The sequence below is a fragment of the Bufo bufo genome, chromosome 2 (genome assembly GCF_905171765.1).
Source record: "Bufo bufo chromosome 2, aBufBuf1.1, whole genome shotgun sequence".
Lineage (NCBI taxonomy): Eukaryota > Metazoa > Chordata > Amphibia > Anura > Bufonidae > Bufo > Bufo bufo.
Window position 1 is genome coordinate 412,843,817 of NC_053390.1, and position 113,295 is coordinate 412,957,111.

General features: G+C 46.1%; 1 protein-coding gene across 1 annotated transcript; it reads left to right on the plus strand.

Moving 5' to 3' along the window:
* Positions 1-720: 720 nt before the first annotated feature.
* NCBP1 (nuclear cap binding protein subunit 1) lies at positions 721-76,837 on the plus strand. The gene is made up of 23 exons (XM_040417287.1): positions 721-944; positions 2,669-2,757; positions 4,176-4,276; positions 9,335-9,491; positions 12,833-12,940; positions 13,384-13,505; positions 14,922-14,991; positions 15,071-15,286; positions 20,042-20,139; positions 27,062-27,125; positions 27,326-27,436; positions 27,663-27,727; positions 29,367-29,429; positions 34,785-34,859; positions 62,530-62,633; positions 69,052-69,174; positions 69,275-69,377; positions 69,500-69,593; positions 69,718-69,821; positions 71,721-71,835; positions 75,802-75,927; positions 76,010-76,123; positions 76,206-76,837. The coding sequence occupies exons 1-23, from the start codon at positions 911-913 to the stop codon at positions 76,323-76,325; spliced, it is 2,376 nt and encodes a 791-aa protein (XP_040273221.1). The 5' UTR covers positions 721-910; the 3' UTR covers positions 76,326-76,837.
* Positions 76,838-113,295: the final 36,458 nt, after the last annotated feature.

The following is a 113,295-nucleotide window of genomic DNA, read 5'->3' on the forward strand; positions in this document are numbered from 1 at the left end:
CTTCCCATTATAGTCTATGGGCATTCCATAGAAACCAATGATAATCCAATTTAATCTTAATTTTAAGTTTGGAGAGTATGTCTGCTAAATATTTATTAGATATGTCAAATAGTTTTGTCTCTAATTCAAATATTACATTTCCATTATTCTCTATGGGCATTCCACTCTGTCATTCTTTTTAGTATGTCCCTGTGTTCTGAGGTAAAAACACCAGCTCCAGATGTTAGCTAAAAGTCTATGGGAAATATGAAAAGAGGGAGATTTATCAAAACTGGTGCAAAGGAAAGCTGGCTTAGTTGCCCAAAGCAACAAATCAAATTCCACGTTTCATTTTTCAGATCTCCTTTGCAAAATGAAAGGAGTAATCTGATTGGTTGCTAGGGGCAACTAACCTAAGCCACTTTTCTTTTACATCAGTTATGATGAATCTCCCCCAAAAAGTCCCCTCCCCCAGTGGCATGGCCTATGCTCACCCATCAATATCAGATTGGCTCCTGTATATTTATTTACCAGCTAACAGAAAAGCCAGTAAACTATCATGCTGCCATCGCCTGTCCTATCACGAGCCTCCAAAACACCTTACGCTGGCGGCTCATTTCAGCACTTTTTATACACTCCCTCAACCAGCAGCTCTCCCGGAAGCTCGCGCTCCTGAATATCATAGACACCACATTCAATGGCAAGAGCGTCTTTCCTTAGGGCTGCTGTTGTGTAGAAACCGGAAGAGGCAGTAGGTCGGCCTGAAGCGTGTTAGCGCTTCTCTCTGGTGCCTGAGGAGCAAGTTCCAGAAGCCGTCCAGCCAATCACAGAGCGAGAGTCTTCAGAAGCCTCGCGAGACCTGCACATCCCCGTCGAGTGTTCACTACATTTTCCGTTCCTCGGTGTGTGAGGGAAGCATCCTGCAGCAGCCATGTCCCGGAGAAGGCACAGCGACGAGAATGATGGTAAGGCGCCGGGCTGCGTCACCTCTGCCGGTGTGTGGAGCCCGGGGTTTTTGGCGCCATGGCTCTGTCTGGAATAGTACTGTCAGTAGACGTCCGTGGTACTACAAGTGCCAGGCGTGCTGCTTCCTTTCTGCGCGCCTTCCTGCTCTGCCCACGGTTACCTGCATGGGTTGGGCAGTGCATTGCAAGCTATTGTTCTCTTTTAGCAGCCATTTAATGCTTTTTAAAATTGAAAAAATTTAAAGGGGCTGTCCAGCTTTTACTAAGCGGTGACCTATAGTCAGGAAAGGTCATCACAAGCTGATGGTGGTGCCTGAGCTATTGCTGGTGTCGGACCCCCGGTGATCACTAAGTAATGGCCTGTCCTGAGGTAGACCAGCGCTTTAAAAAAGGTGGACAGCCCCTCGAAAAATAAAATCTACCATCCTTCGCTCACAGGTTTTCTGGCAACAAGGAGTTATTTGCTATACGATTGGTTGGGGGGCTGTGCGCTTGCCTGACCTTTCTTAGGCTACTTCTACACTTGCGTTGTTTTCCGTGATTGAGATCCAGCAGAGGAGCTCAATACCGGAAAGAAATATTTCCGTTTAGTCGTCATCAAAACTGATCCGTCACCCATTGACTTTCAATGTATTTAGTGACGGATCCGTTTTTTCCTTCTTGATTTCACACAACGGAACGGATGCATCAAAACCGACCCGTTTAATTCTGGTATTTAACAACGCAAGTGTGGAAGAAGCCTTACTTTGTACGAGGGACCATTTAAAGGGGTTGTCCGGGTTTTTTGAAGATCCAGTGATGTACAGGGGCTGCCAGGAAGCCCAGGTGATGTCACCGGCACTGATGGGTGGGATTTAGTGCTGCCCTAGCCAGTAAAACGGCTAGGGCAGCACTAAAGCCCGCCTATCAGAGCCAGTGACGTCACCGAAACACACTGCTGGGCGGAAGTTTCCGCTAGGCAGTGTGTTATTGAAAACAAAAGAGGCCTTGCCCTGCGCGATCTAGTGCAGGGCAAGAGAGCGCATCTGAGCATGAGATAGGGCTGCCTGGGTGAAAATATGGGTATGTCCGGGTTCAGCTCTGAACCCGGAGAACCCCTTTAACTGCCCAGTGGATAGAGGAGAACTTATCAGAATACCTCTCTTTAATGCTCTGCAAAGCTCAGGGGGTAAATTCATGCCACCAGTGCTTATGTAATGTTGGAGTTAACCACCCTGCTACCCAGGGGGGAGGTGAGGCTTTGTTGTGGTCACCATTTTTACTAATCAGCACCCAGACCAGTTCAGGCATCTGCCTAGCACCTTCTACACTTAGGCTACATGCACACGACCCTGACGACCGTATGTTTTGCGGTCTGCAAATTGCGGATCCGCAGAAGAAGAAAAAAGGACAAGATCCCTATGCCATATTTTTTTTTTTCTTCTTTTTTTTTTGCAGATCCATTGTAACAATGCCTATAATGGACAAGAATAGGATATATTCTATTTTATTTATTTTTTTGTGGGCCTACAGAACGGACATACTGACGCGGACAGCACTCGGTAGCTGTCCGCATTTTTTGAAGAACCCATTGAAATGTATTGGTCCGCATCCTATCCACAAAAAAACGGAACGGACATGGAAACAAAATACTTTCGTGTGAATGTAGCCTTAGTCTGATCATACATGATAGAAGCAAAAAATGTTGTCAGGGCTTGACTTTTTTTTTATTTTTTTCTTTGCAGGCGGGCAACCTCATAAAAGGAGTAAAATGTCCGAGCCCTTTGATATAGAACATCGTATTGAGTCACTGATATTTAGAGTGGGGGAAAAGGTAAGTATTTTCTTTTCGACAGCTGTGCCAGTGTGAACAGGAGTGTGGCTATAAGCGACAGCCATGTTCCTGCTCTGACGCCCGGAATTGTAGAAAACCGTTTAACCCCATTTGTTGTGTCCCTGGCAACCTGAAAGCCGGGGCTGACTGGGATATCATGACTGCCCTAGACTCAGTGTCTGTTAGGGCATAATTTGCTCAGTGTATTTTACATGCCCAGATAGATCATTATAAAAAAAAAAATATGAAAGTTTAAAAAAAATGTCCGAATTAGAGATGAGCAAATCTATTCGTTCATCACATAGAGCTATTCACTTGCAAGGGGCTGTCCCCACTACTGAAAAAGCTCCCCCTACCACTTGACTGACAGGGCCGAGTAGCGGCGCAATTGCAGAAGCTTTGCTGCTGATACCGGAGCCATGATTTTCCCTGAACCGCTACATTTCTGGCTAATATGTATAAAATAATTAATTTTGCCTAACCTGTGGAAGGAAGATGTTTGACATAGTAACTGCTCTTCCGTTACTCTGCTAATTCAGACGTCTCCACTCTGCCGACATGGGGTGCGGATCTTCCGCCTGGATCCCAACCGGATGTGGTCGCTTCATTACCTGTTGAGCTGCTTTTACTGTAATGCAGCTGAAAAGGAGCAGCCGCTTCCGGTCGGGACATGGGTGAAAAAGTCTACAGTCCGCGTTGGGACATTGGAGCCAGGGACCAGTCAGTACTTTTGTAGAACATGCAGATTAGGAGAAATGTGTGTGTGTATATATATATATATATATATATATATATATATATATATATATATATATATACACACACACATATATATACACACACATACACACACACACACACACATTAAAAACATTTGTGGGAGATTTGCCAAGACCGGCATTTTCTGCATATGTCTTGATACCCCTGCGACGCCCTAGAATGAGCCTATCTTATGATAAGACTCAGGTCTTGTCATAAATTAGTTGTATCCTGTGGCAGTCCATGCACCTAAACCAAAATCTGTGGCATCTTGGAGCTGCCATAGATTTCTATCTTCAATTACCCAAGAAAACAGGTGTAAATAAAGATGAATGTGCTAGGCCTGTTGGCCCCTCAACACACCCCCTTTTCGGAAATTTGTGAGGGTGTAGAAACTCCCTTTTTGGAACTTTATTGTGTAGCAATGGCATTTAAAACGTTGCAAACACGGTGTCTGCAACATTTTTCTTTTGCCAATTGGTGTAAGGAGATAGGTCTCCCCATTGTCAGTCTCCTTGTGGCAACCGGCAACAAATAATGCCTGGAAAATTCCTGTGGTCCTTAATGCCAGTATGAGCTTGGTACTTAAGGGGTTAAACAGGAGCAACCCGTACTGCAATGTTCTGTTTTAGTTTAGTTTTTTGTGTTTTACTTTATAGAGTACCTCATCATTGGAAAGTAACCTGGAAGGACTGGCTGGTGTTTTGGAGGCTGACCTGCCCAACTACAAAAGCAAGATCTTGAGGATTCTTTCTACAGCGTGAGTGTACATCAATATTCTCAGAAGTTTTAAAAGCCGGGATAGACCAAATAAGTGCTCGTGCACACAAGCATAGTCTTTGTCCACATCATCCAATCCGCATATTTTGTGGACCCATTCACTTCAGTGGGGCCGCAAAAACATGCGCACAGCACACTGTGTGCTGTCCGCATCGGTATGTCCCGAGGCATCCGCAAAAATATAGAACACGTCCTGTTATTGTCCACATTATGGACAACGATAGGGCTGTTCTATTAGAGGCCGTGAAATAAATAGGGACGGTAGCATGTGGGTTCGTTAATTAAAAAATGAACCCATAAGCGCCAAACCCTTAGGCCTATTGCACACGACCGTATGGCTTTTTCAGTGTTTTGCGATCCGTTTTTCACGGATCCGTTGTTCCGTTTTTTGTTTCCGTTGTGTTTCCGTTTCTGTTCCGTTTTTCCGTATGGCATATACAGTATACAGTAATTACATAGATAAAATTGGGCTGGGCATAACATTTTCAATAGATGGTTCAGCAAAAAACGGAACGGAAACGGAAGACATACGGATGCATTTCCGTATGTGTTCCGTTTTTTTGCGGACCCATTGACTTGAATGGAGCCACGGACTGTGATTTGCGGGCAATAATAGGACATGTTCTATGTTAGAACGGAAAAACGGAAATACGGAAACGGAATGCATACGGAGTACATTCGGTTTTTTTTGCGGACCCATTGAAATGAATGGTTCCGTATACGGACCGTATACGGAACGCAAAAAACGTCCAGTAAACGGAAAAAAAAAACGTCCGTGTGCAATAGGCCTTATGGTAAGTAATCTGAGGTAGTGACACATATAAAGGTGAGACACCGAAAATGAAGGTAGAGGTTGTGCTGCATGTGTTACTCACCTATTTAGTTAGGCTGATCAGTATAGTATAGGGTTTTGAGTTTGGGAATTTCAGAGAGACCACAGTGAAAGGAATGGCTCAAATGTTATAATAAATAATAGAGAGGCTCAGATAGGGCCAAAGGGTCTGGATTAAAAATATTAATGTTTTTCCAATATATGGTTTACTCAATTCACAGAGGGATGGTTTGCTGGATAAACTCAAGACACCAGCAAAACCTCCTACCCCCCCCCCCCCCCCCCCCCTTCTCCTAGCCAGAATCGCTTGTAGAATGACAGGTATTGATGGCAGCCCAGTCACAAGTAGCTTCAAATCAATTCCTTTATTGTAGAATTTGGCTCAACACGTTTTGGGGTACAGGGATAAAGACCCCTTCATCAGGAGCTTAAAGGGAACCTGTCACCGGGATTTTGTCTATAGAGTTGAGGACATGGGTTGCTAGATGGCCGCTAGCACATCCACAATACCCAGTCCCCATAGCTCTGTGTGCTTTTATTATGTAAAAAAAACTATTTGATACATATGCAAATTAACCTGAGATGAGTCCCGTCCCTGACTCATCTGACATACAGGACACATCTCAGGTTAATTTGCATATGTTTCAAATCATTTTTTTTTTTTTACATAATAAAAGCACACAGAGCTATGGGGACTGGATATTGCGGATGTGCTAGCGGCCATCTAGCAACCCATGTCCTCAGCTGTATACACAAAATCCCGGTGACAGGTTCCCTGTAACATATTACAAAAAACAAACATAACTTGAAATAACAGTACCTTGCTCAGGGCAGGGCACGCTGCTTGTGGTTTCCGGTGTTGCGCATGTTTTAGCGCGTACTTCCGGTTTCTTGCGTTCCGTCGTAGAACGCATTATGTATTTCTGATTTCCTTGTGTTCCAGAATGGAGCGCTGCTTCGGTTTCCAGTTCCCAGTGCTCCTTTATATGATTTACATTGGTGTATGATGCGATTCAAGAAATAATGTTTACCACATATAGGGAAATCATTATTTCGATTGAAGGATGCAATGTTTGGCTAAAAGGTATATATTTAGCTATTGAATTAGGGCTAATATCCCCGCAATCTAGAGGATGATACCTTCTTTTGTTCAGGATGACATCCAGGGATTGCGCTCTCCTGACAGGGATGGTGCTCCGACTTGGAATCGTGTATAGCCAACATGATACACTAGTCTGACTCCCTGTATGACATGGGGAAATAGCTGACACTTTAGTGACCATGAACATGTTATATGTACCCTACAGGGACATTTACAACTGTGGATACAGACTTTTAATACATCTAGATGACAGGTGGGAGGCGGCATAGCCACTGCCGATACTCATTACATTGTATGATACTGTTGTATACCTCTCATACTCAGAGTTGATTCCGATGCACGGTGTTGCCTCAGACATGGTGCCGTGCGCCGGGTGATTTGAGGTCGCGTTGCGGTGTCAGGCATTGACTCATGTGAATGTACGTCACGTTGCCATGGAGATGCATGCGTTCCATAAGCCTTTGGAGCGCATGACATCTGACTTGGCTTACTGACGTGAAGGCGTACGCAGACGTGTGCGTTCCATTGGATTATGCAGATACGTGTACAATGAACATAGAAGTCATGATCACGTGGTCGGATATACGATCACGTGATCGGAATGTTTCAAAAGGTCCTGCGACATGCGCAGTAGATTGACCTGCACGCCGAAATCCATGTGGACCTCTTCCAGCGCCCGCTCTAGGACCTTCCTCATCCTATTTGTTTTTAAGGTACACCTGCACCAAATATGTAATTATGAAGTCATCCACAGATGTGCGAATTCACAATTATGATGACTATACACTGATAAATGTATTTATGACTTTTTATTTGACAATGATGCCCATAACAGATATGTTGTATTTTATGTCATGATTTTAGTCACGTTATACACTGATTTATGATGTATTTTGATGGATATTTTGCGATATTCTTTTGATTGGTACAATCAGCACTTTGATTGATTAATGATGTGAAGCTGTATAAATATGCACATTGCACTAGTATGTTTGTCACTGCTTGAGAAAGAGCCCAGGAAGTGGATCGAAACGTCGCGGGTCTGGTGAATAAAGTCTGATATTATTTTATGCTTTGGAGGTGCCGTGGAATTTTTCCTGATATATATACCTTTTAGCCAAACATTGTATCCTTCTATCGAAATAATGATTTTCCAATATGTGGTAAACATTATTTATTTATATATATATATATATATTATACACACACACAGGGACAAGTAGATTTAGCCCCTGCTTTAGTCCTTTGACAAGTAGTGTTTTTTTTTAATTTTTTTTATTTCCACACGTGTGCGGAAATAAAAATAAATACTTGTCAAAGGACTAAAGCAGGGGCTAAATCTACTTGTCCCTCATGACAATCTACTTGTCCTGATACAAAAAATAATTTTTAATTAAAACCATATTTCAATGCACCGCCACGCTTTCTTATGCAGGGAGGTGGCTGGCTTGCGTTCCAGTCTTTGTGGTGTGAAATGACTCTAAGTTTAGTCCTCGTTCACACCAGATGAATCTGTCCAGAATGCACTACATCGCTGCCGGCTCACTATGTTGTGGGGCAGGAGGGGGCGTGACGATCCATTGAAGTGAATGGCACCGTAGCCACAACCGCAGGCGATCGGATGCACGGGATCACAAGGCACAATTATGCCTGAGGTCCAGTCAAAATGCTGCTTGCAGCATTTTGTTTGGACTGGACCGCAGGCAATAATGTGCCTTGCGATCCTGTGCAGCCGATCGCATTGCAGCCAATGGGCATGGTTATGGTGCCAATCACTTAAACAGTCCACTACGCCCCCTCCTGCCCCTCCAATATAGTTAGCTGGCTGCAATGCGGTGCAGTGCATTCTGGACAGAATCATGCCTGAACGCACTACCTGGTGTGATGCTGGGGCTCCAATCGGTTACCATGGCAGCCAGGACGCTACTGAAGTCCTGTCTGCCATGGTCAGTTACTCTGCAGCATTATACTTACATGCGCTGTGGCCGCCCGGTGCTCCTCCTTCTTGTAACTCACAGGTCTGTGCGGCGCATTGCTTATAGCAATGCGCCGCACAGACCTGTGAGTTACAAGAAGGAGGAGCGCCGGGCCAAATGACTACCTAGCTCCTGGGATTTCTTCTGTCTTACAGGGGTAGTCCATGATTTAAGGTCAGGAAATGGTATTACAGGGGTTGTCTGATATTTTGATATTGATGACCTATCATCAGGAGTTTTCCTTTAGCTATTTGTGTACTAATATATTCACTGTTTGGACCTGATCAGTTGCTTGGATATTGAGTATCATGTGATTTTGTGATTTAAAAAAGTTGTTGTAGTTACATCTATTTGCTGAAACCGAAATAATCCTCTAAAACTGTATTCTGGGTACTAGATATTGATGGCCTCCTCCTGGCCTAATATGTGAAAAATGTTGCGTATTAGACGACACGCCTTCTCCTGCAAGCCCTACCCCTTTATCAGACTGGTCACTGGACACAGATCATTTCTCTAAACCTAGATGTGCCATTTTTTTGGTTTAATTTACTGTAAAATCTTAGTGCACATTAGTAAATGTGGGTCAATGTCTGGTTAAAGAGGACCTTTCTTGGGTCAAAACATTATAAACTAAGTATAAGGATACGTAGGAGATAGTAAGTGCAGTTAGATCCCTGCACTATTTTTCCTGGGCGCTGCTCCGTTCGCCCGCTGTGGCCCCCGTTGTTTTCTCCCGCTCTGTATGCTAATTAATAGCATTGGAGCAATGAGGAGGAGACTGAGTCTTTCTCGGTGGGCGCTCCTTCTCCCTGGCTGTAGCGCTGTCCAATCACAGAGGAGAGCGTCAAAACCAGGGAGAAACAGGGCAGTCTCCTCCTCATTGCTCCGATGCTATTAATTAACATACCAGGCTAGAGACTACAGCGGGGGCACAGCGGGCGAACGGAGCGGCACCCAGGAAAAATAGTAAGTGCAGTTAGATCCCTGATACTTGCCTTATAATGTTTGGACCCGTGAAAGGTCCTCTTGTTTATCAACCTGCACTATGCATGTCTCACTTTAAATAGATGTTATGGCCCTTGTCTAATTACATGATGGTTTTATTGTGCTTCAATTCATAACCCGCAGCACTCGCAATCTGCCTCTTAAGATGACTGTTTACACAACACTAGTGGGCCTGCTGAATGCAAGAAACTACAATTTTGGTGGAGAATTCGTAGAAGCTATGCTCCGTCACCTGAAAGAAGCCATAAAGTCCGAAGCCTATATCGAGGCAGCATATCTTGTAAGATTGATTTATTTTTTGTGGAAGCCTTCAAAATGGCAGTAGCATGTATATGTGACTGATATGCTGCTACCTGGTTTGCAGGTGCACATATCTATAATACAGTTGATAATGTGCTGCCCTGCTTTTTTTTTTTTTTTTTTTTTTAAGAGAGATAATTCTGACAGGTACTATTTTGCTAGGTTTAGCTGATGGCCCTGACATGGGCTGAAAACTGTGGTAGGATTGCAGTGTTGGAGGAGACTGCTGACAGGTGCACCACAGCTGGCATAGACACTGGCGTGCTTGCCCGGAGAGTTCCCAGCACCTGGCTTAGCAGGCAAGACTTGTGCAGAAGCTGCTGGCAGCTGCCACTAGGATTATGAAGATACAGTCAGGTCCATAAATATTAGGACATCGACACAATTCTAACATGTTTGGCTCTATACACCACCACAATGGATTTGAAATGAAATGCTTTAACTGCAGACTGGCAGCTTTAATTTGAGGGTATTTAAATCCAAATCAGGTGAACGGTGTAGGAATTACAACAGTTTGCATATGTGCCTCCCACTTGTTAAGGGACCAAAAGTAATGGGACAATTGGCTTCTCAGCTGTTCCATGGCCAGGTGTGTGCGTTATTCCCTCATTATCCCAATTACAATGAGCAGATAAAAGGTCCAGAGTTCATTTCAAGTGTGCTATTTGCATTTGGAATCTGTTGCTGTCAACTCTGAAGATGAGATCCAAAGAGCTGTCACTATCAGTGAAGCAAGCCATCATTAGGCTGAAAAAAAACAACAAACCCATCAGAGAGATGGCAAAAACATTAGGTGTGGCCAAAACAACTGTTTGGAACATTCTTACAAAGAAGAAACGCACCAGTGAGCTCAGCAACACCGGAAGACCACGGAAAACAGCTGTAACGGATCTCCTAGCACCCCGACCGGATACCTCCTTTGATAGATGCTCCTAGTGCTTTCCGAGGACTCCAAGCACTCCACTTGACACCGTACGCACTGCAGACCCCACGAACCGCCGAAGCTTGGTTGAGGTCTCAGTCTCCTACCTACCCTGGACCTACGACAAGGCTCCAGTGGGTGAACCTCTCCTAAAATCAGAGAGCAGGAACAGCTCTTAAAAGAGCTAGTAGTTATAGCCAGGGGAGTATAGCAAATCTCCCAGCGTATAGCAATCCCCCAGTGTTGATCAGTTACCCAAACACCAGCCTCAACATGATGAAGGATAAAACAGGAACACTTGATTGAGGGCTTCCCGCCCGTATTTATGCAGGTCCCCATCTGGTGGACACTCCCCTAGGGGACCAGAATGAAGACTGTGACACAGGACAGATATGCAGCACTGCAGGATACACAGACACAATACATCCCCACAATGCATCATGGTTTCCTCCTCTCTGCCCTGGAGACACCCGAGGAGTAATCCAATTATCTCTCAAGACAAAGGGAAATCGCCAATACACATGTGGGGACAACAGGACAGAAATCACCACCCAAACACACAATGTCACCCCCCCACAGCAAACACAGACATTTAACATATTCCCAGATAGCTCAAGTCTGAGTGCATATCATTAGGTGAATGGCACTCAGAATACACAAATACAATAAAATTAGCTATCTGGGTACCCTCACATAACAAAATACAATTGCAAAGACAGATTTAAGCTGTGCGGCCGGTCTGTCTGCTCCTTTAAAGTTAGTATGGGCCATAATCCTGAGGCAAGAGGCTGGTAGCCAGGCCCCTCCGAAACCCAGTGGCGAGGTTGGTTTCGCCACAACAACTGTGGTGGATGTCTGAATAATTCTTTCCCTGGTAAAGAAAACACCCTTCACAACAGTTGGCCAGATCAAGAACACTCTCCATGAGGTAGGTGTATGTGTGTCAAAGTCAACAATCAAGAGAAGACTTCACCAGAGTGAATACAGAGGGTTCACCACAAGATGTAAACCATTGGTGAGCCTCAAAAACAGGAAGGCCAGATTAGAGTTTGCCAAACAACATCTACAAAAGCCTTCACAGTTCTGGAACAACATCCTATGGACAGATAAGACCAAGAGCAACTTGTACCAGAGTGATGGGAAGAGAAGAGTATGGAGAAAGAAAGGAACTGCTCATGATCCTAAGCATACCACCTCATCAGTGAAGCATGGTGGTGGTAGTGTCATGGCATGGGCATGTATGGCTGCCAATGGAACTGGTTCTCTTATCTGCTCATATTCAGCCAAATGCTTCAGAACTCATTGGACGGCGCTTCACAGTGCAGATGGACAATGACCCAAAGCATACTGCAAAAGCAACCAAAGAGCTTTTTAAGGAAAAGTGGAATGTTATACAATGGCCAAGTCAATCACCTGACCTGAATCCGATTGAGCATGCATTTCACTTGCTAAAGACAAAACTGAAGGGAAAATGCCCCAAGAACAAGCAGGAACTGAAGGCAGTTGCAGTAGAGGCCTGGCAGAGCATCACCAGGGATGAAACCCAGCGTCTGGTGATGTCTATGCGTTCCAGACTTCAGGCTGTAATTGACTGCAAAGGATTTGCAACCAAGTTTTAAAAAGTGAAAGCTTGATTTATGATTATTATGTCCCATTACTTTTGGTCCCTTAACAAGTGGGAGGCACATGTGCAAACTGTCAGCTTTAATTTGAGGGTATTTACATCCAAATCAGGTGAACGGTGTAGGAATTAAAACAGTCTGCAATTAAAGTACATCCTGTTCGTTTCTTTTCAAATCCATTGTGGTGGTGTATAGAGCCAAAAATGTTAGAATTGTGTCAATGTCCCAATATTTATGGACCTGACTGTATATTGTTAAAGTTAATCTATGCAGAAATACTGACCTGTTCACAGGAAATTAGACTGTGCTGGGACTTTGCTCACGCTGTTTGTGAGGGCAATCCGCTGATACCACTGATGCTAGGTTTTGCCCCCCAAAAATTGACTAATGGGAGATGCTTCACCTTTGAAAATGCAGCTGCCAATAGCACCAACAGTCTGTTGCAGACCAGGTTTAGTTAGTTCAGAACCTCTTAGATGTGGTTTCCGGTTTTGGTCAGGATTTATGAACGTTCTGATGTATTTGTACCTCTTGATCAGATGTTTGAGAAGTGGAAGTTCTCTTGTATTCTTCTGTTCAGCACCCACATCAGTTGAATGCACTGGTAGCAAGTAGAATGAGGTTTCTCCCTGAGAGTTGATTTAAAATAGAAATAAAAAATGCCTTAATACTGTGTGGACCTAGCCCAGGTTTATAAGAAAGCACTTTTCATTTTGTGGCTTTCCAGTAATGATAAAACTGACCATTGTTTCTTTCTCCCCTGTGACCAACATGAAGGTCCGCATTTTATCAGATCTTGTGAATTGCCATGTTATCTCAGCCCCCTCCATGGTAGCATTGTTTGAAAGTTTTGTTGGGGTTGCACAGGAAGAAGATATACCTCAGGTAAGAAATATATTTTCAGTGTATCAGTTCTAGATACAAAATTAGAACCAGGCTTCATGCGTACCATGTTCTGCTAATAAAAGGTACATGTAGGGTACGACACCAGACACCATCCATCTGGAAAATAATTGATATTGTGGAAAAAAAATCGCCCATTTTGCAGGATTTATAGATTACAAAAAATTTGGCCTTGCATTTTTTCCATCTGTTGCTTGCTTTAGAAGAACATAATAACCCCAGAACTTGTCTTGGGGAGAATGAAACTAATAGCTTGAATTATGCATGCTGATAGCGGATTGTATTTGTGTGTTGACCATAGCAACTTTTTTTATTTTGCGTCTTGCATTGATGGTACTTCAGAAACGGGTAACTTGGCATCTAACTTGTAGACTTTGGTGCTAATTTGCTGGTGTTGGCTTGAATTTGTCATCCTTCCATCTTAGGTTCGATCTGATTGGTATATATATGTCGTTCTTTCTTCCTTGCCCTGGGTTGGGAAAGAATTGTATGAAAAGAAGGATGTAGAGATGGACCGTATTTTATCACAGATTGAAAACTACCTCAAGTAAGTGTCAACTGTGTACGTTAGTTTTATAGGAAACCTCTCCTAAATTAAACAAACACTCAGATACAGAGAAGTTGGCACTCGGGCCTCTTGAAAAACAGTATTGTAACGGATGAAGCTGTCAGAACAGTGCTGATGTACTGGAAGTGAAAGTGGAAAAACTGTTCAAAATCTTTAATAAAGACCAATTGAAAAATAAATTTTATAGCCCAAAAAGAGTAGAATGCAATTCGAAACGCGCTTCATTTACTGTCTATGGGACAGACAGATGTCTGAGGACTGCACCTGGTATTCAGTTGTCATTTATGCCATAGGCATTGGCCCCCCCCCCCTCTTATAAGGATAAGGGGGATTTCCTGCATCCATCATTGTGTCTTTAAAGAGGTTGTCTGACTTCAGCAAATGGCATTTATCGTGTAGAGAAAGTTAATACAAGACACTTAAGGCTCGTTCACACAAATGTTTTTTGCATTCCGTATATGGGCCGTTTTTTGAGTTCCGTATACGGAACCATTCATTTCAATGGTTCCGCAAAAAAAACCGGAATGTACTCCGTATGCATTGTGTTTTTCTGTTCCGTTCAAAAATAGAACATGTCCTATTATTGCCCTCAAGTCAATGGGTCCGCAAAAAAAAACAGAACACATACGGAATGTACTCCGTATGTCTTCCGTATCAGTTCCGTTTTTGCGGAACCATCTTATGTAAATTTTATGCCCAGCCCCATTTTTTCTATGTAATTACTGTATATGCCATACGGGAAAAAAACTGAATGGAACCGGAAACACTACTGAAGCAGAAAAACGGATCTCTTAAACGTCCCACAAAACACTGAAAAAGCCATATGGTCATGTGAACAAGCCGTTACTAATGTATTGTGATTGTCCATATTGCCTCCTTTGCTGGCTAGATTCATTTTTTCTATCACATTATACACTGCTCGTTTCCATGGTTACGACCACCCTGCAATCCAGTGGCCGTGCTTGCACAGTATAGGAAAAAGCTCAGGCTTCACTGGTGGCTTGAACTGCATGAACACACATAGGACAGTGCTTTTTTCCTATAGTGTGCAAGCACAGCCACCACTGCTGGATTTCAGGGCGGTCGTAACCATGGAAACGAGCAGTGTATAATGTGATGGAAAAATGAATGAAGTCAGCAAAGGAGGCAATATGAGTGGTCAAAATACATCAGAAGTGTCTTGTATACACTTTCTCTACATAATAAATGCTATTTGCTGCATGCAAACCATCAGGTTTTCATTGAACAGACCCTGACACTCTTTACTGCTCATGTGAAAGAGGCCTTAAACCCCCAGAGGGACAGGCTTTGGTTGTATTTTTATATATATATATATATATATATTTTTTTTGTGTGTGTGAATGCAAAGCTTGATACACTTCTTCCTCTTCTTAGGCAACGTCAAAAAATCCATTTTCCTGTGTTAAAAGTATGGTCAGCAGATAAGCCTCACCCACAAGAGGAGGTAAAGTACCTTTTTTGGTTGAAAAATTGCACGAGGCATTTTTGGGTTATATATATATTTGACGCTTTTTCTTTTCTAGTACCTGGATTGTCTTTGGTCCCAGATACAAAAGCTGAAGAAAGATCGCTGGCAGGAGAGATACATATTGCGCCCATACCTTGCTTTTGATAGCATATTGTGTGAAGCCTTGCAACATAATTTGCCACCCTTTACACCACAACCTCACGCAAAGGATTCTGTCTATCCCATGCCAAGAGTCATATTCAGGATGTTTGACTACACAGATGCTCCAGAGGTAACGTGTTTTTTGAGGTGCTGTACAAGGTATTTCTCGCTGGTATCATTGGGGGACACAGGACCGTGGGTATAGCTGCTTGCTGCCACTAGGAGGCGACACAAGGCTGAAAAAAGACTTGGCTCCTCCCCTGCAGGCTATACTACTCCAGCCAGGAGAGAGCATGTCAGTTTTTAGCTTAGTGTCTGTAGGAGGCAGACCTCCCTGCCTTATGCAGGGCGGCTTCCTTAGTTGATTCTTTCTTTTCTCTTTTCCCCTTTTAGGTTTGGGAAACAGTCGCCCAGCCTCTCTGTTGTCCCGGGGAGCAAGGCCGGCGTCTGATTCCCTCACTGCCTGACCTCCCCACAGAAGAAAAAGGAGAATCCAGGGCAGCCCAGCTCCCTTGCTTTCTGCCAACCAAGGGGTCGCCTAGGTCCGCCAAAGAAAAAGACCCTCTCGCCATACCAGACTCCAGACTTTCCTCTTAACTTCCCCCTCCCCGATCCTGGGGCTGGCACCCCATTTTCTGGGGTTTCTATCTCCAGTGCAATGTGCTTTAAGGTTAAATAATTTAACCCCTTCCTGCCTCTTGTCCACTTGAGGCTGGGCATCCCAGTTTCATAAAAATATCGGTGATTCAGACTCTGACATGAATTCGTTACAATCTTCCAAGATTGTGTCCACGGTAGACAGCAGTACTTATTGTATGCATTACCCCCTTTCCTTAGGCGGAGTATTTGCACTACTACTGGATACAGTACTTACCTTAGGCATTACCTTCTTCCATAGGTTGACTAACTGCACTAGCGCTGGTTTCAGTAACGCCCGTAGGCGTTCCCCCTTCCGTAGGTGGCGGAGTTGCATTTCCACTGTGTACAGTACTTACCGTATGCATTAGCCTCTTCCACAGGTGGCGTTATGGCATTATCACTGGTTACAGTGTTTACCGTATGCGTTACCCCCTTACATAAGTGGAGTAATTTCTCTACGATTGTATTAGCTTCCTGCCGTATGCATTACCCCCTTCCATAGGTCGTGTACTTGCACTACCTCGGGATTCAGTACTTGCCGTATGCGTTCCTTCCCCTTTATAGGTGGAGGAATTGCACTACCACGGAGTGCAGTGCTTGCCGTAGGCGTTACCCCCTTCCGTTGTTGGGGTAATTACTCTACCGTTGAATATGGTTCTGACTGTCGCACTACCCCCTTCCTTAAGTGGAGTATTGCACTACCACTGGATGCTATTTCATCAGTCGCATTGCCATCATCACCATGCTTCTTGTTGCATTACCCCCTTCCACTAGTGATCCGCTAACGGGGGGTGTTAACTAAGCATCTTGGGATGCAGCAATTCAACTACGCCACAGCACTAGATGCCTTAGCATCTTTCACAAGTGGGGCGTGGCAAGAGTCTGTACCCGCTGGTGCCCTGTACTCTTCATCTAGTGGTATACGGGTGCCGCCAGTGGATACTGTGGCTATTTCCATGTGGTATCCTTCTTTTCGGTGCTGGTTCGGGGCATAAATATGACAACCTCTGTCCTCTCAGGGAGTTACCCAGCAACACTTTGTATCCTAGAGACCCCCATCTCCATGGGCCTTGACCGTTCCAGTCGGTCATGGGTATTTGTCCTCAACAATATGTAGTGTGTACGCCATTGCACATAATATTGTGATTACGTTCCAGCGAGTCGAGTGTTGCACTGACTCTGTATCCACCACTCCTCCTTATCTGAGAAAGTGGTTATGCTGGCACTCTGGTTTAGCTACTACAGCGTGTTCTCCTCCGCATGTGCATCTTTTACGCTAGTGCTAGAGTTCGTAGTCGATGCAGTGGGGCATCCCCCTCAGGTAGGGGTTCTACCCTGACGCTAGCTTTGGTGGTTACTTCTGTTCAGTGCCCTTCCCAGGTGGAGTGTTAAAGGTTAGCTCTACTTAACTGGGGCAGTATGGTACCATGGCTTCTACTGGATGTCCTCAGGCCTCCCCCTCATCTTTGCACTGGCGGGGGATACTGTGGCTACTATTGTATGAGGGGTCTTTGCATTGCCACTACATACTATGGTTCCTCCTGCACAGCTCCTTCGTCAGGTGGCGGATTCTTCTAGCACTGAATTCAGTGGCCTCTGCTGTGTGGCTTGCTCCTCAGGTGGAGTATGGCACTGCCACTAGATCCTGTGGCTACTTCTGTATAGCGCCAGTCTCAGATGGGGAATCGGCTTTATCCTCTTTTTTTTTTTTTTTTTTCTTCTTCTTCTTCTCTCTCCTTCCGTCTTTTTCCTTCTCTGGTTTAGGGTTCACGGCCTTGGCTCCTTCGTTACTACTTTCCCCTCATCTGCATTTGCACAGGGTATTGGTTCTGTAGCCTTCTCTTTCCAGCCATGTTCTGGACCCGGCTGATGGGCTGTGGCGCCTAGCACATCCCTGCTTTAGGTGAATCCTTCCCATTGGTCCTGGGTGTGCTACCTGTATCTACAATTACCTCTCTTAAGACATGAGTAATGACTGTCATGTCAGTCCGATGGTGGTCATACTTTTTCACTGCCCATTCCGTGGGTAGACTACGAGACTCACCACACCAGGCAGAGCAGGGTTTCTGTTATGCCTTGACACCGGTGATGGACGTTTCGTTCATGGAACAGAACACCCTTTCTATTTCTTGTTCCTCCTCGAGCTGAATGGTTGCCTGCCTCCCCCTTCTGTCTACCTGGCCAGTAGCCATGCGTGGTACTGCTCAGGAATCCCATCACTATTTTTTCCTATGTGACCAGTGTTTCTCGGGCACGGTTGGGGCGTTGCACGTCGTCATCGCACTCCATCCGGAAGGAGTATTTCTCTCATCTTTGTCCGGTTCAGTTTTCTCTGTTAAGATAGCGTTGCCACACTGTCAATATATGGTCGCTGGCGAGGCTTCCCACCGCCGGTGATTCTCACATCGGCCTTACTTCTACCTATCTTCTACCTATCTCCACTGTATTGGTTCTTTTGCCTGCGGTTGGGCATACCTGATTCAGGCTTTTTTTTCTCTGTGGTTTATCAACCAGCTTCTCTCGCCAGAAGTCTCACCACAAGCCTCTACGGCTCTGGGTGCATCGGTCTACCAATTCGCCGCTTCCTAGGGAGCGTTTCTCTTTAGCACTGGAGGATCCTGCGGTCCTGGGATTTTGGTTCTATTTCCAGGGTTAGGGCCAGGTACCTGGCTTTGTCCAAACGACCCGTAGGTCGTTTGGCGTTTCAGTGAGGAACATAACCTCTCTCCGTGACATCTTCTCCATCTCCATCTCCGTCCCCCCTTCCCGGTTTCTTTCTGGGAAGGTAGCAATCCTGGTGGCGGGCTCATGCACCCGGCGAATTTCGAATTGGTAGCGCCTTTCTTGTACGTACATTTAATTTTTTCTTTTTTCTTGTCATGCACCCACATAAGGCAGTGCTCTGCCCATTACCTTATTTTTTGCTGAAGGTAGTTGCCGCCTCCCACGCCTACACAGACACTGTTTTTCCTTCTCCCTCGCATCCTGGAGAGGGAGCTCTCCATCAGCCATGGGATTCGGGCTTGGAGGTTTGCTTGTCCATGACAAGCTCTTTCCGCAGTACGGACTCTTACCTAGTTATTCCTGGAGGTCCTTGTAAAGGCTGGACGGCCTCCAAGGGGAAGTTTCCAGGTGGATCTGCTTGACAATTGCTGAGGCATTCCGCTCCCGGGGCAAGGCACCCCCCAGCAGAGTTACGGTTCACCCGACTAGTGGTCAGCGCTTCTTGCGTTCATCACCGTGCCTCAGCTTCGCAGTTGTATAAGGCAGCGTCTTGGTCTTCCTGGCACGCGTTCTCCTCCAAGTTTTACCAGGTGCTTTCCTAGGCATCGCCAGTGGCGGCTCCGGGCAGCAAGGTCTTGCACGCGGTAGTGTATTAAGCATTTTTTTTTTTTTTTTTCCTTGGCGTGTGAATTTATTTAATTTTTTTAAGAATGGGGACTGATCTGTTTTCGCTGGCACAATAGTAAACTGATCCGTCTCCCATTGACTTTCAATGGAGTTCATGACGGATCCGTCTTGGCTATGTTACAGATAATACAAACGGATCCGTTCATGACGGATGCATGCGGTTGTATTATTGTAACGGATCCGTTTTTGCAGATCCATGATGGATGCGCCCAAAATGTGAGTGTAAAAGTAGCCTTGCACGTCCCAGCACCATCCGATCCAGTGCTGACAATACGTTGCTAGTTGTAGCCCTGGGAAGGGTAAGGATACAGCCACACTGTTTTGGACGGGCATTTGAAGCAGATCTGCCTTTAGGATTGTCTGCCAAAGCCAGAAGTGGATTTTAAAGGAATCAGAAAAAAAAAAAAGGGATTTTTACTTCCACTTCTGGCTCTGAAAATCCTGTCGGCAGATCTGCTTCAAAACCTTGTCCAAAAAACGGTGTGGCCGTGCCCCGAGGAGCAGCTGTACTGGATCGAAGGGGACTTGATGAAAAGTAAGTTTAGTTATTATTTTGCACTTGACTGTTTTATTTAAAAAAAAACACTAACAACTGTGAGGACAAGAAGTATGTTGATGTGTGGATACAACAATTTAATTGCATTTCTGTAAGATTATTGTGCTGTGTTGAGCATAAACATACAGATTGTATTTTCAATAGCATAGCTTCTAAGTCAATAAATATGCTAGCGGTTCTATGTAACACATGTGTAATGTCGGTCAGTGATTTAACTGAATCACGTGAAATGAATGAAGTTTATTCTGTCCACACTATAAAATGATCTGTTTTTCTTAGGGCCCAGTGATGCCTGGATCACATTCTGTAGAGCGATTTATTATAGAGGAAAATCTGCACTGGATCATTAATTCACACTGGAGAGAAAGGAACACCTGGTAAACCATTTTAAGTGATTTTCTGTACAGTGCTTGATGTGTTTTTGTGCAGATCAGAACAATTACTTTCTCGCCCATATTCATTGGTGGGGGGGGGGGGGGGGGGGGGACAGGAACCGTGGGTATAGCTATGTCCTCTAGGAGGCATTGACACTAGGTAGAAGCTGTTAGCCCCTCCCCTGGCAGCTATACACCCTCCAGCCTGGAGAGAGAGCTTCAGTTTTTTCTAGTGTCAATAGGAGGCAAAGTAGCTCCTGAAGATTTTATTATTTTATTTTTTTCCTTCTTTTTCTGGTGGGAAACAGTGGTCGCCTAGCCTCCCTGTTCTCCCGGGGGAGCATATCAGCGTTGGCCTGCCACTCTGCCTCCTCCCCCCACAAAAAGACAAGGTGGACCAGGGCAGCCTTGCTCCCCTGCATCCTGCCAGCGGAAGGGTCACCTATTAAAGTCCCTCTTCCAGTGTCCTGCCACTACGGTGCCAGTAACTGAAGGGGTGACCCTGCTGGAGAAGAGGAAAGGTGAAGATGGTGGCAGGACAGATAAGTAATGCCTGCTCCCAACCTTCATCTTCACCTTCCAGGTGCAGCCCCCCTCCACTGACCAGCAGGGGGTATCCTTTTTCCGTCCAAAACAGGCCTCGAAGGGGTTTCCTCGCCATAATTATTTTTTGGCATTGGTTTCTAAGGCTTGGGACCATCCAGACATGCGTTTTTCCACCCCTAAAAAGCTGGATGTTCTATATCCATTCCCAGCAGATTGTGTGTGTGTCCACGTGGGCATCCCCTCCTAAGGTCAACCCACCATTGGCACGGCTAGCCAAAAATACGGCTATTCCTATAGCCGATGGATCCTCCCCTCAGACCCCTGAAGACCATCGGATGGAATCCTTGATGAAGTCCCTCTTTGCAGCCACAGGGTCAGTCCGTAGACCCGTGTTCGCCTCCGCTTGGGTGGCAAAGGCAATCTCTGAGTGGGGCAGCCAGCTGGACCAGGACTTGGTATCTGAGGTCCCTGCTCAGGATCTCCGAACCTTGGCACAGCTGTTCACCCAGGCGGGGGAAGTTCCTCTGCGAAGCGTCCTTGGACGCAGGCGCCCTAATTGCGCACTCTTCAGCGCTTGCAGTTATCTTGCGCCGCAAGCTCTGGCTGAAGGTGTGGGCAGCGGACGCGACTTCCAAGCGTTCTCTAACCAGACTTCCCTTCGCTGGTACCCGGCTGGACGAAATTATTTCCGAGGCCACGGGAGGCAAGAGCACCCATCTCCCACAACCTAGAGCGAAGTGTGCCTTCTCACGCTAGGTCAGTTTCCTCGCGTGGTAGGCCCTTTCATCAACTCGCTAGTTTCCGCCCCACGGCGAGCTCTTCTGTGCGGGGGCGGCGGCGGGTTTACTTCCCAGGATTGGCGCTAAAAGCCATCCTTTCGGGCACAGCTGTCCCAGGACTCGGGCCGCTCGACCTTCCGCGGCTAAGCAACCCTCAGCCTGAAGGTGCGCCTCCTCCTCTTCCAGGACGTCTGGTGGACCCACGTCTCCGACACTTGGGCACTCTAGATAGTATCCTCAGGATACGCGATCGAGTTCTCGTCCCTCCCCCCAGACAGGTTTTTTCAATCCCGTCCTCCACGGGACCCTGAGTGGGCTGCCGCCTTCTCCCAGGCCATTCAGTCCCTCCTGGACCGAGGAGTCGTCTCTCCTGTTCCCCCAGCAGAGAGATTCAAGGGGTTCTACTCTAACCTTTTTGTGGTCCCGAAAAGGAGGGCTCTGTGCACCCAATCCTGGACCTCAAAGCGTTTTCGGATGGAATCCCTTCGTTCGGTAACTGTTTCTCCAAAAATGGGGGAATTCCTTTTGGCTGTAGATATCCAGGACGCATACCTTCACGTCCCCATCGCGCGGAGTCATCAGCGCTTCCTGAGGTTTGCAATTGGAGACTATCATTACCAGTTTGTCGCCCTCCTGTTAGGGCTGGCGACTGCGCCTTGGATCTTCACAAAAATTCTTGCCTCTCTTCTCGCCCTGCTCTGTTCCAGAGGCATCTTCCTTATGCCTTATCTGGACAACATCCTCATCAAGGCTCCCTCTTTCGCTCAGGCGTCGAGCAGCGTAAAGATCACGCTGGAAGCCCTTGCACGTTTCGGGTGGCTGGTCAATCTTCAGAAGTCATCTCTGAATCCCTCCAGACAACTGGTCTTTCTGGGTATGCTTTTGGACACGGAAGCGGCACAAGTTTGCCTTCCTCCAGACAAGCGACTGGCCTTACACCGCTCGGTGAGGGTTCTTCTCAACTGCAGGCTTCCGTCCATTCGCCTCTGCATGAAAACGTTAGGGAAGATGGTCGCCTGTTTCGAGGCGATTCGCTTTGCCCAGTTCCACACTCGCACGTTCCAAAGGGCGATCCTGTCTTCCTGGGACAAATCGTCCTAGAGTCTGGACTATCCCATCCTCCTCTCTCCTCAAGTGAGGTCGTCCCTCTGTTGGTGGCTTTCGGTTCCAGTTCTGGGAAGGTCCTTCCTTCCAATATCCTGGACGGTTGTTATCACAGACTCCAGTCTGCAAGGTTGGGGATGAGTGTTCCCTCCCAGGACAGTCCAAGGCACATGGTCTCGGTTGGAGTCCAAGCTTCCCATCAATGTCCTGGAGCTCAGGGCAATTCTTCTGAGGGGTCGCCCGGTCAGAGTCCAGTCGGGCAACGCCACAGCGGTGTCGCACATCAACCACCTGCCAAAATCTTACAGTGGGCGGAGGCTCACGTACCGGCAATTTCAGAAATCTACATCCCGGGTGTGGAGGACTGGACTGCGGACTTCCTCAGCAGGGCGACAATAGATCCGGGCGAGTGGTCCCTCCACTCGGAGGTGTTCGAGGCGATATGTCTACGTTGGGGTCGCCCGGACGTGGACTTGATGGCCTCAAGACTCCATCGGAAACTTCCCACCTTCCTCTCCCGATCAAGAGATCCGGAAGATTGTGGCGTGGACGCCCTGATCTCCCCTTGGCAGGGGTTCTCCCTCCTTTACGTGTTTCCCCCTCCTACCCAGGGTTCTACGGAAAATCATGGAGGGCATTCCAACGATCCTAGTAGCCCCAGATTGACCCCGTCGCGCCTGGTGTGCAGACCTCGTTCTCCTTATAGGAGACGTCCCTTGGTCACTGCCACTCAGAGACCACCTTCTTTCGCAGGGACTGGTCTTCCATCAGCATTTAAGGTCTCTTCGTTTGACGGTGTGGCTATTGAAACCGCCATTCTGACGCAAAGAGGGTTGTTGGCGGATGTCATCCGCACTATGATTCAGGCCAGGAAGCCTGCATCGTCCAGGATCTATTACAGGACCTGGAGGTCCTTCCTGGGTTTCTGTGAAAGCCAGAACATTCCCCCACTTTGTTTTTCTCTCCCCACGGTCCTGTCCTTTCTACAATCGGGGTTGGACCTTGGTCTGGCCCTTAGTTCTTCCCGTCCGGTGTACGGACTCCCTTTTTGTCATTCCGGAGGGTCCTCGCAAGGGATTGGCTGCCTCCAAGGTGGCAATCGCACATTGGATTCAGGCTGCAATTGCGGAGGCATACCGTGCCCGGGGCAGGGTTCTGCCCTTCGGTGTCACGGCTCACTCTACCAGAGTGGTGGGCGCATCTTGGGCTCGGAGGAATCGCGCTTCGGCTGCACAGGTGTTTAAGTCGGCTTCTTGGTCCTCCTTACACACATTCACAAAATTTTACCAGGTGCATACTTATGCATCGGCGGACGCTGCCTTGGGTCACATGGTCTTGCAGGTGGCAGTTTCTTAGATACCTGCAGGGACGCTTGCTTCCATGGGTCTGTGTTTGTTTATTTATTAATTTTTTTTTTTTCTCCCTCCCTGTGTACTGCTTTTGGACGTCCCACGGTTCCTGTGTCCCCCAATGAATATGGGCGACAAATTTTTGTAAAACTTGCCAGTAAAATCTTTCTCGATCTTCATTGGGGGACACAGCACCCACCCAGTATTGTTGTTTGGCCACATTTGTGGCTGTTCTGGTTAGAACCCCGTTGGGTCCTTGGCATGGTTGGTGTTCCATGTTTTTTCGTTGGTTGGCTTGCTTCTCCTACTGCTCGTACACAAACTGAAGCTCTCTCTCCAGGCTGGAGGTGGTAGCTCCTCCCCCTGGAAGCTATAACAGCTTTTACCTAGTGTCAACGCCTCCTAGAGGACATAGCTGCACCCACGATTCCGGTGTCCCCAATGAAGAGCGAGGAGAGATTTTACTTGTAAGTTTTACAAAAATCTAATTTTTCCGTTGATGGTTTTAGGTAGGTAATTTTTTATTTATTTTTTGCATCTCTGATGCTGGGTTTTATAGCTGAGGCCAGGGATGTAACCTGCCATTCACTGTGTATTAGTTATGCAACATGCCTGATTCTCCTTTCCCTGTAAGTTAAGCGCTGCTAGAAGGGCCTTCTCAATGCTTTTTTTTCTTTGTCATTAAACACTTTGCTAATCAGAAGCGTCCTCCTAGTGTCCTGTCTACATTACAAGATTTCCATATGGGTATTATAATAACTAGAAAAAGTATCGTAATAGTGTTACTGTAAGTATGAAAAATGTGGGCTGTCAGTTTTTTTTTTAACTTTATGGACAGTGTCACATACATACATCTTTTTGTAGCCATTTGTATGCAGTTTTTTGAGCCACAGTCAGAAGTGCATTATATTTTTCGTTCCATTCCAACCTACTTCTGATTTTGGCCTAAAAAATATATACGGTATGTTTTTTTAAGTGCAGCATACTCTGGCTATGGTGTGTGTGTGTGTGTGTGTGTGTAGACTGTGCTGTAGGAGGAAAAATGCCAGAAAAACGTTGACTAAAAAAAGCCATTCCCCAAAATGCATGTAAAGATAAATGCACAAATTTTATGGCTTTTTTTTTTTTGCCCCAAAAATATGTAGTGTGACACCAGCCTTATGGTGGCTTGCAGCCTACTACCTGATAAAATGGATACAGTATCAGAGAATCCATTAGACCTATTGAGCTAAGAATCAAAGCTGCTCCACAGAAAAGTGACCTTTGTTACCCACAGCAATCAGTTAAACGTCTGCTTTCTTTTTGTAAACGGCTTTGAAAAGAATGAAAAATGTTTTCTTATAAGCCTGTTATAGTCAAGGCAACGGCCTTCACGTCAGTTTAAGGGCTCTTTGAAACTAGCGTGTCCTGTGCGGAGATCGTGCTCTGTGTGAGCGTGATATCCCGTTTTGAACACTGCTCGTTTCTACGTTATAATAATGATTTATAATACTTTGTGTCTCTGCATGACCTGTATCTACTGAATTATACTGAAAGCATTATGGCAGTATTATTCTGTAGAAGTAAGGTCATGCAGAGATGCATAGCACTATAAATCCATTTAATGCCATGCTCTCCTGAGAAACAAGCCGTGTCCATAATGGGGAATCGCGCTCACACCCGGAGTGTGATTTCCACACAGTACATGCTCTTCTGAAACTAGCCTTAAAAGGTAACTAAGTTTTCAAAAAACTTTTGATATGTCATAGAGACATTAAAAGTTTAGACTGGTGGGGGTCTGAGTGCTGAGACCCCACTGATCTCTAGAATGAGGGGAGAGAAGTGTTCATAGCCTGCTCTTTCTTAGCTGATGAGGATAGAATCAAGAGGGGCCCATATTCCCTTGTTCTAGGGATCAGTGGGGTCTCAGCGCTCAGACCCCCAACAATCTAAACTTTTGTTATGTCTCCATGACATATCAAAAGATGTGTTTTTTTTTTTTTTTTTTTTGTTTTATTTTTTTTTTTTGTTTTTAAGTTAGCGATCCTTTTGTTACTCAAAACTCAACATTTATACATTGGAAAGGCAGGCCAAAAAGAGAAATCGATACCATGTGTGCTGTCTTGGCACTGCCACAGCAAACCTTTCTCACAAAGTAAAAAGAAAGATCACTCTGAGATTAGCTAGACTAATGACAGTGTCATCATTGGGGCAAACCTAATTTCTGTGAAGTCAACAATAAACTAACATGTCCATTAATATTGTCTAAACTGGTGTCGGCTCGATCATAGAAATTGCTGACCAAAATTTCGTTCCACTAGTTTTGCGACTTTTTAAACACCACTTGCGCAAAAGTTTTGCTAAGTGGCACTTTTCCAACGCCTTTGCCACTTTCCTGAAAAGGGGGCATGGTAAGGGAGGGTCCGGGTTAGTGTGCCAACCACATTTGTCATCTTTTACTTCATTTTTCTGGTGTAAAAAAACACAGAAATCTATACCAGCCAGAGGCTGGCGTAGACATCCGTACAGGCACATGAACTGCCAGATGCTGTCTCTAACTCATGGCGAGCACAGGGTCATCATGGACTGGCATGTGCCACTGGTCTGTGAGAAATTAGGTCCTTTGACTTACCAACTCATAGTAGCTGGGTATTAATCTCTTAAAACCAGACACAAAATGGGGGCAATTGCCTTTTAAAGGGGTTGTCTCCTCTCGGACAATGGGGGCATATTGCTAGGATATGCCCCCATTGTCTGACAGTTGCGGGTCCCACCGTTGGGACTACACCTACATCGAGAACAGAGCCCTGAAAGTGGTGGAGGACGCACTGTGCATGCGCAGCCACCCTCTATTCATTGGGGCCGCCGAAAATAGCCGAGCACTGGCTCGGCTATTTCTATCGGCCCATAGAAATAAATGGGAGCAGTGGGCTCCTATTCACCTCTATGGAGAGAGCGCTTGGTGGTTGGCCGGACTGGAGTCCTCCAGCCACCATTTTGCGGGGTTCCGTTTTGGAGATGGGTGCGGGTCCCACACCCATCAGACAATAGGGGCATATCCTAGCGATATGTCCCTATTGTCTGAGATGAGACAACCCCTTTAATTCTGACACAATGGTGAAAATTCTTTGTGGCTCTTTTCTAACAAGACTTTGTTTTTCCTTTTAGTGCTGCACAGCTTCTCAGCTACCCTGGAAAGAATAAGATCCCCTTGAACTATCATATTGTGGAGGTATGTCCTTTTGGAAGAAATTAATAATAATAATAATTATTCCTTCCCACCCCCCTTTATTTTAATTTACTTTCAGCATTGACAAGTTATATAGGTTGGGATATAAAAAGCTACAAAAAGACAATGTAACCCTGTGTATAGCAGTCAGTTCAATGTGCATTTGTTCTAATGTACACATTACTTTTTATTTCTTGGTGTAGGTGATCTTTGGACAGTTGTTTCAGATTCCAGTTCCACCACATATAGATGTCATGTACACAACATTGTTAATTGAGCTTTGCAAGCTACAACCAGGATCCTTGCCGCAAGTGGTATCCTTTTAAAGTGCAGTTGTCTGAGTCTTTTTTTTTTTATAGATATTTCTTGTATATACTTGGGTTCATATCTTGTCAGCTTATCGCATAAATGTGCCAAATATTTAGAGAATATGTATCGTACACAAACTGTGCTGTGCATTTATGCTCAGTTTTAAGATTTGACTAATATGCTTTATTTTACAAATGGCTTATTGTCTAAATTCCTTAATGATCAAAACAGCTTGCCCAAGCTACTGAAATGTTGTACACTCGCTTGGATACAATGAATGTAACTTGCATTGACAGGTAATTCACTCCTAATATCTTACCACAGAAGTGTGCAATTATTGAACTATGAAATATGTTTAACAATGACTCATATTTATAATTGTGAATTCTGCTAGAATTTGTTGCAAATGTTGTCACAATTTGGTATTTCACGCATTTTGTTTTAGAAAAATCCATTATAGCTTTAAAAAGTCACATATTATGGAGCACAACATATTTGAGACTTTAAGTTTGCCACTTTTCAAGGTGGTGCTTAGTAAAGGGAGCAGGGCTCCCACTGTATTTACTATAACTTACACCAGAAACTGACGTGAGTTATAGCTCAGATCTACACCACCCCTAGCTGACGTAGATTTCAGTTTCTGGCACACAGAGGGGCAGAGATGTACATCTGCCCCCTAATAAACTATGTGCATCTCACTCCAGCACAGGCAGGTTTTTATTGATAACTGCCCTCCTTGAGATAAAATTGCGGTAGCCTTTTGGTTGCTTTGGCAGCCTGTGGCCCTCTGAAGGCTCCTAGGCCTGCCACAGTTTCTATTGAGCCCTGTCTGTGGCAGGGCTTAGAGAAAATTACCATGTTTCTATTATCTGTGATGGACAAACATTGCAGTGTATGGTATAAGTGATCTAATGATTGCATGTTTGAAGCACCCTAGGGGGCTTAAAAAAAATATATAATAACTGTCACCCCATTTTACAAATAAAAATAAACAGTGAAAAAAATTAAGACCTTTGGTATCGCCACATCTGAAAATGCCCAAGCTATTAAAATATTAAAGTATTTACCCAGTGTGGTGAACAGCATGATGCCAGGAAAAAAAATTAAAATGGCTGACTTGCCATTTTTAGTCTTTTTACCTTCCCCAAAAAATTGACTAAAAAGTGATAAAAAATTCATAAATACCACAAAATGGTATCCATAAGTGAGCCCTTACACAGCTCTCTAGATGAAAGTATAAAAAGTTTATTGGTTTTATAAGCCGTGTTAAAACATAGTAAAACTATAAAAATGTGGTATCGCTGTAATCGTACTGACCCACAGAATGAATGGAACGGGTCAGTTTTACCACATAGGGAAAGCTATATAAATGAAACCAAAACAGTAGAGGAATTGCACTTTTCTTCCAATTCCTCTCCTTTTTAGATTTTTATATACATTTTTTTTCATTTTCCCGCTACATCATATGGAATATTAAGTGATGCCATTCGAAAATACAACTTTTGCCTCTGTGAACAGAAAAATAAAGTTATTGCTCATGGAAGACAGGGAATAGTAAACATGAAAAATGTGTCAGGAAGGGGTTAACCCCCGCTGCTCCAGTGGTCTCAGCTGGTCTTTTATGTGACTACTGCAGCCAATAATTGACCCCCAGTGGTCACATGGTAGGATTGCCACAGAGGCTCGTGACTGGCTGCAGCAATCATGTGCCAAAGTAGTGTTTGGCGCTGTAGCAGCAGGAGATTTAGTAGGGGGTAAGGGTGGTTGTTTTAGAATTCCTGCAGCTGATTTTATGTCTTATACTTTTGATTGGTGTTACAGCAATAAAGTGTACTGCTGTATTAGTTCTGTAAACCTGCTTGAGTTAAATGTGAATTTACTGACCATTTTGAAATGTTTTTTATAAGTAATATGTAACTTTTACTTCTCTTCCAGGTTCGTAAATTGGTTTTCCCACCACCTTAGTAACTTTCAGTTTAGATGGAATTGGGAAGATTGGTAAGTGCTTTATAATAAAAAAAATGGGGCCAGTGATCTGTCCTTCATAGTGCTGATCATACAGTTGACAAGCAGAATGCATATATAGTTATGGTAGCAAATCTTTCACACTAAGGGTCCATTCACACGTCTGCAATTTCATTCCGCATTTGGCGGAATGGAATTGCGGACCCATTCATTTCTATGGGGCAGCACGATTTGCTGCTCGGATCCGGAATTGCGGATCCGCACTTCCGGGTCCGCAATAACGTTCCCGAAAAAAATAGAACATGTCCTATTCTTGTCCGCAATTGTATTTTCTGTTAAGTACCAGCGATGTGTGGTCAGCAAAATGCGGAACGCACATCGCCGATGTCAGTGATTTGTAGATCCGCAAAACACACACGTACGTGTGAATGGACCCTTATTCTGATCTCTGGAAACCATACTGCAGACTCTATAGTTGAAGTAAAGGGGTTGTCACTTCAGAAAATGGCGTTTATCATGTAGAGAAAGTTAATACAAGACGACTTACTAATGTATTAGTAATATGGACATATTGACAAGGTAAGTGCCTTGTATTAAAGGGGTTGTCCGAGTTCAAAGCTGAACCAGGACATATCCGCTGGGTCACCCAGGCAGCCCCTCTGAGATGAGCAGCAGAGCATTTCATGCTCCAATGCTCTCCCTTGTCCTGTTCTGAATCGCGCAGGCCAAGGGCTTTTTAGGCAGATTCGATGATGTACTGGGTCTCTGCTAGGTGGCTTCAGCCTAGCAGAGTTCCTGTTGACATCACCCGCACTAATGGGCGGGCTTTAATGCTTCCCTAGCCTGTAAAAGACAGAACTATACATCAATCTGCTCTGTAACATGCTGCCTGCAGGTTGCATTGCATTTTGTAATGACGGGTCCTCTTTAAAAATACATTTCTCGTGCGTGGCATTGGGGGACACAGCACCATGGGTATATGCCCAGCTGCCACTAGGAGGCTGACACTAGAAACAAAAAAGTGTTGGCTCCGCCCAGGTGGGCTATACCCCTCTGCAAGAGCCGAGATACACCAGTCTAGTTCTAGTGTCCGTAGGAGGCAGACATGACCTGTTTTTGCAGGTCATCCTGCTAATTTTATTTTTTATTTTGCTCTATTTTTTCTCTTTTTTTCTACAGGTTTCTTCCTGATGCAGGGGTGGCTCCATCGTGTTCCACTTTAGTTGCCCCCCTGCGGGCGCGTACTCAGGTACCCAGCAGCCACCCAGTCCCCACTTATCTGCTTCCGCAGAGGAATTCCGGCGGACCCACGGCTCCCGTGTTGAGTCCGCCGAGGGGGTTGTCATTGCTGCGTCTGTGTCTCCTTGTGTCCTGGCCCCCTTTTTAGTTTAGCGCTTGGGTCTGGAGGTGTTCCTCCAACTTAGGGGACACTGCACGCTTGCCTGGGGATCTTTTCTGCGTGGGGGAAAACTTTTTGGGGCACCCTCGTTTCTAGGGTCTGGCCCTTTAAGTCGGCCGGCTCTGCTCTATCGGCTCTTTCCCGTTCTAACTGGTTTCCTCCTGCTCCTACCTGGCCTTCCGGGCCCCCGCATCGGCGCTGCGTCCCCGCTTCTGCTGCTGCCTCCGGGCGTTACCGCGATCGCGGGCGTCCGTTTCCGGCAGCTTTTTTCTACTCTAGGCCCCGGCTTTTCTTCAGCCTAGGCCGCAGGTCACGTGGGGCGGAGCTCCGTCTCCGCCTTCTGCCTTCCCGGGTTTTTCGCCTCTCCCTCCCCTCTGTGGGTGGCGCCCTGGGAGGCGCGCTTTCTCTTACCAATCCAGCACCAGCGCGGGCTGCTGGGGGGGGGGGTGTCTTCCTCTACTACCGGCTCCTGTCCTGCCTGCAGCTGTCGCATCTTACAGCTTCTCCTGCGACTCGGCTCTCTGGACGTGCTTCTGTGGGACACAGCACCTTGGGTCTGGTAGGCAGCCTCTGGCTGACTCTTTTTTGCTTTGCAGGCTCCTCCATACCGCCCTCATGTCTTCTTCTGGTCGGGCCCCCACTCCCCCTGCCGCCATTTCCACTCATTACGCCTGTTCTGTGTGTAATAGGAAGTTCCCATGTGGTCAGTCTTCCTCTCTCTGCGTGCAGTGCCTTCCCCCCAGGCCCACCCAGTCCGCTCCTGCGGCCCCCTCTTTGTCGGTCCTTCCGGAATGGGCTGCTACCCTATCCCAGGGCATAGGTAACCTTGCCAGCCTCTCCCAATCCCTAGCGCAGTCCTTGGACCGCTTGCCCGCTCAGATTGCGGCCGCCTCGGGCAGGGACCCCCCCCCGGGGAAGTCCGTTCCCGCTCTGGTACGAGGTCCAGCAAGCGACCTCGCACAGCCTCGGCCGGGTCCCATTCTTCCTCAGCTACCCCGGATCACTCCCCGGTTAGGTCTGAGTCGGGCGAAATTTCTTCTTCAGCCGCTTCCGCCGTTCCTGGGGACTCCTCCGCTTCTGAATCAGAGCGGTGCTCGGCGATGTCTGCGGCCATTCAGGACCTCATCAAAGCCGTCCGTGACGCGCTCCATGTGCAGGACGTTCCCTCCTCCTCCTCCCTGGAGTCGGTGTCCTTCCGCCGGGCTAGACGTTCCACTGTGGTCTTCCCGAATCACGAGGATCTGGACGCGCTTCTGGCTAAGGAGTGGCGTCATCCTGATCGGCGCCTTCATCTTACCAAGGCCTCTGACGTCCCCTATCCTTCAGAGAAGATTGCCTCCCTTCAGGCGGGGGTGACGCTTCTCCGCGGCCCGTCCACCTTGACTATCAGGACGTGTATGCGCGTCCTGGGGAGGATGGTGGCTTCCTTCGAAGCCATTCCCTATTCCCAATTCCACTCTCGGAACCTTCAGTTGTTTCTCCTATCCAGGTGGGACAAGTCCCAGGCAGGTCTCGATCGCCTGGTTCGTCTCCCTCTCCAGCTTCGCCAGGACCTCTCCTGGTGGCTGCTTCCTCGGACGGTGTCCCTGGGCCGTTCCTTTCTTCCCCCCAGTTGGCGGGTGATCACGACGGACGCCAGCCTCTCGGGTTGGGGAGCGGTCCTCGACTCTCTCACAGTCCAGGGTCTTTGGTCTGCTCAGGAGTCCTCCCTGCAGATAAATGTGCTCGAGCTCAGGGCAATTTTCCTGGCACTGTCTCACTGGACCCCACGTCTTCGCGGTCTCCCGGTCCGGGTTCAAACAGACAATTCCACCGCCGTGGCTTATCTGAACCACCAAGGGGGCACCAGGAGCGTGGTGGCCTTGCAGGAAGCCTCCCATATCCTGCGCTGGGCGGAGACCCACGTTCCCGTCCTCTCCGCGGTACACATTCCCGGGGTCGACAATTGGGCGGCAGACTTCCTCAGTCGTCAGCTAGTCGACCCGGGCGAATGGTCTCTACACCCAGAGGTGTTCCTCCAACTTTGTCACCGATGGGGAACTCCGGACGTGGATCTTTTCGCGTCGCGTCTCAACCACAGGATCCCGCGCTATGTCGCGCGGTCCAGAGACCCTCAGGCTTTCGCGGTAGACGCCCTAGTTCTGCCTTGGTCTCAGTTCAACCTTCTGTACCTGTTCCCCCCCCCCCATTCCCCTCCTGCCCCGAGTGCTCAAGCGTCTCAAGGCAGCCCGGGTTTCGGCAATCCTGGTGGCTCCGGATTGGCCCCGCAGGGCGTGGTACGCAGATCTAGTGTTTCTGCTCGCCGACGTCCCGTGGCGACTACCTCTGCGCCACGATCTCCTTTCTCAGGGCCCTCTGTACCACCCGAATTTACCTCAGCTTCGTTTGACGGCGTGGCCGTTGAGACCGCGGTCTTGAAGTCCCGTGGCCTCTCGGATTCTGTCATTAAGACGATGCTTCACGCTCGCAAACCCCAGTCAGCCCGTATTTACTACCGGACCTGGAGAGCGTATTTTGCCTGGTGCGAGTCTGGGCGTTTCCGCCCTCTCCATTTCTCCGTCCCTAACGTTCTGGCCTTCCTTCAGGCCGGTTTTGAGAAGGGTCTTCGCCTTGCTTCTCTCAGAGGACAGATTTTGGCCCTCTCAGTCCTTTTCCAACGTCCCGTGGCCTCGCGGGCTCAGGTTAGGACTTTTCTACAGGGTGTCGCTCGCCGAGCCCCTCCCTTTCGTTTTCCAGTGAAGCCGTGGGACCTGAATCTCGTCCTTGACGCCCTTCAGTCTTCTCCCTTCGAGCCTTTGGCAGAGATATCTCTGTCATTTGTCTCGTTCAAGGTGGCCTTCTTAGTGGCAGTCACCTCCATCCGCCGGGTTTCCGAACTGGCGGCGCTTTCTTGCCGTTCGCCTTTCCTGGTTTTCCATCAGGACAAGGTGGTGTTGCGTCCCGTTCCCTCTTTTCTTCCAAAGGTGGTTTCGTCGTTTCATATCAATGAAGAGATCGTCCTTCCCTCTTTCTGCCCTAATCCTTCTCACCCTAGGGAGAAATCCCTCCATTGCCTTGATGTTGTTCGGGTCCTCGTAGGGGTTTGCCTGCCTCCAAGGCCACCATCTCTCGCTGGGTTCGGTCGGCTGTCAAGGAGGCCTATATCGCAAAGGGCCGTGCTCCCCCTTCCAGGTTGACCGCTCATTCGACTAGGGCAGTTGGGGCTTCCTGGGCGGTGCGTCATCAGGCATCTGCTTCCCAGGTCTGCCGGGCCGCCACCTGGGCGTCAGTTCACACTTTCTCTAAGTTTTACCACATTCATTCTCTGGCTTCCGCTGACGCTAGCCTGGGGCGCAAGGTTCTGCAAGCAGCTGTGCTTTAGATTGGCGACATGGCGTCGTTCTTCCCTCCCTCAGGGACTGCTTTGGGACGTCCCATGGTGCTGTGTCCCCCAATGCCATGCACGAGAAAAATTGATTTTTTGTACTCACCGTAAAATCCTTTTCTCGTAGTAGGCATTGGGGGACACAGATCCCGCCCATTTTCTTATTGAGTTTCTTCTTGTTGTGGTCCCGGCGATTTGTGGTCGTTGGGTTCCCCAGTTGAAGACTTGTTGGCGTTCAGTTTCTGTTTGTTCAGGTGTGTGGCGTTCCTACTGCTTTTGTACCGACTGGTGTATCTCGGCTCTTGCGAAGGGGTATAGCCCACCTGGGCGGAGCCAACACTTTTTTGTTTCTAGTGTCAGCCTCCTAGTGGCAGCTGGGAATATACCCATGGTGCTGTGTTCCCCAATGCCTACTACGAGAAAAGGATTTTACGGTGAGTACAAAAAATCCATTTATTGACATGGGAAATTAAACAAAAATTCTTTAAATGTATTTATCATAAAAACGTAATTTAAACCATAGGACATCTTCAGATTACACATACCAGTTTAAAAAATTCCTTTGTTAATATTGTATGCTCTCCAAATTTAAATATTGCTGATTATTACAATCTTTGTATTTCAGGGCAGATTGTGTTTCACAGGACTTGGATAGGCCTAAACCCCAGTTTGTTCGGGAAGTCTTGGAAAAATGCATGAGGTAGCTTATAGTTCTAATGCTAATGTATACAATGCTATATTTCCTGTAATGTAACTCTTACATATCACTTTTAAATGTAGCTGGACAACCTCTTCAGTTACACTCACTGATGGAGCAGGCAGTTATTAGGAAGGAACTGTTAATTCACGATAGCTACGTACTTGTCAGTGGAGGTGAAGAGCTGCATTTACATGCGGCAATCACCTCAATTATATGGGGACAGGCGAATACTTCTGCTGCCCAGAAACGATGATTTAATATGTTGCAAAAACTATGGTTTTACTCGATGAATGAGCATTTTGCAAATTTTATTGGATGATCTGCTACACCTTTTATACAAGCTGATTATTGGAAACAAGAAATTTTATGAATGTTTGTTCCCATTTATTGTCCTGATAATAGTCCAGTGTAAATCCTCTGTAAAGCAAGGTACCCTGGCTGCTTAACCACTTCTGATCTGCTCGTTGACTATAAACATCCGGGTAGTGGTTGTTTTTCTCTGAATGGACGTTCTGAAACGATCGCATCTGCACACTAATCGTGCAGCTGCTGCATCAGGAGCCCGCTGTCAGTGACAGCAAGCCACCCCAGAGAGAAGGCAAGGACAGTTCCCAGGTGTCCCTGCCTTGTAGATCGCTGCATACACAGTGCTGAACAAGCTATGCGCTTCCTGTCCTGGCCCGGTGGTCATGTGACCATAGGGGCCAGGAGAGTGCAGGAGCTGTCTGGTCTTCCATAGACCACGATCAGCCATGCACTGAGGCTGTACAGCTTCTCTAGGGGCTGTATTTACCATGTAACTGGGGTTTCTATGTCAGCCCCAGTTACAGGAGAAATCAGTAGTGGAAAAAGAAAATGGCGATAAATGTCCCCCAGAGGTCTTGTATGCAAAGTGTGAAATAAAAAATATATAAAGTGTTTTATAAAATAAGAAGATGGGAATAGCGGCTGCTCCTACAGAACGAATGGATAAGGGTGCTCACTAGAGTTGAGCGAACACCTGGATGTTCGGGGTTCGAGAAGTTCGGCCGAACTTCCCGGAAATGTTCGGGTTCGGGATCCGAACCCGACCCGGACTTCGTCCCGAACCCGAACCCCATTGAAGTCAATGGGGACCCGAACTTTTCGGCACTAAAAAGGCTGTAAAACAGCCCAGGAAAGAGCTAGAGAGCTGCAAAAGGCAGCAACATGTAGGTAAATCCCCTGCAAACAAATGTGGATAGGGAAATGAATTTAAAAAAAATAAAATAAAATTAACTAATATCAATTGGACAGAGGTCCCATAGCAGAGAATCAGGCTTCACGTCACCCACCACTGGAACAGGCCACTGTCACATATTTAGACCCAGGCAGAGGAGAGAGGTCCCATAACAGAGAATCTGGCTTCACGTCAGCAGAGAATCAGTCTCTTCATGACATAGCAGAGAATCTGGCTTCATGTCAGCAGAGAATCAGTCTCTTCATGCCATAGCAGAGAATCTGGCTTCACGTCAGCAGAGAATCAGTCTCTTCATGACATAGCAGAGAATCTGGCTTCATGTCAGCAGAGAATCAGTCTCTTCATGCCATAGCAGAGAATCTGGCTTCATGTCAGCACAGAATCAGTCTTCATGTCATAGCAGAGAATCAGGCTTCACGTCACCCACCACTGGAAGAGGCCACTGTCACATATTTAGGCCCCGGCACCCAGACAGAGGAGACAGGTCCCGTAACAGAGATTCAGGCTTCATGTCAGCAGAGAATCAGTCTTCATGTCATAGCAGAGAATCAGGCTTCACGTCACCCACCACTGGAACAGGCCACTGTCACATATTTAGGCCCCGGCACCCAGACAGAGGAGAGCGGTCCCGTAACAGAGAATCAGTCTTCATGTCAGCACAGAATCAGTCTTCATGTCATAGCGGAGAATCAGGCTTCACGTCACCCACCACTAGAACAGGCCACTGTCACATATTTAGGCCCCGGCACCCAGACAGAGGAGAGAGGTCCCGTAACAGAGAATCTGGCTTCATGTCAGCACAGAATCAGTCTTCATGTCATAGCAGAGAATCAGGCTTCACGTCACCCACCACTGGAACAGGCCACTGTCACACATTTAGGCCCCGGCACCCAGACAGAGGAGAGGTTCATTCAACTTTGGGTTGCCCCGCAATATAATGGTAAAATGAAAATAAAAATAGGATTGAATGAGGAAGTGCCCTGGAGTACAATAATATATTGTTAAGGGGAGGTAATTAATGTCTAATCTACACAAGGGATGGACAGGTCCTGTGGGATTTATGCCTGGTTCATTTTTATGAACGTCAGCTTGTCCACATTGGCTGTAGACAGGCGGCTGCGTTTGTCTGTAATGACGCCCCCTGCCGTGCTGAATACACGTTCAGACAAAACGCTGGCCGCCGGGCAGGCCAGCACCTCCAAGGCATAAAAGGCTAGCTCTGGCCACGTGGACAATTTGGAGACCCAGAAGTTGAATGGGGCCGAACCATCAGTCAGTACGTGGAGGGGTGTGCACAGGTACTGTTCCACCATGTTAGTGAAATGTTGCCTCCTGCTAACACGTTCCGTATCAGGTGGTGGTGCAGTTAGCTGTGGCGTGGTGACAAAACTTTTCCACATCTCTCCCATGCTAACCCTGCCCTCAGAGGAGCTGGCCGTGACAGCTGCGTTGGCGACCTCTTGCTCCTCCTCTGCCTTCGCCTTGGGCTTCCACTGGTTCCCCTGTGACATTTGGGAATGCTCTCAGTAGCGCGTCTACCAACGTGCGCTTGTACTCGCGCATCTTTCTATCACGCTCCAGTGTAGGAAGTAAGGTGGGCACATTGTCTTTGTACCGAGGATCCAGCAGGGTGGCAACCCAGTAGTCTGCACACGTTAAAATGTGGGCAACTCTGCTGTCGTTGCGCAGGCACTGCAGCATGTAGTCGCTCATGTGTGCCAGGCTGCCCAGAGGTAAGGACAAGCTGTCCTCTGTGGTAGGCGTATTGTCATCGTCCTGTGTTTCCCCCCCCAGCCACGCACCAGTGATGGGCCCGAGCTGCTTTGGGTGCCACCCCGCTGTGAACATGCTTCATCCTCATCATCCTCATCATCCTCGTCCTCCAGTAGTGGGCCCTGTCTGGCCACATTTGTACCTGGCCTCTGGTGTTGCAAAAAACCTCCCTCTGAGTCACTTCGAAGAGACTGGCCTGAAAGTGCTAAAAATGACCCCTCTTCCTCCTGGGCCACCTCCTCTTCCATCATCGCCCTAAGTGTTTTCTCAAGGAGACATATAAGTGGTATTGTAACGCTGATAACGGCGTCATCGCCACTGGCCATGTTGGTGGAGTACTCGAAACAGCGCAACAGGGCACACAGGTCTCGCATGGAGGCCCAGTCATTGGTTGTGAAGTGGTGCTGTTCCGCAGTGCGACTGACCCGTGCGTGCTGCAGCTGAAACTCCACTATGGCCTGCTGCTGCTCGCACAGTCTGTCCAGCATGTGCAAGGTGGAGTTCCACCTGGTGGGCACATCGCATATGAGCCGGTGAGCGGGAAGGCCGAAGTTACGCTGTAGCGCAGACAGGCGTGCAGCAGCAGGGTGTGAACGCCGGAAGCGCGAACAGACGGCCCGCACTTTATGCAGCAGCTCTGACATGTCGGGGTAGTTGCGAATGAACTTCTGCACCACCAAATTCAGCACATGCGCCAGGCAAGGGATGTGCGTCAAACCGGCTAGTCCCAGAGCTGCAACGAGATTTCGCCCATTATCGCACACCACCAGGCCGGGCTTGAGGCTCACCGGCAGCAACCACTCGTCGGTCTGTTGTTCTATACCCCGCCACAACTCCTGTGCGGTGTGGGGCCTGTCCCCCAAACACATGAGTTTCAGAACGGCCTGCTGACGTTTACCCCGGGCTGTGCTGAAGTTGGTGGTGAAGGTGTGTGGCTGACTGGATGAGCAGGTGGAAGAAGAGGAGGAGGAAGCTGAGGAGGAGACAGGAGGCAAAGAATGTTGCCCTGCGATCCTTGGCGGCGGAAGGACGTGCGCCAAACAGCTCTCCGCCTGGGGCCCAGCCGCCACTACATTTACCCAGTGTGCAGTTAGGGAGATATAGCGTCCCTGGCTGTGCTTACTGGTCCACGTATCTGTGGTTAGGTGGACCTTGCCACAGATGGCGTTGCGCAGTGCACACTTGATTTTATCGGACACTTGGTTGTGCAGGGAAGGCACGGCTCTCTTGGAGAAGTAGTGGCGGCTGGGAACAACATACTGTGGGACAGCAAGCGACATGAGCTGTTTGAAGCTGTCTGTGTCCACCAGCCTAAATGACAGCATTTCATAGGCCAGTAGTTTAGAAATGCTGGCATTCAGGGCCAGGGATCGAGGGTGGCTGGGTGGGAATTTACGCTTTCTCTCAAATGTTTGTGAGATGGAGAGCTGAACGCTGCCGTGTGACATGGTTGAGATGCTTGGTGACGCAGGTGGTGGTGTTGGTGGTACATCCCATGTTTGCTGGGCGGCAGGTGCCAACGTTCCTCCAGAGGCGGCGGCAGCAGCAGAAGAGGCCGAGGCGGCGGCAGCAGCAGAAGAGGCCGAGGCGGCGGCAGCAGCAGAAGAGGCCGAGGCGGCGGCAGCAGCAGAAGAGGCCGAGGCGGCGGCAGCAGCAGAAGAGGTAGCAGGGGGAGCCTGAGTGACTTCTTTGTTTTTAAGGTGTTTACTCCACTGCAGTTCATGCTTTGCATGCAGGTGCCTGGTCATGCAGGTTGTGCTAAGGTTCAGAACGTTAATGCCTCGCTTCAGGCTCTGATGGCACAGCGTGCAAACCACTCGGGTCTTGTTGTCAGCACATTGTTTAAAGAAGTGCCATGCCAGGGAACTCCTTGAAGCTTTCTTTGGGGTGCTCGGTCCCAGATGGCGGCGGTCAGTAGCAGGTGGAATCTCTTGGCGGCGGGTGTTCTGATTTTTGCCCACTGCTCCCTCTTTTGCTACGCTGTTGGCTCGGTCTCACCACTGCCTCTTTCTCCGAACTGTGAAAGTCAGTGGCACGACCTTCATTCCATGTGGGGTCTAGGACCTCATTGTCCCCTGCATCGTCTTCCACCCAGTCTTGATCCCTGACCTCCTGTTCAGTCTGCACACTGCAGAAAGACGCAGCAGTTGGCACCTGTGTTTCGTCATCATCAGAGACGTGCTGAGGTGGTATTCCCATGTCCTCATCATCAGGAAACATAAGTGGTTGTGCGTTAGTGCATTCTATCTCTTCCACCCCTGGGGAAGGGCTAGGTGGATGCCCTTGGGAAACCCTGGCAGCAGAGTCTTCAAACAGCATAATAGACTGCTGCATAACTTGAGGCTCAGACAGTTTCCCTGATATGCATGGGGGTGATGTGACAGACTGATGGGCTTGGTTTTCATGCGCCATCTGTGCGCTTTCTGCAGAAGACTGGGTGGGAGATAATGTGAACGTGCTGGATGCACTGTCGGCCACCCAATTGACTAATGCCTGTACCTGCTCAGGCCTTACCATCCTTAGAACGGCATTGGGCCCCACCAAATATCGCTGTAAATTCTGCTGGTTACTGGGACCTGAGGTAGTTGGTTCACTAGGACGTGTGGCTGTGGCAGAACGGCCACTTCCTCTCCCAGCACCAGAGGGTCCACTAACACCACCACGGCCATGTCCACGTCCGCGTCCCTTATTAGATGTTTTCCTCATTGTTCCCGTTCACCACAATTTTGAAAATGGCAAATTTGGGAATAGTTTTTCAACCCAGAACAAAATCTGTGCTTTTACGGTCACTACAAATAATTTGACTAGCTAAAACAGTACAGATTTGGTTGAATAGAAATGTGAGGCCAATTTTTTTTGCGCTGTGTGACAGATATACCTTTTAATCACAGAATTAGACTTGTATCTGCACGGTAGCGTGTGTGTTAAGTTTTTCTGAATGACACTATCGGCACCTTGAATCTAAGATATCCTTTTTGGGATAGATTTAAAGTAGGCCTGATATAGCAGAAACTACTAATTTTTGAGAATGGCAAATTTGGGAATAGTTTTTCAACCCAGAACAAAAACTGTGCTTTTACGGTCACTACAAATAACTTGACCAGCTAAAACAGTACTGATTTGGAGGAATATAAATGTCAGGTCCATTTTTTAGGCGCTGGGTGTCACGCTCAACTTGCCCCTGATGTAGTATATGGCCAAAAAATAACCACACTATTGATGGTTAAATGCACTTGGGTGACACAGGCTCAGCCTGCACCTGATGTAGTATATGGCCAAAAATTAACCACACTGTTGATGGTTAAATGCACTTGGGTGACACAGGCTCAGCCTGCACCTGATGTAGTATATGGCCAAAAAATAACCACACTGTTGATGGTTAAATGCACTTCGGTGACACAGGCTCAGCCTGCAGCTGATGTAGTATATGGCCAAAAAATAACCACACTGTTGATGGTTAAATGCACTTCGTTGACACAGGCTCAGCCTGCAGCTGATGTAGGATATAGCAAAAAATAACCACACTATTGATGGTTAAAAGCACTTGGTGGTAGCTTGTGCTGGCGCACCACAAGCCACAAAATGGCCGCTGATCACCCCAGAAAAAAGTGATATAAAAACGCTCTAGGCAGCCTAAAAAAAAGTGAGCAATTCGATATTAGCACTTCAATGATCCACAGCTGGAGATCGATCACAGAATGAAGTCTTTTGGAGGAGTTAATCTGCCTAATCTCGCCCTAACGTCGCAGCAGCAACCTCTCCCTATGCTTGAATCGGCAGAGTGACGTGCAGCGCTACGTGACCCAAGCTTATATAGAGGCTGGGTCACATGCTGCACTGGCCAATCACAGCCATGCCAATAGTAGGCAAGGCTGTGATGGCCTCTTGGGGCAAGTAGTATGACGCTTGTTGATTGGCTGCTTTGCAGCCTTTTAAAAAGCGCCAAGAAAGCACCGAACCCAGACTTTTACGAAAATGTTCGGGTCCGTGTCACGGACACCCCAAAATTCGGTACGAACCCCAACTATACAGTTCGGGTACGCTCATCCCTAGTGCTCACCTCTCGGTCCACCCAGACCGTCTAGGAGAAAAATGGAAAATGCAAAGTGATGAGGGGCACTCCAAATTCAGGAAATAGTACACAGCGCTATGCGAATAGGTCAAATATTTAATATAATGGACCAATAAATAAACATCTAAGCAGTAAAATCATACATGCAATAAAACAGTATCTCAGGTGAATCTGGACACTGGATGGCAAAAGTCCCGGTATATCCTCTAATGACAAATGACCATAAATGATTGCAAGGGATGATGATAATGCGTGGATGTCAATCCTAATCTGTGGCCCAGCGGTATGCTCCGATAGGTAAGGATAAAAGGACAAACTCTTTCAGCCTCTTGCCAGCAATGCTACATGAGCACTCTATAATGTCCCAACAACCGTAGATGTGTCCCGCTTCCCCAGCAGGATAAACAGGTAATAATTACAGTGTCAGATATACTTTACATCAATATTACACTGGTGTATACCCAGCACACGTAGAGGCACTTAATATTGTGTTTGATCTGAGTAAGATCGCGCGAGTACCGACGTCAGAGCCGGGCGATACAAACAGCCTATTAAAGATCATAAAAGAAACAGGGACAAGCCCAATAAGGAGCATAGCTATTGGCTGGAAAAGTACCGCGTCACACCAGTGGGAGGTTTTAAATACACAACGCCACTCTCTCCATAGACTGCCCGATCCCCTGACGACGCCATATCTATGGCGAAACATGTCGGGGGCAGCGTTTAGGATTTTAGATCAGAGGACCGAGTTAGAGAGTGCTGGCTACCGAGTAGCAAGTTGGTAGTTTAGCATCTGTCTGCACTGCCACCAGAAGGCAGCACAGCAAGGGACTGTGCTGCTATCAGAACATAACCGAATGAATTGAAGTTACCAAGACAGGTAGCAGGCAGCTAGGGCAGCATTTGCACTACCACTAACGTCACAATACAGTGCTAACATGCACTAATACTGAACAGCCTGCTGACTATGTAGCTAGCAACTGCTACAAATTAGCAGACACAAAGCATTCAATTCAGCAGATATAGTAAAATAATAGCCAGCCAAATAAAGCCACAGTGGCCATTGTCAAACGGCTGTTAGTAGACGATTATATCCAGTACAGCACCGTCAAGGTCCACTGTTGAAAGTTTTAAACCATTTAAGTAGGTTAGTTATAAGTTCTTCACCAATTATTAAACAAAAACCTAATAAAAGTTAATTTTTTACTAAATAAAAATCACAAAACAATATATCTAAAAAAAAAAAATGCACGTCAAGAGTAGGCAACCTGTAGTCTCACGACTAAATGTAAAACACAAGATATACTTTACCACACTTCGTCACACGCTGGGCAGTCTGCTCATTTCTCGTGCCGCTCTACCAAACGCGGCGTCCCACGTGGTATGGAGTCTCCAACGTGACGTCTCACGTGACTCCTCGGCTTCACAGCGGTACGGTGTAAAGCGCTCAATGCGATCCTGGATTGCGTGCTCCAGCGCATCCATTTTAGAAGGTAATGCACAGTAGAAAGTGACTCAAATAGTCCATAAAGGAGCAATAATAGCAGAAATAAGCGAATCCCGTGGATAGGTCCTTGCAGATAGAAAAAGCTCACTGTCCCAACAGAACCAGACGCGTTTCAGGGTATACACCCCTTCCCCACTTCTGTTGGGACAGTGAGCTTTTTCTATCTGCAAGGACCTATCCACGGGATTCGCTTATTTCTGCTATTATTGCTCCTTTATGGACTATTTGAGTCACTTTCTACTGTGCATTACCTTCTAATTTGATGCGCTGGACTCCAGGATCGCATTGAGCGCTTGACACCGTACCGCTGTGAAGCCGAGGAGTCACGTTGGAGACTCCATACCACGTGGGACGCCGCGTTTGGTACAGCGGCACGAGAAGTGAGCAGACTGCCCAGCGTGTGACGAAGTGTGGTAAAGTATATCTGACACTGTCATTATTACCTGTTTATCCTGCTGGGGAAGCGGGACACATCTACGGTTGTTGGGACATTATAGAGTGCTCATGTAGCATTGCTGGCAGAAGGCTGAAAGAGTTTGTCCTTTTTATCCTTACCTATCGGAGCATACCGCTGGGCCACAGATTAGGATTGACATCCACGCATTATCATCATCCCTTGCAATCATTTATGGTCATTATTTGTCATTAGAGGATATACCGGGACTTTTGTCATCCAGTGTCCAGATTCACCTGAGATACTGTTTTATTGCATGTATGATTTTACTGCTTATATGTTTTATTGGTCCATTATATTAAATATTTGACCTATTCGCATAGCGCTGTCTACTATTTCCTGAATTTGGAGTGCCCCTCATCATTTTGCCATTTCCATTTTATAAAATAAGGTTTCTCATGTAAAAAAATAAATCCCCGATTTTAAGTAATAAAAAAAAAAAAAGTTAAAAATAGAACAAAATTAAATAAAATAGACATATTTGGTATTGCCGCGTCCGTGACAACTGGCTCTATAAATATCACATCACATGATCCACCCTGTCTGATAAACACCATAAAAAAAAACTGTCAAAGACCTTTTTGTCACCTTGCATCACAAAAATTGCAACACCAAGTAATCAAAAAGGCGTATGTCCCACAAAATGGTACCAATAAGTCACCTCGTCCCGCAAAAAATAAGCCCCTACATAAGAAAATCACTTAAACAAAACAAAAATAACTATAGCTGTCAGAACATGGAGACATTAAAACCTAGGGATCGACCGATTATCGGTTTTACCGATATTCAGGATTTCTCGTGCTTTTTTCCATTGGGGGACACAGACCATGGGTATAGCTTGAGGTATTAGTAGGAGGGACACTATGCAAATGAAAGAGCTCCTCCTCCTCGGGCTATACCCCCCGACTCCACCAGGAGGAACTCAGTCTTTGCTTAGTGTCCGGTGAAGGAGGTTGACACGATCACTATCTCTACTCCTTTTTGTTATTTTCTTTCTAGATGGGGACACAGGTCGGCATGGCGCCTTCCTGGTCCCCCGTGGAGTGCCCGCCGCCGTCTTTGGACGCTGCCTGGCTGCCTCCATTGCCCCCAAAGAAGACAAGTGGATCCGGGCTCGACCTGCAGCTCCGGTTTCCCACCAGCCACTGGGTCACCTGCTGCCACCCTCCACCAGAGCACTGCACTCCTGGGCAAGGAGTCAGAAGCCTGAAGAGGTGCATCCCTGCTGGTCCTGGAGTCGAGGGAGAAGATCTGCAGGAGCAGATAAGTATACCTGCATCCCTGCCTTACCCATGCCTTTGATGTGACAGATCCTCCCCCCTCCACCATTCTCATTCCCCTGAAGCTGCCTGGGTGAAGCAGAGATAGGAATCCTTCTGGGGGCACTTTGGGCTCTTTATTAGGGGCACATATTGCCTGCCTTTAAGGCAGGCTCAAAGGCATCTGGCAGGCTATGCGCGGCACTTGCCGGAATCGCTCTTTTTTTTCTCCTGAGCAGGGACGCACCACAGAGTTCGGCGGTGGTACTCACCGCGGCTGCGCTGGCTCTTCCCTTCTTAACCCAGGGACATTAGCCCCCGATACATGTAAAGAGGCCCGGGTAACGATGGGTCCATTTTTTCATACGGCGCGCGCGCGCGTTCTTTTCGCGCCATTATGACGCGACCGGGGGGCGGAGCCTCTGTTCTGCTCTGGCACTTCCTCTTGCTGTGTTCGGCCGTGCAGTCCGAACTCTCGCGCGACTTCCCTGCTCCTCTCAAATCAGGAGAATGGCTTAAAAAGCCGCCGGTGGTCCTCTTCTGCTGCCCATTAATACAGCTTTCTGCTGTATGAGTAAATGCCATGCCTTTGATGTGACAGATACAAATGGGCGTTATCAGACCTGGCTGCTAAGCTAAAGCAGGTGTGGGGATAAGTCTTCCCCTTGGTTTGCCATAACTTTTTTCTCAGGCCCCACCGGGGTCCTGTCAGATGTGCCATTCAACCTTTTTTTCGTCGCCTGTCTCTTGTGCTCTGCCCCTGGACAGGATATCCTCCATCTCTTGCTCAGCCCAGTCCTCCCTCCGCATGACGCTATCCTGCCTCTCTGCGGAGACGGCGGTACTACAGCTCATAGCTGTGTGAGTTAAGGTCTTGACCTCTGATGTTTAAAAAAAAAAAACAATTAATTAAATTTAAAAATAAATAAATAAATAAAAATTAAATTAAATTAAAAAATTTCCCATCTGGGTTTACAAAGACCTCCGTCCCTGGGAACCTGCGGTCCCCGCTTGGGCATCTGCCATGTCCAGCGCGGCCGCTGAACTGGTCTTAGTTGCCAAGGCAGCCATGGCCTTTAATCCTGTGGCGCTAACCTCTCCATCTTTCTCAGTGGTCCCCAAAGCGGGTGCCTGCCTACGTAGAGGCAGCGTGAGCGGCAGCATACCACCTCGGATGTCTCCGTCTCCCCCCTCGCCTGTGGCGCTTTCGGACTGCTCTTCCCCCTCCCTAGGGAGAGCAATCCGAAGGGGAATTATCCGGCTCAGACGAGCCAGGTCCTTTTTTGGACTATAGGGCATTTTCAAATCCTGTGACACCAACCACCTCTCTGTGGTTTTCCACAGAAGACGCCCGACTACTAACAGGGAGCGTGAGCGGCAGCATCCATCCTCGAATGGCTCCGTCTCTCCCCCCTCGCCTAGAGGCGCGTTCGGACGACTCTCCCCTCCTCCCTTATGGAGCGCAAGTCTGAAGGGGAATGTCTGGCTCTGACCAGGTCATGGATCGTGACCCCTCGCCTAAGCTCTCCACCGTGGTGGCTGACTTAGTGGCGACTGTCTGAGACACCTTTATTCTCCAAGAGGATTCTCCTCCTTCCACTGGTCAGGAGTTTCCCCCCTTTTTTCTGTCCAGGGAGTTGGAGATTACCGTGTTCCCGGTCCATGAGGGATTTTTCCGCGGTCATATCCAGGGCCTGGGGTCGTCTTAATAGGGTTCTCGACCACCCAGCGCGTGAATATACTTTACCCTTTCCCTGCTGATGGCGAGGAGAGGTGTCTCCTCCCCCTAGGGTGGATCCTTGGTGGCTGGATTAGCCAATTATATGGCTCTCCCTGTCTTAGACAGTTCCTCTTTGTAGGATGCTGTAGACAGACGCATAGACTCTCTTTCCAGGTCCTTTTCTTCACTGGCAGGCGCGTCCCTGCGACCTACCTTTCACTCAGCAGGGGTAGCCAGTGCTCTCTCGGTGTGGTTACAGCGCCACCACCAGGAACTGGCGGAGCAAGTTGCATCTACTGACACACTGGAGTTGGTTCTCCAGATGTCTCAGGCTTCTAAGATTCTTTGCGAAGCTTCTAGGGACATTGTTCCCCTCTTTGCCCGCAGGTTGGCCATCTCTGTCACTCAGTGCGAAGAGATCAGATTAAAGGTGTGGGACGCCGATGCCTCCACCAAGCGTTCCCTCGCTAATCTCCCCTTTGGGGTTTCCAGACCTTATGGGGATCAGCTAGACAAGTTCATCTCTGCATGCCTTTTGCCGTTTCTCATGTGGTAGGCTGTCGCCTGCTTCCCCCGCTGGGGGTCTCAGGTCGTCCGCAAAAAGGCCTTCCTTTAAACCAGCCTTCCCGGCACTAGAGGGCCCAGTCAGCTCGACTATTCCTGCGCTTCGCCATTAGGGGTCGACACTGTCAGTTTGTCGCCCTTCCTTCGATTGGCGACCACCCCTCGGGTCCTTACCAAGGTCCTGGACCGCTCATGGCGCTTTTTGCGTACCAGGGGCATTCCTTTGCTGCCCTATCGGGACGATATCCGGATAGAGGCCCCCTCTCTACCGCAGGCCGAGGATAGCGTCCGGATCACTGTTCAGACTGGAGCAGTTCGGCTGGCTGATAACTTTCCCAAACTCCTGTCTCTTCCCGTCCCAGAAGCTCTCCTTCTGGGGGATGTTATTGGATACCTCGGCCGCCAGAGTATTCTGCCTGCCTTCAAGTCCTCCCAGATCCAGGGCGCAGTGCCACATCTGCTGCGCTACCCGTGCCTATCCATACGGGAGTACATGCAGGTCCTGAGTCTTATGGTAGCCTCTTTCGAGGCCGTTCCATATGCCCAGTTTCACACTCGCCTGGTGCAACAGAAGATCCTTTACCTCTGGGACAAGACCTCTCGGGGTCTGGACGATAGCGTCTGCTTGTCTCAGTGGGTTCGGGCAGCTCTTCCTTGGTGGCTGTCCCCGATGAACCTGAGGTCGGGGAGATCTTTTTTCCCATTTTCCTGGACGATCATCACCACCGATGCCAGCCTCCTGGGTTGGGGCGGCATTCTCCAGTCTCGCACGGTTCAACGGATTGGGTCGGCGGCAGAGTCTCGCCTTCCAATCAACATTCTGGAACGGAGGGCGATTTTCCGCTCTCTCTTTCTCCCATTGGACCCCTCTCCTTGCGGGCCTCCCAGTGAGGATTCAATTGGGCAATGCCACGGCCGTGGCCTACATCAACCATCAGGGTGGGACCCGCAGCCGGATGGTGATGCAGGAGGTGACGAGAATTCTGACGTGGGCGGGGACGCACGTTCCGGTGTTGTCAGCAGTTTACATTCCAGGAGTGGACAACTGGACAGCGGTTTTGTCTAAGCCGCAACTAGGGGAATCCAGACGAGTGGTCTCTGCATCCAGAAGTGTTCGAAGAAATCTGCCACAGATGTGGTCGTCCGGATGTGGACCTACTGGCGTCCGGGTTCAACAACAAGCTCCCAGTGTTCCTGGCTCGCGCCCGAGATCTGAGGGCGTATGGATGGACGTGCAGGTGTCTCCGTGGCAGGACTTCAGCCTCCTCTGTTTTCCTCTCCTACCAAAGGTTCTACGCAAGATCGAGACGGAAGGGATCCCGACCGTTCTCACCGCCCCAGAGTGGCCTCGCCGTGCGTGGTTTTCGGACGTGGCTCGGATGCTGGCGGACGCCCCATGGCCTCTTCCCGACAGACAGGGCCTACTGTCTCAGGGCCCGCTTTTCCACCAGAATTTCCGGTCTCTTCGTTTAACGGAGTGGCTGTTGAAACCGCCATCCCGAAGAAGAGGGGGTTCTCGGATTCAGTGATTAGGGCCATGATCAGAGCGAGGAAGTCTAATTCCTCTCGGATTTACTATCGTACCTGGAAGCCTTTCCTGTATTTTTGTGAGATTACGGGGTTCCCTCCCCTTTGCTTTTCCATCATGATGGTACTGTCTTTTCTTCAGTCTGGGCTTGAACAGGGACTGTCGCCTAGTTCCCTGTAAGGTCAGGTTTCGGCGCTGGCTGTCTTTTTTTCAGTGGTCCCTTGCTCTTATGGGTCCGGTGAAGACCTTTCTTAAGGGGGTGGCACATTCGGTTCCCCCGCATGTTCCCCCTTTTGTCTCCTTGGGATCTCAATTTGGTCCTGCGCGCTCTGCAGTCGGCCCCCTTTGAGGGACGTCTCTCTGACTGTTTTCACCTGGAAAGTGGTCTTCCTTGGGGCCATAAGTTCTAATGCAGCTACATGGCATAGTGATTAAAGTTCTGAGCGATTATGCAGAAGCTGTGAGTTCAAATCCCATCTCAAGTTTTTAAATCAGACTGGTGTCGTAGCTGGCCGCTCTTTCCTATCAGGAGCCTTTTCTGGTTTTCCAACAGGATAAGGTTGTGCTCTGTCCGGTCCCCTCCTTTTTGCCCCAGGTGGTCTCTCCCTTCCACCTTAATGAGGATCTGGTCCTGCCTTCCTTTTGCCCTTCTCCGGCTCTCCCCAAGGAACGCACTCTGCAATTCCCTGGATGTCGTACGGGCCCTGAAGGTATATCTCGCGGTTATTGCTTCTGTCCGCCGTTTTCGGCGCTCTGGATCTGCTCGGCTATTTCCACGGCTTATCACGCTTGTGGTAGAGTTCCCCCTGCTAGGATTACCGCTCACTCCGCTAGGGCAGTGGGGGCTTCCTGGGCAAGACGCAATCATGCCTCTGCGTCTCAGCTGTGTAAGGCGGCCACCTGGTCGTCCTTACATACCTTTACAAATTTTTATCAGTTGCATTCACTGGCTTCGGCTGATGCGGTCTTTGGCCGCAGGGTTTTGCAGGCTGTGGTTCCTGTTTGACCGTTGGACGTTCCTCCTGGCGGTGCGGAGATTTTTTCCCACCCCATGGACTGCTTTAGGACGTCCCATGGTCTGTGTCCCCCAATGGAAAAAAGCACGAGAAAAGGAGATTTTTGTGAAACTCACCTGTAAAATCTTTTTCTCGTCTTTTCCATTGGGGGACACAGCTCCCACCCATTCTGTCTATTGCAGGAGGGGGCTTCAATTCAGTTTTCTGCTTATGGTTGGGCCTTATGGCTTGGTCCGATGGTTTCCTTAAGTTTTTCTTGCTCCTTCTCCTACTGCTTGTGCAACGCCTGAGTTCCTCCTGGTGGAGTCGGGGGGTATAGCCCGAGGAGGAGGAGCTCTTTCATTTGCATAGTGTCCCTCCTACTAATACCTCAAGCTATACCCATGGTCTGTGTCCCCCAATGGAAAAGACGAGAAAAAGATTTTACAGGTGAGTTTCACAAAAATCTCCTTTTTGAACGTTATCGGCATCTATTTTGCCGATATTCCGATAACCTATGAGGAACAAGGATCGCGCTGCTGACAGCGCTCTCCGTGTTACCTCAGCAGCACAGGGGAGAAGGAAGCAGTGTCTCCCTCCCCCTGTGCTGCTACCGATGAGAGGAGGGAGGACAAGAGGAGGGGCACCAATGAAGATACCTCTCTCATTAATTCATATACAGGAGGCGGGAGCTGGCTGCAGAATCACATAGCCGGCTCCCGGCCTCTATGACAAGTAGCTGCAATCTGCGGTAGTTAACCCCTCAGGTGCCGCAGCTACCGCCTCCTCTGAGGTCTGGGGGTACTGCAGCCAGCTCCCGCCTCCTGTATATGAATTAATGAGAGGTATCTTCATTGGTGGTGCAGTGTGCCCCCCCAAACCCCAGTATTACCGTATTTTTCGCTTTATAAGATGCACCCCCCCCCCCCCCCCAAAGTGGAGAATGTCAGTGCGTCCTATAAAACAAATACTAGTGAGCGCATTATGGAAGCGCTCACTAGTATGTATTAGGAGCGGGGAGCGAAGCGCCGGTAATATTTACCTTCCCTGGTCTGCGCCACGGCTCCTCTTCAGCTGTCGCTCTCCCATCTTTCTGGCCTGCGCTGCGCTGCACTGTCCTGACCCCATACAGCGTCAGGACGTAGTGCGCGCGACTATGACCTGACGCACGCAGTCATGTGACAGTGCAGCGCACGCCGGGAAGATGGGAGCGCGACAGCTGAAGAGGAGCCGCGGAGCAGGACAGGTAAGATTTTTTATTTTAGTCTGATGGGCTATTCTGAGGTCTGGGGGTACTGATGGGTTAATCTCAGGTCTGATTGGGGGTACTGATGAGCTAATCTCAGGTCTGATTGGGGGTACTGATGGGCTAATCTCAGGTCTGATTGGGGGTACTGATGGGCTAATCTCAGGTCTGATGAAAAATATTTTTTCTTATTTTTCTACTCTAAAATCTGGGGTGAGTCTTATCATTGGGTGCGTCTTATAAAGCGAAAAATACGGTAATCATTGGTGGCGCAGTGCGCCCCCCAAACCCCAGTATTAATCATTGGTGGCGCAGTGCGCCCCCCCCACCCAGGCCCCCCAGTATTAATCATTTGTGGCAGTGGCCACAGGGTCCCTTCCTCCCTGTAATGCTGGTGCTTCGATCTGTTACCATGGCAGCCAGGACGCTATTGAAGCCCTGATATGCAAAATAACCGTGGAGCCCCAGTTATGGGTCTTCAACAATTGAAGTGTGAAAGCCAGATATCCCTCAAAGGAATGAAAACCTAGCACAGGGGTGTCCCCATTACAGAGATCACCAAATCCACCATATTAACCACTTCAGCCCCCAGTGCTTAAACACCCTGAAAGACCAGGCCACTTTTTACACTTCTGACCTACACTACTTTCACCGTTTATTGCTCGGTCATGCAACTTACCACCCAAATGAATTTTACCTCCTTTTCTTCTCACTAATAGAGCTTTCATTTGGTGGTATTTCATTGCTGCTGACATTTTTACTTTTTTTGTTATTAATCGAAATTTAACGATTTTTTTGCAAAAAAATGACATTTTTCACTTTCAGTTGTAAAATTTTGCAAAAAAAACTACATCCATATAGAAATTTTGCTCTAAATTTATAGTTCTACATGTCTTTGATTAAAAAAAAATGTTTGGGTAAAAAAAAAATGGTTTGGGTAAAAGTTATAGCGTTTACAAACTATCGTACAAAAATGTGAATTTCCGCTTTTTGAAGCAGCTCTGACTTTCTGAGCACCTGTCATGTTTCCTGAGGTTCTACAATGGCCAGACAGTACAAACACCCCACAAATGACCCCATTTCGGAAAGTACACACCCTAAGGTATTCGCTGATGGGCATAGTGATTTCATAGAACTTTTTATTTTTTGTCACAAGTTAGCGGAAAATGATGATTTTTTTTTTTTTTTTTTTCTTTTCTTACAAAGTCTCATATTCCACTAACTTGTGACAAAAAATAAAAACTTCTATGAACTCACTATGCCCATCACGAAATACCTTGGGGTCTCTTCTTTCCAAAATGGGGTCACTTGTGGGGTAGTTATACTGCCCTGGCATTCTAGGGGCCCAAATGTGTGGTAAGGAGTTTGAAATCAAATTCTGTAAAAAATGACCTGTGAAATCCGAAAGGTGCTCTTTGGAATATGGGCCCCTTTGCCCACCTAGGCTGCAAAAAAGTGTCACACATCTGGTATCTCCGTACTCAGGAGAAGGTGGGGAATGTGTTTTGGGGTGTCTTTTTACATATACCCATGCTGGGTGAGATAAATATCTTGGTCAAATGCCAACTTTGTATAAAAAAATGGGAAAAGTTGTCTTTTGCCAAGATATTTCTCTCACCCAGCATGGGTATATGTAAAATGACACCCCAAAACACATTCCCCACCTTCTCCTGAGTACGGAGATACCAGATGTGTGACACTTTTTTGCAGCCTAGGTGGGCAAAGGGGCCCATATTCCAAAGAGCACCTTTCGGATTTCACAGGTCATTTTTTACAGAATTTGATTTCAAACTCCTTACCACACATTTGGGCCCCTAGAATGCCAGGGCAGTATAACTACCCCACAAGTGACCCCATTTTGGAAAGAAGAGACCCCAAGGTATTCGCTGATGGGCATAGTGAGTTCATGGAAGTTTTTATTTTTTGTCACAAGTTAGTGGAATATGAGACTTTGTATGAAAAAAAAAAAAAAATCATCATTTTCCACTAACTTGTGACAAAAAATAAAAAATTCTAGGAACTCGCCATGCCCCTCACGGAATACCTTGGGGTGTCTTCTTTCCAAAATGGGGTCACTTGTGGGGTAGTTATACTGCCCTGGCATTTTCCAGGGGCCCTAATGTGTGGTAAGTAGGTAAATGACCTGTGAAATCCTAAAGGTGCTCTTTGGAATATGGGCCCCTTTGCCCACCTAGGCTGCAAAAAAGTGTCACACGTGGTATCGCCGTATTCAGGAGAAGTTGGGGAATGTGTTTTGGGGTGTCATTTTACATATACCCTTGCTGGGTGAGAGAAATATCTTGGCAAAAGACAACTTTTCCCATTTTTTTATACAAAGTTGGCATTTGACCAAGATATTTCTCTCACCCAGCATGGGTATATGTAAAATGACACCCCAAAACACATTCCCCAACTTCTCCTGAGTACGGCGATACCAGATGTGTGACACTTTTTTGCAGCCTAGATGCGCAAAGGTGCCCAAATTTTACGCATTTGGATTCCGTGAGGGGTATGGTGAGTTCATGTGAGATTTTATTTTTTGACACAAGTTAGTGGAATATGAGACTTTGTAAGAAAAAAAATAAAAAATTCCGCTAACTTGGGCCAAAAAAATGTCTGAATGGAGCCTTACAGAGGGGTGATCAATGACAGGGGGGGTGATCAATGACAGGGGGGGTGATCAATGACAGGGGGGGTGATCAATGACAGGGGGGTGATCAGGGAGTCTATATGGGGTGATAACCACAGTCATTGATCATGCCCCTGTAAGGCTTCATTCAGACGTCCGGATGCGTTTTGCGGATCGGATCCATCTATCAGTGCATCCGTAAAAATCATGCGGACATCTGAATGGAGCTTTACAGGGGGGTGATCAGGGAGTCTATATGGGGTGATCACCACAGTCATTGATCATGCCCCTGTAAGGCTTCATTCAGACGTCCGGATGCGTTTTGCGGATCGGATCCATCTATCAGTGCATCCGTAAAAATCATGCGGACATCTGAATGGAGCTTTACAGGGGGGTAATCAATGACAGGGGGGTGATCACCACAGTCATTGATCATGCCCCTGTAAGGCTTCATTCAGACGTCCGGATGCGTTTTGCGGATCGGATCCATCTATCAGTGCATCCGTAAAAATCATGCGGACATCTGAATGGAGCTTTACAGGGGGGTAATCGATGACAGGGGGGTAATCAATGACAGGGGGGTGATCAGGGAGTCTATATGGGGTGATCACCACAGTCATTGATCATGCCCCTGTAAGGCTTCATTCAGACGTCCGGATGCGTTTTGCGGATCGGATCCATCTATTAGTGCATCCGTAAAAATCATGCGGACATCTGAATGGAGCTTTACAGGGGGGTAATCGATGACAGGGGGGTAATCAATGACAGGGGGGTGATCAGGGAGTCTATATGGGGTGATCACCACAGTCATTGATCATGCCCCTGTAAGGCTTCATTCAGACGTCCGGATGCGTTTTGCGGATCGGATCCATCTATCAGTGCATCCGTAAAAATCATGCGGACATCTGAATGGAGCTTTACAGGGGGGTAATCAATGACAGGGGGGTGATCAGGGAGTCTATATGGGGTGATCACCACAGTCATTGATCATGCCCCTGTAAGGCTTCATTCAGACGTCCGGATGCGTTTTGCGGATCGGATCCATCTATCAGTGCATACGTAAAAATCATGCGGACATCGGAATGGAGCTTGACAGGGGGGTAATCAATGACAGGGGGGTGATCAGGGAGTCTATATGGGGTGATCACCACAGTCATTGATCACGCCCCTGTAAGGCTTCATTCAGACGTCCGGATGCGTTTTGCGGATCCGATCCATCTATCAGTGGATCCGTAAAAATCATGCGGACGTCTGAATGGAGCTTTACAGGGGGTTGATCAATGACAGGGGGGTAATCAATGACAGGGGGGTGATCAGGGAGTCTATATGGGGTGATCAGGGGCTAATAAGGGGTTAATAAGTGACGGGGGGGGGGGGTAGTGTAGTGTAGTGGTGCTTGGTGCTACTTTACTGAGCTACCTGTGTCCTCTGGTGGTCGATCCAAACAAAGGGGACCACCAGAGGACCAGGTAGCAGGTATATTAGACGCTGTTATCAAAACAGCGTCTAATATACCTGTTAGGGGTTAAAAAAAACACATCTCCAGCCTGCCAGCGAACGATCGCCGCTGGCAGGCTGGAGATCAACTCTCTTACCTTCCGTTCCTGTGAGCGCGCGCGCCTGTGTGCGCGCGTTCACAGGAAATCTCGGCCATCGCGAGATGACGCATATATGCGTGACTCTGCGCAGGGCTGCCACCTCCGGAACGCGATCCTGCGTTAGGGGCCACTTAACCACCTCCGGACCGCCTATGTCAAGATCCCGCTCTTGTACAAGCTTTAACCTCCTCAGGACCGCCGTACGCAGGATTGCGTCTTTGCGGCGGCCCTGCTCTTCTGGGTGGATGCGCCGGTGCGTCCTTTCGAGAGACGCGAGATTTCCTGTGAACACGCGCACACAGGATCGGAAGGTAAGCGAGTGGATCTCCAGCCTGCCAGCGGCGATCGTTCGCTGGCAGGCTGGAGATGTGATTTTTTTTAACCCCTAACAGGTATATTAGACGCTGTTTTGATAACAGCGTCTAATATACCTGCTACCTGGTCCTCTGGTGGTCCCCTTTGTTTGGATCGACCACCAGAGGACACAGGTAGCTCAGTAAAGTAGCACCAAACACCACTACACTACACTACACCCCCCCCCCCCCCTGTCACTTATTAACCCCTTATCAACCACTGATCACCCCATATAGACTCCCTGATCACCCCCCTGTCATTGATTTACCCCCCTGTCATTGATCACCCCCCTGTAAAGCTCCATTCAGATGTCCGCATGATTTTTACGGATCCACTAATAGATGGATCGCATCCGCAAAACGCATACGGACGTCTGAATGGAGCCTTACAGGGGCGTGATCAATGACTGTGGTGATCACCCCATATAGACTCCCTGATCACCCCCCTGTCATTGATCACCCCCCCCTGTCAGGCTGCATTCAGATGTCCGTATGATTTTTTCGGATCCACTGATACATGGATCGGATCCGCAAAACACATACGGACATCTGAATGGAGCCTTATAGGGGGATGATCAATGACAGAGGGGGGATCACCCCATATAGACTCCCTGATCACCCCCCTGTCATTGATCACCCCCCTGTCATTGATCACCCCCCTGTAAGGCTCCATTCAGACATTTTTTTGGCCCAAGTTAGCGGAAATTATTATTTTTTTTCTTAGAAAGTCTCATATTCCACTAACTTGTGTCAAAAAATAAAATCTCACATGAACTCACCATACCCCTCACGGAATCCAAATGCGTAAAAATTTTTAGACATTTATATTCAAGACTTCTTCTCACGCTTTAGGGCCCCTAGAATGCCAGGGCAGTATAAATACCCCACAAGTGACCCGATTTCGGAAAGAAGACACCCCCAGGTATTCCGTGAGGGGCATATTGAGTCCATGAAAGATTGAAATTTTTGTCCCAAGTTAGCGGAAAGGGAGACTTTGTGAGAAAAAAATAAATAAAATCAATTTCCGCTAACTTGTGCCAAAAAAAAAAAAAATTCTATGAACTCGCCATGCCCCTCATTGAATACCTTGGGGTGTCTTCTTTCCAAAATGGGGTCACATGTGGGGTATTTATACTGCCCTGGCATTTTAGGGGCCCTAAAGTTTGAGAAGAAGTCTGGGATCCAAATGTCTAAAAATGCCCTCATAAAAGGAATGTGGGCCCCTTTTACGCATCTAGGCTGCAAAAAAGTGTCACACATCTGGTATCGCCGTACTCAGGAGAAGTTGGGCAATGTGTTTTGGGGTGTCATTTTACTTATACCCATGCTGGGTGAGATAAATATCTTGGTCAAATGCCAACTTTGTATAAAAAAATGGGAAAAGTTGTCTTTTGCCGAGATATTTCTCTCACCCAGCATGAGTATATGTAAAAAGACACCCCAAAACACATTGCCCAACTTCTCCTGAATACGGCGATACCACATGTGTGACACTTTTTTGCAGCCTAGGTGGGCAAAGGGGCCCACATTCCAAAGAGCACCTTTCGGATTTCACAGGTCATTTACCTACTTACCACACTTTAGGGCCCCTGGAAAATGCCAGGGCAGTATAACTACCCCACAAGTGACCCCATTTTGGAAAGAAGACACCCCAAGGTATTCCGTGAGGGGCATGGCGAGTTCCTAGAATTTTATATTTTTTGTCACAAGTTAGCGGAAAATGTAGAATTTATTTATTTTTTTCCTTACAAAGTCTCATATTCCACTAACTTGTGACAAAAAATAAAAACTTCTATGAACTCACTATGCCCATCAGCGAATACCTTGGGGTGTCTTCTTTCCAAAATGGGGTCACTTGTGGGGTAGTTATACTGCCCTGGCATTTTAGGGGCCGAATGCGTGAGAAGTGGTTTGAAATCAAAATCTGTAAAAAATGGCCGGTGAAATCCAAAAGGTGCTCTTTGGAATGTGGGCCCCTTTGCGCACCTAGGCTGCAAAAAAGTGTCACACATGTGGTATCGCTGTACTCAGGAGAAGTTGGGCAATGTGTTTTGGGGTGTCATTTTACATATACCCATGCTGGGTGAGAGAAATATCTTGGCAAAAGACAACTTTTCCCATTTTTTTTTTATACAAAGTTGGCATTTGACCAAGATATTTCTCTCACCCAGCATGGGTATATGTAAAATGACACCCCAAAACACATTCCCCAACTTCTCCTGAGTACGGCGATACCACATGTGTGGCACTTTTTTGCAGCCTAGGTGGGCAAAGGGGCCCACATTCCAAAGAGCACCTTTCGGATTTCACCGGTCATTTTTTACACATTTGGATTTCAAACTACTTACCACACATTTGGGCCCCTAGAATGCCAGGGCAGTATAACTACCCCACAAGTGACCCCATTTTGGAAAGAAGACACCCCAAGGTATTCGCTGATGGGCATAGTGAGTTCATAGAAGTTGTTTTTATTTTTTGTCACAAGTTAGTGGAATATGAGACTTTGTAAGGAAAAAAAAATCATCATTTTCCACTAACTTGTGACAAAAAATAAAAAGTTATATGAACTCACTATGCCCATCAGCGAATACCTTAGGGTGTCTACTTTCCGAAATGGGGTCATTTGTGGGGTGTTTGTACTGTCTGGGCATTGTAGAACCTCAGGAAACATGACAGGTGCTCAGAAAGTCAGAGCTGCTTCAAAAAGCGGAAATTGACATTTTTGTACCATAGTTTGTAAACGCTATAACTTTTACTCAAACCATTTTTTTTTTTTTTTACCCAAACATGTAGAACAATCAATTTAGAGCAAAATTTATATATGGATGTCTTTTTTTTTGCAAAATTTTACAACTGAAAGTGAAAAATTTCATTTCTTTGCAAAAAAATCGTTAAATTTCGATTAATAACAAAAAAAGTAAAAATGTCAGCAGCAATGAAATACCACCAAATGAAAGCTCCATTAGTGAGAAGAAAAGGAGGTAAAATTCATTTGGGTGGTAAGTTGCATGACCGAGCAATAAACAGTGAAAGTAGTGTAGGTCAGAAGTGTAAAAAGTGGCCTGGTCTTTCAGGGTGTTTAAGCTATGGGGGCTGAGGTGGTTAAGGATCCTGGCTAACCGGGAGCAATGCCTTGGAGACTACTCAAACAAAACAATAGCTGATCTTAGGGAGACCAGCTACAGAAAACACTGTGGAGAATCATAACCCATAACTGGGGCTCCACGGTTATTTTGCATATCACTGTTTCCCAGGGAGCTTTGCACTTTGGATTGCTATTGAAGCCCTGGCTGCCATAGTCTGCTCCCTTGCTGCTGTGTGCACAAAGCACAGAGCAGCAGGGACAGTGTGAGGTCCTATTCACCCTGATAGAGATCTATCAGGGTGAATAGGACAAGGGTTCTAGTCCCTAACGGGGCTAATAGTTAGTTAGTTAGTTAGTAAAAAAAAAAAAAAAAACGCACGAAAATATTAATTATAAATGAAAAATAAAGATTTACAAAAAAAAACTACACGTTAACAATAAACATTCATTTTCAGCAGATTTGTGTAGGCATTATTTAAAAAAATAAAATAAATGGAAATTCACAGAATATCGGTATAAATTATCGGCTATCGGCCTGAAAATTCACAGATTATCGGTAACGGCCCTAAAAAATCTATCGGTCAATCCCTAATTAAAACATAATTTTTTTTGTTTCAAAAATGCTATTATTGTGTTAGTGAAATAAATGAATAAAAAATATACATATTAGGTATTGCCGCGTCCGTAACAACCTGCTCTATAAAAAGATCACATTACCTAACCCCTCAGGTGAACACCATAAAAAATAAATATAAAAAAGTGTCAAAAAAGCTATTTTTTGTCACCTTACATCACAAAAATTGCAATACCAAGCGATCAAAAAGGCGTATGCTCCCCAAAATAGTACCAATCAAACGGTCACCTCATCCTGCCAAAAATGAGACCCTACCTAAGACAATTGGTCAAAAATAAAAAAAAGCTATGGCGCTCAGTCTATGGAGACACTAAAACATATTTTTTTTGGTTTAAAAAATGCTATTGTGTAAAACTTAAATGAGAAAAAGTGTACATATTAGGTATTGCCACGTCTGTAACGACCTGCTCTATAAAAATGTCACATGACCTAACCCCGTAGGTGAACGCTGTAAAAATAAATAAATAAAAACTGTGCTAAAACAGCCAATTTTTCGTCAACTTGCCCCATAAAGTGTTATAATGAATGATCAAAAAATCATATGTACCCAAAAATGGTACCAATAAAAACGTCAACTCTTCCTGCAAAAAACAAGCCCCTGCACAAGACTATCGGCAGAAAAATAAAAAAAATATTGAGTTCAGAAAATGGAGACACAAAAACTTAAAACATTTTTGAAAAAAAGGATTATGTAAAACTGAAACAAAGTAGACATATTTGATATCATTGCGTCTGTAACAATCTGCTCTATAATAATAGTGCATTATCTACCCTGTCAGATGAATGTTGTAAAAAATTAAAACTGTGCCAACCTTGCCTCTCAAAAAAATGTAATATAGAGCAAATAAAAATCATATGTACCCCAAAATAGTGCCAATAAAACTGTCACCTTATCCCCTAGTTTCCAAAATTGGTAACTTTTTGGGGGGGGTTTCTACTGTAAGGGTGCATCAGGCTTCAACTGGGACATGGCATCTAAAGACCGGTTCAGCAAAATCTGCCTTCCAAAAACCATATGGTGCTCCTTTTCTTCTGCGCCCTGCCAGGTGCCCTTACATCAGTTTGCGACCACATGTGGGGTGTTTCTGTAAACCGCAGAATCAGGATAATAAATATTTAGTTTCGTTTGGCTGTTAACCTTCGATGTGTTAAGGAAAAAATGGATTGAAATGGAAAATCTGCCAAAAAAGTGACATTTAGAAATTTTATCTCCATTTTTTTCTTTAATTCTTGTGGAACACCTAAAAACCCTTTAGGTGTTCCACAAGAATTAAAGAAAAATGGAGATTAAATTTCAAAATTTCACTTTTTTGGCAGATTTTCCATTTCAATCCATTTTTTTTCTTCAACACATCGAAGGTTAACAGCCAAAGTTTGTAAAATCAGTCTTGAGTAACTTGAGGGGTGTAGTTTCTAAAATGGGGTCATTTATAGGGGGTTTCCACTATGTAGGCCTCACAAAGTGACTTCAGACCTGCACTGGTCCTTTAAAAAGTGGGTTTTGGAAATTTTCTTAAAAAATTTAAGAATTGCTTCTAAAATTCTAAGCCTTCTAACGTCCTAAAGAAATAAAATGACATTTACAAAATGATACCCACATACAGTAGACATATGGGGAATGTTAAGTAATATTTTATGAGGTATCACTTTCTGTTTTAAAAGCCGTGAAATTTAAATTTAGAAAATTGTGAATTTATTTTTATTGTTTCGGTAATTTTGGGATTATTTTCATAAATAAAGGTGAAATAAATTGACTCAAAGTACAATATGTCACGAGAAAAGTCTCACAATGGTTTGGATAAGTAAAAGCGTTCCAAAGTTATTACCACATAATGTGACACATGTCAGATTTGTAAAAAATGGCTCGGTCAGGAAGGGGGTTAATGGCACGGATGGGAAGTGGTTAAACTGTGATTGATTGAGCCAGCAATAATAATGCCTAATTTCTCTTCGTGGAGGCGGCGCTACCTTTTGTAATGTTCATACTCCCAATTAGACCTTATTTACATGTCAGTGTTTTGTTATCCAAGGCGGGTGTTTATCCTCGACCAAAGTAAGGTATAATGGAATTATCTGCTCAGGTTCTGTTTGGGTCCTGGTTTTGGATAACAAACTGACCAAAAATACCACATTTGACTAAGGCCTTAGGCTAATTTCACATTGGTGGTTTTTCTCTCCATGTGCGGTCTGAGAATAGTCAACACCTGAACTGAACACTGACCTATTCAGTTGAATCTTCACATGAGCGATTTTTCCACACGGACCATAGGCCTCTGGATAAAAATTTACAGCATGTTCTAGATTGTCTGTCTGTTTTTTCCTGAAAGATTCATTCAAATGAATAGCTCTGCAGGAAAAACGGACCACACAAGCACTCCATCCATGTGTGGTTAGTTAGCATTTGTTCATATTCACTGCCCAGGACACAGACGAGTTTACCATTGGCCATCTGAAAGAGGGTGGTTGTCCAGTTAAAGCAATCTCTATAATCTGTAAAGGACATGTTTGGCCTCCTGCACCTTTTCTTGTAAAGAATTTCATGACTTCGTCACTCGTTAGTATTTGAATCTGTTTTTCCATGTTCACCCTCTGAGCTCCTAAGCATAGGGAGAGCAGAGATTTAAATAAATACAATGTACGTTATGTAGAATATTTGTCTGCTGCTTCTGCTCTTTAACATGCTGCCTGCGCATCAGACGACATGTTCAGTGTGACAGGTTCCTTTTATAGACTTGCTGACTCTGGGATATTATCATTCATTTGCTTCCAGTTGACCTTTAATGATCACTGATTACTGTAAATATAACTGCTGTTAACATTAATGCTTATATTTTTCACGTGTAGTCCATTGAAAAGAATTAATGCAAACTCAAGAAAACGTGTTTGTTTTATGTTTTGAATGCAAAATGTGGAAAACATTTTTCCAAATGATCATTCACATATTTACCTCTACAGAAAATGCAGGAAAACTACTGCGTCATGTGAACTTGGCATTGATATGTATGTTTATCACTCTGTTTTTCTCTTACCTTAGACTTTCTTACTACCAACGGATATTGGATATTGTACCTTCAACCTTTTCTGCATTGTACCCAGCTGAGCCAAAATGCAAATTCAAGTATGGTGATGAGAGCAGCAGTAAGTTGATGTCTTTTGTGTCATAAATATGTGCTGTTTAGAACTAAAGTAAAGAGGCTCTCCAGGCATTTTAGGTAATCCGCCCTTTGTATTATCATGTGGAAGGAAGATTTAGTTAGTACTTACTAGGGATCGACCGATTATCAGATTTACCGATGTTATCGGCCGATACTCGTATCTGCATCTAACTTTGCTGATAATGCGTCCAGCGCACGCGTCCCCAATCTGTCTCGTGGCTCCGAGCGGCAAAACAAGACGTGCGCACGAATCGCGGGACTTCTGGAGAGGAGCTCAAGTCCCGGCCCTGAAGTAGTGCTGTCTGGAGGAGTGGCTGCAGTGCTGTGTGCCATCCATGTCTGCTCTGCTGCTTGTGTGCCAGCCCAGTTGGACCGCTTGGTTTGCCAAATTGCCACCTTTTCTACTGGTCTACTAAAAAAGGTAATTTCTCGCCCATTTCCTTGGGGGACACAGGAGACCTTGGGTATAGCTCAGCTCCCTAGGAGGCGTGACACTAAGTGAAAACTGTTAAGCCCCTCCTCCAGCAGCTATATCCTCAGCCTGGAGAGAGAGACTGCCAGTTTTTTGCTTAGTGTCCAAGGAGGCAAGACACTCCCTGCTCTGCAAGGCTGTTTTCTCCTTGTTGTTTAAATTTTGATTTTTACTTTTTTCTTTTTCTTCCAGACCATCAGGGACAACAGAGACGCAATAGACCTCTCTGTTTCTCCCGGGGTTGAGCTGCGCCAGTGCCGGTCACCCTCACTGCTGCCTCCCCCACAGAAGGCAAGGTGGACCAGGGTAGCCTAGCTCCCCTGCATCCCGCCAGCGCAAGGGTTGCCCGCGCGCCAAGTCCCTCTTCCAGCGTTCTGCCACTACGGTGCCAGTAGCTGAAGGGGCGACCCTGTTGGAACGGACCGAGGGTGAAGACGGCTGATGGTGAGAGACTGGCTTCTCCAGCCCGGTATGTACATACGGGCGGCCGGTATGTACGTACGCCACTCCGGCTCCCTCCAGGTCCCGTCCGACCGCCAGTACCTCCCGGTCGGCCGGGCGCCGTAAAAATTTAGGCCCTGGCTCGCGGCCTACTAGGCCGCAAAATTCTGGCCTCGGTTGGAGGGGGCGGGAACTTCTCCAGGCGCGAATTCTTCCCGCCTAAAGGTTTCCCCGCCCCCAGTGGATCGCTGCTTCCAGGCTGCACTTTGCACTTCCGTAGATACTGTGGAACTCTGTAGCTGATCCCCTTTGCCGAGTGACTATTTTGCAGTGAGCGGACGTTCTTGTGCGCTCTGTGCGTTGTTTGGGCCGTGTATGCCTTCTACTCCCGTAGGTGGGTTGGCCTTCTCACTGCTTACGGGGCTGCTCGTACGTAGGCCTCCCTTCCTCCTGCGACATACTTGTTTCTCTTGGGGTACGATGCTTGCTGCAAGCCTTGCACTTTTCTCTGAAGAGATCATTCTCTTCCACCAAACCCGGACGGGCTCTACTTGCTCTCTACTGAGCCGAGCTAGGCAGTACTCATTCTCGGGTTTGGATTATATATTGCGGTTCCGTTGTCACAGTATTCACCATGCGTACCCATTCGTCCTCCCGCTGCATTGCTTCCCTGCGCAAGCTGTCACATGGACGAGAGTGCGGTCTGCAGCGCCCCTCGAATTCTACGTTTGCTCTGGCGGGACTACGGTTCCCTCGCCTACTACCATTTCCTCCTCTTCGGATGCAGTGTGGTTTGAGTCCTTCCTATTGGTGCCCTCTGCGCTTCAGTTCTGCTCTGCTACCAGGTTCGGGTCGCTCTCCTCGGGAAGGTCACCCAACTTCTCTTGGGTGCTCAATTATCCAGGTCCGGGGGACCTCCACTTTGGGTTCTTCAGGGTATTCGCCTCCTGCGAGGCGGTGAGCCGGGCGTCTCAGAGTAGCTGGTGTTCTGCTTTTGAGCTGTCCTACTATGACTACCCTGTTACCCACTCCTCCTATCGGTGGAGGGTGTTATGTCGATCTGCCTTTTCTCGCCGGCTCTGTTTTGGCCCCCCCTTGGGGCATATCACTCCGATGTGGCTTCTGCCCTGGCCAGGCTTCAGAGGCTGTTCCTTCACTGCCCTCCCCTCTGGGGAGAGCATGGTTGTTCACTTGGATGCTTTCGGTGTTCCTTGTGGCCTCGTACCGTCTCCCTCATTCACACTGGCTGTACTAGCTGTGCGCCCATTTACCGGGTCTACCGCGTTCTGTCTCCCGCTTGGGTGCAGATTGCGTTATCCATTCTAGGTGATGGTCCTGCTGTAGACTTACCTTCGCTGTAACTTGGGAGGACCACCCTTCGGTCAGGATTGTCCTTAGATCTCCCGCACCGGGAAGGTAGAACCCCTTCCTCTGGTGGCAACATCGACTTTAGCATGTCTTGTCCTGCCATCTGTCGGATGCTGTGCGGACCCTTTCGGTTCCTTCCGCCTGCCCTTCTGCTCCCCCACTCCGGGTGGATACGAGACGACGTTGCTCGGGGGCCGACGGGACCAGTTTTGCCGAACTCTTCTGCCCGTGTTACTTGTCCGTGCCTGATCACATTGGGGTTTTTTCCCGCTTACCCAGGCGATTCCAACGGGCACGCTAGTGTTCGCTCCCGGCCGTGCTTCGTCCAGGATCTATTATCGGACTTGGAGTTCCTACCTGGGGTTCTGTGGGAAGCTGGGCGTTCCCCCACTCTGCCTTTCTCTCCCCATAGTTCTGTCCTTCTACAGTCTGGCCTGGGACTGGGAATCTGTTCCTTGAAGGGTCAAGTTTCGGCGCTGTCCATCCTCTTACAGCGTTCCCTGGCCCCTCTTGGGTCTGTCAAGACCTTCTTCCGCAGAGTGGCTCTTTGGTTCCTCTGTACCGTCCCCCGGTACCGCCCTGGGAACTACATGCTGAGCTCTCGGCGCACCAAGCTGTTACAAAAGTTCTCTCTCCTCCTTCTGTCCTGTACGGTTGTGTTTCTGTAGCCATCGTGTCTCTTAAACGGGTGTCTGAATGGCGGCCCTTCTTGTTCCGAGCCTTCTGTCCTTCCCCAGGACAGGACTGTTCTCCGTCCAGTCCCTTCCTTCCTTCTGAAGGTGGTATATGCCTTTCACTCAACGGCGCCATCATCCTCCCCTTCCCACCACCGGGAACGGACAATTCACCGATTGGACGTTGTTCGGGCCTTGCAGTTTTACTTGGAGGTCACTGGCTCTTGTCGACGCTCGGTCTCTTGTGGTTCCAGGAGGTCCGAGGAAAGGTTTGACGGCCTCCAGGGTGGCTTTCCCCTGCTTCATCAGAATGGCTATAGCTGCGGTTACCGCACCAAGGGCAGGGTTTCGCCTTCGGGGTCACCGTTCATTCCATCAGTGCGGTCGGTGCCTCCTGGGCCGGAGACATTGAGCTTCCTTGCACGCCTTACCAAGTTCTACAGAGGCATACTCGGGCTTCGGCGGATGCTGCCTTGGGCCGCCTGGTTTTGCAGGCGGCGGTTCCTTGATGCCTTCGGGTGCTTCGCCTTGGAGCTGTGGTCCCCCCCTTCCTCTTGGACTGCTCTCGAACGTCCCAAGGTCTTCTGTGTCCCCCAAGGAAATGGGCGAGAAAACGAGATTTTTGTATAACTTACCAGTAAAATCTTTCTCGCTCTTCCTTGGTGGACACAGCACCCACCCATACATTTGTTTTTTTCTTTCTACACTGTTTCCGGACTTGGTTTACCTCGTTGAGTTGTTGGCTTGTTGGTTCCACTTGTTGGACATTGCCTTTTTCTCACTACTTGGACACGCAACTGGCAGTCTCTCTCTCCAGGCTGAGGGTATAGCTGCTGGAGGAGGGGCTTAACAGTTTTCACTTAGTGTCACGCCTCCTAGGGAGCTGAGCTAAGAGGGTGTTATGCCGGCCTCTGTCTTGATCTGCTTTTTCTCGTCTGCTTTCTCGAGAAAGAGATTTTACTGGTAAGTTATACAAAAATCTTGTTTTTCTTTTCTTTCATCTAATACTATGTTTATTCGAGTAGTTAGTTAATCACTCACTGAGGTGGGGGAAGGGTGGTGGTGGTAATTGGCATTTGGCACTACTATATTATAAATGTAAATTATTAATAAAGCAACTACACTAAAAATAAGCAAGCAGGCCATGGTAGTCAGTGAGGGAGGGGTGGTGGTGCTGCTGGATATGGCACTATATATTATAATAAAGCTCTGGGTGTAATTGTTTGCATTAGATTTTTATTATAAAACATGTTCATTTTAACATCAGATTTGTGTATGAATTTAATTTTTTTTTCAAAAATTAAAATGCACAGAATATCGGTATAAGCTATCTGCCTGAAAGTTCACAGGTTATCGGTATTAGCTCCAAAATAATGAATATCGGTCGGTCCCTAGTACTTGCCTGTCCCTTGCTGCCTCTGCTGCACTCACACAGGCTTCAGGCTCTTCTGCTTGGGTCCTGACCGGATGTGAGCTTTTCTCTTTCTGTTCAGCTGCATAATAGTAAATGTAGCTGAACAGGAAAAGAGCACACATCCGGTCAGGACCTGAGCAGAAGAGTCTGGGGATGGCGGTATTGGCAGGGACAGGGATACTAGCTACGCGATCCTTGTACTATCGTGTGAAAGGACGTATGGAGTACGTAAAATGCCCAGGGAACCCCTTTAATGTACTTAAAGTAAGCCAAAAAACTAAACCATAAACCATCAATATTACCTTACAGATGAAACGAAGCTTGAAAAATTCCAGTCCGTTGTTTACCAGGATTTACCGCAGCGATTCCTGAAGGTGAAGTGGGAACAATTGACAGTGCAGTCAATGCGTTATCTGGGACCGCGCGTTCCCTATCCAATCAGGAGAAAGCCTCTTCAAGCTTAGATCATCCAATTTCATTCACATAGGCAAAACATCAGGTCCCACCAATATTGTTTTCCACCAGATATTCTTGTGGGATATCAGAAAATGCACTGATAGTGAAGCACTGTAATCCAATGCTACTGACACTCGTATGATTATACTCACGAGCGCAAATGAACATGCAGGCACATCAAACAAATCTGGAGGCTTCACTTTCCTTCCTTTCCTCTTTTATCCAGTGTAGCTGTATAAAATATTTAAGTCGCTCCAATAGTGAAGCACCGCTTTAAAACCAGTATAAAAATTGAATTACTGTACTCCTGGCAGACAACGATCCGGATCTACAATCTATTCATCCTGCCAGGATCGTTGGATTGGTTTTAATATATTACCTGTAACCTTTTTATGCTTGCGAGTACAATAAATCCATTTTTATACTAGTTTTAAAGCGGTGCTTCACTATTGTAGCAATTTACATAATTTATACAGCTACACTGGATAAAAGAGAGGAAAGGAAGGAAAGCGAAGCCTCCAGATTTGTTTGATGTCCTATCATGTTCATTTGCGCTCGTGAGTATAATCATACGAGTGTCAGTAGCATTGGATTGCAGTGCTTCACTATCAGTGCATTTTCTATCTCGCACAAATATTTGGTGGAAAACAATATTGGTGGGACCTGATGATTTGCCTATGTGAATGAAATTGCATGATCTGAGCTTGAAGAGGCTTTCTCCTGATTGGATAGGGAACGCCGGTCCCATATAACGCATTACCTTACAGATGTTCTCATCATGTTTCTAAAGTATTATTTTTTTTTTTTTTTCCTTCTTTGCTCTCTGATGCATCTAATTGCACAAAAAAAGTTTGATTGCCCTGCATGCCGTATGTAAATGAAGTTCTTGAAGACCAACTCATCGCACCCCCTTCCCGCCCCTTCACATTTGATTGATGGCCTCCGTTTAATTTCATGTATGAATCCAGCTTGAAATTTCATGCATGCGCTGTATTGTTGGGATACCGGCGCCTGCACATTGTTCCCCACTACTGTGTACTTTTTTTTTTTTTGCATGGGTGAGCATGTACCTGCGCATTGAGCCACTCGAGACAAGTACACAGCAGCGGGGAACAATGCGCAGGTGCCGGTATCCCAACAATACAGCGCATGAGTGAAATTTCAAGCTGGATTCGTACATGAAATTAAATCAAATGTGAAGGGGTGGGAAGGAGGCGCAGCAAATTTGACTTCAAGCCAGAAAGCCACTGCCCTTGCCCCTGCCCCCTTGACTTCAAGAACTTCATCTACATATGGCATGCGGGGAAATCAAACAGGTATTTTTATTTTATTTTCTTCCTGCGATAAGGTGCATCAGAGAGCAAAGAAAAACACAACTTTAGAAACCTGATATAAGAACATCTGTAAGGAGGTAATATTGGTGGTTTATGGTGTGTTTTGTTTTTGTTTTTTTAGGTTGACGGGTTCCCTTTAAGGCTTCTCCATTGCTTCCACAATGGTTTTCCATAGAGGAGTCTTTTTGTTGCGGTCTTGTATGAATGACGTTAATGTGTGTTCTTTTTTGTATACATTTTAGGTGCTCTGCCTGGATATGCTGCTGCTATCAACTTGACCAATGCTATAAAAAACAAGGCAGTCAGCGAAGACGTATTTAGTCTTTTGAAAGATGTACCAAACCCTAACCAAGATGACGATGATGGTAATGTGTTTTTTCTACATATATAGTGTGTGTTTATACTATAATTTCATACCTATAGATTCTCTCTGGGCACATAAATATGATGTATGTTTTCTTTCAGATGAAGGTATGAGCTTTAACCCGCTGAAAATAGAGGTGTTTGTTCAGTCCCTGCTCAATTTGGCCTCAAAATCCTTTAGCCATTCATTCAGTGCTATTGCAAAGTGAGTAAAATGATTTGGTCAATTAGCAGCAACATGTATCGCAGAGCTGTGCAAACTTTACTTCAGAATATCACTCTTGCAAGTTTCATTAATAATGATTTTCCATTATTGTTTTTTAAAAGGTTTCATGACGTATTTAAAGCTCTATCTGACACTGAGGAAGGAAAGCTCCATATTCTGAGAGTGGTTTATGATGTCTGGAAAAATCACCCTGAGGTGGGGTTTTACATATGACTTTTTGGATCCTAATCCTCAGTGGAAAATAAGAATTAAACCTAAAGATCATAAAGTATTCAGATATAAAAGCGGCATATTTATTTGTAATGTCTGTTTTCTGCAGATGATTGCAGTGCTTGTTGATAAAATGATCCGGATGCAAATTGTCGACTGTGCTGCTGTAGCTAACTGGATCTTCTCCCCTGAGATATCACCTGATTTTACTAGGTGAGACAGCAGATCATTTGCTTCCTGCTAAATGCTTAGGGGTTTTTATGCTAAGGTTGGCTTTCTTTAGTGTTCTCTTGTGCCCCCAGTGAAGGGATATCTTAAAGAGAAATAATGCCAACCCCGATGTCGGCGGATACAGCCGGGCCACTGCACTGATCAAGTGAGTGCCACTCCTGCACCTGCTCGATCAGTGCGCCGTACTATTACGACGGGGGTTGGGAAGTCACTTCCTGCTGCGCCGTAATCCTACTGAGGAAGTTGGGAAGGGGATAAAAATGTTTAACATAAAATCATATTATACAATAGTTTTTCTGATGACACGATCCCTTTTAAATTGCATATGGTGTAGTAGGAAGCTGGAAAAATAATCCCAAATTGGGGGGGGCAATCCCGCCATAGTTTTATGGATTGAGTCTTTACAGCATTCCCTATGCATTAAAACTGACCAGTTATTTTCATTTCTCCAGGTCAGTACGATTAGCGATACCACATTTTTATAGTTTTTCTTGTGTTTTAATACATAAAGCGCTCACTAGTATGTATTAGGAGCAAGGAGCGAAGCACCGCAAGCGCAGGTAATACTTACCCTCCCTGCGCCGCGGCTCCTCTTCAGCTGTTGCGCTCCCATCTTCTCGGCCTGCGCCGCACTGTCCTGACCACGTACAGCGTCAGGATGTAGTGTGCGCACTATGACCCGACGCAGTGCAGCGCAGGCCGGGAAGATGGGAGCGCAACAGCTGAAAAGGAGCCGCGGCGCAGGACAGGTAAGTCTTATTTTTTATTTTATTTTTTTTTTTATTTTGGGCTGATCTGAGGTCTTATTGGGCTGATCTGAGATATTTTCCTACTCTAAAATCTGGGGTGTGCCTTATCATCGGGTGCATCTTATTAGGCAAAAAACACAGTAAGTACCCTTAGGGGACTTAGTTGTTAGATTGCTTGTCCCATAGACTGCAGTGAATTAGTATTGCAGTCTATGGGAGATTCGTTATATTACTATGGAGCCCTGCTACCTTCAGGCCTCCATAGGAACTACTGCTGTAATAGCCTTGGATTCTTCAGAGGATTTTTAAAGACCCAACATGTACGGTGTAGGTTGGGAAGGGGTTATAGGATGTACGTCCTCAGAAAATAACCTGTTGCTTAAAATAAGTTTTTATGTTAAACATATTTAACATAACATTATTCTCTCTGTTTGAAAACTCCTACAGTTTTTGCAATGGCCACTAAGCATAAATAATGGGCAGCACTTCTTGGTCTGTATAGATCACTTTTCATTGTTTTCATCACAGGCAGGATTACAATGACATATAACACAAGCTTTGGCAATCGCTTATTGTGAATGATGGATTCAGTCTTCTCTTTCCTGCCCTTTATATGTCTAGAAAACTCTCCCATAAAAGTCCCCTCCAGGCTGTTGTGTCTATGACCCATGGTGGCTACTGTAAAGCGTATCTCTAAATGCTGTTAAGAAAATAATGGTAGCCCCCATAATCCTGTTCAGACAATCCAATAAAGTCTACAATCCAAATCTGGCGTAGGAAGAGGCAGCAGCACTCGCGGAGAGTCGGCCTTTTCTAACACCTGACACCCAAGACCCGGCCATTCAGTAATCCTCAAGAGTATTAATTAACGGATAACCCCTTTTAATGGCTGTTGCCTAAAATGGTCTTTTTAGCATCAGAGGCCAGCTCCATGTAATTACCTATAATTTTAGGATGATTATTTTCAGCAGACACAGATTGATGTGACTACCAGGTGTCCAGATACTTTGTTACATAGACTAGACTTTGTCCTTTGATGGTTTTCTAAGCTTTGCATGTTGTCGTATGGATTATAATAAGGTTGGTCTCAAGTATGACTAACCTTATAAATAACGTAACCATTTTTCATTAGGTTATACATTTGGGAAATTCTGCACTCCACAATTAGAAAAATGAATAAACATGTCCAGAAAATCCAGAAAGAGTTGGAGGATACTAAGCAGCGACTGGCCAAGCAACACAAGCGGGTAAGTAACCTACATGGCCATTATCACATTCCTCCTCTTCAAATTAAATGCTGAATAAATCCGTTCAATGTACGTGAGGTATGTTTTATCACAACACTAACAATCCCACACTAACAATCACAGACTCTGTCAAGTCTGTTATATTCTTTGATAACCCCTCTAAGGCGGTTGTTCAAGTTAAAGGGGTTGTCCCATCTCGGACATTGGGATATACCCTGTGACGGACTGAACCGTCACTGGGGCTGCTGGAGAAGCCTGAGGGCCAGCCTCCTTCCTACAGACTATGGAGACCCCCTCAGACCTTTTGAGGTTGCAAGGAACTATGAACCCTGATGTATGTGTGTAATTTATATGCCACATATTTCCTATTGCCCATTAAAAAGGCATGGTGTGGATTTAGCAACACAAAAAGGGTTAACTCTGCACTGAGACTCCCACTGATTGTGTTAGTGATGGGATTAAGATAGTTGATTATAATAGCAGCCGACTCCTATGATTCACTCAGGAGATAATCCCATCACATGTGTCCCCTCTTCCCATTCATTCATTATGGAGGGGGTGAAGATATCTGTTTGCATGTTCATTGTTGATTGCGTCACAGACAATGCCATAGTGTTTGTTAATTGCGTCACAGACAATGACATTGTGTTTGTTGAATAGGGTTAGTTTTGTGTTTAAAATGTACAGGATTGGCTGCTATGTCATGTCCTCAGTATGTCATGTGTATATAAGTCAATGCTGTGTGTTCAATAAAGAGTTCCTGTTTTACCCTTCATCATGTTGAGGCTGGTGTTTGGGTAACTGATCGACACTGGGGATTGCTATACGCTGAAGATTTGCTATACTCCCCTGTCTATACTACTAGCTCTTGTAAGAGCTGTTCCTGTTTCCTGTGGTGATTTTGGTGTAGAACGGAGTGATTAGAGTCCTCAGGAAGCACTAGGACCATCTATCAACGGAGGTACCCGGTCGGGGCGCCAGGAGATCCGTTACATACCCCCCAGTGTCTAAACTGAGCCTGCAAAGTCCCAGAGAGCGTACTGAGCATGGGTGGCTGCCCTCCATTCATTTCTATGGTGCACGGTGCACTTTCTATTAATTTTAATTTTAATTGGACTTCCAAAAATAGCCGATCAAGTGATACCACTTTTTCTTCTCCACTTTCTGCACATTGCTAACACATCCTATTCAAGGCATCCTAAACAGGCTGCATGACCCATAACCTTTTTATTTTTCCATCGATGGCGCCATGTAAGGCAGGGTATGCAAAAACCCTAATCCTGGATTATTATTTTTTTTAATGGCAATAACCACGAGTTAAATAACATGTTAACTTTTATGGTTGAAGTTGTTATGGATGCATGCAATTATTATTTTTTTTATTAATGTTTTTTTTTTTTTTTTTTTTTTTAACACCTTCCTGACATAGTACGTTCCAGCAGAATCAATAAACATAAGTATCATTGGGTATATAGAGTATACATCACGGTTCCAGCATAGAAAAAAAACCTAAAAATATAATTTTAATGATATACCTTAAAAGGATCCCAATTGGATCCACTATATGAAACACAAAGAATACATACAGGATATGTGACCAATAATCACATCCAGCATTTGATAGTAACCTGGGGTACGGGAAAAAAAATTGTCCCTATGTCTACCCCTATCCTACAACCTCAGCCCAGGGAAGGCTCCTAGTGGTGGAGGCCCCCTGTCACGGCTATGTGAATGGAAAAATATACTGTTGCTATGTCAGGAAGGTGGAGGCCCCCTGTCCGCGTACCTAGACTCCTTATCCCTCAAAAGTCCCTAGAGGGGTATTACAGGGATAGTTCTAGAGTGCCCCAGGTATGAGGTGGGGATAATAAAGTACCATTAGTACATCAATAAGCTTATTGATGTACTAATGGTACTTTTTTATCCCTCCTCATACCTGGGGCACTCCAGAACTATCCCTGTAATACCCCTCTAGGGACTTTTTAGGGATAAGGAGTCTAGGTACGCGGACAGGGGGCCTCCACCTTCCTGACATAGCAACAGTATATTTTTCCATTCACATAGCCGTTTTTTTTTTGTGGGACAAGTTTCTAATGCCACTATTTAATATTGCATTTGATGTAGTAGAAAGCTGGAAAAGAAAATTTAGAATGTGATGGAATTGGAAAATATGCTATTCTGCCACAGTTTTATGGCGGATAAGGCTACTTTCACACTGGCGTTTTGGTTTCTGTAACATCCGTTCAGGGATCTCACAAGCGGTCCAAAACGGATCAGTTTTGCCCTTAATGCTTCTGAATAGATAAGGATCCGCTCAGAATGCATCAGTTTGGCTCCGTTCCGTCTCTATTCCTCTTTGGAGGCGGACACCAAAACGCTGCTTGTAGACTAAACTGAGCCAAACGGATCCGTTCTGACACACAATGTAAGTCAATGGGGACGGATCTGTTTTCACTGGCACAATAGAAAACTGATCCGTCCCCTATTAACTTTCAATGGTGTTCAAGACGGATCCGTCTTGGCTATGTTAAAGATAATACAAACGGATCCATTCTCCATTATCTGAATGGATGCGTTTGTGCAGATCCATGACGGATCCGCCCCTAATTTGAGTGTGAAAGTAGCCTAAACTGACTTGTTCTTTTCCTTCTCTGGGTCAGTACAATTACTGTGATACCATATATGTATAGGTTTTCTTGTGTTTTTTTAATACTGAAATTTTTTTTTGTTTCCTTTTTCATTGCCATATTCTGACCCCATAACTTTTTTTTTTATAGTTATGTCTCCAGGGCTGTGTGAAGGCTTATTTTTTGCAGGACGATCTGTGGTTTTTATTGATACCATTTTGAGGGGTGTGACTTTTTGATCACTTTTTATTAAAATTTTCTGTGGGAGTTAAAGTGATGAAAAAACAGTGAATCCACAGTATTGACTTTTATTTTATTTATGCTATACAGTTTTGGATAAAAAAAAAAATTATATTCTAATAGTAAATGTTGTTTTTGGACACTGATGCCTATAATGTTTGTTTTTTAATTATTTAATTTTGAGGAAAGTGGGGCAATTTGAATTTTTATTAGCAATTTACATAAAGTAATAGAGTAATTATCCATTACAATATACAAAGATCAATATATTCCAATACAGTGCTGCCACCTGCAGGCATGAATTGGAATGTACCAGTAGTGAGCCTAGAAACCTAATACAGGATTTGGCTTGTTGCTTCAATGGAATGCCTTCCCCTATCTTCGGCCTTTCAGATTTCTTGGTCACATATCACCATGGCATCTGAGTGGTTAAATGTCTGCGAACGGCATTACCGACAATCGCAGATATTAGCCCTGGTTGTCTGCTGTGTGAAACAGCAGGCACCTGGTAGCTGTGGTGCTCGCTTCGGTCCGGGGAAGACCAGACATCCACCGTACTTTTATGGTGGATGTCAGGAAGGGGTTAAGTATTAAACTTCTTTAGTCTATGCAGTGGTTATAAGACATGCAATTGCTTGTTTAATAGACTGCAGTAGATTAGTATACAGGTGAAATATTAGGCCCTGCTTTTAGCATGTTTTCATAGGTGTATCAGAATGGTAGACCTGTGGGCCATTGTTAGGCCCTTAGCTGCCATAGCATCCATCTGCATCCTACTATTCAGTTGTGGGAAGGCTAACGGGGTACAGAGCGAACTTCTGCAAACCACTAGGATGCCATGGTCAGCATTTACCACTGTATCTAAAACAGCCCTGGTGCACCAGGGTGTCAGTTGTATATTCATGCTGACACCTACAGCTTATGCAATTAAGCCTGCGTCATCACGGCTCCATACATGTACAGTAATGTGTGGCAACGGTGCCACACATGTATGGCAGATGTTTAGATGGGGTTATTTTACATTCGTGAATTGTATCCTAAACTGATTCTGCAATCTAAATAGAACATATAAAGAACAGATTTTTGTTTTTTGTTGTAGAGAGAGAATGACGACGATGACGGCGGAAGGGAGGATGGGCCCCTGGAAGAGCAAATTGAGCGCTTACAAGAAAAAGTAGAGTCCGCACAAAGTGAACAAAAGAACCTTTTCCTTGTAATTTTCCAGGTACTGTAAAAGTGTGAATTTGTGATTGTTGTATTAATCCAGTCATCCCCTCCAGCCTGAATTCAATGCTCTTTTCTTTCAGCGTTTTATTATGATACTGACAGAGCACTTAGTCCGCTGTGAAACAGGGGGCATTGATGTGATTACTCCATGGTACAAGAACTGCATAGAGAGATTGCAACAAATCTTTCTGTTGGTTAGTATATTGCTGAATTTTGAGTTGCGTAAATGTGGTGACAATCGCAGGTTTCTCATAATTTTTTTTTTTTTTTTTTTAGCATCATCAGATAATCCAGCAGTACATGGTGACTTTGGAGAACCTGTTGTTTACCGGAGAACTGGACCATCACATTCTGACCGTCTTCCAGCAGTTCTGTTCATTGCAGGCTAAATGGTAGCTCAATTGATAACATTTGTCTCCACTGTACTGCCATACAAAGTGGGAGACTTGTAAGGAAAGGACTGTGGCAATGCTTTTATCGAAGACTCTGTAAAGATCAACTGGGTGCAGACTTTTGTAGTATTTAAAGTAACCTGGCTTCAGATTGGAAACAAGCTATGAAACCGTTTTGTTTTGGATTAGCCCTGATGCTTTAGCTCCCATTCTCCTCCACCTATTTGTAGTCCTAGGTTATTTTAATGTTTTGCTAGGTCTCCTTGTTGTAATGTGAATTAAGGAGTCATAGGGGGATATTACTAGCTAATGTCGTTTTTTTTTGTTTTTTTTTTCACTACAGACTGCAATTTTTGCTTGCATTTTTTTCCTTCCCATCAAATGTATTTTTGTTGAAAGTGTATCAATTTAAATACAAACAATTCTTTTTATTTGCTTATGTTCTGTTTTCTTTTACCTTAAAAGGGGTTTTCCGGGAGTATAGTTTTAAACAAATCTGCTGATGTAGTTGCCTACCTCATGTGCATCTTCCCCTACATTTATTATTATTATTTTTTTTTTTACTCTCCTGGTCACTCTGGTTCATTTCAATCCTGTAAGTAGCACCTTCTGCCGCTAAGCAAAACCATTCTCTGCCACAGTGCCAGCACTGTTTAAGGCCTCTTGCACACGAACTTGTGCGCCCCGTGGTCGTGCTGCGGGCCGCAATGCACAGTCCGTGGAGCAGCGGATCGCGGACCCATTCACTTTAATAGGTCCGCAATCAGGCCGTTCCACAAAAAGATAGAACATGTCCTATCTTTTTGCGGAACGGAAGTACGGGACAAAACCCCACGGAAGCACTCCGTAGGGTTACGTTCCGCATCTCTGGATTTGCGGATCCATTAAAGTGAATGGGTCCGCATCAGTGATGCGGAATGCCCACGGAACGGCACCCGTGTATTGCGGATCCACAAATGCGGTCCGCAAGACTGCAATGGGGCGGACACGTTCGTGTGCAAGAGGCCTAAAGCTTCTCCCACCCATACACACTCCCCTTTCACTGTCTGTTTTGACATGCTCATGGACATAACATCACAGGAAAAGAGTTGCATGGTCATGTGACTGCAGGCCAGAATGGAAGATGGGAGTAATAAAGGTAAAAGAAACACATTAGAAAATGACAGCTACCTTCATAAATTATTATTTTAAAGGACATTGATACAAACTGGAAAACCCTTTTTAAATAGTGATTGCTTAATATCTGAATACTCTTCAGCTACTGGAGCAACATAATTGCTACCCATTTGTAGACTAGCTTACCATTTACAAATGTAAATACAGTAACTTGAAGTAAAGCCGTTAATACTATGCTGAGAGGTAAGAGGGAAGTTGCCCGGAATCGCAAGGTTTTAGTGCCTTGCAACATGCAATTGTGCTTACCATACTATGTGTTTAACCCTTAAAGGGGTTCTGCAGTTTTATTAAACTGATGATCTATCCTCTGGATAGATCATCAGCATCTGATCGGCGGGGGTCCGACACCCGGGATCCCCGCCGATCAGCTGTTTGAGAAGGCAGCAGCGACGCAGCCTTCTCACTGTTTACCGCAGGCCCAGTGACGTCACGACTAGTATCAACTGGCCTTGGCGCGGTTAAGCTCCATTCAAGTGAACAGAGCTTAGCCCCGACCAGGCCATTGATACTAGTTGTGACGTCACTGGGCCTGCGGTAAATGACAAGAAGGCCGCGGCGCTACTGCCAGCGCCGCTGCGTTCTCAAACAGCTAATCGGCAGGGGTCCCAGGTGTCTGACTCCCCGCCGATCAGATGCTGATATCTAAAAACTGCAGAACCCCTTTTTAAGGATGGTGTTTTTTGTTTTTTCTTTTTTACCTTCCAAAAGCCACAGGGACAAGTTGTATTTATTTATTTTTTTATGGCACTATTACCTTTATCTTGTATTGGAAAATTGGAGAAAAGTCTTTGCAGGGTGAAATTGAAAAAAATAAAAATAATTCCGTCAAGTTTTCTCACTCGTGTCATTGGGGGACACAGGAGACTGTGAGTTTAGCTGCTGTGACTAGGAGGCGATCCTCAGCAGAAAAAAGTGTTGGCTTCTTTTACCAGCTATATATCTCCTGCAGACATCAAAGCGGTTTTCCAAGAATTTCTTAATTTTTTTTTTTTTGATCGGTGGGGGTCTGACACCTGGGAACCCCGCTAATCCATTGTTTCAGAAGGCAGTGGTGCTCCAGTGAGCTCTGAGGCCTTCTCACTGCATTTCTCGTTCATTCCATTGGGGGACACAGACCATGGGTATAGCTTAGAGATATTACTAGGAGGGACACTATGCAAAAAAAGAAGCTCCTCCTCCTCGGGCTATACCCCCAGGCACCTCCAGGAGAACTTCAGTCTTTGCTTAGTGTCCGTTCAAGGAGGTTGACATTTATTCTTCTCCTGTTTGTTATTTTTTTCTGGTTTCAGATGGGGACGCAGGTCAGCATTGCGCTTTCCTGGCCCCTGTGGAGGGTCTGCCACGGTCTTCTGAAGGTTCCTGGCTACCTCCCATTCCCCCACAGAAGAAAAGTGGATCCAGGCTCGACATGTTAGCTCTGGCATCCCACCAGCTGCTGGGACACCTGCTGCCTACCCTCCACCAGAGCACTGCTCTCCTTGATTGGAGTCAGACGTCTGAAGAGGTGAATCCCTGCTGGTCTGGACATCGAAACCTTCCCTTTGAAGGGTCCAGGCTCTTTGGGGCTCAACTAGATGAATTCATTTCTGCCGCAACAGGGGGCAAGAGCACTCATCTACCCCAGCCCAGGACCAAGCGTCCCTTTCGGTCTCGGCCTTCAGGTTTCCGGGGCCAGTCCTTTCGTCGCTTCTCCACTGCCAGGACGCCGTCATCCTCATCGGCAGGGGGGTCCCAGGACTCCCGCAAGAAGCCTTTCTTCAAGCCCCAGCCTTCTTGGCGGCCTCGGGCGCAGTCAGCCCGTCCTCCTGCTCCCAAGCAACCCTCCGCATGAAGGGGTGCCCCCACCCCTCGTGGTGGGGGGCCGTCTGCTCTCCTTTCAACAGGTCTGGAGGGCTCACGTTCAGGACGCCTGGGCTCTGGAAGTGGTGACGTCCGGCTACAAGTTGGAGTTCGCGTCCAGCCCGCCGGAACGTTTTTTCCCTTCTCGCGTTCCGGGGGATCCAGCCAGGGCCTCGGACCTCTTTTTTGCGGTCTCCTCTCTTCTGGACCGTGGTGTCATTTCCCCCGTTCCCCCAGAAGAGCAAGGGACAGGTTTTTACTCAAACCTGTTCGTTGTTCCAAAGAAAGAGGGGTCAGTGCGTCCAATCTTGGATCTAAAACTTCTCAACAAGTTTCTACGGGTGCGGAAGTTTCGCATGGAGTCCCTTCGCTCCGTTATTGCTTCTCTGAGTCCAGGAGAATTTCTCGCGTCTGTGGACATTCAAGACGCCTACTTGCACGTCCCTATTGCAGAGTCCCACCATCGCTTTCTGCGCTTTGCCATAGGGGGGCGTCATTACCAGTTCGTCGCCCTACCTTTTGGGTTGGCAACCGCCCCTCGAGTTTTTACGAAGATTCTGGCGCCTCTCATGGCGCTTCTTCGCACCAGGGGCATCTCTTTGTTACCATACCTAGACGACATCTTGATAAAAGCTCCGTCTCTTCCACAGGCCGAGGACAGCATCCGAATCACGGTTCAATCCCTGGAACGGTTCGGATGGCTGATCAATCTCCCCAAGTCCTCTCTGCACCCCTCCCAGAGACTTTCGTTCCTGGGGATGATCTTGGACACCTCGATTTCTCGGGTGTTTCTTCCAGATTCCAAGGCTTCCCAGATTCGTCTGGCAATGGTGCTCCTTCTACGCTCTCCACGTCCCACCATTCGGGAGTGCATGCGGGTGCTGGGCCTTATGGTCTCCTCTTTCGAGGCGATTCCGTACGCCCAATTTCACACTCGTCCGCTACAACAGATGATCCTTGCCCTCTGGAACAAGAACCCTCGGGGTCTAGACACTCCTGTTCGTCTGTCCCGGCAAGTTCGAGCGTCTCTCCCTTGGTGGCAGTCTCCCCTGAACCTATCGTCAGGAAAGTCCTTCCTTCCGTTCTCCTGGACGATAGTCACCACCGACGCCAGCCTCATCGGTTGGGGAGGTGTTCTCCGGAACCTCACAGTTCAGGGTGTCTGGTCGACGGAGGAATCCCGTCTCCCGATAAACGTTTTGGAATTGAGGGCGATTTTCCACTCCCTCTCCCATTGGACTCCTCTCCTGGCGACTCGCCCGGTGCGGGTTCAGTCGGACAATGCCACGGCTGTGGCTTATGTCAACCATCAGGGCGGGACTCGCAGTCGGGCAGTAATGCGGGAAGTAGCGAGGATCCTCTTATGGGCGGAGTCTCATGTTCCAGTATTGTCGGCAGTGTACATCCCGGGAGTCGACAATTGGACGGCGGATTTTCTGAGTCGCACCAAGGTGGATCCGGGAGAGTGGTCTCTCCATCCGGAGGTGTTCGAGGACATCTGCCACCGATGGGGCCGTCCGGACGTAGATTTGATGGCTTCCCGGCTCAACCACAAGGTGCCGGTGTATCTTGCCCGCGCTCGAGACCCACGGGCGGACGGGGTGGACGCGCTGGTATTTCCATGGCAGCGGTTCAGCCTCCTTTACGTCTTCCCTCCGATTCCTCTGTTGCCGAAGGTGCTGCGCAAGATCGAGGCGGAGGGGATACCAACCATTCTCGTCGCTCCGGATTGGCCTCGTCGCGCCTGGTTCTCCAGCGTCGCTCGTATGTTGGCGGACGTCCCGTGGCCTCTGCCCGACAGAGAGGATCTCTTGTCTCAGGGGCCGCTCTTCCACCAGAATTCACGGCAGCTGCGTTTAACGGCGTGGCTGTTGAGACCGCCATCCTGAGGAAGAGAGGCTTCTCTGATGCGGTGGTAAGAACCATGATCAGGGCTCGAAAGCCGGCTTCTTCACGAATCTATTATCGCACCTGGAAGGCCTTCCTGGTGTTTTGTGAGAAATCGGGCTACTCGCCCCTACGTTTCTCTGTCCCAGTGGTGCTGTCTTTTCTCCAGTCCGGCCTCGACATGGGTCTGTCGCTCAGTTCTTTAAAGGGTCAGGTTTCTGCTTTGGCTATCTTTTTTCAGAGGTCCATTGCCTTTTTGAGACCTGTAAAAACCTTCCTGCAGGGGGTGGCGCATTCGGTTCCTCCGTATGTGCCTCCCTTGCCCCCCTGGGATCTCAACTTGGTTCTGCGCGCCCTTCAGGCGGCGCCTTTTGAACCTCTGAGGGAGATCTCTCTGGTTTTACTCACCTGGAAGGTAGTTTTTCTGGTGGCCATAACCTCCATCAGGCGAGTTTCGGAGCTGGCCGCACTTTCCTGCCGGGAACCTTTTCTGGTCTTTCACCAGGATAAGGTGGTGCTCAGGCCGGTGCCTTCTTTTTTGCCCAAGGTGGTTTCTCCCTTCCACCTTAACGAGGATCTTGTCCTGCCCTCTTTTTGTCCTTCTCCGGTGAACCCCAAGGAATGTGCTCTCCACTCCCTGGACGTCGTCAGGGCCCTGAAGGTGTACCTGGGGGCTACCGCTTCCTTCCGGCGTTCAGACTCTCTCTTTGTGATTCCTGAAGGGTCCCGTAAGGGCCTGGCGGCTTCCAAGGTCACCGTGGCGCGGTGGATCCGTTCCGCTATTGCTGCGGCATATCGCGCTCGCGGCCATGTTCCGCCGTCGCGGATTACCGCTCACTCCACAAGGGCAGTGGGTGCTTCCTGGGCTAGACGCAATCGCGCATCCGTTTCCCAGTTGTGTAAGGCGGCCACTTGGTCGTCCTTACATACTTTCACAAAGTTTTATCAGTTACACTCTCTGGCCTCGGCTGATGCTGCTCTTGGGCGCAGGGTATTGCAGGCTGTGGTTCCGGTTTGACTACTGGACGTTTATTCCTGGCGGTGTTGGATTTGTTCTTTTTTCCCACCCCATGGACTGCTTTGGGACGTCCCATGGTCTGTGTCCCCCAATGGAATGAACGAGAAAAGGAGATTTTTGTGAAACTCACCTGTAAAATCTTTTTCTCGTAATTTCCATTGGGGGACACAGCTCCCGCCCCCTTTTTTTGGTTTACGCCTTAGGGTGTGCTGTGTGATGGTTTCCATAATGTTTTGTTTCCGTTCTCCTTCTCCTACTGCTTTTGCAACGACTGAAGTTCTCCTGGAGGTGCCTGGGGGTATAGCCCGAGGAGGAGGAGCTTCTTTTTTTGCATAGTGTCCCTCCTAGTAATATCTCTAAGCTATACCCATGGTCTGTGTCCCCCAATGGAAATTACGAGAAAAAGATTTTACAGGTGAGTTTCACAAAAATCTCCTTTTTCCTCTGCCGAGTGAAGACACGTTCATTACATGGCCTCGGAGCATCACAGCCCTAATCAAGTGAATCGGGCTGAGGCCGATACCAAGCACAGCTGCTATACAATGTGCGGCACTCTGCTTAGTAAACTGCGAGAAGGCAGTGGGGCTCAACAGGAGCGCCACTGCCTTCTCAAAACAGCTGATGGGTGGGGGTCCCAGGTGTCAGACCCCGACCAATCAGATACTTCAACAGGCAGAATGATTTTGGTATCAACAGATGCCATATCTGCCCAGCCTATTAAAGGGGTTGTCCGGGTTCAGAGCTGAACCCTGACATAGCCTTATTTTCACCCAGGCAGCCCCCCTGAGGCTAGCAGCATGCTCCGATGCGCTCCCTTGCCCTGTGCTAAATCGCAAAAACTTCCGCCCAGCAGTGTGTTCGTTGACATCACCAGCTCTGATGGACGGGCTTTAGCGCTGCCCTAGCCGTTTTACTGGGGCAGCGCTAAATCCCACCCATCGGTGCCGGTGACGTCACCAGACTTCCTGGCAGCCCCATGGAGAGCCCCGGTACGTCACCGGATCTTCAAAAAATGCCTTTGCCCTTCGTGATGTAGCGCAGGGCAAAGGAGAGCATCGGAGCATGAACTGCTCCGATGCTCAAGTCAGGGGGGTGAAAATGGAGGTATGTCCGGGTTCAGAGCTGTAGTATGTGCACCAGATATCAACATTACCCTCTTCAACGGGCAGTGTTTTCAGTAGTTGCCATATCTGACGAGCCTCTCCAGTACTACTGGGCATCAGCATAAGGGCTCATGCCCACGAACGTAAGGGCTACATGCCCGTGCTGCGGACCGCAAATTGCGGTCTGCTATGCACGGGCACCGACCGCGGGGCAGCCGCATGCGGACCGCAGACCCTTTCACTTGAATGGGGTCCGCGATCCACATCCACTCTGTAGTGCTTTTGTGGGGTTCCGATCCGTGCTTCTCTGGGTTTGAGGACCCATTCAAGTAAATGGGTCTGCGGCCGTGTGCATGAGCCATTATTCTCAAACAGTGGAGTAAATTTCAGTCTCGCTATAAACACAGTATGTGTCAAGCTTGTGTAGTTTTGAGGTGCACCAGACAACGCCTTACCCACTTTACCCAGTGACAGTGCAAATACTTCATGTGTTTCTGTATCTGGCAAGCCAATTCATTACTTTCCTGCACCAGGCATGAGCATCACCACCCTATTTTGGGGTACCGCATTACCCTTTTCAATCAGACACTTGGGTGCCTCTCACCTCCCTTAATAATCATCTGCAGGGCATTGTTCATGTTATATTATGACAAAGCAATTATGTGGTTACAGAGTATTTTCCTTTACTAGGCAATATACTTTACCATTACCACCTTGTTCCAGGATGCTTTCAATGTCTCGGTTTTTTTTCTATTACCACCAGACCTTTGGAACATAGTGTTTGCTCCCATCTTATGTAATTATAGGCTTTGCAGGTATGGGTTTCTACACTTCTACTCGCCAATGGGTCAATTTTTTTTTTTTTTTCTTTTTTTCTCCCTCAAATTTGGGTTTAGCAGTTTTATCCCTGACATGGGTTGTCAAGCCTTGCCTGGACATAACCAGCTGGTATGCCGGCATATTCCTTTTTTTAGGAACCTCCCATGTCTGCAGGGTGCTTTTTGGACTAAAACCTACTCTGTTCTCCCGAGGCGGTTTATCCTGGTTGTACAATTCTCTGGTTGGGCCTTTGGTTGGTTCTTGACCATCTATTTCTTCTAATGTTCCTGTTTTACTGTGCCCAGCACTATTCAATCTGAAGAGTCATCATGCAGGCCACCCTTGTGCACTTTTAGTGATCCCATGGAGCCATGGATGAAGGCGCTATTGACAACCCTCCCACCTGTGGTTGCCCACTTAGTGACTGTGTCCTTGAGTGAACTCATCCCATGCTGAATCCATTCTCCCTGGGATCCCCATATTTTTTTTTTTCCTGTGGCCTAGACCATCTGGACCCCCTTGCAGTCACTCCACTTCTTAGTGGAATCTGTTCTGAAATCCTTTCTCTAGTTGGTAACCTGTTTGTTTTGTTTCTTGCATTCGACAGTCGCATGTGGGGGTGGTTTGTCAAGCTTTTATTCAGAAACACCAAAAAAATAGTGGCAATTTTGGAGGAGCTGCTCAGCCCCTGACACGGTGGCGTGTCTAGATTGGGGGAGCAGCCCAGCCGCATGTGGACCGCAATTATCGACTATCCCCAGCAAAATATGCATACAATGGAGGACGTCGGCGCGGTCCACATGCACCACAAGGACAAGCTACAGGGAATGTAGCAAAGCATCATATGAGACACCAAGAGAAAATGCACCAAACAAATAAGCTACTGACTATACTGGGAAGTCATAAATGCAGGTATTAAAAAGCTGAGACTTTCGCCAATATGTTCCGGTCAGGAAAATATCGGAGCCCTTCATGCACCACGTCACGGTCACTCAGCATGGCAAAGGGTTCCTACCACTACTCTGACTATGGTGTGAACAGGGTCTGAGGGTGATGGAATCCAGCTCACAGCAAAGCTTCCACACAACTGCCCAGCAAGGATACTGGTGCAATGTGAACAAGACCATACTGTGAGCCACACCCATATCAGACCCTGTGAAGGAGGTATAACAGGTGCAAAAGAGTGTTAGAATGCCAGGTAAAGGCACACACACTACAAATCAAACAAAACAGAAACACCAAAAAAATAGTGGCAATTTTGGAGGAGCTGCTCAGCCCCTGACACGGTGGCGTGTCTAGATTGGGGGAGCAGCCCAGCCGCATGTGGACCGCAATTATCGACTATCCCCAGCAAAATATGGCTCACAGTATGGTCTTGTTCACATTGCACCAGTATCCTTGCTGGGCAGTTGTGTGGAAGCTTTGCTGTGAGCTGGATTCCATCACCCTCAGACCCTGTTCACACCATAGTCAGAGTAGTGGTAGGAACCCTTTGCCATGCTGAGTGACCGTGACGTGGTGCATGAAGGGCTCCGATATTTTCCTGACCGGAACATATTGGCGAAAGTCTCAGCTTTTTAATACCTGCATTTATGACTTCCCAGTATAGTCAGTAGCTTATTTGTTTGGTGCATTTTCTCTTGGTGTCTCAAGCTTTTATTCAGCCTAGGGCGTTCATTCTTTTCCCCAACTTTTTTTTTTTTTAAGACTTCTTCAGCCTGTCTGACTCTCTTAGCTGCTCCTACTGTCACTGCCAAGTGGCAGCAGCTATACCCGTGATTTTCTCTGTTCCCATCCCCCCTCCATTAAGTTTAGTGAGAAAAGGATTTTACTGGTGAGTCAAATTCCTATTTTTGGGGGATTTGATATTAACCACCTCAGCCCCCCTAGCTTAAACACCCTTAATGACCAGACCACTTTTTACAATTCTGCACTACACTACTTTCACGGTTTATTGCTCGGTCATGCAACTGACCACCCAAATGAATTTTACCTCCTTTTCTTCTCGCTAATAGAGCTTTCATTTGGTGGTATTTCATTGCTGCTGACATTTTTTAATTTTTTTATTAATCGAAATTTACCCAAATTTTTGCAAAACAATGACATTTTTCACTTTCAATTGTAAAATAAAATAAAAAAATACATTTCTATATAAATTTTTCTCTAAATGTATTGTTCTACATGTCTTTGATAAAAAAAAAAATGGTTTGGGTAAAAGTTATAGCGCTTACAAACTATGGTACAAAAATGTGAATTTCAGCTTTTTGAAGCAGCTCTGACTTTCTGAGCACCTGTCATGTTTCCTGAGGTTCTACAATGCCCAGACAGTAAAAACACCCCACAAGTTAGCGTAAAATGATGTTGTTTTTTTTTTTTTTTTTCCCTTACAAAATCTCATATTCCACTAACTTGTGACAAAAAATAAAAACTTCCATGAACTCACTATGCCCATCATGAAATACCTTGGGGTGTCTTCTTTCCAAAATGGGGTAACTTGTGGGGTAGTTATACTGCCCTGGCATTTTAGGGGCCCTAATGCGTGAGAAGTAGTTTGAAATCAAAATGTGAAAAAATGCCCTGTGAAATCCTAAAGGTGCTCTTCGGAATGTGGGCCCTTTTGCCCACCTAGGCTGCAAAAAAGTGTCACACATGTGGTATCGCCGTACTCAGGAGAAGTTGGGCAATGTGTTTTGGGGTGTCTTTTTACACATGCCCATGCTGGGTGAGATAAATATCTGTCAAATGACAACTTTGTATTAAAAAATCGGAAAAGTTGAGACTTTGTAAGACCTTTCCCATTTTTTTTACAAAGTTGGCATTTGACCGAGATATTTATCTCACCCAGCATGGGTATATGTAAAATGACACCCCAAAACACATTGCCCAACTTTTCCTGAGTACGGCGATACCACATGTGCGACACTTTTTTGTAGCCTAGATGCGCAAAGGGGCCCAAATTCCTTTTAGGAGGGCATTTTTAGACATTTGGATCCCAGACTTCTTCTCACGCTTTAGGGCCCCTAAAATGCCAGGGCAGTATAAATACCCCACATGTGACCCCATTTTGGAAAGAAGACACCCCAAGGTATTCAATGAAGGGCATGGCGACTTCATAGAAGATTTTTTTTTTTTTTGCACAAGTTAGAGGAAATTATTATTATTTTTTTTTCTCACAGTCTCCCTTTCCGCTAACTTGGGACAAAAAGTTTAATCTTTCATGGACTCAATATGCCCCTCAGCGAATACCTTGGGGTGTCTTCTTTCCGAAATGGGGTCACATGTGGGGTATTTATACTGCCCTGGCATTTTAGGGGCCCTAAAGCGTGAGAAGAAGTCTGGAATATAAATGTCTAAAAAATTTACGCATTTGGATTCTGTGAAGGGTATGGTGAGTTCATGTGAGATTTTATTTTTTGTCACAAGTTAGTGGAATATGAGACTTTGTAAGAAAAAAAAAAAATAATCTGTTAACTTGTGCCAAAAAAAATTCTGAATGGAGCCTTACAGGGAGGTGATCAGGGAGTCTATATGGGGTGATCACCACCCTGTCATTGATCACCCCCCTGTAAGGCTCCATTAAGACGTCCGTATGTGTTTTGCGGATCCGCGGTGTCCGTGGATCCGTAAAACACATACGGACGTCTGAATGGAGCCTTACAGGGGGGGTGATCAATGATAGGGGGGTGATCAATGACAGGGGGGTGATCAGGGAGTCTATATGGGGTGATCACCCCCCTGTGAGGCTCCATTCAGAGGTCCGTATGTGTTTTGCGGATCGGATCTGCAAAACGCATACGGACGTCTGAATGGAGCCTTACAGGGGGGTGATCAATCACAGGGGGGTGATCAGGGAGTCCATATGAGGTGATCACCCCCCCTGTAAGGCTCCATTCAGACGTCTGTATGTGTATTGCGGATCCGATCCATGGATCCGCAAAACACATACGGACGTCTGAATGGAGGCTTACAGGGGGGTTATCAATGACAGGGGGATGATCAGGGAGTCTATATGGGGTGATCAGGGGTTAATAAGTAGACAGGGGGGGGTGTAGTGTGGTGCTTGGTGCTACTTATTACAGAGCTGCCTGTGTCCTCTGGTGGTCGATCCAAGCAAAACGGACCACCAGAGGACCAGGTAGCAGGTATATTAGACGCTGTTATCAAAACAGTGTCTAATATACCTCTTAGGGGTTAAAAAAATCGCATCTACAGCCTGCCAGCGAACAATCGTCGCTGGCAGGCTGTAGATCCCCTCGCTTACCTGCAGTTCCTGTGAACGCGTCTCGCGAGATGACGTGTATATGCGTGACTCTGCCTGGGTGAGCCGCCTCCGGAACGCGATCCTGCGTTAGGCGGTTAAGGAGTTCACTATGTTATAAAAATGACATGACTTCCATATACTGTGGGTTAGGCCTCGTGCACACGACCATATTTTCATGGACACATCCTCATGCACATAGCCAGGATCTGTGTTTTGCCATTTTCAGACAGCCATAACTTTTGTATATTTTTTTTCTACATGGCTGTATGAGGGCTTACATTTTGCGAGGTTTTAATTTTTATTAGTACCATTTGGGGGTGTATAAACTTTTTTTTTTTTTAATCACTTTTTGTTCTATTTTTGGGGACGACATGGTGACCAAAATTTTTTTACTTTCCAGCTCATCCCTCATGACAGCACAACAGTAGGTTGTTCCCCTTTGACCTTCTTGGGACAGGAAACAGAAGTTAAAAGGTCCCTCCCACCTCCACCCACCAGTGTTCTTCCTGTCCCTACAGGGGACAGACGCATAGAGGTTCCCTGCTCTAGGGTTGAAGAGATTCTACAAGAACTTTTAGGGCCTAAGGCTGGGACTAGGATCGGGGGTGTCTGGCCTCTCTTTTCAGGTCTCGAATAGCCTTGCTAACACCTCTCGGGGTAGAGGTCCCTTAGCAGCCCGGAACCCACCTGGCAGAGTCCGAGCCTATAAGTGGGTTCGCTGATGGCTTGGGTTCATCCTCATCCTTCCTACCCTATCTATAAGTGGCTGTGCCAGTACCTCTTATGTGGAGGTCCCTGGCTTGCTCCTAACCCTGATGAAGTGGGTAATTCAGCTGGTGGTTACCTCACTATGGATGGCTATGGGTTCATGGAGCTTAGATCCGCTGTTCCTTAATGGAGTTCAGCAGGATTGCGCCCCAGTGCGCCTGAAACAGCAGTTGGAATGGGGCCTTTACTTTTCTCCTTACCAACGCTCCATATGCAAGTGTTGGCAGAAGCTGCATGACCTTATTGGTGCTTGCTTTGGCAGCACATACTCCAAGATTGGTAAGTGAACCATGCATGTGTTTAACCAGCTGTATTGCCTCAACAGTTCTAATTACTTTAATTGAGAATCTGTGTGTGGATCTAAATAGGAACTCAGATGATAGTTGCATCACATGTTTCTTTAACCCCCTCCCGTCTGTCAGTTGACTATAAACGTTTGGGAGGTGGATCTCTATCTCTGAATGGATGTTTCTGAGCGTCCATTCAGAGATGGTAGCTGCACGCTAATCGTGCAGCTGCAGAGCGGGTTGCCCGCCGTCAGTGACAGCAGGGCAACACAGAGAGAAGGCAGGGACAGTTCCCAGGTATCCCTGCCTTCTAAATCTCTGCATACACAGTGCTCAACAAGCGCTGTGTGTACAGATCAGGAAGCGCTATGTGCTATGGCCGGGAGAGTGCAGGAGCTGTCGGGTCTTCTACAGACCTCGATCAGCCCTGCACTGAGGCTGTATTTCCCCTGTAACTGGGGGCTACTATGTCAGAAGTGAAGTTAAATATCCCCTAGAGGTCTTGTATGTCCTTATGGGTGACGCAAAGTGTAAAAAAAATAAAATTTCACATGTAAAAAATAAAATAAAAATTCCCCAAGTAAGGAAATAAAAAAATATAAAAAAAAATTAAATACATATTTGGTGTTGCCGCGTCCGTGACGGTCGGCTCTATAAATATATCACATGATCCACCCAGTCCGATAAACACCATAAAAAATTTTTTATAAACTGTGTCAAAAAAAGCAATTTTTGTCACCTTACATCACAAAAAGTGCAACACCAAGTGATCAAAAAGGCAGATGTCCCAAAAAATGGTACCAATAAAACTGTCACCTCATCCCGCAAAAAATGAGTCCCTACATAAGAAAATCGCTAAAAAAAACAACAAACTATAGCTCTTAGAACATGGACACATTAAAAAAAAATTTGGGTTTCAAAAATGCTATTATTGTCTAAAGTGAAACAAATAAAAAAAAAAGGATACGTATTGAGTATCGCCACGTCCGTAACAACCAGCTCTATAAAAAATATCACATCACCTAACCCCTCGGGTGAACATTGTAAAAAAATAAACAAACTGGCCAAAAAAGCCATTTTTTGCCCCCTAACATCACATAAAGTGCAACACCAAGCGATCAAAAAGGCGTATGCCCCCCAAAATAGTACCAATCAAACGGTCACCTCATCCCGCAAAAAATGAGACCCTAAGAAAATCGGTCAAAAAACCCCAAAAAACTATGGCTCTCAGACTATGGAGACACTAATACATTTTTTTTTTTTTGTTTCAAAAATGCTATTACTGTGTAAATCTTAAATAAATAAGAAACAGTATACATATTCGGTATCGCCACATCTGTAACGATCTGCTCTACAAAAATGTCATATGACCTAACCCCTCAGATGAACACTAAAAATAAATAAAAACTGCTAAAACAACCAATTTTTTGGTCACCTTGCCACAAGTGTTATAATGAATGATCAAAAAATCATATGTACCCAAAAATGGTTCCAATAAAAAACGTCAACTCTTCCTGCAAAAAACGAGCCCCTGCACAAGACTATCGGCATAAAAAAAAAATGGCCTTCAGAATATGGAGACACAAATACATATTTTTTTTTCAAAAATGCTTTATTAGATAAAACTGAAACAAAGAAAGACATACCGGTATTTGATATCATTGAGTTCATAACAACCTGCTCTATAAAAATGCCACATGATCTACCCTGTCTGATGAATGTTGTAAAAAATAAAGTGCCAAAACAGCCATTTTTTGGTTACCTAGCCTCTCAAAAAAAATGTAATATAGAGCAACTAAAAATCATATGTACCCCAAAATAGTACCAATAAAACTGGCACCTTATCCCCTTGTTTCCAAAATGGGGTCACTTTTTGTGAGTCTCTACTGTAAGGGTGCATCAGGGGGGCTTCAAATGGGACATGGCATCTAAAAACCAGTTCAGCTAAATCTGCCTTCCAAAAACCATATGGCGTTCCTTTTCTTCTGCGCCCTGCCTTGTGCCCTTACATCCGTTTACGACCACATGTGGGGTGTTTCTGTAAACCGCAGAATCAGAGTAATAAATATTGATTTTTGTTTAGCTGTTAACCCTCGATGTGTTAAAGAAAAAAAATTGATCAAAATTGAGGGGTGTAGTTTCTACAATGGGGTCATTTATGGGGGGTATCCACTATGTAAGCCCCACAAAATGACTTCAGACCTTAAAGTGGGTTTTGGTAATTTTATTAAAAAAGTAAGAATTGTTTCTAATGTCCTAAAAAAAAAAAAAAAAATGACCTTTACAAAATGATGCCAACATAAACTAGTCATATGGGGAATGTTAAGTAATACATTTTTTAGGAGGTATCACTTTCTGTTTTAAAAGCAGAGAAATTGAAACTTTTAAAATTGCGAATTTTTCAAAATTTTTGCTAAATTTGGGATTTTTTTTTCTTAAATAAAGGTGAAATATATTGACTCATTTATGACTATTATGAAGTACAATGTGTCACGAGAAAACCATCTCTGAATGGCTTGGATAAGTAAAAGCGTTCCAAAGCTTTCACCACATGCCTGGTCAGGAAGGGGGGCAAATGGCCCGGATGTGAAGTGGTTAATGAGGACCGAATGTGGATTTAGCTGCATTCAATTGACAAGGTCGCAGACCTAAATCTTTCAGGTCTAGCAACCTGGCTTAGTTATGTCTGACTTGATTCCTTTTTCTAGGAAAAATTATACTGTGCCGGGCCTGCCGCCCTCTGGTAAGGACTCGGTGTGACAGAAAGATTAGGGAAAGCCTAGTGGAGATGAGTGGTAGTTCAATCTATGCACTCTACTATCATTTGGGGAGTGGAGTAGCCTACAGTGCCTATTAATGATCTACAGTTTAGTGCAAAGCTGTATTTGGAGCCACATTCCTCCATGGACAATGTGGACAATATTAATGGAAATTGTATGCAATTCAAGGAGTGCAAGACATGTGTGTACCGGCCATGTGATTTTATAGGGTATAGTATACACTACACCTGGAGATGGTATGGGTCAGCCTGAAGTTAAAGGGTTTCTGTCATCAGAAAAATCGTTATGTATCTGACTGACATTAGCAATGTGCTAATGTCAGCAGAACATAACTATGATTTTTAGGTCCCTGCCTGCCGCTGTTCCCTCAAAATAAAGACTTGTATAATATGCTAATAAGCCTCTAGGTGCTACTGGGGCGTTGCTGCAGCACCTAGAGGCTCCTTCTTCTCACCCTTTGGCACGCCCATGTCCAGTTGATTGACATGCTAGTTCTCCTCTGTGCCCGTAAAATCCCGTGCCTGCGCCGTCCCGTTTAGTATTCGGCTCAGGCGCAGTGAGTGAAGGACGCTCTCCTGCTGCCGGCTTCACTCACTGTGCCGAATACTAAACAGGACGGCGCAGGATTTTACGGGCACAGAGGAGAACTAGGACGTCAATCAACTGAACATGGGCACGCCAAAGGGTGAGATGATGGAGCCTTTAGGTGCTGCAGCAATGCCCCAGCAGCACCTAGAAGCTCATTAGCATATTATAAAAGTCTTTATTTTGAGGGAACGGCGGCAGGCAGGGACTTAATAATCATACAGTTATGTTCTGCTGACATTAGCACATCGCCAATGTCAGTCAGATACAGAACGATTTTTCTGATGACAGAAACCCTTTAAAGGAACATTAGTGTGACCAGAGCACTGAAATTTAGTAAAGATCCTACCCAGACCTGTTATAATGGGAGGCAGCACCATCCTGGCTGGGAATTCGTCTTGTATGGATTATAGCTATCCCTTCTGTGGCAATAAATTGGTATATCTACCTCAAGACAAGTGATTTTCAGTAAATGTCAACTTATGCCCAACTATGTTATTTATTGCACCTAATACCCATAACCTCAAGGGCACCTCTGTCTCTTCCGGGAAGGAGACTCCCTCACTGCACGCCAACCCAGGGAGCTAAAAAACGTCAATAGAGTCAGTTTATTCCTCTGTCCACATTCACACTTATAGCCATGCTCACACATAAGCTGTGGTTATGTATGCTGCACAGGTATTTTTTGCTCTATAAAAGGCTTTATGCAAGGTCTTTTTCGGATATCCTCTTTGGTGGAATCTTCCAAACAGAGTGTCACATTCCCTGAGGAACGCAGAGTCACTTGAGCAGTTACGACGTGCCCTTATATACTGTCCAATGGGTATTCCTCTTCTCAGGGGTAGAGGATGATGGCTCTGCCAATGTAGCAGGTTAGTTGTAGACGTGGGTTTACGCTAGACTTCCTTATTGATGCGGCCACCAGGGTCAATGGAGATTCGAAAATAAAGTAACGTAAGGGTATTTTTGATGTACCTCAGAGGTAAATTTAATTTACTTCAGATATGGGGTATTTTGATCTTGCGTTCCTTGATCTTAGAATCTCCATTGACCCTGGTGGCCGCATCAATACGGAAGTCTACAGAGCCATCATCCTCTACCCCCTGCGACTGAAGACTAATGTACCCAGAGCGCCTCTTCTCACAGTGCGCCTGCGTGTACACTTAAAGTTCCTGTGCAGCCGTAGTTCCCTGCAGTGGCGCTCCAGGGAGGTAAGTTATGGCGCAGGTACCGGATGCGCATCTGACTCGCCTGAACACTCCCACCTGGATGACGGTGGTGCAGTGTCATTGTTACTTGCAGGTTGCCTATCGGTGATAGGGCTTACTTGATACTCACCCACTTGTATTCTTCATACCTATTGGCCCTTTCAGTCTGCTCCCAAGGTGGAGACAGCCTTTATTAGGTCCTCAAACTGCGTCTTTATTCAATTCTGTTCGTCACCCCTGATGAAGCCAGATGTTGGGGGACAGTTTAGTGTTTTAGACTCTGGTCCGTGTCCGTTCCAGCTACAAGTATTAATAGCAGAGCATGTCCTAGTTTGAACAGTGTTTGCACATAGAATCTTCTATAGCAATACAGATAGGACGGTGCTGTATAGGTCTGCTAATATAGTATTAAAGTGTGTGAAGGCACGGGGAGTGCACCCTCGGCTCACATTGTAGCTAGGATACACATGCTGCAGAACTGACAGGGCAGCAGTAGCTCACTTTCTTTTCACTCAGTAATTCTTAGCAGATTTATTAAAAGTTAAGTTTTAATATCTGGGACAAGCCTAAATAGGCTTTATTTGTTGACTGTCATGAGGGGTTAGCTGGAAAATTGGAATTAGACTTACCGGTAATTCGGTTTCCAGAGATTCCCTCATGACAGCACCTGTACATTCCCTCCCTTACTAACTACTATGTAAATTTTGCAAATCTGTTGCATCCATCCTGGTGGTGTAATCTGGAAAAACACTGGTGGGTGGAGGTGGGAGGGACCTTTTAACATCTGTTTCCTGTCCCAAGAAGGTCAAAGGGGAAAACGACCTCCTGTTGTGCTGTCATGAGGGAATCTCTGGAAACCGAATTACCAGTAAGGCAGAGGTCACACGAACATGTGTGACCCGTGCTGCGGGCCGCAATGCACGATCGCCGGCCGTAGGTCAGCCGCATCGGATCGCGGACCCATTCACTTTATTGGGTCCGCGATCCGCCCGTTCCGCAAAAAGATAGGACATGTTCTATCTTTTTGCGGAACGGAAGTACGGGACGCAACCCCACGGAAGCACTCCGTAGTGCTCATGTATTGCGGCCCGCAATACGGCCACGGATCACACATGTTCGTGTGAACTAGGCCTAAGTCTAATTCCTATTTTTTTTTTTTTTTTTTTTTCCTTTATAGCATTCACCCCACAGGAAAATTACTTTGATTTTTAATAGTTTGGACATTTTCAAATACTGATACCTAATTATGTTTATTCTAAATGTAGAATTTGGAAAGGGGTGTGATTAGAATTTTTTTATGTTTTAAAACATTTATTTTTTATTTATTTTTTTACTTTTTGCACTAATTTTTAGTCCGCTTAGGGGACTTGAACATGTGATCAGTTGTCCCATAAACGGCAATAGAATATTATTCCAGAGATTTTTCACAGCCTGCCTGTCAATGCATGGATTTTCAGGCAGTTAGGGATCCTTTGTGCCTAGGAACCTTCTACAGGATAGCTATCCCCTATCATGAATGGAGCAGCTGGTCAGGAATGTGCTCAGCTGCTCCATTTATTTTTATGGGAGTTAGGCCCCTTTCACACGAGCGAGTTTTCCGCGAGGATGCGATACGTGAGTTGAACGCATTGCACCCGCACTGAATCCCGACCCATTCACTTCTATGGGGCTGTGCACACGAGCGGTGATTTTCAGGCATCACTTGTGCGTTGCGTGAAAATCGCAGCATGCTCCTCTTTGTGCGTTTTTCACGCAACGCAGGCCCCATAGAAATGAATGGGGTTGCGTGAAAATCGCAAGCATCCGCAAGCAAGTGCGGATGCGATGCGATTTTCACGCATGGTTGCTAGGTGACAGTCTATAAACTGTATTATTTTCCCTTATAACATGGTTATAAGGGAAAATAATAGCATTCTGAATACAGAATGCTTAGTAGGTGATCAATTGAGGGTTAAAAAAAAGAAAAAAATTAACTCACCTTCTCTTGTTCGCGTAGCTCCCGGTCTATTCTTTACTTCTCAAAAGATGAACTATCGGCTAAAGGACCTTTGATGACGTCACTCCGGTCATCACATGGTACGTCACATGATCTTTTACCATGGTAAAAGATCATGTGACGTACCATGTGATTACCGGAGTGACATCATCAAAGGTCCTTTACCCAGGTCCTAAAGAAAAGAATACAGAAGCAGATGCCGGCTGCTCTATCAAGTGGATTAAGGTGAGTTAAACATTATTTTTTATTTTTTTTAACCCCTCCAGCGCTGTTTTACTTTGCATTCTGTATTCAGAATGCTATTATTTTCCCTTATAACCATGTTATAAGGGAAAATAATGCGATCTACAGAACATTGATCCCAAGCGGGTTTGGGTACCAAACATGCGCGATTTTTCTCACGCGCGTGCAAAATGCATTACAATGTTTTGCACACGCGCGGAAAAATCGCGGGTGTACCCGCAACGCACCCGCACATTTTCCCGCAACGCCCGTGTGAAAGAGGCCTTACAGAGATGGCTAAGCACTGTACTTGACTATCTTTGGATCTCCCATAAAAATGTATAGAATGGCTGCATGCATGCCCAATTGGCTGCTTCATTCATTGGGGGGGGCGCTCTGAGTGGGCAGTAAAAAAACTACACTATGGGGGACATTAAAGCTAAAAAAAACAAAAACTGTTGAATGGCTGATCTGCCTAGTCATGCAGTGATAATTACTAGGGATCGACAGATATTGATTTTTTAGGGCCGATACCGATAATTTGTGAACTTTCAGGCCGATAGCCGATAATTTATACCGATATTCTGCTGAAAATTAATATGTTTATTGTTAATGTGTATTTTATTTTATTTTTTAAATCTTTTTAATTTATACTTAATATTTTTGTGTGTTTTTTTTGTTTTTTTTACTAACTTTTAGCCCCCTTAGGGACTAGAACCCTTGTCCCATTCACCCTGATAGAACTCTATCAGGGTGAATAGGAGCTCACACTGTCCCTGCTGCTCTGTGCTTTGTGCACACAGCAGCATGGAGCTTACCATGGCAGCCAGGGCTTCAATAGCGTCCTGGCTGCCATGGTAACCGATCGGAGCCCCAGGATTACACTGCTGGGGCTCCGATCGGAGGAGCAGGGGAGAGGGGATCCTGTGGCCACTGCCACCAATGATTAATACTGGGGGAGGCGCGCACTGCGCCACCAATGTTTTTACTATTGGGATTGGGATAGGGGTGGGGGGGGGCGCACTGCGCCACCAATGATTAATACTGGGGGGGGGGGGGGGGGGCGCACTTCGCCACCAATGAAGATAAGTCTCTCAATCATTCATATACAGGAGGCGGGAGCTGGCTGCAGAATCACATAGCTGGCTCCCGACCTCTATGAGCGGTAGCTGCGATCCGCGGCACCTGAGGGGTTAACTACCGCGGACCGCAGCTACAGCTCATAGAGGTCGGGAGCCGGCTATGTGATTCTGCAGCCAGCTCCCGCCTCCTGTATATGAATTAATGAAAGGCTTATCTTCATTGGTGGAGCGGTGGCCACAGCCCCTCCCCCTCCTCTTATCGTCTCTCCTCTCATTGGTGGCAGCGGCAGCACAGGGGGAGGGAGACACTGCTTCCTTCTCCCCTGTGCTGCGGAGGGAACACAGAGAGCGCTGAGAGCAGCGCGTTCTGTGTTCCCAATACGTTATCGGTATATCGGCAAAATAGATGCCGATACCGATAACGTTCAAAATCCTGAATATCGGCCGATAATATCGGCCAAACAGATAATCGGTCGATCCCTAATAATTACCCCCTCCATTGCATAATTGTGCAGATTTGCATTTCAATAACTTTGGAAAGCTGGACAGTATGTGGATGTTTTGATATCACTACATCAGGGGTCAGCAATCTCTGGCACTCCAGATATGGTGAAACTGCAAATCCAAGCATGTGATATTCACTTCTATGGGAGTTCTGAGAACAGCTAAGCAAATGAGCATGCTGGGAGTTGTAGTTTCACCACAGCTGACATCTCGAAGGTTGCTGATCCCTGAACTATATTATATAGCTGGCAGTAGCACATGTTGATAATGGCATGTGGGAGGGGCATAAAAGCCGGGTTTAAAGCAAGGTTTTCAGCCATATGACACTGCAAGAAATGGGACAGAGAATCCTTTAACCGAAAGACCTCGGTTTATCACTGTAGCAGATTACTACATACTTGGGCCTCCTGCACACGGCCGTTTTTTGCGTTCTGTATACGGAACCATTCATTTCAATGGTTCCGCAAAAAAAACGGAATGTACTCCGTATGCATTCCGTTTCCGTTTTATCATAGAACATGTCCTATTATTGCCCGCAAATCACGGTCCGTGGCTCCATTCAAGTCAACGGGTCCGCAAAAAAACGGAAATCATACGGAAATGCATCCGTATGTCTTCCGTTTTTTGCGGAACCATCTATTGAAAATGTTATGCCTAGCCCAATTTGATCTATGTAATTACTGTATATGCCATACGGAAAAACGGAAACAAAAAAATGGAACAACGGATCTGTGAAAAACGGACCGCAAAACACTCAAAAAGCTATACGGTCGTGTGTAATAGGCCTTAATCTGAGATGTCAACATTTGCTGTCCTGGAGGCTGGAAGAACAACAAACTGGAATGACAGCAAGAGGTGCACAATGGTGAACCTCTGTATGGACGGATCTTCCACTTAGACAAATGGTGCATAGTGATCCATTCCGTACTACAAGTGAAATTGGACGTCATATCCCAAGCTTAGGGTGGCAAACGGTGTCTACACAAACAATCAGAAGGTGTTTACATGACATTGGGCTACAAGCCAGATGCCCAGCTACACGTGTTTCACTGACATCACACAACTGCTCTTAGGCTACATGCACACGACAGTTAAAAACGGACACACTGTCAGTTTTTCATGTCCGTTTTGCATCAGTTTTTCATGTCCGTTAAAAATGGACATGAAAAATGGATGAATTTGATTGGCAGTTATTTGTAGACCCACCCTTCTGAGAACACCCACAGGATGATAGGCCCCCAGCTAAAATAATGTCCCCTACAGTGTATATAATATATATATATTTTTTTTATAGTACCCCCAGCTTTATAATGTCCCCCATGGTTTATATAATGCCGCCAGAGTCCCACAGCCCAAAAAAAACCCTCACCTTCTCCACTTGCTCGTGCTGCAGTAGTCTCTTCTCTCTTCACAGAACAGGACCTGCCAAAGGTGTGCGATGACGTCACCATGCAGATCCTGCTCAATGAAGAGACTGCCGCTCTGCGAGCAAGTGGATGAGGTGAATTATTTTTTAAAACCCCTAAATGGCCAGTGTACCCATTTTTAACAGCCGTTCGACGGATGCACTCCTGTCAATTGGCCGTTAAAAACTGTCCCATTGATTTCAATGGGGTCCGGCCGTGAAAACGGACAAAAATAGGACATGTCCTATTTTTGGACGGACGCTATTTACTGGCCGTTAAAAGAATGGCCATGTGAATAGCCCCCATAGACTTTCACTGGTGCTAAAAATGGCCATGTGACGGCTGTTACTTAGACTGCTGTCACATGGCCATTTTTCACTGTCGTGTGCATGTAGCCTTAACGGCCATTATGGTGCACAGCAAAAAGACAAAGGAGGCTATCTTGTTCAGCAATGAGTCCTGCTTTTGTCTCAGACTCAATGCCAGCCGGAGCGTGGTCTGGAGACCACATGGGCAATGCCATGAACAGGTCTTCACAAGGGAACATCACACTAGTCCAACCCTGGGATTATAGTGTGGGATGGCATAATGTATGGTATTCAGACCCCTCTAGTCTTAATTTCAGGCACTGGCCTTAGGGCTCATGCTCACGACCATTGTTGTCTTGTGGTCCGCAATTTGTGGATCCACAAAACATGAATACCAGCCATGTGCATTCTACATTTTGCAGAACAGAATGGCTGGCCCCAAATGGAACAGTCCTATCCTTGTCCGTAATATGGAACAGACATACAGATGCAGAATGTAATTTCCGTTTTTTTGTGGACCCATTGAAGTAAATGGCTCTGCATACAGGCCGCAAGAAAAAAACAGAATGGACATGGGCAAAAGATATGTTCGCGTGCATGAGCCCTTACATTGATTTGGTGTTGAAACCAGTGATCTGGACGTTTCTCCAAAGTGTCCCAGGAGCCATTTTTCAACAGGACAACCAGGCTGCATGTTTCTCGTGCTACTGTAAGCAGCCTGCATGGCCTAAACGTACCGCCATGGCTTGCAGCATCTTCGGACTTGTTTCCCATTGAGCACATCTAGGACTTCATTAGTTGGCAGCCAGTAGTGGATCTTAATGATTTATGTGTCAAGACAACCATTAATAACTTCATTAATAGCATAAGCATGCCAAGGTGTGTAAGTGCATGTATTTCTGAGCATGGAGCTCACACCTTGATACAGAATAAGGGTACATTCACATGACCGTATTTATAGGGCCGCAAAAGATGCAGACAGCACACAGTGTTCTGTCCACATCTGTACTTACATTCCGCAGACCTGCAAAAAAGATAGAGCATGTCCTATTCTTGTCTGCAAGTACGGACAAGAATAGGTTTTTTTTTTTTTTTTTTTTTTTCATAGGGCTGTATGGTTGGCAGGTTCTGACACCCCACACTCAGCTGTTCAGAAATACTTCAGGCACTGGAAGCAGATAGCTCCACCTACTTTGAGTGGACATTTCAGCACTCCCAATGAAGTGAAAGGCAGTAGCACTACAGTGACTAGCTCAGTCCACTACAAAGTAGACGGACCTGTCTGTTACCAACACCAGAGTTACTGACGAACAGCTGGTAGGACCTCCCCCGATGGGCTAGTGATGACCTGTCCTGAAGATAGGCCATCACATATTAAAAGGTGGACAACCCTTTTAAAATCCCTGACCTAGAGTATTGGAAGGGTTAATGCAGCATACCAGGGGTTCAGTGGGTTACACCCCACCAGAGTTGTCCTGGCTGTAACAGGAGGCAGAACACGGTATTCGGCCTACCGTTTCCTCCCTGTCATAGAAAATGCATAATATATGCTGCACCCTCATGGATAAAAATAAATGTTATACTAGTCATGCTAAACTGGAATCCTAAGCCTCGCGAGACTTCGTGTAATAACTTCGAAATTAATTTCTACTGTAAAAAAAAAAACTTTGTATCAAACTCTAGTTCGGTTCCAAGGTACCACTTGGAACGAAGTTTTATGCGAATTGACTTCGGATGCTTCGATTCCCTCATCCCTAGGGAACACACAAGACTGTGGTTATAGCTGCCTCCTACAGGCACTGATCTAATCAGCTAATCCCCATCTCCCTGCCTTTGTTCCCAGTTCATTTTTTTTCTGTTAGGTGTGAAATGGTGACAGCTCTGCATCCCTGTTGGTGCCCAGTAGGGAAGACACACATGGCCAGATTTATCATTACACTTACATATTACTCCACTTTTACATATGTCCAAAGTCACTTTTGGCTAAGTCAGATTTATTAATAGTCCTTTAATACTGTGATAAATGTGGTTTGATGGTAGCAGTTTATCCTTCAGTAAGCGGCTTTACATAAAAAATCACATACTCTATTAAAAAGTCGCATAAGATAAGCATGGTCCTCACTGGAGTGAAATTGCACAATTTGTTGCCACTTTTTAAATTGTCGCAATAGTAAATCTATCTAGAGATTCATTTGCATAAGAAAACACACCCACTTTCAGAAAACTGGTGAGCATAGCGCATAGCCAATAAGTCGCAAATTTGTTAACAGGTTTAGCGATTGCGCATAAATGTGTGACTTTTTCACTCCATTATTTTGACGAGGTAATGATAAATCTGGCCCACAGTGTTTTTATCCTATCCCATTACCTCCTCCCCAAAAGAAGACAAAGTAGAACAGAGCAGTCCAGCTCCTCTGTCACCTGCCAGCCAAGAGGTCACCTGTGTTCACAATTGCTCCAATCCACCAGCCTACTAACATGACTGCATGACAGTAGCTGAGAAGGTGAACCTCGCGGTGCCATGGGGAAACTGGAGCAAAGAGCATTAAGGTAGAGTGGGTATTTCCGGCTCATCCCTCATGACAACAGGAGGATGTTCCCCTTTGACCTTCTTGGAACAGGAAACTGAGAGGTTAAAAGGTCCCTCCCACCTCCACCCACCAGTGTTCTTCCAGTCCCTACAGAGGATAGATTCAGAGAGGTTCCCTGCTCTAGGGTTGAAGAGATTCTACAAGAACTTTCGGGGCCTAAGGCTGGAATTAGGATCGGGGGTGTCTGGCCTCTCCTTAGCCTTGCTAACACCTCTTTGGGAAGAGGTCCCTTAGCAGCCCAGAACCCACCTGGCGGAGTCCGTTCCTATAGGTGGGTTCTCTGAGGGCCTAGGTTCGATCGGTGGGTTCATCCTCATCCTTCCTACCCTTTAAGTGGCCGTGCCAGTACCTCTTATGTGGAGCTCCCCTGGCTTGCTCCTAACCCTGATGAAGTGGGTAATGCGGTTACCTCACTATGGACGGCTATGGGTTTATGGAGCTTAGCTCTGCTGTTCCTTAAGGGAGATCAGCAGGATCACGCCTCAGTGTGCCTGAAACATTCAGCAGCTGGAATGGGGCCTTTTCTCCTCTCCTTACCAATGCTCCATATACAATGGTTGGCAGAAGTTGCATGACATTATTGGTGCTTACTTTGGCAGCACATACTCCAAGATTGGTAAGTAACCCATGTAAACTATTTGTCAGGTAAGTAAACCATGCATGTGTTTAACCCCTTCCCGACCTTTGACGTACTGTTACGTCATGGGAACCACTGAGTTCCCGCAATTTGACGTAATAGTACGTCATAGTGATCGTGCGGGCACTGAAGCGGTGCATGCGCGATCACTGCAGGGGCCCGGCAGTCAGTGATAGCCGGGCCCCTGCTGTATCCGCCGGCATCGCTGTAAAAGTCGATGCCGGCGGATTAACCCCTTCTATGCCGCTGACCGCGACATAGAAGAGGTTTGGAGACTACCAAAGGGCAAAATTTTTCCGTCTAGGTAATAAAGCTGGCCGATTACTGGCAAATTTAACGCGCCCCTTTGTCAAACAATCTATGCTGCACCCCCTAAAAGATAAGCTAGGCAGGTTATGCACCCAACCAAAGGAAGTGGTGGACATTTTGGGAGAATTTTATCAGGCACTGTATTCTAGCGATCTATTTGATCCTATGGAAGCAAGGGAAATCTTAGATAAGGTGGAACTACCACGATTGCCGGCGGAAAAGTTAGAGGCCTTAAACGGCGAAATAAGGGAGGAGGAAGTTCGGGCAACCATAAAAACCCTTTCAAACTGCAAAGGACCAGGTCCTGACGGGTTCCCTGCAGAATTTTACAAATCAATGAACCAAGAAGTGGTTCCGACTTTGACCAGACTGTTCAACAACATCATGCTAGGGGGAAGTCTGCCTGATACGTGAAGAATGGCCTATATTAAAATTCTCCCGAAACCGGGGAGGGACTTGACCCAGCCAAGTGCGTATAGGCCGATTTCCTTAATAAATCAGGATGTCAAGATCCTATCAAAACTCTTGGCCAATAGGTTGGCCAATTGCGTGCCTGAGCTAATTGGTCCACATCAAGTGGGGTTTATGAAGGTCAGATCAGCGGTTACAAATATTCACAAACTCCTAGCTAGCTTAAATACACACAGGGAAATAAAAACGGAACCCTGTCCAGCGTTGCTTGCAATTGACGCTGAAAAGGCTTTTGATAATGTCAACTGGCGATGGCTGGACATGGTGCTGGATAGGTTTAACATTAAGGGACACTTTAGAAATTACCTGACGGCGCTTTATGAAAATCCCCAGGCAAGAGTTAACATACCAGGATTCCTATCCAAACCCATTATACTTGGCAAAGGAACACGACAGGGGTGCCCCTTATCCCCGTTACTCTTCAACATGGCGATGGAACCTCTGGCAAGATGGTTGATAAAATCTGATGTTTTTGAGGGTATTAAAGTAGGTAGTAAAGAACTAAAAATTTGTTGTTTTGCGGATGACATCCTGCTGTATCTAGGGGCTCCCGAGCTCCAATTAGGAAAGGTGCTAAAAGCGCTAAGCGCTTACGGGAAGGTGACTGGTTATAGGGTCAACGTAGACAAGAGTCAGTTATTGTTTTTAGGACAAAAAACACACTCGGGGAACCACGTGATAAATGGGGTTGAAGTGCGGAAAGATTATATAACTTAGGCATTAAAATTGGACGCACCCTGAACTCGCTGTATACACTAAATTATCCCCCTCTCTTCTTGAAAATAGAAACAGAGTTGGAAAAATGGCGGGACCTGCCCCTGTCCTTGTGCGGTAGAGCCCACTTAATCAAAATGATAAGTTTCCCGAAACTACTTTACCCACTTCAAATGATTCCGATGTTACTAAAGCATGTAGATGTGAGGATGCAGAGAGCGTTTAATCGCTTCCTGTGGAAAACTAAACGACCTCGTATCGCTTATGCCAAACTGACGATGCTGAAGTACGAAGGAGGGTTGCAACTTCCAAATATTCGTCACTACAATCTGGCAGCGTTATTCAGGCATGTAAGAGATTGGGTATAGGGTACGGAATACTACTCGGCGATTTCGTTTGAGAAGGAATTAGCTGGTAGAGAGAACTTGGAGGCCCTATTGCATTCCAAATTAAGAGATATCCCAATGTCAATTAGACAAGCCGTCCTTTTGAAAGATACCATAATGGCGTGGAAGGCTATTAGAAAGATTTATGGGCTTCCTTACTACATCTCTCCTAGACTGCCATTGTGGTCGCTTCCGGCTTTTCCCCAGGGCAGGGAGAACACGTTATTCCAGGTATGGAAAGACAAAAATATCACAAGACTTAGTGACCTATTGCAGGATAACAATACCCCATGGCTGTCCTGGGAACAGTTAAAAGGAAAACACGACTTACAAAACGCGCACTATCTTCCCTATCAGCAAATTAGAAGCTATTGTAAAGCACAGGCAAGTTCTCTGGGTGACATGGAGAGGTTGGGGTGGTTTGCGGCTTTATTAGGCAGAAATAGTTCCCATATGTCTCTATCAGACTTGCACCGGAAGCTCCATAACATCCAGACGATGGGCTTGGTAAAAGGGGCTTTTAAACCTTGGGAAAGGGAGCTGTCAGACCAGAATATTGCAAAAAAAAATGAGAGAGGGACTTGACTTGGTGAGGCGGGCAACATACAATGAACAGTGGAGGGAATCCCAACTAAGACTTATGCATAGAGCGACATACGCCTTTAACTTGTCTTATCGTGATGCCCCGGCCCATTATTTGCGAAAATGTCCCAAATGTGATCTCCCAAGCGCTGGGCTGTTACACTCTATATGGGAATGCCCAAAAGTGAGACCTTTATGGCAGCAGTCGGTAGACACAATAAAAGAAATTTGGGGGGGAGACTGTGGGATTAACGCCCCAACAGTGTATTTTCCATTATATACCCAGAAACCAGGACGAGGAAATAGGAGCAGTGGTCACTAAAGGAGGGGTACATCTTATATTGATGTCAGTAAAGAAAGTCCTTTTAAGGCATTGGTTGGAAGGGGAAGGTCCGTCATTGGAGGAGGTGATTGGAATGATGAAGACTTTCCTATATTTAGAAAGATTAGAGGTAGAACAGGATAAGGAACGCTTAGTCGAGAAATTCATCAAAAAATGCAGGGTTTTCGTAGAAAAGTTATTATCACGTTGCGAGATTGAGGAGCTCATGGACCCGTTCAAATTAACTAAATGGTACCTGGAAGCGCAACTTTCTAATAGATTAGGGAAATTGGAAGAATAATCTGGCGCAAGGGAATTTTAGCTTTAAGACACAATTGACATATTTATATAAGGCATACTGAAATCACTATAGTCTCAAATCAGTGTTCCTAAACTGGGTGGTTATGGGAGGCGGGAGGGGAGGGAAGAGGGTTTGAGGTTATGAGGGGAGAAAATTAACAATAAAAATTTGTGAATTTGAGACATGACCTAAGATGTTTGCTTGTGCAATAATACCTGCTAAACTGTCATTATTCCATGTCTTGTACTTGCATTTTTACTGTATGTAATCTTCCACTTCAATAAAAAGATTATTAAAAAAAAAAAAGAAGAGGTTTGTGTGAGGTGAACGATCGCATCGAGTCCCCGCACTGCTGTGGCGGGGACCCGATGCGACACAAGGCAGCCCGATGCCTTGCACGGCGTCGGGAACTGCCTTCTACGGGAGCCGAGGAGATCCAGCCTCAGGCTGGGTCTCCTAGGCAACCTGTTAGTGTATGACTCAGTGTCATACACTAACAGGCAATGCATTACAATACAGATGTATTTTAATGCATTGCAGAGGGGATCAGACCCCCAAAAGTGAATGTCATAAATAAAGTTAAGTAGAAAAAAGTCTTTATAATAAAATTAATAAAGTAAAAAAGAAAAAAAACACCCCTTTCCCCTTATTTTATAATAAAAAATGGAAGAAAAGAAAAAAACATTTTAGGTATCGCCGCGTCCGTAATGACCGGCTCTATAAATATATCACATGATCCACCCTGTCCGATAAACACTATAATTTTTTTAAATAAAAACAGCGCAAAAAAAAGCAATTTTTGGCACCTTGCATCACAAAAAGTGCAACACCAAGCGATCAAAAAGGCGTATGCCCCCCAAAATGGTTTCAATAAAACAGTCCCCTCATCCCGCAAAAAATGAGCCCCTACCTAAGACAATCGCCCAAAAAATAAAAAAAACTATAGCTCTCAGAACATGGAGACAAACATTTTTTTTTGTTTCAAAACTGCTATTATTGTGCTAAAGTGAAATACATAAAAAAAATTATACATATTAGGTATCGCCACGTCCGTAACAACCAGCTCTATAAAAATATTACATGACTTAACCACTCAGATGAGCACCGAAAAAAAAAAAATGTAAAAAAAGAGTCACCTCAGACCGTCACCTCATCCCACAAAAAATGAGACCCTACCTGAGAGAATCGGTCAAAAAATAAAAAAAATCTATGGCTCTCAGACTGAGACACTATAAAATATCATTATTTCGGTTTCAAAAATGCTATTATTGTGTAAAACTTAAATAAGAAAAAAGTAGACATATTAGGTATTGCCACGTGCGTAACGATCTGCTCTATAAAAAAAAGTCACATGACCTAATCCCTCAGGTAAACGCTGTAAAAATAAAAAATAAAAACGGTGCCAAAACATCAATTTTTTTGTTACCAAAAAAAGTGATTCAGAGCAGTAAAAAAATCATGTACCCCAAAATAATACCAATAAAACTGGCACCTTATTCCGTAGTTTCCAAAATGTGGTCACTTTTTTGAGTTTTTACTCTAGGGGTGCATCAGGGGGCTTCAAAAGGGACATGGTGTCAAAAAACCAGTCCAGCGAAATCTGCCTTCCAAAAACCGTATGGCATTCCTTTCCTTCTGTGCCCTGCCGTGTGCCCGTACAGCGGTTTACGACCACATATGGGGTTATTCTGTAAACTATAGAATCAGAGCCATAAATATTACGTTTTGTTTGGCTGTTAACACTTGCTTTGTAACTGGAAAAAAATTCTAAAAAAATTATTAAAATGGAAAATCTGCCAAAAAAGTGAAATTTTGAAATTGTATCTCCATTTTCCATTAATTCTTGTGGAACACCTAAAGGGTTAACAAAGTTTGTAAAATCTGTTTTGAATACCTTGAGGGGTGTAGTTTCTAGAATAGGGTCATTTTTGGGTGGTTTTTATTATGTAAGCCTCACAAAGTGACTTCAGACCTGAACTGGTCCTTGAAAAGTGGGTTTTTGAAAATGTCTGAAAAATTTCAAGATTTGCTTCTAAACTTCTAAGCCTTGTAACATCCCCAAAAAATAAAATGTCATTCCCAAAATGATCTAAACATGAAGTAGACATATAGGAAGTAATAACTATTTTTGTAGGTATTACTATGTATTATAGAAGTAGAGAAATTGAAACTTGGAAATTAGCAAATCTGGTATTTTTTTTATAAATAAATTTTTTTTTTTTTTTACTCCATTTTACCAGTGTCATGAAGTACAATATGTGACGAAAAAACAATCTCAGAATGGCCTGGATAAGTCAAAGCGTTTTAAAGTTATCACCACATAAAGTGACATGTCAGATTTGCAAAAAATGGCCTGGGCAGGAAGGTGAAGAGCCCAGCTGGATTGCCTCAACAGTTCTAATTACTTTGAGAATCTGTGTGTGGATCTAAATGGGAACTCAGGCAATAGTAGCATCATCTGTTTCTTTAATAAGGACTGAATGTGGATTTAAAATTTTCAGGCTGCATTTAATGGACAAGGTCGCAGACTTAAATCCTACAGGTCTAGCAACCTAGCTTAGTTATGTCTGACTTGATTCCTTTATCTAGGAAAATTTATACTGAGTTGGCTCCTCACATGCTGTGCTTGGTGTGCCGCCTCATGGCCTCTGTGCGTGGCCGGCTGACACCTGCCCCCGTAACAAGGTAGGAAATTAGGTTAAAGTTAATGCGCAAACCAAAGGGGGTCCTAAGGTGAGGACCTCAGGTAAGGACCCAGTGTGACAGAAAGATTAGGGAAAGACTAGTGGAGATGAGTGGTAGTTCAATCTATGACTTTTAATAAAAGTCAACTTATGCCCAACTAAACTCTTCTCTATGTTATTCTATCTATTTTCACCTAAGGGTGCTGATGTCATGAGCATTAGGGACCCAGCCTTCGTTGTTCCTAATACCCATAACCTCAAGGGCACCTCTGCCGCTTCCGGGAAGGCGACTCCCCTCACTGCACGCCAACCCAGGGAGCTACAAATCGGCACTAGAGACTGTGCATTCCTCTGTCCACATTCACACTTATAGCCATGCTCACACATATAAGCTGTGGCTATGTATGCTGCACTGGTCCTATAACCTCTTGCCTCTCCTCAGTCCCTGTGTCTCCTGGCTAGTGCCATGTAAAGATCTTGTGAAACCCTTAAGACTGCCTCTGACCTTGTAGCTATCTGGGCAGGTGGGTTCTCAGTTGGCCTGGTTTCATAGGAAGGGTTTCTTTCTCCTTTCTTCTCCCTTGAATACATACCAACACCTCCTGGTACAGGGTCCAAGCTTGTCCTGGACTGGTATGAAGTTAATGGTACAGTTTTGGTTACCTCATCGTTGATGTCCATTCCTGCCGTGTGTCAGTGCTGTCAGCTTGGCTCGGTTTTCTTACATATACCTTGTAGACATTTCGGAGTTAGTTGTTTATCATGTTATAACAATTAGGCTCTGGGGAATGAACTGCAATGGGGGGTCTACAGAAAATTTTTACTCGGTGCAGTGATTATACATGATGCTACAATATTTTATCTGGTTTTTAGAGTGAGTTTATTTTACACAATGGTACTTACCATATAGACTAGGCTTAGAAGTAAAGAAATCCTTTTTTTATGGCCGATGTCTAATAAGACAATTTATTCTTCCTGTAAGTATTTTAAGTCTATAAACAGAGGTAGGTCTGTTGATCAAGGATGCAGATAGAGACTTTTCAGAGTTACGACTGGGTTCTCAAATTCTGTCATCAAGATTAGTTTTCTGGCAGAATCAAAAAGTTTCTGTCTCAGGTTTATCCTGATTCTATGAAATGATATATTTATCTAATGAGAAATATCTGAGATATGTTGTCCTTAGACTTGCCCTCCCCCTAAATTATAATTTGGTGCATCTCCTGTTGTACTGTCATGAGGGATGAGCTGGAAAATGGGAATTAGACTTACCGGTAATTCGGCTTCCGGAGATTCCCTCATGATAGCACCCATACATTTCCTCCCTCACTAACCACTAGTAAATTTTGCATATAAGATTTTCTTAGGATTTTAAGAAATCGGTTGCATCCATCCTGGTGTAGTAATCTGGAAAACACTGGTGGGTAGAGGTGGGAGGGACCTTTTAACCTCTGTTTCCTGTCCCAAGAAGGTCAAAGGGGAACATCCTCCTGTTGTGCTGTCATGAGGGAATCTCTGAAAACCGAATTACCGGTAAGTCTAATTCCCATTTTGAGGATTTCAGTATTTCCCCCCTTGGTTTCCTTCCCAGAACAGCCACAAGTGGCTCTTGCAGAAGCTGTCGCTTATCTATCCTTCCTTTTAATTGTGTCCCTCCTCCCAGTCTCAGCCCTACCAAGCTGGCAATTTTACTTTAGACCACAGTGGATCTTCCTCCTGCAGGGAGGGGAGAAGCACTTTGTTCCTGAGCTTTAACTGGAGGCAGAGGTAAAGACTTTCTTCAAGCGACCCCTGCTTGTTTTTGGATTAGACATATCCCTATCCTATTCTGTGGGGCACAGGCGGTCATAATATGTTTCACTGATACAAGTAGGTTTAGGTTCTCTATTTATGCATCCAGAGTCTGCCCCAACCTATTATGCTTTTGAGCCAACTAGTTGTTTAAGCCGCTGCTCCAGGTCTCCTCTGACCCACATGTGTGAGGACCCTAGGTAGGGCAGATCAAACCACAAGAGGCCCAGAATAGTCACTTCGGACTCCTGTTTCTCCTCCCCCACCAGAGGTTCATTCAGATAGCTATAGCTTGCAAGGTGTAATTCTGTCCAAAGAAAAGCTGCCAGAATCAGGCTGACCTCAACCCGGACAGTTCCCCAAAAATTTTCTATGGGTGTACATTCTGGTAACTACCATTCACAAGACCTGTCAACTCCAGGACCCTCCCCTGGCTTCTAGCCTTGTGGGTTTTTCAGTTTGCTTGTCCCGGCACGTCTCTAAGGTCTATCCTGCACACGCTGATTTTGATGCCATCCAGATAGCATTTTGTCCCCTCAAAGAGTTCTTCCTCTCCTAAGGAGGACCCTCCTTGCTAAGGAAAAAAAACTATCGCTATGGCAGATTACTTGTTTTTCCTTGACTTGGTAGACTGTCACCGGGGCTTTTGCCAAATCTGCTTGAGGCTGGTGCTCAGCCCTTTGCCAGTATTTGCCTTTACATGGGTCAGTAAGGCAGTTACAGAATGGCTCTTTGTCTCTACCAGGATTTAGTGCTTGGGGTGCCACAAGAAGTTCTGATTCTCTAGCTTTACAGATTTCCATGCTGGAAATATCTTTTGTGAGGCTTACCTTGATAAGGGCATTCTCTTGGCTTGTTCCATTGCTCACACTGTCTCTGCGCCATTCTCTTCGACTCCAACCTAGATTCAAAGCGCTCTCTTCCTCTTTTCTGGTTCTTGCCTGTTTGGTCCCAGATTAGATGACATTATCTCTAAGGCTTCTGTTCGGATGAGTATTCACTTGCCCCAAAACAGGACCCATCGCCCTTGTTTTTCAAGGGGTCAAGCACCAGTTTTCAATTCTTTTCGCATTTCTCCAGCACACCACCTTCTGAGAGGCGCGTTTCTGAAGAAGCACAACAAACCTTACTTCAAGCCCTGTCCCACCTGGCGGTCCAGTGTTTAACCTCTAGATTTCGATCCAATAGAAAATCCTCGGTATAAAGGGGTGGGTTGCCGGCTCCTCTTTCAGGATTCCTAGCTTTTTCATGTTCAAGACACCTTGAAAAACGGCATTCTCTTCCATTCCTCCAGATCCTTTCTTGCAGTCGCAACCACCAAAGCATCCCTCCTAGGCTTCCTTCTTTCAGGCACTGGAACACTTTCCTCTTTCAGGGAATCATTTTACCTGTCCCTCTAGAGATGTGTTTCATTGGATTCTATTCTAACCCGTTTTTGCCCCCCCTTAAGAGGACAGATCAGTCCGCCCGATCATGGACCTAAAAGTTTTTCTACCGTTTTATCTGCATTCAGTACTTTCAGACAGAATCACTCTTCTCTGTGATTGCCTCCACTGACCAGTGCAAATTTCTCTCTTCCATGGACATAAAGTACGATTCGTGGTTCTCACCACTATCAATTTGTGGCCCTGCCCTTCGGCCTGGCAACTGGTACTCGGTCCTTGACCCAGTCATGGCAGTTCTTTAGGCTAGGGGATTTCTCAGATATCCGACCTGGACTACAATCTGGTGAGAAGGCCCTGCTGTACTCCCAGAACATAGGCAGTCTATCACTTTGGACACTTTGTCTCACTTCTGTTAGGTAGTCAATTTCCAGGAGGTGGATCTCCTTTATCGGGAAGGACTTAAACATGTCAGCATCCTGGATCCTCCCCAAAGGAGAAGTGCAAGTCCCCACAGCGCAGCATCATTTTTCTAATAGACGGCCGTCCTATTAATTTTTGAATGGGGATCCTGGGTTCCATGGTGTCCTATATCAAGGCCATTCTGTTTGCCTAGTTTCACTCTTGCCCACTCTAATGGGCAAGTTTGGCTTGGTGGGATTGGTTTCTGGACCATTCTATCCTATTTACTCAGTCTGCACAAGGCACTCACATGGTGGTTCTTCTAAGCAGCCGTTCTGCTGGGGTAATCATTTCTCACACTCCACTGGAGAGTCATCAAAACAGATGCCAACCTTCAGGGGTGGGGCAGTGTCTTTCTTACTTGGACAGTTCATTGTACTTCCTCCTTCACCAGTTGTCCCTCCTTAAGGGGGCTTCCTGTTCAGATTCAGTTCAAAAAGGCAACAGCAGTTGCCTATCTGAACCATCAAGGTGGGACCCACAGATCTGTGGTGATGGCAGAATCTGCCAGGTTCCTAGAATTGGTGGAGGCCCATGTCTAAGCCCTATCGGTGTTCCACATTCTGGATGTGAACAATTGGACAGCGGATTTTCTCAGGAGGGAGTGCAAAGATCTGGGAGAGCGGTCCCTTCATCCCGACATCTTCACCTTCGAAGAACTGTGCATCTGTGTGGGGTCAACTGGATGATGGCCTTTATGCTCAAACACAAACCGTACTCAAATTTGTGGCACAGATGCAAGGCACTGTCCAGTATCCTTCAGAGAATTAAAGCAGAGGGCATCCCAGTAATCCTCATTTCACAGGATTGGCCCTGTCTGGTGTGGTACACCAACATTCTTTATCTCCTGGCAGATACTCCGTTACATCTTCCTCTCAGAAACACATCTTCCACCAGCATTTAAGAGTTGCTGTGTTAACAGCATGGTTTCCAAAGGTGTGAAGAACATTAACTCCTTCTCCAGGTTTTTCTGCACAGTGAACTCCGGCAGTCTGTTCCTCACAGCGTAGATGTGAACCCAGCTTAAAGGGGTTCTCCGGGAATTAAGAAAATGAAAATACTTAAATATTACTTCATTATAAATACATTCCCAAAT

What these genes read in the sequence shown, in the direction of transcription:
- NCBP1 (XM_040417287.1), top strand. Translation starts at nt 911, where the DNA reads ATGTCCCGGAGAAGGCACAGCGACGAGAATGATG. An exon ending in TGGAGAGAAAGGAACACCTG is followed by an intron (nt 20,140 to 27,061) that starts GTAAACCATTTT and finishes TTTTCCTTTTAG; the next exon opens with TGCTGCACAGCTTCTCAGCT. An exon ending in AATGTAACTTGCATTGACAG is followed by an intron (nt 27,728 to 29,366) that starts GTAATTCACTCC and finishes CTTCTCTTCCAG; the next exon opens with GTTCGTAAATTGGTTTTCCC.